The sequence below is a fragment of the Colossoma macropomum genome, unplaced genomic scaffold (genome assembly GCF_904425465.1).
Source record: "Colossoma macropomum unplaced genomic scaffold, Colossoma_macropomum, whole genome shotgun sequence".
Classification (NCBI taxonomy): domain Eukaryota; kingdom Metazoa; phylum Chordata; class Actinopteri; order Characiformes; family Serrasalmidae; genus Colossoma; species Colossoma macropomum.
Window position 1 is genome coordinate 28,910,463 of NW_023494803.1, and position 121,896 is coordinate 29,032,358.

The following is a 121,896-nucleotide window of genomic DNA, read 5'->3' on the forward strand; positions in this document are numbered from 1 at the left end:
CTCTCTCAACACACAGTATCAATGTAGGAGCAGAGGAACAGGTTTGGATAACCTGTGTGAAAGGTGTCAACCACTTCTATGGTCAAATTAAACAAAATACTGCCCTGGTTGCAAAACTGAACAAAGACATTCAGCAGTATTGTGCTGTGGCACAGCGAACCAGATATTCATTTTCCCCACAAATGATGTGTGTGGCAAGATATAATGATGGCCAGTGGTACAGAGGACAAATCAAAGCTGTAAAACCAAAAATCATGGTGCATTTTGTAGATTATGGTGATGTCGTAACTTTAGATGAATCTGATGTTTTACCTTTGCCTGCTCAGCACAGTGCAAACATGTCTATCCCCTTTCAGGCTGTCCAGTTCAGACTTTTCAATATAACATTACAAGAATCCTCAGAGCTCAACAAATGGTTTGAAACTCATGCCACTGACTGTACGTTTACTGCCACTGTAATGGGGAAAAGTCCTTCTGGAAAGTTATCAGTGGAACTACATGATGGCGAAACAAACATAAATTTAAAAGTGAAGGAGAAATGTAAAGAAATTCAAAAAAAGGAACATAACCCCAAAGGAGAGGCAAACATGATGTCACCTAAATTCACAGAACCTTTGTGGAGAGGAGACCAATCTAACTCCAGACTAAAAGCACCTAAGGATTGTAGAAATGCACCAAAATCAGCTGATCCAAGTAGTTTTACAGGCAAGAAAGTTGAAAAAGTGCAGTGTACTGATTTTGCAAGTGGGCCCTTCATATCTCGGAAAGGAGAGAAACAAACAGATCCTGACAAACATGTGGTTTCCCTTCGTTCAAAACTGGAAGACCTTCCTTCAAGAATTATTGAAGGAGATTTTGTCTCAGAAGTATATGTTTCCCACTGCAGTAGCCCATCGAGTTTTTTTATTCAGCTCGTAAGTGAAGAGAGTGAAATATGCTCTCTTGTGAATGAACTGAATTGCTCACAGTTTTGTGAATCACCGGTTGATTTTAACCAGTTGCTGCCAGGTCACTTGGTAAAGGCAGAGTTCCCTTGTAATGGCGCTTGGTACAGGGCAGTTGTCAAAAACAAACTTGATGATTGCACAATTCAAGTGGAATTCTTTGACTATGGAAATGAGACAAAGCTCTCAGTTTTGAAAGTGAGACAACTAGGCTTGCAATTTCTCAAATACCCCAGATTTAGTATTCACTGTTGTCTTACTGTAGGTGATGGTGAAGGAATAAGAGAATGGACAACAGAGCAGACAGAATTATTTAAAAAAGCCACCATTACAAATAGTGAGAAAAAACTGCTTTGCACCTTTATCAAAGAGAAAGCATCTGTTTGGCAGGTTAGCATCGAAGATCAAGGTGTGATGCTGGCTGAGTCATTATTAGACATGGAATGCGCTGTTAAATTAAGTTCTTGTGATACACCGCTGACTGTCAACTCTGGAGATGCCTGTCCAGGCGTTTACAATAAACCAGAGGTTTCTGTAGGCCAGAGAATAGAGGCGTATGCTTCATCCATTGCAGGACCAAATTACTTCTGGTGCCAGCATGCAGCGTCTGAAAAACTTGACCAAATATCTGTGATTGCTCAAGAAAGTGGAAATTCTGCACAAACACATCTTATTCAGTTACATCATTTGAGCCCAGGAAACTTATGCTTGGCTCTTTTCCCAGATGACAACATGTGGTACCGTGCACAAGTTATTAATAAATGTGAGAGCTCAGTCTCTGTGCTTTTCATAGATTATGGAAATGAGAGTGAAGTTTACCCAACATCAGTCAAAGCAGTACCTACCAGCCTACTGGAAGCCCCACCTCAAGCATTTCTTTGTCAGTTGGAAGGATTCAAACCCACAGATGGATTTTGGAATGATGCTGCTGCTAGTAGATTCAGTGCACTTGTGGTGGATAAGCTTCTGACCGTTAGTGTTCAAAATGTTGAGATGACCTCAGACGTCTCTAACTTTCCTCAGTATAATGTCCAAGTTGAGTGCAACATGGGCCTTATAAATGGCCTCATGAAAGATTACTGGATTGGCTGCACCACTGAAGTCTATGGACAAATCGCTGATGAGGTTTCTCTGAAACCTATGGCAGTGACTCTGAGTGGTTCTCGTCCATTAACACAGTGTTTTCCTAAAGTTACAGACCTCCCACCTACAGCCGTTGAACAAGATTTTGTTTCAGAAGTTTATGTTTCACACATTAATAGCACCTCCAGTTTCTTTGTACAGTTAGCAAAAGATGAAAAATGTCTAATTTCTCTCACAGGAGAGCTGAATTCTACCTTTTTGTCAGTCAGTGACCAAATTGAGATTAATTCTGTTTCACATGGCAGTTTAGTGAAAGCTGTTTTTCCTGATGATGACTCTTGGTATCGTGCGGTCATCAAAGATACTAATGGGAAGGACGTTCATGTAGAATTCATAGACTTTGGAAATGAGGCAGCTGTTCCTGCCATGAATGTGTGCAAGCTCGATGAGCAATTTTTGAAGTTTCCAAGGTTCAGCATCCATTGCTGTCTTGATGCAGAAGATTGTGTCAGTATACAGATGGGAACAGAGCAAGGAACATCTCCGCTGATTAATGTACTTGAGAAGGCTGGTGAAAAGAGGCTGTTTTGTAAGTTTATCAAGGAGTGCAGAACTGTTTGGGAAGTCAAAATTGCTGATGAGAAGAGTACATTAGATGGCTCATTTAAAGATCTTCCACTTGAACAATGGGATGATTTGGATATTAGTAGACTACAGAATGCCTCTCCAATGCAAGTGCTCTCTGAAGTAAAACAGATACAGACTACAGACACCTTCTCGTTGCCATTCAAGAGATCAGAGATTTCTGTAGGACAGACAGTAGAGGTATATGCTTCATCCATAGCTGGACCAGATTACTTCTGGTGCCAGCATTCAAATTCTGAGGAACTTGACAAAATTTCTGCGATTGCTCAAGAAACCGGAAACTCTGCACAGACGGATCTTATTGAGAGAGATCATTTGCGCCCAGGAGACACTTGCATAGCTCGCTTCACTGATGAGATGTGGTACCGTGCACAGGTTATTAAAAAATCTCCAAATACCATGTATGTGCTTTTTGTGGATTTTGGAAATGAGTTTGAAGTTGAAGCAGACTCTATCAAGCCATTGCCTCTCCGTCTGCGGGAAAGTCCTCTTCAAGCATTTCTGTGTCAACTGGAAGGATTCAGCCTCTCAGATGGGTCCTGGAATGATAACGCTACAGACAAATTCTGTGAGCTTATAGTGGATAAGCCCCTGAAAGTGACAGTTAAAAAGATTCAGAATGTTCTGGACAGTCCTTCTCTTTCACATCATGTCAGAGTCCACTCAAAGGAATGTATTGTAAATGAGCAGATGAAAGGTTTTTGGAGTGCTTCTGCATTTGCTTATGATAAGAGCCCTGGAAATCCTCTGTTGACTGCCAACTCTGTGCAATTACTTTCAAATGGCCAGCCTGCTCCCGAGAATATAGTTGATGTAATATCTGATAATTCTCTAGAAAACATCAGGACAAGTGACATGAAGCCTCAGTGTGATTCACCTTTTGGAAGTGAAGAAACCTTTAAACAAAATGAAGACTTGCATGAAGAGCCTGTTAAAAATGAGGTTGAGGTGAGGGAAAGACATGCCAGTGCTACAGATCTTGATGCTGTCAGTGGTGATGCATCATGCCTTACACTGAAAAATGTTTCAGAAAGCAAGGAAGAATTCAGTGGAACTGATGGCAAGTGTTGCCAAAACAGTCAACTGACGAACTATGGACCTGACCAAGAAGGGGTCACAGAGCTAAATTCAACTGTGCCAACTACACAGGCTGATTTAGGTGGGTATTTGCAATTTAATGCTTTGACTTTTTTTGTAAGTAGGGGTGGGCAATATGGCAAAAATATAATGTCACGATACATGAAGGCATTTTCACAGTACACGTTTTGTATCACAATATTATTTTTTTTTTCTTGAGTTTTCTAAGTTGGAACAGACAAAAAGGAACTAGTAATGCTGTATTAAAAATACTATAAAAACTATGAATTCAATGATTTTTTTACCCAACATTTTACACATTACGCCACACTAAATCCAATTAAACAGGACTAATTTTGCTCTTTTTGTAATGAAACATGCAGTTGGCTAGTGTTCTTTAAGTACCGACAATGTTCAGAAAAGCATATTGTGATGTGATTTATCACAATAACGTTAAAATATGGTCATATTGCCCACCTCTATTTGAAGGCATAGATCATGCGTTTTTCATTGCAATGTTTTTCTAGAAAACTAAATAGTAAATTAAAATGTCTTTAGACTAATTGTTTACTGTTTTGTTTTCTTAATCTAAAGTGGGTGTGTGTTTTGTAACAAATTTTTTTTCTACTTTTCTGGTAGTGGTTTATGTGGTGTAGAAAGCCAAGTGTTGACCACAGTTAGGGATGGTAGTAGGAAATTCCTTAGCATTTACTTAGTTTTGCTGTGAGAAATTAGTGGATGCCCTGCTTTTTATTAATTATTTCTTTTCATTAATTAGTAGGTTGCAAACCTGAACTGGATGAGTTTTTCCAGTGGAGGGACTGGTAACTCTTTGTTGTTAAAGATGCAGGTAAGATAAACAGGGTTTAAAAACAACCTGTGTGTTACATACAAAAGAAAGGCCACTTCTATTACAGTATGGCCTTAATTAAATAGCCTGTTTGACTAGAAGAAATCCTACAAGCACCCCTGCATTTTACAGCTTACCTGTTTTGAGGTATCTGCCCAAGTCCAAGGTCTTCAGATCCAGATCAGCTTAAGTCCTGGATTTTGTAATCACTACTAGGTATAATGCTAGGTGGCCAGTCAGTTAAATCTATGGTTCAGGTAACTAGCAGTGAATACAAAAATACAGAACTGGAAGCTGGATTCGAGAGCTAGATTACTGCCTAAAAACAACTTCATCTGTTTGACAGTCAGAAAAAAATGGACACTCACAGTACGCTAGTGCTTGTTTGCCTGCTGTGTGCATATAAAAAGCTCTTATGTGTTTCCTTTTGAATCAGAGTTGATTATTTAGCGTTTAACTGTTATTTATTTATTTTTATTTTTTTTACAGTAGATGTAGACTGACAATTCACTGTTTATACATTGTCAATAAAATGAAAGTGTGCAGTTTGGTCAAAAATCTGGTACCAGACAGCTTAACCTTGCAGTTATCCATGTATTCTTCTGTCTTTGCCATCTCATTCATTTCTCAAGTAGCGTATCATACACAAATAGGAAATTAAAAGTATGTTTAAAAGCTTAATATAGGCTTTTACTTCTTGTAGTTTTGCCCTTTGCTGTTGAAATGAATGAAATGGCCTCTTGGTGAAGTCAGTTCCTTGACTTTAAGTGTGAATTACTCGATGGAGGGACATTCAAATTAATTTTTTTCCCACTTGGAGATCAGCCCATGGCAAGGGACTTAATTGTGTTTTGCATGGCAGTTTAGTAAATAGCTGTATATGAGGTTAAAGTGGTTGAGTAATTTTTAATGAGAAGTATTTCAGATGGACAAATATAAGGTTTGTTATGCTTTGGATCGTGAGCTGTTCTGTTTTTTCTCTAATGCTTTCCTTTACCGTCATTTTGTTAGCTTTTCTGTTTTTGGAGCTTACAAGCAGTTTGCATCTTGTGATGAACCATCTAAACCATCTGTATTGATCTCTTTGTGGTTTTAAACATATGTGCCTACATTCTGGAGAGTTCATTTGTTCAGTAGTCAAAATGAAGATTCTTGATTGATATGTGTTTGGCAGTCTTCCGCTTTGTTTTCTGTGGCCTGTTTCCAAGCTCATCAGTGTTTTCTTGCTTCTTAAAAACATGCCAAGTAAGTTACTTTGACAGAACAAATGTCGTGGCTATGTCTGATTGATACTTGAATTCCAATTTCAACCTGATATCCTGCTTTACTGAAAGCCGCACTGCTGTAGTCCTCATGTTGAGAGGCAACAGCAACAGACTCTAGAAGCAAATGACATAGAATCAACTCTGAACTTAGAACACAAAAATACACAACCTTTTTAGAAATAGCCAAATTTTGCTCATGTAAAAAAAAAAAGGTTTATAAATGGTTATAATTCTAATGTGGTTGGAATGCCCGAGACAGGCATACCTTCAAATTCACACAAAACAAATCTAATGATCTGCATTTTATCACTGTCATTGTTTTGTTTTATATTCTTTGTACTGTAGTACAGAGCCACACCAACCGAAACTGCTTTTCTCAGGTTTAAATTAGCATTTAATGTTATTTTTCATGTTGTGTAATATTCTATATTATATTATATAGACACAATTCATGAGTTTGTATCTTTGCGTTTTCATCCCTTAATGTTCTCTCACTCTAGTAGCATGCTTTAGTAAATGCATCATAGCCAGCCAGACCCATCCACTTGTCTGTATGGAGAATTTTTATTATTGGCTATTTCTATGCAGAGATACTTCACCTGGACATTGGATGATGGGTGTCTATACAATCAGCATCGACAGCATCACCATGGAGCACTTATACGCACTGTATCAAATCTTGCAGTAGTTTATGCGCTGTGTTATGATCACTATTTTCATGTGAATTGTGATGTACCACTGTTCTCTTGCAGCACTGTACTGTTTGGATTGTTACTTTACTGGTCATTGCATCTGTTTTTATGTATTTAGTGTTGATACTAAATAAAAGACATCTGCAGCAGTATTAGTCATGATTGGCTTTTGTTGTAAAACATGAATACCACAGATGGTTTTTGTTTTTTTTTTTAATCATACTTTATTTCTTTGATGCACCATGTCCAGAATAGAAACAGTAAACAGCTAGCAAACTTGCCAATTACAAGTGGTTAAAATAGGTTGTGTATCTTAGGTTTGTCTTTAGAAGAAAGAAAAAAAAAACGTGAGGTTATGACTGAGTAGTAATTTTTTGTATTCTAGGTCAGGAGTGTCCAATGTTTTCTGCAAAGGGCTGATGTGTCTGCAGGTTTTCATTCCACACAAGCTACAGCACATCCTTTTCCACTTGTTTGATCAGCTGGTCTCCATCTTCGACAACTGTTCCAGTGAAAACATGCAGCCACGCAGGACTGGACACCCCTGTTCTTGTTTTTTATTGACAGTATTTTTCAAATTTACTGTGATTACCATTTCTTGACCAGTTGGGGGCGCTGTTGTGCTTTTGCTGTAAACCTGTTGCAAGAGGACTTTCAGTTGAACATGCAGCGTTGGTATTCAAGTTCAACCGCTAATCTGAAAGGTGTGACTATAACTGACACTCGACAGGACTTAGAATATTATATAGAATATTATTAGTTGTTTTGTCATTCATTATGTAATATTAGTTATTGTAAAATGACAGTAATAAATACGACACAGTTTGAATGATGGAAATTTAAATTAGCTAAGCGGAAAAGGTCGTTTAGACCCATTTTAAAAGTTTAAAATGTTCTAAAGCAGACCTGTTGTTATGGAATAGACCAGGGGTGCCAAACTCTAAACGGGCCATATTAAAAAAAAATTCAACAAATCCGTGGGCCATAGAACATCTATGTTTTATTTCATTTTTAATTAATATTTTGCTATAAACCGAACTGACCATTGTTTATTCAAAATATGCAAAAATCAGCTGCAAAATAAGCACTTATAGACCTTAAAAATGACATGAATGCTTGAAATATTCAAAATAGAAATGTTTTCAGGAAGAACGTCTTTTAAACCTACCTATTTGCTTGAACTAGACGCCTGGCATCCTTTCTTTGCTGCAAGTTAATTCTTGGGCTCAGTTTCTGAGCTGCTGAGCTAAAGTTGAGTGTTTGTATCGCCTGAACTTCATTTAGTTGTTTGGTGATACGACTGGTGTGGAACTGTGTAGAACTGAGGTGTAACCGCTGCCCCATGGAGTGTTGTTGGGGAAGGATTGTCGGAGCGCACATTACGTTGCAGTGCATGCTGGGGAATGTAGTGCAGCGTGTTGTGAACCGAGCTAACATTAATAGAAAATTAAAATACTTTTGCGGGCCGGATTAATATTTGATACATGGTGATTAGACGGACTGCTTGTGCGTATGAAAATAGCCAATCGTATAGCAGGAGGCGGGATTAGTCTGAATACGGGTGGGAAAAAATGCCCACCATGTGTTAAGTTACCGAGGACAGTTTCCATGGGACATCTTAGTGTTAATGACGCGTTGCCACAAACAGCGAAGACAAAAAAGACAGAAAGCGAGGAAGCGTTGGTTAAACTAAACCGGGTAGGTGCACATCTCGGTTAAAAATGCACTGGGGAACATGAATACAAATGTAATCCAAGCCTACTAGAGTATTTTCCTCCCCTTTGATTTTGAATGAGCTCTTTGTCGTTTTTTGTTGTGTTGAGGAAACACGGCCATGTTCCCTCCTGTGCGTTAGGCTAAAACTACAACTTCCTCGAAATGTTTCACTTAAACACAGCATTGCTGCATTTTCTGAACACGGTGTGATCAAACGGGTCGATTCGTATTTTTTTCATTTAAGTGCAGATGACCGAATTGCACCAGGCAGCAGCAGTGGGAGATTCTGATCTCGTGCAAGAAATTGTGAAAAGAAATAAGTGCAATCCCAACCAGAAGGACAGTGACTGGAACAATAAGACACCTCTGCACTGGGCAGCGGCTAAAGGTAGACTGGACTACTGACACTGTAAACAACAGTCAGCTATAATGCTTTTATGTCACCATAAAAGATCTCGTTTTCAGGTAATGAGAGGGTCAGTATCTCCGTGGAGTGCCTTTCAGTCCTCACTATATTCCAGTATTTTCTTAGTTCACATTTTATTTCGTGTATGCCAAGACAAACTGTTGAATAATTATGAATCAATATTTGGAGAATAAATCAGAAGATACCCACTCCCTCACACACATATATTAATGTTTTCACTGCAGTATTAAAATAAGGTACTTTTTAATATATGATGAACCTTTCCTTAACAGAATCGTGTCTGCTTTGAAATGACTTTTTTTTTTAACAAAATCTTTCAAACATGTTTTAAAACAACAAATGCACAAATTGATTTTTTGAAACCGGGTTAAATATTGTGATTTTAGATTTTGTATTTGCAAATTGTTGGCCCACACTTTACAGCAAACCTAAAATATTTGACAATATGACTGAATTATTATTTTTAAATATTTAAAAAATGACAGAGTGGACCAGCACATGACTTTATAAAAATAAATATGGCTTATAAGTTTAGCATGTTGATTCAGTGTGTGTGTGTGCATGAGTGTGCAAGGGCAACATTACTACAAAAAAACACACACAAAATCTGCCTACACCTTGTAAGTGAATGATACGTCTCTCAATCAATAAAACATTCACCTTTCTGCTAAACAGCTGGTAAATAATCTGTATGGTACCCATGGTGTTCACCTGTGCGTTCTATGGTACCTCTGTGTATGTACCTGTGCTCACCATTGCCCCACAGTGTCAGAATGAAATCACTGCATCACATAGTCAGGTGACACACCAATATAGCTGATGCTGCGCCAGCATAATGTTTGGTATTTCATGATACATATAATAGAATATTTTAAAATTGATTTCCAATATATTTATGCTGGCAGGGTGGACTATGGGTAGATCAAGCACGCAAATTTAAATACAGAAAATTTTGTAATCAGAAAACTTTATGATTCATTCACCTCAACACTTGATTTCTCACCTCTGAAGACTAGAGAAGACAGCCTTTTCTTATAGAGGCAGGTTTGATGTGATCAGGCACATGGAAATGTATCTAGTGATACTTGGAAATAATGTAGAAAATATTCTAGGCACCAAATTTTTATTTATTTACTTATTTTTTCAAATATAAACACTTATCATGATGTAAGAAACTAAGAAAGTTTGGGCCTCATTCACCAATATCTTCCCAAGTGTTTTTTAATTTGTTTTTTAAGAAATGTCCTTAAAAAATTCTGCATCAGCAGACCTGTTTGCACCTTTGTGCTCTTGAGTGTGTGTAGATTCTGTTCTTAAATAAAAACTAATCCCAAATAAGAAAACACTGGTGAATGTCAGAAGCATAAGTGGGCCATAAGAAGAAATTTCTTCTTGAGAATGATTGGTGAATGAGGCCCATTGCCATTATTATTTAAATGCAAACTTACTGTGCTGTTTTTTTACCTGTTACAAAACAATTACAAAACTGAAGCAGAGAAAGGATTTGCTTCTGATATGTTTAACCATGTCTTATTTTAGGCCAGACGGAGGTAGTTAGGATACTGATTGAAAATGGAGCAAGATCTTGTCTTAGAACTGATAATGGATGGACACCTGCCCACTTTGCTGCAGAGTCAGGAAAGCTTCCAGTGCTGCGATATTTGCATTCAGTTCGTGCCCCCATAGACATGGAGGACTGCTCTGGAGACAGACCTATCAGGATTGCTGAAATCTATGGGCATAGAGACTGTGTTCAATTTCTTGAAAAGTAAGCTGTCTTTCAAAATGATACACTAAACGTTTAGCTTATGCATATATTTAGTGAAAGTGGAATCACTTTATAAGTTAAGTTATAACATTAAGGTGCAGCTGTCAATGATTGTTACAGAGCAGAAACTGAGTGCAGGGACCACCGGCGTATGGCACTGCTGAAAGGTCTCCCCCTAGATGAGACTGATGATGACTGGGAGGAAGAAAGAAGAGAAGCGGACCAGCAGAAAAGGGCAAGGAGTCATAAAAATTGCTTTGTTTCTACGAAAAAGAAGGACAATTGCAAAAGTCCATAAATGCAAGTAAACTGACAGACTCTCTTGGCATTGCAAACAATATTTTAATCTTAAAATAAAAAGAAATTACAAATAAACTCACCACATTTTCCACACAATATCAATCACTTATAATGTAAAAAGGTAATTTCAGTACAGAATGCTGCATAGCACGCCCTTTGCCCATTAAAAGTACCTGTTTCACTGATTTTCCACATACCTTTCGATAATTAAGTCATTCGGGAGGTACTGCATACGTTAAGGCAAGTTATAAAATTCTAGGTGTTTAATAACAAGCTATGTTGTACATAAATCAATATTTAAAATAACATGCGTCTCACGGTTGAAATAAGTAAATGTATAGTTTTACATTACAAATGTGACATAATAAACATACAGAAGTCATACTGGTTCAGAGTCTATGTGCTTACAAAGATAAGCCAGTAAAGTCCTTCCATGTTCCTCGGTTATATGAAACAGATTGCAGTGTGGAGATATCTTGTCATTTGTCCTAAAAGACAAAACAGTTTATGATCCATTATTAGAGCCGAGATGATAAAAACTGTTCTTTTTAAATGAATTTTAAACTCCAAAGTGATGAGTAAGTTATCAGTGCTCTCAAATGGTCAGAAATACACAGTGTATTGTCAGAAGATAATAAATGTTACATACCTTTTCAAAGCTATCCAGTTATTTTGTTTTAGTTGCTGATGTAATCCTCGATGAGCTCTCACTTTTATAGTTCATTGAATGCTGAAATGATAATTATTTTGTCAGTTAAGCTAAGTATTTCTGATAGCTTATCTAACTGTATATAAAAAATGCTTCCACTCTGATTTACCTGTCGTCCAAAGCGCTTCTGCAGTGCATCCCGAACCTTCAGAGAAAATAGGATTCATTTCAACTTAAATTTTTAGCATAATGGACAGTCCACTTTGTTTAACATTTAAAAGCTGTAAATTTGCTACTACTGAGTACTAAACTAGAAAACAGGCCTTCTAACCAACAGCCTTCTAACCAAAGAATTATTACTAATTATTTTCATATTATTTTCACTACTATCTCAAAAGCCATAGTAGTAAACTACTTTAAAATGCTTAACATTTCAAAACCATAACATTCAGTTTACTGGGCTTTAAGTTGCCAATTACTGCTGAACTTCATCACTTTACTAGCTAACCAGTAATCATGCTAAAGGCCACATGGCTAACAAAAACAAAAGGAAAGACAATACACCATGCCTCTACAATGAGTTTTGCCAGACAAAACAATTATTCACAGATTGCGTGTACTAAGTCTAACTAAGACCTGCCAAAGGTGAGTGCACCCCATTTGAATAATCTGTTTCTCCCTCTCCTCGTCTGCCACAAATAGCTACTTGTGTAATATAGATGTGACGCATATTTGGGTGCTGAGTCGAAGTGGGTGAGTGCATGTTAAAAAAAACAAACACACACAGAAAAATGTGGCCCTAGCATCAGCACCACAACAACAAATCAGTTGGATGCCAGCAAATGCTGGACTACTAACGGGACCCCCATTAGTGTGCAGGGTATTTTGCACACTAATTATATTAGTAATTAAATCAGTAACTTACCTTTTTCTCTCCAAAACATCCCGTAAGGAGTATGAAGAAGCCCTGCATGAAAATTGAGTGAGAGATTCATTGTATTTACTTGTTTAAGCTAGAAATGCAAATGTAGTCTTATGATACATATAATGTATTGTTGGATTGATTCATACCTGAAATGAGTTGAAAAAAGTAAAAGCGTAATTCACAATTTGGGCATAAGGTGCTGTTGTGAGGTCAAGCATTAGCACAAACAGTCCCAAAATCCAGGTTATTCCAAGAGTAGGGGTTAGGAGGACAATTGTTTTAACAATGCTTCGTGCAACCTCCTTTTCATCATGACTGCTTCCTTCTGATAAAGTGGGTTTTAAGATCCTGCTGATAACCACAACCATAGTGAACATGTTCACAAACACAATTATAAAAACAGGAAAAAGAAAGGCAAGGATTGACCCCTTTAACGCAGCCTCATATATCAGCCAACAGGTTTCACCAGAATAGTATGTTCCTGTGCTGCCATTGTCATAAGTGATGAAAGTGACAACTACAATGACTAAAGGACAGACATAGCCAAGAAACACACATAATCCCAAATATACTTTTTTCCTCAAGTGAACAAAAACAAATATTACTTGGTGCAGGAGCCCCAAACTCAGGCACAGCATCCAGAAAAACGCAGCTAGGAAGCAAAAATGCTTCATAACCGTAAGAGCCAAACACCAGTTGGGAGGGCTTGCAGATGGAACAGGGGCTGCGAGAAAACTGCAGTGTGCTATTAACAAACAAACCGTAATATTGACTAAGACAGTGTGCCTGAAGTGTGCAATGTTTGTCTTTACCACTGCATTCCACACCAAAAACTCAATTACTAAACACAGAGTGAGTGAAACGATTGAGAAACCTAAACCTGCATAAGTCAGCTCCTCCATGTACTTTAAGTCGATCGGATGTTTGGCCATCAGAATTGTAAATGCAGACAAATGGTCGCATGTACAGACATTCTGTTTGAGCATGCCACCCCATTTACAGCCCTTTTCAGACCACTGAGAATTTACATCATCCCAGTACACACAGTACATTTCATGGTTTGGGAGTCTCTTTTGGTTATACTCCATTGAGATCTTCGTCTTGTTGTCACCAAAAACTGCTAATATAATTTCACTTGGAAAGGTTTCTTTACCATCCAGAGTATTCGGTAACTTGCTACCAAGATTCTTAAATGCAGTTTGCACAGACATGTTGGATGCGGTCTCAGTGATACTGACACTGACACCGAAATCACTACTGAATGTTTTTTGTGTCGAAGCGTCGGATTTGTTGTATATTTTTACTTGTATATTCTCTTGTCGGAACTGATTAGTTGCAGTAGTAAAATTTGTTTGATGTATAATTCCTTCTACAGCCCTCAAATATTTAAGAGGCAAAGTGTAATTCCTCTCATTTCCCACAGGCCTCCAGCTGTCATTTAGACTGCCATTCAAAAGATTGCTTAAGGATTTCACAACATCCTGAAAAAGACAAAATATAATAATGTTAATTTTATTGTGGTTTAATGTAATTTTTACAGTCTGTCATTAGCACACATTTTTAAACCTCATTAAATATGTCATTAAATACGCAAAAAAAAAAAACTGTCAGTACTTACAGGGAACACTGTATCATTCCATTTAGATTCCTGTATGTTAGACGCATCACGCATGCTTTCCAGAACTCCCACAGTTGCATTAACATTTGCAAACGTTTCAAAGCTTTTGTCATCAGTTGACTGCTTTAACTGAACAAATACACCTTTTGCCTGTTTTTTAACAATCCCAAGTCCTCTTTGAAGGTTCTGTTACATATTGTTGAAAAGCAGAAATGTGTATGATTAACATTCTGAACAACAGTAATCCTGGAACAAATTTAGATCATGTTACATCTGATGCATTCAAACTGGCATTCCACTATTTGTTTATATGGATGTAGCAGAAATTTTAGTGTCTTTTAATTTTTGGACCAAAAGTTTATGTAGATCATGTAGAATCACTGATTGATCTAAAAACAAAACTGGCCTGAGGAATGGATCCCAGTCAGGGTAATGCCAGTAATTAAGCTAGTTTGGGAAATTATTACACATAAGTAAAAGCACTGTAAAAAGACTGATACCATAGCAACATCTAAAAGTTTACTGATGACTCGGTTCACACAGAATGAGATGAGATCCCCCCAGGTGCCATTTGCCATGCAGTATCTCATTTGTAGACCAACAGCAGTAGTATCACATAACTTTGTGGCATTGAAATTAGCCTTTGCGTCTGGCCAGTCAGACTCTGATTTGCAAATTGTTGAGTTCTCTGGTTCAAAAGAAAATTGTGCAATGAGATTTTTCCACCATGGTATCTCCTGGCTAAAGAAACACTAAAAGTTATAGCAAAAATAAAACAACCTTTCATTTTTGGCTCTTAAAAAGATGCCATGTAGACCAAATTTAACTCTGTCAACACAACTGTAAGTATTTTTTGTATATTATTTATTGAAATAAAAACTACTTACTGTTAATGATAGGGACAAACAGAGAGAATGTTTTTGTCTGATTTAGTCTGTTTTGGAATTCACATGAAACATCATGCCCTTCCAATTGTTCATCACAAAAGATTCCTTCGTAGGCTTGGTAAGAGATTTGACCATTTCCTTGAGAGACTTTAAACATACAAGACATTAGTACAGTTATAATTATAAAGAATTGAAATAATGAAAAGTCCTAAAAATATTTCTGCAGCAAAGTATATGTGTGCATGTGCCCTGCATGGGTAGAGCGTGAAAGGATGTGATTCTTACCTGGATTATCTTTTGTAATCTTTCTTCCTGTCCATTTAACTGTATAGTTTTCTGTGGTGTTAGGAACTATACACTGAACTGTAATGTAAAACTGTTTGATTGGGCCTGTGCAGCTTGGAAATTGGGGAACACTAAGGATAAGGGCTTCCGGCAAAAGTGCTATGTCCAAATAAAGACTGCCTCTGTATATTATGGAGTTAGGCTGCTGAGACATGTAGTCACATGTAAATGTTCCTGTATTGGAAGGAATGGAGAATGTTGCATTAGCTATTCAAATGTAGTAAATTACAGTAAACAGATTAGTGAATTAATGAGAAAGTAAGAACTCTTAAAAGAACCCAGTGTCCCTTACATAAGCCCAATTTTCAGTAACATACCTTTCCAGACTTCTGTAGTTTTCTTAATGTTAACTGTGCTGTTTAGCAGGTCATAAGACACAATAGCTTCAGTCCCATTTGTAATGTCCTGTGACGGTTGTGCATCTTTTTGGAAGGACCACAAGGGTCGTCCCAGAACCTCTGGTGTACTGCATGTTATGCTGATATCACTATTATAAGGAATTGGGTCCTGGAATTGTGGAATCCTGGTGCTTTTTACAAGTCCTGTTGGAAGAATGGTATTATTACTGAGGGTGTGCTGGAAAAAATGTAATTGTGAAGGCCTCCTGTATATGCCTGCACATTGTAATAAATAGCTGGGAAATATTTCTTTAAATGTTTTTTTCACTTTTGTTTACAAATCAGTAACGTACAGCAACTTGTACAACTTCTTCAGGTGCAGCTCCATACTGTACCTGTCCACTTTAATAATCATGACCGGGTTTTTTTTATTTCACTGACAGTTAAAATAAGATTTATAAAGAAAAGTTTACAGGCTGTAATAGACCCAAAGTACACTTATCTTTCATTCATGAGCAAGGTCCAGGATTGCTGAGGGATCTGGAGATATTAATACAAATTAAATTCCGAAAAAGTTGGGACAGTATGTGAAATGCTAATAAAAGCAGAATGCAATGATTAGTAACTTCTGTTTGACCTGTATTTAAAGGAAAACGATACAAAAACACAATATTTGATCTTTTACCTTAGGAACTTAACTGTTTTTTGTAAATAATATGCTAATTCCAAATTCAGTGCCTGCAACATGTTCCAAAAAAGTTTGGAGAGGAACATGTTTACCACTGTGTTACATCATCTTTCATTTTAACAGCACTTAATAAACATTTGGGAATGGAAGACACAAATTGCTCCAGTTTTGAAAGTAATTTTTTGCCATTCTTCTGTTATACAAGTCTTTAGTGCGACTGTATGGGTCCTGTGTTCTCATTTTTTGAGCTTAATAAGACAAACTGTTTCAATGGGAGACAGTTCTAGACTGCAGACAGACCAGTCTAGCACCCGCACTCTCTAATTACGCAGCAATGTTGTTGTAACTCGTGCAGAATGTGACTCGATGTTGTCATGTTGAAATAAGCACGGGTGTCCCTGAAAAAGATGTCAAGAAGACGGCACATGTTGCTCCAAACTGCGTTCAGCATTAATGGTGATTTTACAGATATGCAGGCTACCCTGTTATATTCCCCCATACCATGACAGATGCTGGCATTTGAACTTTATGCTGGTAACGATCTGGATCATCCTTTACTTCGTCCATTATTTCCATCAACAATCTGAAAAGTTGACTGTTCAGACGACAATACCCGTTTCCACTGTGCATCACTGTGCATCAGTCCAGATGAACTTGAGCCCCGAGAAGCCGGCAGCGTTTCTGGATGTTGTTGATATATGACTTCAAGTGTGCATAGCGCAGTCTTAACTTGCATTTGTGGACGCAGTGTCAGGACGGTGTTTATTGACAGCATTTTTTCAATGTATTCTCAAGCCCATGCAGTGATATCCATCACAGAAGCATGCCGATTTTTAATGCAGTGCTATCTGAGGGGTCGAAGTTCATGGGCATTAATTTGTGGCTTTTGGATTCCCTGAATCTTTTGATGATATTATGCATGTAGAGGGTGAAATACCTAAAATCCTTGCAATCCCTGGCTGAGGAGTGTTATTTTTAAACAGTTGGATTTGTTCTGATGAACTTTTGTCCAATTGGAGAGCCTCAACCCATCCTCGTTTGTAAAGGACTAGGCCTTTCCTGGGTGCTCCTTTTTATATCCAAGCATGACCGCATCGCCTCTTCAGAGGGTTCTTTGAACATTTTACAATACTCTTCATCTTAAAATTGTCTGTGTCCCAACTTTTTTGGAATGTGTTGCAGGCATCAATTTCAGAATGGGAGTATATTGACAAAAAAAAAACAACGTAATTGAGAAGATAAAACATTTCATATCTTGTCTTTGTATTGCTTTCATTTATATACAGGTCAAAGTAGATTTATAAATCACTGATTTTATTATGTTATGTCATTAGCTGGCCCATCTTCTTAGAAATGTTAGATCCTGGCTTACATCTTAGCATAAAACGTGTGCATCGTCTTCAGGGGATAATAAATACATTTTTCATTTTGTTTACAATTACCATTTTTTTTACCATTTTTTTCTCACAGCCCAGAGAGGCAGGGGAATGAAGTTTCCGCCCTTTAAAGCTAGGTACGTTTTGGGGATTCAAGTCAGATTTGTCTGTGTGTGATGTTAAAACGTAAAGTATATGCCATGGTCCGAAAAACTCCTGCCAAATCTGACCTGACATGTCTCACTTTTAAATTATTATTTCAGGCATTACAGGGTGACAGTTTTTTTCCTCCTTTTTTCCTAATCTTACATAGTGCAGCTTTAATTACATAGGTGGCAGCAGAGCAGTAGTCAGTATTGGGGCACATATGCATGTGAGAGAGAATCTGAATGCACAGTTGCAGACAGGGGCAGTTTTTGCACTAGGCAAACGTAGGCAGCTGCTTAGGGCCCACGTGAGAATACAAATTAAATATATTGTACATGTTGATGTTAAATGACCTATTTCAAAGTACATACACATTTTGAAAACAGCTGCTACTTACAATTATTATTATTTATTTTTATTTTTTAAATATTTGTGGATATTGGCAGATAATTTGGCTTGTTTCAAGCATGTTTTTTAAAAAGCAAAATTATCTGCCAATGTAGTGAGATAATTTCACTCAATAAACTGACTTAACCCAAGTTAACAATGTCTAGAAATAAGTTAAAAGGTCTGTATCACAAAAGACCACATTTTCCTTGCTTTCTTAAAGTAAAACTGGTTAAAGTAGCATGTAAACATTGTTCAATTTCAAAACATAGATTTCACTCCATTCTGCCTACAGCAGTTTAGCCCCACCCATTCATGCTTAAATTATAAGGAGTGGCGTTTTATTAAAAAGCCTGGACTGCTTTTTGAATGAAATACAATACAAGGCAGCCAATCAGAGCAGAGCTAATTTACAAATCTAAGTCTTAAAGGTGCGGTCACAAAACAGCCTGTTTAATTTTAAGGGGTAAAGAGAGATTAGAAAATGATCATGTAAAATGAATTATGGCTGTGTTTGGTACATAAAAGCACACAAATGTCACAAGAAAAAAGTAGAATATAAGTCCTTTAAATAATCTTGTATCATTCTTACGACAATCTCAAAATGAGAAAGATTAGATATTTTGACTAGATTTAAACAACTAAATTGAACTAAAAACAACAATGAGTATTGAGATAAGGAGTGAGGAATCAAAACAATTGGATATGTGATGAACCAACACATTCAGCAAAGGTTCACAGCTGGACTCCAGCTGATAGCCTCTAAAAACTATTAGGTTGCACCTCCATACAAAAAATATGCTCTGAAAATTTGCAAGAAGATTATGTGAATGAATCAATATTAAAAATTACCTGTTACTATGAGGTTGAAAGAAGCATTGTTGTCCTTTTGCAATTGATTGGTCGTATTCTCAAGTTCAGCCGATGTAAATGGAGCAGTTAGTGTCATCACAAAGTCTGCAATGACGCTGCCCTGTCTTAAAAAACAGGCAAACATTTCTGACTTATAATGGCTATCTTTATATAATAATGGCTGTCTCTACATCTGGTTTAATATATGCACAAGCCATTGAAGTTTTACTTTTTGTCATGAGATATAACAGTATATAATAAATCAATATTGTGTACAGCAAAGTAGGCACTCAAGTTAGCACATTCAATAATACTTCTAATCTGAAAGATTTCTTGTACTGTTTATTATATTACCATTACCTGAGTCTTGTGATCGTCAATGAGTCAAACCAGCCTAAAGTACTGTAAACTTGTTGCAGCTAAAAGAGAATAGATTATTAAATAAATTTTGGTTCATATGAGATATGAATCAAGCATATAGTGTGTGTAGGTGTTACTTTATACTAGCTCATCATCATGGCAATTTTATAACAGTCCTAAAATTCACAAGCCTTCACTATATTTTCCTCTATAGTTTTAGTCTGACACGGCTGCCAAAGTGAACATTTTTCACATCTAATAGCTGGGCAGATGGACTATGGGGTGCTTCAGGTGATGACAACAGAATGCACAAATAAGGGACCATAAATCTGAGATTAGCAGTTTTCAAATTATTAACACTGTTTAATGCTGCAGCATATCCAACACAGATCAGTGTAAAGGTTGTAGATTCTGTCACTGCAATTATAGTATTTTAGGAACTATAGAGCTAAGCTATAAAAAAAAGCTGAAAGGCATAGCTGGATGGGCCCTTTTCACAAAGAGTCGCAATTACTTCTGGTTTAAGCATTAGCAGGGTAAAACTAACTTCCGCCCCATATAACTATCGCAGAAGCGATGACAAAATGTTATAAAGGTGTGCTATAATGCTCAAACACTGGGCAACACAAGACATATGTTAGTTTAGTGAGAATAAAAAGTAGATGGGAGCACTGATTTAACTTTAAACAGAGCTAAAATGCTGTATATGTGGTATAGCCCTGTTTACTGCTACTGCAGCTGCGTCACATCAAGCAGTCTCTGTGTCTTTGTACAACATGCCAGTGATTTCTCTAATATTTCTAATATTTTTCTAAAGAAAGAAGAACTTTTATATGTAGTGTGAATTTTGTAGACATTGCTTAGATGTAGCTAGCTACACTAGAAGCCATTGCTTATTGTAGCTGTATTCCCAAACAAGGAATTTTTAAGCTAGCTGGCTAGCTATGTTAACGATCTGCCAAACGGCATCATTCTTTTAGTTTAATGGCAATTTTTGAAGCAGTACTTTGGATAACATCCCCCCTCTAACTGCTCAGTCAAAAACGCGACTCCTAGCTAACTTGAATTTTAGCATGCTGTGACATTTTGGTTTCCATTTTCTGACATAGCTAGCTAGTTGTTTGTGATCTGGGAAGAGCCATGTAAGGTCTCTGACATAACCAGCTAACATTAGCTGTTTGTACCAAACTGATCATGTAAGAATTATTTTGTTGATGGTTTATTGCCTGCATTAGCTTTTTAAAGATGAGTACAAAATTCACTGGTGATGCAGAAAGCTGTTTTATGTTAGCCAGGTAATCCAGTTTAGGATAATCGCTACTGTTCAATGGCTTCTAGCCAGCGTAGCTAGTTTAATATAAACAAAGTCTATCAAATTCATACTACATATAAAAGTTCTTCGTTCTTTTTAAAACAGAAATATTACAGAAATCGCTGGCATGTTGTACAAAGACACAGATACTGCTTGATGTGAGGCAGCTGCAGCAGACTGCAGTAAAAACAAGGCTCTCCCACACATACAGCACCTCAGCTCTGTTTAAAGTTAAATCAGTGCTTCTGTCCACTTCTTATTCTCACTGTTTATCACAACAATGCAAGAAAACTAACAGCTGTTGTAGCTCAGTGTTTGAGCATTATGGTACACTACTATAACATATTGACATATTGAGTAGAACTTAAAAATGCTCGCCAATACATGACTAGCAAACACATGAAATCAGAATATTTTTCATTAAAACACAAAACCATTTACTAAATTGCAGAGTAACATTTACTTGATGTTACACACTGATTTTCAGACTTTGGGACACATTTATTTCAAAAGAACGGAATCTATATCATCTCCATGTGGCCATGAGGGACAGGGGCACAGTCTCCTTTCCTGCTCTACAATGCAGAGGCGAGGCTACAATAAGCCTCCGCCTACAGACTAAAACTCTTTGATCTGAAAACGTGGGGCAGCATTTTTTGAATAAAGTTTTTTAGCTTAAAAATTAAACTCGTGAAAATGTAAATCTTTAAACTTCACTTAAAAACAAAAAAATCTTTTAAAAATTAATTAATTAATTTGCAAGTGGAAATTTAGGGGTCAGAGTTTGGGACAGCCACCTCCCAATATAAAGTACTTTTTTGAAATTATGATTTTGTATATATTTAGCTTATTAATTTCTTAAATCCTTGTAAATATCTAAGGGGTGTATACTTCAAATAGTTTTTTTAATGTGGGATCGCACTTTGAACTAATTCGGCAGAATGGTCTGGCTGCTTTAAAAAAATACAAAAATAAGTATCTGCTTTGAACGGTTTTCCAAATACAGAAAGCATCTTTTGATGATCTTATTTATCCAATTACAGTAAATTATGCAATGCTCAGTATAAATACCTGTATGCACAAACAGACTGGATGGCAGCAGTATCAGACTGAAACCAAAGAGTAAAAAAAGTGATTTCTGTTTAATCTTCTGTTTGGTTTTGAAGAATTCATTTGTTTGCAGTGTCATACACACCTGCCTAGTGTATTTCTCGACAAATATTTTATAATCTTCACTTCCAGGATCAGTAAGGGAACTGGTAAACGGCACATCAGCAATAGTAAATGATCCATTGACAAGAACTGGAGAAAAAACAGATAAGGATTTTTGGGTTTTTTGGTTTTGAACCTCAGTGGATGCTCCTTATACACCTGCGCACAGATTTAGATCTTATAACAACATCATGCAGCCATACATATTTTTCCTTTTCCTTTTTCAGACCTAGCAGTAGCTACTGAGCCTTGCAGAACACCAGCTGATTTGCTAAAAAATCACACAAGCTCAGAAACTGACTGCTGGCTGTGCACCCTAGTAGTACATATAGCTATCAACACAGGTGTCTCTCATGCCATGTTTAATACAACCCACACTAATTGCACTCAATGCCATTAGAACCCCAGGAGAGCATGAGTTCTGCCCTTGTTGCCTCTGAGTGTGGAGTACAGAGGCATGGATGAGACCTTAGTGAAGACCTATGACATGGCATGCACTGGCTGAAGCTGGATGTGGATCAGCTGACTCTGTGCTTGTACTGGCTGATGATCCAGCATCAACTCCACTGACAAGCTTAAGCATAGCACCTGAGAAATTATAGATGTTACTTTATTAATTTTATCAGCTGCATCAGGTCCATTCAAACTGTCTCCCCCAGATTTCCTTTAATACATTTTCAAATATAAAATATTATTTATACAATGGCTTGGCTGAATATGACATGATCATTATCAATTGAGAGATGTAGATCCATATAGCCCAGGAAAACCCAGCTAAACATTTTAAATTCAATATTTAATCAGTGTCAATCTATTTGTAAACACTGTTGCTGTTCATCGAACGTAAAATATAGTTGTATTTCACCCTCACTTTTGTCAGGCACAAAGTCACAGAACACTGGAAGTAGCTAGCAAGCAAGCAAGATGCAGACAGACCCAGAGATGGTCTGTCCAGCTGAGATGACTGCCCAGCTAGGGTAGAGAGACAGACAAAGAGAGAAACAGTGCCCAGCTAGGTTAGACCAGCAGACAAACTAGAGAGAGATGCACTGCCCAGCTAGGGTAGAGAGACAGGTTAGAGAGAGAAGCACTGCCCAGCTAGGTTTGACAGAAAGACAAACTAGAGAGAGAAGCACTGCCCAGCTAGGTTACACAGACAGACTAGACAGAGAAGCACTGCCCAGCTAGGTTTGACAGAAAGACAGACTAGAGAGAGAAGCACTGCCCAGCTAGTTTACACAGACAGACTAGAGAGAGAAGCACTGCCCAGCTAGGTTACACAGACAGACAGACTGGAGAGAGAAGCACTGCCCAGCTAGGTTAGACAAAAAGACAAACTAGATAGAGATGCACCGCCCAACTAGGTTAGACAGAAGGACTAGAGAGAGAAGCACTGCCCAGCTAGGTAAGAGAGAAAGTCAGGCTAGGGAGAGATGCATTGCCCAGGTAGCACATCAACATTTATTTGTTAAATGTTAGTGTTATTTGCTGACATCAAACTTTGATAGGAGAGAACACAAGTTCACTTGATGGCTATTCCTGCAATTCACTTTCATGTTTTTTCAATACCAGATAGATGGTTCTGTTTCATCGTCTCATCGAAGATGTAAACAATGATTGCAGCTTTGGCATGAGGTGGAGATGGGGCTCTTGCAGGATTTGCTGGGCCCTATACAACGTGCATAGTGAGCGTATAGGGCCGACCGGCTCTGGTCATCAAGAAGTATGGCTGTCTAAGCTCTCCCTGCTCATTGAGGCCTGTAAGGACATTCTGAGATTTCCACTTCTGGTGCTTTTGATTGTACTTCTGTAGCTATTGCTTAATGCTACAAGGAATCCAAGTCCTACCATCGAAGTTTCACTGGCAACATGCTTACATACACACCCCATGATTCAGGGCCCTATTTAAGATATTTGCAAGATCAGTTCATTTTTAAAACATCTATGACAACATACAAATTGACCCTATCAAGAGGTGGTTTCTTTGCAATTCTGAAATTCGGCTCCCTAGGTTTGATGTCAGCCTGACGTTCTGCATTGCTTCACTGAGAGCAAAGCCAAGAAAGACCTCCCCTATTTAAACAGGCTCATATGTGCTCCCAAAGGTGTCAAATCACAACGGATACACTGGCTTTCTGAGCTTCTGTTACATTTAATGTCATGGGCTATTCACCCGGAAATTATACACTTTCTGCAAGTCAGTAAGAACAAAACAGAAAGCTAGTTATGAATATAACTGTGGTTCTCTGAGTTCCAGAAGAACACCAGAATTGCAATCAAAATTGAAATCTGTGGGAAGATTCTTAGAAGATGTCTTTTGTGTGAGCAGGCTATTTGTATTACGAGGCACCTGGCAATCATACTGAACCTATTACATTTAGATATATTGGAGGGCATATGCATATAAACAGAATTTGGGATACTTAAATAAAATATTTCTGTATTATAGAGTCCAGTAGCAAACAATGATTATTACTGCTAGGCCTTCAGTTCAAGATTAAAATTGTAAAACCCCCCCAAAAAAACAAAACGAAACAAAAAATGATATGATAATGATAATTTCTGCTAGCATCACTATGGTATTCTAGTAATATGTTAATGTTAAGCTAACAGTGATTCACATGAACATTTTTTAGCCAGATTAAATGCAGACATTTGAAGCTTGTACAACACATTCCAAACGTGACTGGCTGATTCCAGCATCAGATCCAAATTATGTTGGTGGTTAACCTGACATATTAGGGCTTCAGTTTAGCTTCTTACCTGAACTAGCTTACCTGAATCTACCTAGATACCACAGAGAAAAAAAAAAAACCTGATTGGACAATTTTCTGTTGGGCATTTCAAGAATTTAACACTTTTGCTTCCAAATGAAATTCTATTAAATAAAAAAATCTAAAAGATAAAGATATTTTTTTTCACAGAAATCTCATATTTTGCCATGGTGCACAAGCATGTATTACCTTTATTGTTGGAGAGACACATAGCCCTGGGGTTTGGATCATTAAACATGCAGTTATTTTGGTAGCAGCACTGGCTGTAGTTCTGACACACTTCCTCACTCCAACTGTAGCCTGAATTGCAGCCACAGTTCACCTTTCCTGTATTCAGCCTGTTGCATTCTACAGTCAGAAGAGAGAAAAAATACATAACTTTAAGCACTATTAACAAGTGAACAGCAAAGATCATAAATCATATACTATATAATTTATAATATAATTATATGCTAAAGTCATCTATTGGGAAAAAGTAAAATTTCTTTTAACAAAAATATGACATTGTTTTAGTTATTTACATGTATTTTGTGTGTTTGTCCTTTTTAACCTTTTTTTACTTTGATCTTTTGATCCTGGCCAAAATATAATCATCTATCATTTTCAGAAGTATTTTAATTACCTGTTGTAATGTTGAAGTTTTGTACTGTTGCTGAGCTATTCACATCCAGAATCAGGTTATCAATCAGGTCGGTGAAATGCTTGTATGCTCCAGCTTCTATGTGAACCTCAATGTAGTAAACCTGTGTTGAATTTTCTGGCACAAACATGTAAAAAAGTATATTACACAGTGATACACAGTTCCTTTGGTTCTGTGTGCTTAATGTAATGACAAGCAAAGAAAAAATATTTACCTCCTGAAGAAGCCTACAAATAAAAATATCAAATGATTAGCAACGTTAGGTGCAGTTTATGATGTAACTAAGTTAAATATGTCAAGATTAAAGATGCATGTTCTGTGATGCGGTATTTATTATCCCTGTAACGTGTTTATCTTCTATCACCTCATATAAACCTCATCCCAGCAGCTGTTAGAACTAACCAGACTCTCTTACAATAATTCTGGGAAAATAAACCAACCTTGAAAAACAGTCCCAGCAAGATGAGAATAAACTCTGTACAGGATTTCATTTTGAGGCAGGATTTTCTGAGACTGAGAAGAGCACAGTCATTCATGTGAGGAAACAAATGCAAATCAAAAACAGATCATGAAAATGATAGCAAAATGAACTTATAACACCCGTTATGACTGGCATCATTCCTAAATTACTCACCATTACACATTTTATACATATATAAATTACACAATGAATAAATATTTAATATAAATAGTCAATGTTATGTGCATATGTTAAGTGCAGGAGAATTCAATGTCTTTAAGGTCCAACTGTATACCTTAAGTAAGTTTTTCCTAGGGGGAGGTACATATTTGTTCCCTGACTAAAGATGCTGAAGACATACCCTTGAGAGTACTATTTTGCCTCACAACTCTCTGCATCATATACATACACAAAGCTAAATCCTCAACTCAAAACTATGTCTCAGACATCAGGCAGTGTATTCATAACCGTTTCATGTAATAACTCTGTGACAGAGCTTTTAGAGGCAGACGACTGGTTCCTGTCACCACCACTGTAAACAATTCTGACTGCGTAAGTTTCTTTAGAAACATGGAGCATTTCATATCAAACCACTCTGACTGACTTTATTAACATCTTAACTACTTAATTATGCTGCAGTTTTTTTTGTTTTTTTTTGTGTGTGTGTGTGGGGGGGGGGTTTAACCCAATTATCTCCCTAATTTAGTCGTCGCCAATTCCACCCGCTAGTTAGGACTCCCCCAATCACACGATACCATCAACGCTAGGAGGGTGAAGGCTAACACAGGCTTCCTCCGAGACCTGTGAAGCTTCTTTTCGAACTGCCACACGCAACGTCATTGGACAGCTGAACGCGCTCGGAGAAAAGCGCCATCCGCCAGATCTGTTACGTCAGCTAACAGACGCCTTCGCTGACTGGCATCGCGTTAAGTGATGGGGGGGAGAAGGAGGGGCCCTCTCTCGGACTCCCGGCTACAGATGGCTGTAGCATCACCAGGGATCGAACTCGCGATCTGCTGATGATAGGGCCAACACTTAGACAGTTGCGCCACTCGGGAGCCCTTGCAGTCCGTCTGTCTGTTTTTTTTTTTTTAAATTATTTTTTCAAAGTGGTGGAGTTCCCCTTTAAGTTTGACTCTTGTGCATTTTGTCCCCTGTAGTTTCCTAGTCTTATGACTTCCAGACAGACTTGTCAAATTAATTTGAATACATTTAAAGGTGTGTTCTTCACTTTTTATTCTATTTCAGTCAACACTGAAGCACCTGAAGACTATTTTGTGGAAGTCTCTGTTATCTATTCTAAGAATGCTGAATGGAATCAGTGTGTCATTTGGATGTCAAAGAGTAGAACACACATCTCAGAATAATTATATGAATATGAATTATATTACAAGACAAAAATATTATAACTGTGTTTTATTAGTAGCTACCAAGTACTTAGTTTTTCTTTTCTCTGTGATTTCTCATATCTCATATCTCATGTCTCCAAAATTATAAGTTTACAGGAGAAGAAAAAAACTTTCTTAACTTGTAATAGAAGTTAATGTAACAAGATTTTTTGACAAGTAATTCTGGCCATTTCTATTGCTCTGTTCATCATGAAATTTTGACATACAAAAGGTAACCTGAGTTTTCAAATCAAGTTAAAAAAAAAAAACAAGTGAAAAATGGCAAAAATGGCGATACGTTTTTGTGCAACAGTGACAATATACACTTGCAGTTCCTTTTACAGAGGGGCTTCAAGAACAGACAGCAAATTTATTGAACCATCAAGATCCAATATAAAATCACTCTTGATTTATTTTATGAACAATTAGAATTATTTTATTAACATTTTATAACAGCTTCAAAGCATTTAGAACTAGTTATCACAGACAGATGAATGCATGGGGACAGCATGTGTTCAACCCTTTGTCTAGTGCTGAGCCACACATTTCATTGTTTTAAAATCACAGAAGCACAAAATATTTTCTTACCTTTCTCAAAGTCTCTTTTTCTTGGTCAGGCTGTTTTCTGCTACAAAAATAACCTGAACCCCAAAAATATATCGATCAGTTTGCTGTTAAATCATAGCAAAGGAATGAAGCATGAAAATATCTGAAATATCTATAGAATTCTTCCACTTTGTTCAGAAGAGCTCTACACACAAACAAAAAGCGAACTGCACCTTTCTGAGCTGAGATGCTCCAGCGCCAGACACTGTATTAGAGGGATGAGGGTAGGACGTAAATACCCAACTGAGTCTTGCTGTCGGGATGCCAAACAGAACTATTTGCATGAAATACCACATAACAATCAGGTACATTCAGCTCGTCCCAACAGTAACCTAATGTTAACTTCATTTGACTTCCAAAAATTCCCTTCAAAGCCTCGACTAATTCACTCTGTAATTTGTTTGCATTGCAAATAATTTTGAGCCTTCCAGGAACTATGATTTCAACTGCTTTATTAAAGCTGCTTACTTACATTTAGGACTTTTAGAGATGCAAAATCGGCCTGACACATTGGGGAGACCAACATTTCAATTTTTGTGCAAAACTAGGCAAACAGCAAGTATGCTGGGTAACTATATTCTCATAATATCTAATGCTTTATATGTCAATATCAGAAAGGAAGACAAACAATATTAGTAATAGGAATAATAATGTTATGTATTCTGATATTCATTTAATCAGTATAGAGATTCAGTTGTATTGCCTGTTGTTGTGGCATCTTTTTTTCAGTTATCTGTTGCTAGAATTATTAGTCTGATCTGCATACTACTATAAATATTTTAACAAAATACTTGATATGTAAAATGATGATATTAAGAAAAAAAGAATATTTCTTACTTGTTATGGCATACACAATGGCAAATGTACAACATCTTACATGAAGTGGAAAAGTGGTGGAGTTGTGTGTTCAAAGTGCAGGTGTGTGTGTATGATTGTCCTTTCCTTGTTGTCTTAGTCAAATAGTATGTATATATATATATATATATATATATATATATATATATATATATATAGTATGTGTTTGTACCAGTAGCTGTTTGTCTAATAAAATCTCTATCCACAGTACAGATGCTCTAGCGTAATGTCTGTGTATGTGACCTGTCCACACATCATGAAATCAACAGGAATCAACAAAGCTGATTAGTTCAGAAACCTAAATGAACAGTGTCACTGGTGAGACTAGGTCAACAAAGATAGTGTCTCTTGTGCCCATCTTAATGACGTCAGCAGGAGTGGTTCTCAGCCAGGCCCAAGACCTTGAAGGTTCCCAAATGGTTACCTTTCACCCAGTTATACAACGAAGAAAAAACATAGTTCCAGCTTCTGTACCATCGGCCACCGCCATGGGTGATTAGAATACTAATAATCCCTACTTAAGTAAAAGTACTGCTTTTTTTCAATGTCTTTTTTAGCTTTTCAAAGATGATCATAGAGGTAATTAGTACAATGAAACAAACATGAAGAGGAGTGGTACTTTAAGAAAGAAAAAAAGGAGGGATGTTACAAGTGTACATAATGCTCACTATATCTGCTTCAGTTACACAGCAGTCAGATCCAGATTATTTATACTGTTCCTCTGTAGGCTTGTCAGCATAGCAGACTAGATATATTTACACAGTATCAAAATACGATTATTTAATAATCAGTCATTAAAGTCAGCAGTTTCCCTCTTATCAAAAAGATTCAGGAAAACCTCCCATACATCTCTGAATTCTTTCATTTTGGCCCTAAACAAAAAAGTTATGTTTTCTAATGCAGGCTTGAGGTCATTCATCTGAACCACTGTTATACACCAGGCATTTCTACCTTTTTGCAGGAACAAACTACTATACATTTGGCTTCAAGGAGACAAGCTAGATCAAGCAGGATTCTTCTTTATAAATTTTAAAGTCATCTGGGAATATGAAGAATACACAATTCAGGACTAAGAGGATAATCAATTGTTGCTAACCAATGAGACTATATACAGCATTCCTACATGCAGTGGAACAGTGTTCCTTTATTCTGTTTACACTTAATACAAGTATACGGAATGTTTGTGTTAAAGTGGTGTAGTCTGGATTAGGGGTGGGAGTAAAAATCGATTCTTAGATGCATCGCGACGCGGACATGGATGCTTCTGAATCAATTCACAAATGACAAAAAATCGATTTTCTAAATTTTAATTGATAACGTAATGTTGACGGAGCACAAAAGGCGGAACTTTGCAAAGTGCGGACAGTCTGTGGCGTGCACACTACATTAAAAGCTAGTGCAGGGGTCACAACCCAAATGTAGAGAGTAATTTTGTTCTTTCAACAAAAATTAAACCACCTTCGGAGTCATTTTGAGTCCATTTTACCAGCTTGGCTGTATATGTGTCTCAGTACATGTTAATGTCCTAGTGTAGGCAAAAATAAGCTTTAAGCTTTAGCTCAGCTGTAGCCGCTTTTCTTGCATCACCAACTGGAAACTTTTCCACAAAAGTAGAACAGTTTCTTGTAAAATGTCTCTCAATGTTCTACTTTTTACAAGGCTGAAGTCAGTTTTCCAGAATGTACTGCTGCACCATTCAAGGTGGAACGGGAAAATTGAAAAAAGGAGGACAAGAAGTCTTCAGCTTTACGTGTTTTTTAGTGTTTGACAGTTTCTTGTTGTAGATTAAATGTATCAGGAAACCAGCTGAGTGATTATAAATGCAAATAAGTCTATTTGTCTCCAAATTATGGATGTTTGTCTTAAATCTTTCTCTTTGCCTTTTCTTTAGCTACTAGCTTGGTGAACTAGCAGTTATAGGCTACATTAATTCCAGTGTTTAAGATCATTTATAGTTACAAATGTAGTTGAATGATCAACAGAGCTTTATTTTACTGCAAAGGAGGATTATTTTATTTTTACCTAGAAATCTAATACTGATGTGGAGCCGAATGCAGCCAGTAAAAGGGCCGCGGGTTGCCGAACCCCTGAGCTAGCGTATGGAAGCACTTAGGCTTCGATGGAGTTGAGGGGGACACCATATTACTTGTTTCCATCCATTTTCCGCCCAGTTCTAGTTTCTGCCAACCAAAGGACCATCGATCAAGCAATGTCAGAGCTTCCACCCAACTCGGAAAGGACTAAGCAAACTACAAACCCTATGGCAACTTTTATTGCCAAGGATTTGCATCCGTACTCAGTCTTTGAGAACCAGGGCTTTCGTGCTATGTTGCACACTCTGGAGCCGACATACAGCATCCCATCTCAAAGATATTGTACTGACACAGCAACCCCAACACAACGAAACCAAAACCGAAGTTATAGAATCACTGACGAAAACGGGTAGAATAGCTGTAATCTGCTGTGTGGACACCCACTGCCACAGAATCTTATTTCACTGTGACTGTGCATTTTATCACAGATGAGTGGCAGCCAGTGTCTCAAGTGCTCCAAACAAGAGCAGTGAAAGAGAGCCTTCCAGTTCACTTGGCACATCACTTCCATTTGATTTATTAATAAAAGATATTGGAGGTAAATCCATTATGGACTATTACAAATACTTTGCTTTAAAAGGTCTAAATCGTCACACAGTGAGAAAAAAGAAATCCTGTATAGAAAATTTGTTTATGGGATTTAATTGGGATTTCAGCAGTAAACTTTTGGAAAATATGAGGTTTTGACTAATGGAACAGTATTTCAGATAGGTACACCTCCAATAACCACATAAATGTACTTGTTTTAGGCATTTTCACAAATCAGCTAATGCAAATATCAAATTTGTTTTAAATTGTGAATAGAGCTCCTTAATTTAAGCAACCATACAGAACTCTGTTGGTGAAAGTTTTCACAAATTTGGTCATGCTTAAAACAGCTGAATTCATGTGTTTATTGGCAGCATATATCTGAAATACCATTCCAAGTTTAAAACCTGCTATTAGTCAAATTTATGTTGCAAAAGCTTATCAAAACAACAACACACAAATATAGTTGTGATAAATTTCACAGATCAGGTGAGTTAGAATTAATAAATGACTGACAGACAAAAACATTGCTGTTAAAGATTTCACAAATCAAGTGAAGTTAATTTGAGCCTCCTTCCATCTCTTTACTTGACTAGTTTTGAAAGTTATATGTATTGCATTTAGCCTTATAACTGAAATACTCTATTATTGCAAATGGAAATGTGAATAGAACTGTGTAAATCAATCACACTGAACTCTGTGTACATTTTTACAAATGAGGTAATGTCTAAAAAGTGAGTTTACATGGTTACTGGTGATGTATATATCTGAAATAGTGTTCCAGGTCAAAAACTCAATAGGGACTAACAGACACAATTATAGTTGTGAAATTTTTCACAGATCTGGTGACTTAATTAGAGTATGCTTTCATCTCTTTATTGCTGTGCCAGTGTTTGGTCAAGAAACTGAAACCTCCTTGTTTTACGCATGATAATGGAAATAGACCTGAAGAAAACAATCAGACAAACTGTTTTTGTAAAAGTTTTCACAAATCAGGTAATGCCTAAAACGAGTGAATTTGCAAGGTTTTTGATTGTGTTAGAGTCAGAGCCCTATTTCTCACTTTATAATTCCCAGATCTACTCATGACTGACAGACAAAAATAGGACTCTAGTTATCAGCTTGGCTGATTTGAGCCTCTGTGTCAGCGTTTTACGTTATTAAGTTTAATGCAGTGAAATGTCATGTTCCAGATGAATAGAGCAAGGCCGTAATCACAATATATTTAAATATGCTCAAAATGCCCCCCTCCTCAAAAAATAATACTGGTATAAAAATAGAAATAAAAATATTCCATTCAGTAGCTTTGCGTAATGTTACGGTATGTCAGACTGATGGTATACAGTCTTTGGTTGCCATTTCAGTTGTTGATGGGACACTTATTATGGTAACACCGTACCGCAGCACCAGTGCTTCACCTCGGCAAAGTTTTTATAATGTCTCTGACTGAAAGGTAACATTAATGTCAATACGTCATTTTGCCCTGAAACTGTAATTGTGGAAATAAATATTACTTTGCTAAAAAGTTTCAGTAGTTCATCTCATGTGTTAATGAATTTTTTAAATACGTTAGAATGGCAGGAAATATTTTTTTTATTTTTATTCTACCGAAGGAGGCAATATATCTATTAACTAAATAACGCTATGCGGTATGAGGTAACTAAATGGTCTGCTTCAGGGGCAGGCTTTTTTGGACAAACGATTGCTCCAAATGCAGGCACTTGGTAGTGCAGGTAGACAAAATTCTTGTAATGTTGATACAAATAAATGGTAGTGAGATTGTTAGGGCTGCTGCATACTGCCAGAGAGTTTTTCGGCTACAAATGTTATGAATGGATGCTTTTCATACATTTCTAAATGTTTTCTTATTAAAGTTTTAAATTGTCTTACAGCTATTTATCTGTTTAACAGGTTATGTGGTATTTGTATATTTCACCTAAATGGCTCATTCATATACATTGTAGAGCAATCTTGGGTACACTAACTTAATGTTATGCTTAGCTTATTCTTGCTGTTCCTGTTATGCTGGATGCCTCAAGAGCAGAGAGCAAATTTATTAAATGAAGATGTATAAAACAGTTATTTTGGAAACAACACTATGGCAGCTTCAGGATATTTGAACTGGTCCTCAAAGATGGATGAATTAGAGGGAGAGAGCATGCTTTCAGCTCCTTTCTTTAGCTTTGTAGCAAACTGAGTGGTGAGCATGATTGTTTTAAAACAAAATTTTAAAATTACAGAAACTTAAAATATTTTCTTACCTTTCTGAACAACTCTTTTTCTTCTGCTACAATAGCCTGGAAAAAAACTCTTGAGGAAAAAAGTATGCTGTGTCAAATCAATGCATAGCAGTAAAGTTTAAAAATATTTTAAAATACTTTTTTTATCCAGTTTCTCCAGATGTACTCTCCACAAGAAAAAAGGCAAACTACATCTTCCCGTGCTGAGATGTTCCAGCACCAGTTTATCCACAAGCCGGAAGTACATTACGTACAGCACGACAGGTAGAGAGAACCAGTTTGGTCCTCAAGATGCCCTACAGACCAATATTCATAAACTATTACAACAATCAGGTACATTGTGTTCATCCCAACAGTAATGTAGTGTTAACTTCATTTGACTTTCAAAAGTGCCCTCCAAAGCCTTCATCAATTCACTCTGCACCTTATTTAACTTGCAAATAAATTTCAGCCTTCCAGGAGCTATGATTTTAAGTGCACTATTACAAATGTTTGAATAGACATTGAGAACATTTATATATAATCTTGCATTGATGTCTGGCATCAAAACCTAGTGCTAAACTAAAAGAAACAGAAACTAAAATATAAAAGGTGCCATATTGCACAGAAATAAGATTACATTTGTTATCCTTACAGTATATTTATGGAGAATTGTAGATTGAGAAATGTAACTAGCTTTGATTAATCTAGGTTAATACTGTAGGTATCTGGTAAAAATGTCATGTTTTGCCAATCACTTTAAACGCCACGACTACTTCATGTAGCACTGGGTAAGTCTGTCAGATTATTTTTTTCTAACTAAAGTTTATAATGAGTTTCTGAGTCAGAGTTTCGTTCTTCTCTCCACTCATTGAGCTAAAAACCCATTGTCAGATGTTACATTCATGGTATAAAGTGCAGAAGGGATACGTTAGTTAGTTCTTGTATACTAAGACTACAGAAGGCTGGCTTAATGTTAATGTTCTGTTTTGCACTTGCTAATTAACTAGATAGCAGTCACTCCAGTTCTCAGCCAAGTAAAAGAGTCTTTGAGTGGCTCATGTATTTTAAAGAGACAAACCATGTGTATTCTTGTTTAAAACTATGTGTCCACTCGATAACTATTATAGTGCAGTGTCGGCATAGAAGAAAATGCTAGAAACTTTGAGCCTACAGGACAATGCTCCTTTATTGAGCAGGCAGCAAGTGAAAACTCCAGCCCAGCACTGCTAAGTAACTGCAGGATAGCAATCAGGTCACTTCTAGCCTTACATCACCTCTCCATGGTAGACACTAACACCCACTCTAACTATCCCACAGCCAAACACAATAAAGCACACATCTTAAAAACACACACGTTAAGCCCAACAACAACAACATTAACAGCAACAAATATCCTTTCTTAATGGAGAGGGGAGGCGCTTGAAGGCGCAGCTTTGCATGCCACTTCCTGAGCTCTACTTGACTGGTGTGTGGGGTCCCAGCCAGCACAAGTGCCATGGGGTGTCCACTCCTCAGCGGTGGGCACCCCCTGTCCTCTCCTGGGGCTGTGTCTTTGGCACAATGGCTCCTCGGTGTGCCCTGCTCTGGGTGTGCTGTCCTCTTCCTACCCTGGGGGGCAGTTGAACTGCAGCTCCATAGGTGTCCTCTCTGTTGGTGCGCATGAGCTCTGCATCCTCTTCCTGAGCATCAGAAGTCCTCTCAGCTCACCACATCAAGTCCAGCGCTACTGGGGACAATGACTGCAGCAATGGCATTCGTCTTTGCTGCCTTCCACTCTCTCTGCTGTCCTTGGCACCGTCAACACTGGTGAGGGTGCTGCTTGTTTGCGTTATCTTGCCACTTGCCCTCAGTTCCGCTGCCTGCCACTGCAACCAGCCTCACTTGTTCTGCATAGGCACCAGCCAGACTTGTGCACTCGACTCAGGCCCCCTTCCGCGGCCTTCTGGGAGCCACTTCCTCCCTCTCATGTTAACTCGGCCGCCAAGGATGGAGTTGAGTTGGGTGGTCATCACTTCCCACTTTTCAAGGGTGCCACCTGGGCAAAGCAGCAGCACTGACAAGACAGTATCAATGGTGCAGTCAACTGTTTTCCGTCCATGCTTCACTTGACCCCAGCTTAGTGCTACTTAATAGCAGTGGAATTGCAGGCAGGTCACTTCTAGCCATACATCTACTTTCCATGGTAGACACTAACACTCACTTTATCTATCCCACAGCTCAACACAATAAAGCACAAATAACTAATACACACATCTTAACCCCAGTAACAACAACGTTAACAAGAACAAATGTCCTTTCTTCATGGAGAGGGGAGACACATGCAGGCGCAGCTTTGCATGCCACGGCCCCTGAGTTGCACTTGAAAAGCAGAGCATGTGGCGGACCCTGCAATAGCAAGGTTGTCTCTGCCCAGGAGTTGAGTGGGAAGGTTACGGGTTTTGTGGGTCGTGTCACGGGGGAGGTCACTGTGGTTGTAGTAGGCTGGTCTAAGCAAAAGCAGCTACAAAGAACACTCAAGGTACAAAGCACTTTTAACTCTACAAGCACAAGAACATCTTACCATAAGTTTAAGTTTCCTCAATAGTATAGAAGAAGGGGAGCTTTTCCTTCTGTTTCTTTCCAGTATCTGTTTCTATACATTTTACATTTAACATATTTATGTAATTAATATACAAATTAGCATTAATATTGTTGAGCATTGTTGTTGTGATGTTGAACAGTCAATATTATTTGACTTGGAAAATATCTGGCAATATTTATGTAAACTCACTTTTCATTAACAACCTGCTTAAGAATTATTTCTAGTGCTAGTGAGAATTAATGAATACATGAATTAAGTGTATACTTTTAGAAGAATATTAAAACAAAAAAACAAATGGGGAAAAGGCAGGTAGATCTTGCATGCTAAAATATACACTACTGTGCAAAAGTTAAAGGCCACCCTTTGTATTTCTGATATTAATAAACTGTAAAGCTACAACAAACCTTCATGATGTAAATGATACCCACTAAAGCTTGAGTGCTGATAGCTCCCCCTGTGGAGAATTTTAGCATAAAGAGCTGGTGATTACTGGATAGATGTCCTCTTGACATGGATTGATATCGTAAGTCTAAATATCTTACATCATGGCAATATACACATCGATATATGTATAAGGAGCAAAAGGGGTTACACAGCAGTAAGTTCAATGCCTGAGCCGTTACGGTACCGTAAAACATTTGGGAAACCACTGCTCTAGAAGGACACAGCCTAACCAGTTGGTAAGGAGATGGCGCTGTAAACATGGGGGTATGGGTGTTTCTCCTGCTTCTTATAACGTTGCTATTGTTGCCTGTGTTACCAACATACACCACCCAGCCACTTCCTTGTTTCTACACTCTTTGTCCATTTTATCAGCTCCACTTACCATACAGGAGCACTTTGTCATTCTACAATTACAGACTGTAGTACATCTGTTTCTCTGCGTACTTTGTTAGCCCCTCTTTACTCTCTTCTTCAATGGTCAGGACCCCCACAAGACCACCACAGATGAAGTATTTGTATATTTATTTGGGTGGTGGATCATTCTCACACTACAGTGACACTGGTGTGGTGGTAGTTAAACACCTGTGTCACTGCAAAAAGTCCACCAACTAAAAATACCATCCTGTGACCAATAAAGGATTAGAGCATGACTACCGCAACCTGTGCTGCAACAGATGAGCTAATGTCTCTGACTTTACATCAACAAGGTAGGTGTGTCTAAAAGAGTGGACAGTGAGTTGAAATAATGTTTAAAACTCCAGCAACACTGCTCTGTCTGATCCACTCATACAAGCACAACACTTGCTAACATGCCATCGTCAGGTCAGTGTCACTGCATTGCTAGTAGAGAGAAAATTGTAGAATTTAAAATTTGGACCGCAGAAGTGCCCATCAAGTTGTGTGGTCTTTTCAGGGCCGAGTCTAAGCAAATTTTGATATGGTCAGAAATCATTCGTGCATTGCCACTTTGGAAGACACTCATTTGGTTCGTTGAGATGCACGAGTGATGATACCTAGGCCTGTCATTCTTAGACAATCTGCTTTGACATTGTTTTGTGATGTGACAACATACTGTTTTGGTGTCCACAACATTGTCTGCTTGGTGCTTTTCTACATTGTCACAACGCTGAAATGTAATTCCTCAGAAAGTTATGACAACGTTGTCACAACCTCCTAGAAAGTTGTCAGACAACGTTGTCATAACTTTCTGAGGAATTACATTTCAGCGTTGTGACAATGTAGAAAAGCACCAAGCAGACAATGTTGTGGACACCAAAACAGTACGTTGTCACATCACAAAACAATGACGAGACAGCAAAAATAATCGGTACTGCATTGACTTACGTTGTCACAACCTCCTAGAATCATTAATAAGTTCTGTTTTAATCAGTATTACAGTTTTTGATAACCAGTTCTAATCGTCTTCAGTATGGCTTTCATGGGTTTCAGCAGTAGCCTTTTTGTTTTTTTCTGCGAATAAACCCGTCATGGTAGGTTTTATTTTGAAAGTTTCCCTATTTAATTATCTTATTATCAGTATGACAACATTAATATATGTTCAGTGTAACTCTTGTTGCTCAAGAGTATGTGGTTCACTGTTTTCCCTCATAAAACCAACAAAAACACTGTTGTGGCAGAGCATGCACTGACGTCATCAGTAGGCTGGCAGTGCATGTCAGACGGAGAGTGCATGTCTGCAGCCAGACCCTTGTCTTTAGCTGTTGGCTACCTTCACAATTGCTACAGTTTCAAGTCAAAATTTTAGCTTATGACCTTCTTTGTGTTTTCACACTGATGCCTGACATACAGTATCAGCATTAGTGTGTCTTCTGTTGTGGTGTGAATTTTAGTATATGCAAATGTGTAAATCTGGCAGGTTGTTAGTCTTAGCTAAGGATAGTTTAGGATCACACAGCAGAATTTTCCTTAGTCATTGTTTGAGTCTAGTTTGAATAAGTTCTGCTTTTATACCACTGAAGTTGCAGCTTTTTGCTTTAATGTGTAGGTCACTGACCTAAGATTCAGTAGGCGCAGCTGGTCTCTGGAATCTTGTGTTGGATTTGTGTTGTTCCATCATGACATTCATTTGAGGAGTGTAGATTTCCCTGAAGTGCTGTAGACTTTAGGTAAGACTAGCCCAAGGTAAGATGTGGCCATTCTTGCCAGGCTCTTTTCACCCCCCTTTTGTTTTCTTGCAAATTTGGCCTAAGGACTCACTTCTGACACAAAGTAATGTGTAAAACTTGCAGGAAGGGCAAAGTATGGCTGAAACTAACCATTTGTTTGGTGAAAGAAGCATTCATTTACAGCAGCATGGCAAGCACATTTACCTGGTGAATTCAAACATTCAGTGGCTGCATCCAAAACCCCAAACTTCTGCTGATCCAGCTCTGTTCTTGATTTTGTCACACCATCTAGCCATCTGTCTTAATACTGGAATGAATTCAGAACCATTAGCCTACTGTGTTTGCACACAGAGGAATTAGACCTCCGCATTTAACCCATCCATGCAGTGAAACACCCACATACCCAGGGTGCAATTGGGGGTTAGGTGCCCTGCTGAAGGGTACTTCAGTCATGTACTGTCAGCTGAGGGGATCGAACCGGCGACCTTCCGGTCACAAGGCTGGTTCCCTAACCTCCAGCCCAATGAGACAAGAGAAACAGCTCCAACCGCCTGCCAATGCAGCATTGAGCTACGGGATACAGGAGTGTATGGTATCAAGAAAGTCTGTTACAGATTTTAGAGTGACCTTGCTAGCATGCACATCCAAAGGACAGACATACAATAAAATAAAAATATACAAAATGCAGGAGAAGACTACGCACAAATGTAAATAGACTGGCCCTGTGTAATTGGCTAGCCAGAGTGGTAAAGGTGAGCTTTGATTCATCATTCCTTCATGGAAAGTCATGTTAATGCAGTGTTCTCTGCTACTCAGCCCTTAAAGGAGCGCGCTCTGCAGCAGTTTGTCAGCACATGGTGTGTTTGTGTGGCATCATGAAAGCAGCCAAGAAACTTTACGTTCATAAAATTGCCTGTTCACTTTCTAATTTCCTTAAACCTCATGTCATTTAAATATCTGGTTTACTCTGTTTGTTTGCTTTATGGGATTCATACATTTACTGTTGAGAAAATAGTCAGTAAGCCTATTTTAAAATGCTGAATATAAAAAATAATGAATAAACACAAAGGAAAGTCTATAAAGAAAACGCCTAGACTGAGTCTATTTATTTATTGCATCTGTCTATTAAGAGTTGTTGGCAACAAGAAGTGCAGTGAGTGTTTTCAGCTTTAAGATTTTGAAAAAATAATAATATTTAAGAGAAAAAGTGTGAAGAAACTTCAGATTAGAAACTAAACAAGAAGTGTCATCAAGCCTGTCATTAATAAAATCGTGGGTAATTAGAAGATGTCATGGTATAAAAAGGTCAGATACCCCTGATGTAATTTAAAATTAAGCTTAGACAAAAGCAGGTTTCATTTTCACCACTATTCAGGATGCTAATCAGGACTGTTTAATATGGCCATAAAGACTGTCTTCAGTTTCTTAAAAAGTAGGCTGTCTTTCAAATATGTGTTTCTAGCATATCGCTGTTAACAGAAGAAAACCTTATATCTCCAAAATGATAACTTTACAGGAGAAGGAAAAAACCTACTCTACTTTTAATGTAAGTCAATGGAACCAGAATTTTTCCAGGTCATTTTGGGCCATTTCTTTTGGTCCATTCATCATGAAATGTACGTACAATGTAAAGGGCAACAGGCATTTTCAAATTATGTCAAAAACTGAAAAACGTCAAAAATGGAGATACAAGGTTTTCTTCTGACAGCAGCGATATATTCAGTGAGGAGTGCAGTTGAGTGCAGCTGTCAGTGATTGTCAGTGATTGCAATTATAAAAAAAAATCTGACAGACTTTGTTGGAATTGCAGTGTTTTAATCACAAAACGAAGACATCATTATTCAGCATATTTTCCACACTATCCAAAACATGATAAAAATTCAATCTTTTGTAATGTCAAAAATCATAATTTTAGCACAGTATATGTGCTGCACAGAAGGCACGTTTTGCAGATTGAGGAGATGTAGCGCGTAATTCTTAAAGACATAAAGCGTAATTCTCAAAGATGCTCTACACATTTCTTTAAATTCATAAAATGCATGTTCACTTACATTATTAGTTCACTTCTGAAAGAAAAAGTTATTTACAGATATATGGCAACGACCCTCTGAAGAATTTTAAATGTTGTGGAAAACAATAAAATACCAGGTTCACCAATAACAAGCCATGTTGTAGTACACAAATCAGTATTTTAAATATACGTGATAAACAACAAACAAACAGAAGGCCACACTCGTTCAGAGTTAATGTGCTCACACAGACAAGTAAATCTCTTGGGTATATGAAACAGCTCTCAGTATGGAGAGATCTTGTGATTTGTCCTAAGAAACAGAAGAGTTTATGAACCATTTAAAATGTTCAGTTTACAATTGATTTAAAAAAATAAAGTGGTAAGTGAACGATCAGTGCTCTCAAATGCTCAGGAATACACAGTATATTATCATAATAAAAACAAACATACCTTTTCAAAGCAATCCAGTTATTTCCTATTAGCTGGTGATGTAAGTCCTATTGTGCTCTCACTTTTATAGTTCATTGAATGCTGAAATGATAATTGTGTCAGTTAAGCTATTTCTGATAGCTTGTTTAACTGTATATAAAATGTTTCCACTTTGACGTACCTGTTGTCCAAAGCACTTGAGCAGTGCATCACGAACCTTTAGAGAAAATAGGATTCAGTCACTTTTTAAAATAGACTATATTTTATACTTATATACTAATTATATTTAAACAGTAACTTACCTTTTTCTCTCCAAAACATCCCGTAAGGAGTATGAAGAAGCCCTGCATGAGAATTGAGTGAGAGATTCATTGTATTTATTTGTTAAAGCTAGAAATGCAAATGTAGTCTTATGATACATATAATGTATTGTTGGATTAATTCATACCTGAAATGAGTTGAAAAAAGTAAAAGCGTAATTCACAATTTGGGCATAAGGTGCTGTTGTGAGGTCAAGCATTAGCACAAGCAGTCCCAAAATCCAGGTTATTCCAAGAGTAGGGGTTAGGAGGACAATTGTTTTAACAATGCTTTGTGCAACCTCCTTTGCATCATCATGGCTGCTTACTTCCAATAAAGTGGATTTTAAGATCCTGCTGATAACCACAACCATAGTGAACATGTTCACAAACACAATTATAAAAACAGGAAAAAGAAAGGCAAGGATTGACCCCTTCAACGCAGCCTCATATATCAGCCAACAGGTTTCACCAGAATAGTATGATTTTGTGCTGCCATTGTCATAAGTGATGAAAGTGACAACTACAATGACTAAAGGACAGATATAGCCAAGAGAAAAACATAATCCCAAATATACTTTTTTCCTCAAGTGAACAAAAACAAATATTACTTGGTGCAGGAGCCCCAAACTCAGGCACAGCGTCCAGAAAAACGCAGCTAGGAAGCAAAAATGCTTCATAACCGTAAGAGCCAAACACCAGTTGGGAGGGCTTGCAGATGGAACAGGGGCTGCGAGAAAACTGCAGTGTGCTATTAACAAACAAACCGTAATATTGACTAAGACAGTGTGCCTGAAGTGTGCAATGTTTGTCTTTACCACTGCATTCCACACCAAAAACTCAATTACTAAACACAGAGTGAGTGAAACGATTGAGAAACCTAAACCTGCGTAAGTCAGCTCCTCCATGTACTTTAAGTCGATCGGATGTTTGGCCATCAGAATTGTAAATGCAGACAAATGGTCGCATGTACAGACATTCTGTTTGAGCACGCCACCCCATTTACAGCCCTTTTCAGACCACTGAGAATTTACATCATCCCAGTACACACAGTACATTTCATGGTTTGGGAGTCTCTTTTGGTTATACTCCACTGAGATCTTTGCCTTTTTGTCACCAATAATTGATAATACAGTTTCACTTGGAACAGTTTCTTTATCGTTCAGAGTATTCGGTAACTTGCTACCAAGATTCTTAAATGCGGTTTGCACAGACAAAGTGGATGAGATCTCAGTGACACTGACACCGAAATCACTACTGAATCTTTGTGGGGTCGAAGTGTCGGATTTGCTATATATTATTATTTGTACATTGTCTTGTTGGAGCTGGGACATGTCAGTCGTAGGTGCGGTTATTAGATTGGTTTGGTGTATGATTCCTTCTACAGCCCTCAAATATTTAAGAGCCAAAGTGTAATTCCCATCATTTCCCACAGGCCTCCAGCTGCCATTTAGACTGCTATTCAAAAGATTGCTTGACGATGACAAGAAATCCTGAAACTGACAAAACATAATGATGTTAATTTTACTGGGATTTTAATGTAATTTTAACATAGTCTTTAGCTTATATTTTAAAATCACTATTTGAATAGGAAAAGAATTGTCAGTACTTACATGGAACTTTGTATAATTCCATTTACATTTCTGTATGTTAGATGCATCATGCATTCTTGCCAGAATGTCCACAGATGCATTAACATTTGGAAAAGTGTTAATTATTTTCTGTTCAGTTGACTGCTTTAAACGATTAAATATACTGTTTGCATTTTTTTCAACAATCCCAAGTCCTCTTTGAAGGTCCTGTTATTTGTTGTTGAGAAGCAGAGATGTACATGATTAAAGTTCTGAACAACAGGGGCAGACTGTTCTGTAGAAAAAAGCTAGCGAGTTAAATTAAATACTTCTTCATGTGATGATAAGTAAACTAAATAGGCTACATAAGCAATATTTTACACAAATTCATACTTAAAAACTTCTGCCCTTGTTGTGCTTCAGATATTCAGTCTGGCACTATTTGTGCATGTAGACACTGCAAAGCCAAAATTAATAATGTCTGTATTTTTTGGGTGATATATATGTTTTTTGTTCCTTGCTGATTTTTGTCCCAAAGGATTCTGTGTAAGTCAAGTACAAAAACTGGACTGAAAAGTGGGTCCCAGTGAGTGTAATGCCAGACTGAATTTGTGAAATTTGTTACACATAAGTAGAGGTATTGTGAAAAACTGATACCATAGCATCATTTAAAAGATCCCTGAGGTCTCGGTTCACACACTCAGAGATAACGTTCCCCCAGTTCCCACTGATGCCATATCCTGTGCAGCTTCTCTTTTGTAGACCAACAGCATTAGGGTCACAGAACTTGATAGCAGTGAAATTAGCCTTTGCCAGAGGCCATCCATTATGTGGTTTGCAAACAGTTGAGTTTTCTGGTCCAAAATAAAACATATAATGTATTTTATATAATATATAAGTGTATCTCCTGGCTAAAGAACTGCTATCAATACTTCAATAAATGAACTGTGCAAAGGACTAACAGTCTACGTTTCCAGCTCTACATATAAAAAAGATGAACCAAAGTTTACAGATGTTAACTGTGTTAACACCATTGTATTTGTTATTTTTAACAAAAACAACAACAAAAAACTTACCCTGAATGACAGGAATATGCAAAGTGGTGTTTGTTTTCTGATTTAGTCTGTTCACAAATTCACATGTAACATCAACCCGTTCCAAATATTTTTCACAGGAGGCGCTAATAAGGGCTTGATAAGAGATCAGTCCATTCTGTAGAGGTTCTGTAAACATAATAAGCAATGAGCAATAAATAAGTGCAATGAAAGGTGCTAAAAATATTAAACTTAAAATATTTTAGCAGCATTGATTGTATGCATCTGGTTGTGAGAGGAAATGATTCTTACCTGGTTTATTATTTCCTTGTTCATTTCCTGACCAGGTCACTGTATAGTTTTCTGTGGTGTTAGGAATTATACACTGAACTGTAATGTCAAGATTGGTTTGGCCTTTACAGCTTGGAAATTGGGGCTCACTGACGATAAAGATTTGGGGCAAAAGTGCTATGTCCAAATACAGACTGGCTCTGTACGTTATGGAGTCAGACTGGTCAGACTTGTAGTCACATGTAAATGTTCCTGTATTTAAATAGAGAACACTGTATCAACTAAATAAATGTAACAATAGTAAAACAGTGTTAAATGCAAAATATGATTACAAACACTGTAATTATCAGTAACATACCTTTCCAGACTTCTGTAGTTTTACTAATGTACACTGTGCTGTTTTGTGAATTAGAAATCACACTAGCCTCAGTTCCATTTGTAATGTCCTGTGATGGTTGTGCATCTTTTTGGAAGGACCACGTGGGTTTATTTAGTTTCTCTGGTTTACAACATGTGATACTGACATTATTATTATAGGGAATCGGTTGCTGGATTTGTGGTATACTGGTGATTCCTGTAAGCCCCAGAGAGAAAGATGCAATGATTGAGGGTGTGATTTAAACAAATTAATCAAGGAAACGCAATTTTCCAGTGAAATTGTGATTGGGAGAGCTTTATTTGACAGGAGTAAAGCATGATCATATTTTCCTCTGGCAGTTCACCAGTTTGTCTTGCTTATGAGTAAAGACTACAGTGCATTAACATCTGACTAAGGCCAATTTTCTTTTCTTTCACCTAGATTAACTGAATATCCATTTGTTAACTCTTACTGATACTTGAACACCAAAATTAGTCAGAATGCATATATAGTCTTGGCCAGACAGCTACCAAACTACCATTAGCTAGGAGCTACAAAACACATTTTAAACATGCACACCCCAATATATCAGATAATATTAAAATATTACCTGTTACTATGATGTTGAATCCAGCACTGTTGTTCTTTTCCAAATGAGTGGTTGTTCGCTCAAACTGAGCCACTTCAAATGGAGCAGTTAGTAGCATCACAAAGTCTCCAATTACACTACCCTTTCTTAAAAAAGACATTTTTAATTACTTTTTATGTGTTTTATATCCATGTGATGAGATACAATAGTATGTGTAGTCAATAACTAATGTTACTAATAACTAATTTTTTAAGCACTCTCATTCAATGACACCACTGTTCACTGTTTATTACCTGAGTCCTGTGATCTTCAGTGAGTCAAACCAGCCCAAAGTACTGTAAACAGATTCCAACTAAAAGAGATTAAATTATTAAATAAAGCTTGCCATATTATATTAAATATATTACATGATATTATGGTGTTTGCTCTTTGACATGATGACAATAATTTTAAACTTTTATAACAGTCCTGAATTCAGGCTTTACTACGTTTTGCTCTGCAGTTTCTAGTCTGACATGCCTGCCAAAGTAAGCCTTTTTCACAAGCTTCTGAACTTATAAACTTCAGTTAATGACACTAGAATGCACTGATTCAGAGCCAGAACACTGAGATTGTCTTCAATTTTGTTGTTAAAAAGTTAGAAGAAAACTTTGTTGCTGGCCTGAAAGTTAAAGCTGGCAGGACATTATGTAACAGCTATTTTACTGCTGAGAGGCTGTTACGCACAGGCCACTAACAAAGAATGTGTCATTTTAGTTGTAGCTTCTAGTATGGCAGTCTTAACACAATAGTACAACAGAGTTAGATCGTATAGTTAGTTTATAAATGATCTGTTTTGAAGAGTTTTAAAATTGAGAAAGCATTTTTGATGGTGATCTTCCTGTTTGAAGGCTAATCCAATAGCACAGAATAACTTGATGCTCATTAGAAAAAGTGAAAGATTGCAAGTTTAAGGATAATTACATAATAACAGTAACAGACTGAAGGCATATCGATTTCAATTTAGTTAACTTGAATATTATTTATTGAATTTCTTTTTTAAACTAGAGGAATTAGGCCTATATTGTTGAGGGCCTATTAAATACAGGCCAGTGTAAAAGTTGTAGATTGTGTCACTGCAATATTAGCATTTTAGGGACTACAGAGATAAGCCATGTATATATAGTTTAAAAAAAGCTGAAAGACAAAGCTTCTTCTGTATTGGTTTGATATCAAAAACACATTTCAGACTTTAAGTTGCCTTGAACCCTATACCTTAATTATGTTTATTTTATTAAAATATGTGATTGAACATTATATTTTGTCAGTAACAAAGTGGCAAAAACAGGGATGCAGTCTGACTTCCTGCTCTAAAATGCAGGGGTGTGGTTAAAATAAGGCTCCACCTACAGACTACTTACTTTGTATTCGATTACATTAAAATTTGCGATAGCATTTTTTGAATAATTAAAAAATGAAACCCAAGATAAATCTAAAATTAAGAACAATGAAAAATCATTCATTAAAAATTACATTTTAAGTGTTGTTTTCACAAGTTGAAATTTAGGGGTCAGAGTTTGGGACAGTCACCACCCAATATAAAGTATCTATAATGATTTTGTTTATATTTAGCTTATTACTTTACAGGCTGGATGGCAGCAGTATTAGACTAAAATCACAGAGTAAAAAAAGTGATTTCTGTTGAATTTTGTGTTTAATGTTAAATAATAATTTGTTTGCAGTGTAATACACACCCGACTAGTGTATGTCTGGACAAATTCTTTATATTGTTGACTTCCAGGATCAGCAAGGGAACTGGTGAATGGCTTGCCGAGAACAGTAAATGATCCATTGACAAAAACTGGAGAAAAACAGATAGAGATTTGTACCTCAGTGGACACTTCTTGTACACCTGTGCAGATTGAGATCTTATACCAACCTGCAATGACATGATGTGACAGCCAGACATCTTTTTCCTTTTCCCAGTCCAGCAGCATTTAGAGCCTCCCGGTAACACTGTCAAACTTTTACCGTCCTACCCTGTCCTTTATTAACTGTGAGATCATGACTCGCCTGATAGAGGTTCTGTGGCCAACAACATTAGCTCAGGTTGTTACCCAGTCATGAGCTGACTATGAGCTGCTACTGGTTCCTGGGAACCCTTGCTGATGTTAAGTGAGTATCAAATGAGAGGCTTGTACTAGATTATTACTGTTGGTCAAGAGACTGAGACAACTGGACAGTGCCATGTCAGCCCTTGGCACAGAGCTAATTAATTCCACAGACTTAGCAGTAGCTAATAAGTTTGCAGAACTGCAGCATCTCCTGAAGGTCCTTCACTCAAGCGAATAATCTGACTGCTAGCCATGAACCCTAGTAGTACATACAGCTATCAACAAGATGCCCCTCATGCCATGTTTAATATAACCCACACAAATGGCACTCAATGCAAATCTGAAATTTGTTTCCCTGCATTGATATATCAGCCTAAAGTTCTGCATCGCTACATTGTGCCCACGAGTACACTGTGCTGGTGGTCAATCTGACACGTTAGGCCTTCAGTTCAGAAGTCATAACCAATGGGAGACATAGCTTATCTGTATCTACCACAGATAAGATACCACAGAGAAAAAAAAAAATCCAGATTGAACAATTTTCGATTGGGCATTTTAAGAATTTAACACTTGTTTCCAACCAAACTTTAACTGTGAAATAAGAGTTTAACTACAATTCTTGCAGTTTAAATATAACATAAATAATGATTCTATCAAATGAAAACATCTGAAAGATACAAATTTGTTTTTTATTTCACAGAAATCTCATATTTTGCCATGGTGCACAAGCATGTATTACCTTTATTGTTGGAGAGACACATAGCCCTGGGGTTTGGGTCATTAAACATGCACTCGTTTTGGTTGCAGCACTGGCTGTAGTTCTGACACACTTCCTCACTCCAACTGTAGCCTGAATTGCAGCTACAGTTCACCGTTCCTGTATTCAGCCTGTTACATTCTACAGTCAGAAGAGAGAAAAAATACATAACTTTAAGCACTATTAACAAGTGAACAGCAAAGGCATAAATTATACGTTATATTTTTAAAGTCATCTAGTAAGAAAAAAGTAAACATTTCTATTAATAGAAATGTGAGGAATATATAAAAATGTATATATATGTGTTTTATGTCTGTGTTCAAGTCTTCTTTTTCTTTTTAAAATTTGGTCTTTTGATCTTGGTCAAAATATAATGATCTGTCTTTTCTAGAGGCATTTAATCACCTGTTGTAATGCTGATGTTTTGTACTGTTGCTGAGCTGTTTACTGACTCATTCACATCCAGAGTCAGGGTACTAATCAGGTCGGTGAAATGATTGTATGCTCCTGCTTCTATGTGAACCTCAATGTAGTAAACCTGTGTTGATTTTTCTGGCACAAACATACAAAACAAAAAAAGAGTGTTCATTTAAAGATAAACGGTTCCTTTGATGCTGTGTGTTTAATGCAGTGACAAGCAAAGAATATTTACCTCCTGAAGAAGCCTACAAATGAAAATATAAAGTAATTAGCAACGTTAAGTGCAGTTTATGGTGTAAGTTAACAAAAATGTATATGGACAGTATGTATAAAATGTTAACATTGGTTAAATATGTTAAGATTATAGATGCATGCTCTGTGATGTGGTATGTATTATCCCTGCTTTATCTGGAATGTATTTATTTTTAGTCATCTTGTATAAACCTCATCCCTGCAGCTGTTAAAACTACTTGATCATGCAGCACTGTTGAGTAGCTCAAACAACTCAAAGGGTCAAGTGCTCAGCTCTACTATTCAGAGATGCAAACGTCTAACTGCATAGTACAGATTACTATTAAAATAATGAAGACATTTCTGTAGTTGGGCAACAAAAAATGTGAAAGCTGGGGTTTAAAATTAGGTGTGATTCTTGAGTTGATACATGCTCTGGGTTTCCAAATCTTCCAACTGCATGAAGCTTTAATGTCTGAGATGGAAATGGCAAATGAAGTGCTATTATTTGGGCAGGTGTCTGTACGTTGCGGTGAGAAGCCATTCTTCCTTCCCAATAAGAACTCAACCACAATCTCTAGCATTGCTGTGCAGTTCCTCAAAGCATAACCAGACTATCTTACAGATAATTTTGGAAAAATAGACCAACCTTGAAAAACAATCCCAGCAAGATGAGAATAAACTCTGTACAGGATTTCATTTTGAGGCAGGATTTCCTGAGAAGAGCACAGTCATTCATGTGAGGAAACAAATGCAAATCAAAAACAGATCATGAAAATCACCATTCTGGTTTAGCTTTGTAAACTAGATTAAAAGTATTAAATTACAAGGTTAAAGATAGGTGAAAAAAAAATAACGTATGAGTTATATTACATGCAAGTTGATTGAGGGAATCTTCAGAGATTGATGCGTATCTGGATTATATTTGGATAAGGCCAAGCCACATAAAAATGGAGGTGTAAACACACCCAAGCCAAATTAAAAACAGATACAAATCTGATTGCTCACTCCACTTCAGGAGGTGGCCTGAGATGCATTTAAGCTGCATTATAGTAGTGTAAACAGTATAGCAGTACAACCGAAAGTCCTCCCCATGCAGTATATCACTGGGAACATGATCTGTTGTTGCGAGAAGGATAATCAGAGGATGCATGTTTGGGCATCAAATGAAACGAAATGCTTAATAGCATTGTGGACATTGCAAAACAAACTGTGTACGAAGAGGCCAAACAGATATACAAGTGATAACTGGTTACCACATAACGAGTGGATTTGCATATTCCATCTCATAGAGCAATTGGACTTCAGTCCCACTAACCCAGACATAATTGACTACCACGTGTAAATGCATGTGGCTAAAGTAGTCACATGAAGTGACCAGGTCTAAACCGAGTCTAAGTCATTCAGAGTGGTATAATGTGAAATGGTTCAATATAGAGAAACTTACTGTCTCAAATTTCTTTACAGTGGTGATAGGAACCAGGGGTCATAATGTCTACAGCACATATAGAACTATTTTATTTACTACAGAAAAAACTTACACGTGACTTTTGAGTTTTTATATGCACTGTTAGAAAAAAAGGAACTGTTGTTGTATATTCCTTGTTCATCAAGGTTATGCAAAATATTAAGCAATATTTGCTATATATATTTACATTGTGTACATGTACTTAAGTAAAATATTGGTGGATTTGTACTCCAAGTGTATTAGTGAGTAAAGGAATCTACTTTTTACTCATATACATTTTAGACATTCAAATTAGTTACTAATACTCTCTTTTTGTGTTTAATTTCATTATGTTTTGTTGGTGACAGCATCTGTCTTGCTTTGTGATTGGTCACACTTCTGACTTTGAAGCTTTAGGATTTTATTTTAGACCACAAGAAAAAAATACAAAGTTCAGTTCTTAAACTGATAAATGCTGGATTTACAAAGAAATTCCACTGACAGATGAATGCATGCGAGACAGCATGCATTCAGCCCTTTCCTTTAGTATTGCAGTAAATCTAGTGCTGAGCCACACATTTCATTGTTTTAAAATTCCAGAATCACAGTAGTGCAGAACAATGTCTTACCTTTCTCAAAGTCTCTTTTTCTTGGTCAGGCTGTTTTCTGCTACAAAAATAATCTGAACCCCAAAACATATCAATCAGTTTGCTGTTAAATCATAGCAAAGAAATATCTGTCCATATCTGAAATATGTATAGAATTCTTTCATTTTTTGCAGAAGATCTCTACACACAAACAAAAAGCTAACTGCACCTTTCAGAGCTGAGATGCTCCAATGCCAGACACTGTATTAGAGGGGTGGGGGTAGGATGTTAAATACTCAACTGAGTCTGGCTGTCGAGATCCCCCACAGAACTATTTGCATTAAATAACACATAACAATCAGGTACATTCGGCTTGGCTTCATTTGACTTCCAAAAATTCTCTTCAAAGCCTTGTCTAAGTCATTCTGTAATTTGCTTGCATTGCAAATAATTTTCAGCCTTCCATGGACTATAATTTCAACTGCATTGTTAAAGCTGCTTACTTACATTTAGGACTTTTAGGGGTGCAAATTTGGTCTAACAAGTTGTGGAGACCAACATGCTACAAATAGGAATTTATGTGCAAAACTAGATGAACAAAGTGCACTCCTGTCTCCAAAAAGTTGGGACGCTGTGCCAAATGTAAATAAAAACAGAATGCAATGATGTGCAAATCATTTAAACCTCATATTTAATTGTAAATAGTACAAAGACAACATATCAAATATTGAAACTGAGAAATTTTATTGTTTTTTGATGAACATATGCCCATTTGGTTTGCAGACTTGCAGAATGTAGTTTGGCAACTTCTTGTGAAATAAGCAAGGTCTTCCTGAAAAAGATGTTGTCTGGATAGCAGCATATGTTGCTCCAAAACCTGTATATATTGTTCAGCATTAATAATGCCTTCACAGATGTTTACTAATGCACTCCCATACCATCATGGATGCTAGCTTTTGAACCGTGCCCTGATAACAAGCCATGTGGTCCCTCTCCTCTTTAGCCACAGTCTCCATGATTTCTAAAAAGAATTCCAGATTTTAAGGACACTTTTCCACTTCACCTCAGTCCATCTTGATTGAGCTCATGCCCAGAGAAGGTGGCAGTGTTTCTGGATCTTGTTTATATATGGTTTCTTCTTTGCATTGTAGAGTTTTACTTGCATTTGTGGATGCAGCAACTGTGTTCACAGACAGTGGTTTTCAGAAGTGTTTCTGAGCTCATGCAGCGATTTCTGCTACAGAATCATGTCTGTTTTTAATGCAGTGCCTCTGAGGGCCCGAAGATCACGGCCAGCCAATATTGGTTTTTGGTCTTGTCTCTTGCATACAGAGGTTTTAAAGATGTTATGTATGGTAGATGATTAAATCCCTAAGTTTGTAGCTTTTTTATGTAGTGAAACATTATTCTTGAATTGTTGCGCTATTTGCCCATGCAGTCTTTCATAGAGTGTTGAACCCCTCATCATCTTTACTTCTAAAAGGCTCAACCTCTCTGGGATGCTTTTTAATAATCAGTCATGTTACTGACCTGTTGCCAATTCACCTAATTAGTCGAAATTTTTACCAGGTGTTTTTTTTAGTATTACACTTTCCCAGTAATTTGTTGCCCCGTCCCAATTTTTTTAAACAAAAAGGAAGACAAACAATATTCTTAATAGGAATAATGTGATGTATTCTGATAAAGATTCAGGTGTATTGCCTGTTACAATAGCATTTTCTTTCCACTATTTATTGCTGAAATTATTAGTTTGATCTGCAATACTATAAATAGTTTAGCAAAATACCTGATATGTGATGTGAACATAATTAAGAAGAATAAATTAAAAAACATTACTAGTTGTTGTGGCATACACAGTGGCAGATCTAAGAAGTTTTACATGTGGCGGAAAAGTGGTGGTGGAGTTCAGGTGTGTGTGTGTGTGTAAATTCTTGTTTTTTGATTGTTGTATTAGTCAAATAGTCATATTTATGCTGTTTGTTTTATAAAATCTCTATCCCCAGTACAGATGCTCTAATTTAATGTCTGTGTATGGGACCTGTCTATACATCCCTTTGAACACAGAACAAAATGAAAATCAACAGAAATCAACGTGGCTGAACAGTTCAGAAACCTAACTGACTGAAATGGTGATTGGTGAAATTCAGTCAACAAAGAAAGTGTCTCTCGTGCGCATCTTAATGACATTAGCAAGAATGATTCTCAATCAGGCCCAAGGCCTTGAAGGTTCTTTAAATGGTCACCTTTCATCAAATTATACATGGTGGTAATACCCAGTTCCAACTTCTGTAGCATCGGCCGCCACCATGGTAGGATAGATTGAACATGGGCATAAAGTCCTTATCTCATGTCACAGCATTCTTCTCAAGGACCATAGCACAAGCCTCATAGAGACACAGAGACAAAAGCCAAAGAACTAATATTCCTCGGAGTAAGAAATATATTCTTAATCAAAATATTCTGTATCACTGTTACGACCCCTGGTCGTAATATACCTTTTATGTGCCTTGTGCTGGCATTTTGTGTTTTCCCTGTTGTGTGTCCCCTTATGTTCAGGTACATGATTGGCCAGACAGGGGCACACAGAGGTATAAGAGGTCACCGAGCCACCATCTTGAGAGACGTTCAGGGCTCTTTCCCCTTTGACCCAACCTGGAAGAACACCTGTCCAGACCAGCCCGACACTCTGTCTGCTTTGCTTTGCTTTGTGACTGTTTGATTATGCTTTAAGAGCTTGGGGAAAGTAGGGGACGGGTGCCGTGTTGTTTTGGTTACCTTTTCTCCTGGTTAAGGTAGGGAGTTAGGGTAGCCTATATGTCTTTTGTTTCTTTTGATTTCAGTTCAGTTAAGAGTGAAATCATTAGTTGTTTTGTTTGTTATTTTGGCGAGCGCTCATCCCTGAAGCCATCACCTCAACTTGTCTGAGCTTTGAAGTAAATAAACCTGTCATTTTCTGGTTTAAATGGTGTCTGGTGTCTGGTCTGGCAGCAGGTCTGGGGAGAGAGCCCACTCTCACTCTCTGTTACGGCCTGACCCTAGACCGGGTCGTAACAATCACAAAGACTCAAATTTGTTTACGGGAGATAATCTACATGTAATGCACTACACATTAATGCTGTACAGTTTATTCTGTTCTGTTCTGTTCTGATCTGTTTGGTACAGTTGTCTGCAACAGCCCTGGTCAAATTACATGTTTTGTTGATTTTCTAAGTGAAAATAAGTGAACACATTCTCTGCAGAGAAAATATTTAAATATGGCATTTGTATGCAAATTTCATTGCACATTTTCTATTTATTTCTTAAAATTTCTTTCATTTCTGAACAACTGTTTTTCGTCTGCTAAAAAGTACCCTTAAAAACAACCCTGAGCAAAAACACTATGCTGTCAAATTGTAACATAGGAGTAAAGTTTAAATTAAAAAAAAATACATATATGATTTATCCAGTTTCTTCAGATGTACTCTCCACACAAAAAAACTACACCTTCCTGAGCTAAGATGCTCCAGCACCAGACATGATGTTAAAGGGTTCAGAGTCCATGACTGATATCTGACTCTCTATTGCACTTCTACTCTGTGTGCCATAACCACAATATTATCACAACAGCTGTGCTCGGCCTTCTACGGGAGGAGTTTATCCAGAAGCCATAAAGTATATTACGCACAATATGACCGGCAGAGAGAACCAGTTTGCCCCTTAAGATGCCCTACAGACCAGTTTTCCTAAAATATCACAATAATCAGGTACATTGTGCTCATCCCAGCAGTAACGTAGTGTTAACTTCACTTAACATCCAAAGTGTCCTCAAAGGCCTTCACCAATTCACTCTGTAACTCATTACAATTAGAAATAAATGTCAGCCTTCCAGGAGCTGATTTCAAGTGCACTATTACAAATGTTTGAATAGACTTTTAGAACATTTATGGATAATTTTGCATTGATGTCTGCCATCAAACTCTAGTGCTAAACTAAAATAGAAAGGAACTAAAGTCAAAGCAGTGCCATATTGTACAGAAATAATAACAAAAATAAAAAAAAATAAAATTGATGACATTGAAATTAATCAGCTGTCCCGTTTTGCCAGTTACTGCTCATTCACTCCATTTTACCAGCTCTTTGTTTCTAAAGTGTGTGCATTGAAAACAAGTATAATGTCATGTGTTAAACCAGGTTAAACACACCCCAAGTCCAGCCTACAGCCCATTCATGCGATTAAATGTCATGTAAACCCCTTAAAATTCCAGGCTTATTACACACTAAGACTTATTATTCAGTGACTACAGGGACTTCAGTGCTAACTGGTTGAGCTTAGGTTATAAAAAAGTATGCAATACAATGTTTGGCCTGTTGGCAGGCCCTGGCCATTTAAGGGGATAAAAGCACAGTATACGATTCTGGAAAAAAGACTGTTGATATTTGAATTCAACATCAAAACATATACATCCCTCCTTTCAGTGCTCCTTCAGAAGTTCTGCTGCCCAAACCCATTGATGCACCATTGATGAAATGGCAACATTTCAATATCTAGTCTACTCTGTTCATGTGCTTCATGGGATTTGTATGTTTACTGTTGAAAAAATTAGTCAGTAAGCTTATTTTAAAATGCAGAAAAAATGAATAAATACATAACGTTAAGGACTGAGGTGTGTAATGAAAATACATAGGCTGAACAGAGTCCTTTATTTTTAGCAAAAATCTATTAAAAGAGTTGATGGCAGCATGAAGATTTTGAGTGTTTTCAACTTTAACAAAGCTTTTACAATAAAAGTAAAGAGGTGTGGTGTGAGTAGAACAGGTAGAGAAGAGCAAGGGCCTAAGAACTTAAGAGTAAAAGGAAAAAAAATAATTTTAAGAGAATGAATAAGAAGAAACTTTAGAAACTCATGAAAAGTCTGTTATAATAAAATCAGGGAGAAATAATTAGTAGTTGTCATGGCATAAAAAAGGTCAGATACCCCTGATGTAATTTAAAGTCAAAATTAGACAAAAGCAGGTCATTTTCACCACCACTAATCTGAACTGCTTAATATGGCCATAAAGACTGTCTTCAGTTTCTTAAAAAAGTCTGCCTTTCAAATATACTGTGTTACTAGCTCTTGCATATATTCAGAGAGGAGTGCAGTTAAGTGCAGCTGTCAGTGATTGCAATTATTCAAAAAAATAAAAAATGGACAGACGTTGTTGGCATTGCAGTGTTTTAATCACTAAATTAAAAAAAACAAAACATTATTCAGCATATTCAACATATTTTCCACACCAGCAAAAACATGATAAAAATTAAATCATTTACAATGTGTAAAATCATTTCAGTACAGTGTATACACCGATCAGGCATAACATTATAACCACCTCCATTCTCAGCACTGAAGTAACACTGATGTGGTTACTGTGTGTTGCGCTGGTCTGAGTGGATCAGACACAGCAGTGTTGCTGGAGTTTTTAAACACCTCAGTGTCACTGCTGGACTGAGAATGGTCCACCAACAACAAATATCCAGCCAACAAGGTCCTGTGACCAATGATAAAGGACTAGAGGATGACCGACACAAACTATGCAGCAGCTGATCAGCTATCATCTTTGACTACAAGGTGGACTGACAAGGTAGCTGTGTCTAATAGAGTGGACAGTAAGTGGACACAGTGTTTAAAAACTCCAGCAGCACTGCTGTGTCTGATCCACTCGTACCAACACACCACCACCACATCAGTGTTACTGCAGTGCTGAGAATGATCCACCACCCAAATATTACCTGCTCTGTGAGGGCCCATGGGGGTCGTGACCACTGAAGAACAAGGTAAAAGAGAGCTAACAAAGTATGCAGAGAAACAGATGGACTACAGTCTGTAATTGTAGAACTATAAAGTGCATCTGTATAGTAAGTGGAGCTGATAAAAAAGGACAATGAGCGTAGAAACAAGGAGGTGGTCATAATGTTATGCCTGATCGGTGTATGCTGCATATAAGAGGCAAGTTTTGCAGATTGAAGAGCCATAACACCCTTTTCCCCATTACAAGTATCTGTTACACTGAGATTCCAAGTACATTTCAACAATTAAATAATTCTCAAAGATGCACTCCACATTTCATTAAATTCATAACATGCATGTTCACTTACATTATTAATTCACTTCTGAAAGAAAATTTGTTTACAATTACATATCAATGGCCCTCTAAAGATTGTTAAATGCTGTGGAAAACAATAAAACACCAGGTTCACCAATAACAAGCCATGTTGTAGAACAGAAAAATCAGTATCTTAAAAATGCATTTCTCAATATTGAAACAATTATGTTAATTGTTTTACAAGTGATAAACAACAAACAAACAGAAGGCCACGCTGGTTCAGAGTTAATGTGCTCACACAGGCAAGTAAATCTCTTGGATATATGAAACAGCTCTCAGTATGGAGAGATCTTGTAATTTGTCCTAAGAAACAAAAGAATTGAACCATTGAAGTGTTCTGTTTAAAACTGATTTAAAAAATAAAATGGTCAGTAAACTTTCAGTGTTCTCAAATGCTCAGGAATACACAGTATATTATCATAATAAAAACAAACATACCTTTTCAAAGCAATCCAGTTATTTCCTTTTAGTTGCTGATGTAATCCTTGATGAGCTCTCACTTTTATAGTTCACTGAATGCTGAAATGATAATTTTGTCAGTTAAGCTAAGTATTTCTGATAGCTTGTCTAACTGTATATAAAATGTTTCCACTTTGACATACCTGTTGTCCAAAGCGCTTGAGCAGTGCATCACGAACCTTTAGAGAAAATAGGATAAATTCAGTCAATTTTTACAATAGACCTCTCATCTAATTATATTTAAACAGTAACTTACCTTTTTCTCTCCGAAACATCCGGTAAGGAGTATGAAGAAGCCCTGCATGAAAATTGAGTGAGAGATTTATTTTATTTACTTGTTAAAGCTAGAAATGCAAATGTAGTCTTATGATACATATAATGTATTGTTGGATTGATTCATACCTGAAATGAGTTGAAAAAAGTAAAAGCGTAATTCACAATTTGGGCATAAGGTGCTGTTGTGAGGTCAAGCATTAGCACAAACAGTCCCAAAATCCAGGTTATTCCAAGAGTAGGGGTTAGGAGGACAATTGTTTTAACAATGCTTCGTACAACCTCCTTTGCATCATCATGACTGCTTCCTTCTGATAAAGTGGGTTTTAAGAACCTGCTGATAACCACAACCATGGTGAACATGTTCACAAACACAATTATAAAAACAGGAAAAAGAAAGGCATGCATTGACCCCTTCAATGCAGCCTCATATATCAGCCAACAGGTTTCACTAGAATAGTATGATCCTGTGCTGCCATTGTCATAAGTGATGAAAGTGACTATTACAATGACAAAAGGACAGACATAGCCAAGAAACACACATAATCCCAAATATACTTTTTTCCTCAAGTGAACAAAAACAAATATTACTTGGTGCAGGAGCCCCAAACTCAGGCACAGCATCCAGAAAAACGCAGCTAGGAAGCAAAAATGCTTCATAACAGTAAGAGGCAAACACCAATAGGGAGGGCTTGCAGATGGAACAGGGGCTGCGAGAAAACTGCAGTGTGCTATTAACAAACAAACCGTAATATTGACTAAGACAGTGTGCCTGAAGTGTGCAATGTTTGTCTTTACCACTGCATTCCACACCAAAAACTCAATTACTAAACACAGAGTGAGTGAAACGATTGAGAAACCTAAACCTGCGTAAGTCAGCTCCTCCATGTACTTTAAGTCGATCGGATCTTTGGCCATCAGAATTGTAAATGCAGACAAATGGTCGCATGTACAGAGCTCTGGTTTGGACACGCCACCCCATTTACAGCCCTTTTCAGACCACTGAGAGTTTATATCATCCCAATACACACAGTACATTTCATGGTTTGGGAGTCTCTTTTGGTTATACTCCACTGAGATCTTCGTCTTCTTGTCACCAATAACTGATAATATAATTCCACTTTGAACAGTTTCTTTATTGTTCAGAGTATTCGGTAACTTGCTACCAAGATTCTTAAATGCAGTTTGCACAGACACGTTGGACGAGATCCCAGTGACACTGACACCGAAATCACTACTGAATGTTTGTGGGGTCGAAGGGTCAGATTTGCTATATATTATTTGTACATTGTCTTGTTGGAGCTGGGACATGTCAGTCGTAGGTGCGGTTATTGGATTTGTTTGATTTATGATTCCTTCTACAGCCCTCAAATATTTAAGAGCCAAAGTGTAATTCCCATCATTTCCCACAGGCCTCCAGCTGTCATTTAGACTGCCATTCAAAAGATTGCTTGACGATGACAAGAAATCCTGAAACTGACAAAACATAACAATGTTAATTTTACTGGGAGTTTAATGTCATTTTTACAGTCTGTCATTAGCTTATACACTATATGGACAAAAGTATTGGGACACCTACACATTACACCTACAGGAGCTTTTATGACATCCCATACTAAGTCCATGGGCATTAATATGGAGTTGGTCCCCCCTTTGCAGCTACAACAGCTTCCACTCTTCTGGGAAGCTTACTACAAATGTGTCTTTGGAAATCTCTGCCTATTCATCCAGAAGAGCATTTGTGAGGTTAGACTGATGTTGGATGAAAGGGCCTGACTTGGAATCTCAATTCTAGTTCATCCCAAAAGTGTTTGATGGGATTGAGGTCAGGACTCTGTGCGGGCCAGTGATGTTCTTTCATACCAAATTTACCCAGCCATGCCTTTATGGACCTTGCTTTGTGCACTGGGACACAGTCATGCTGGAACAGAAAAAGGTCTTTCCCAAACTGTTCCCACACAGTTGGAAGCAATTATTCAAAATGTCTTATGCTGAAGCATTAAGTTTTCCCTTCGCTGGAACTAAGGGGTCTAGGCCAGCCCCTGAAAAACAACCCCATAGCATTATCACTCCTCCACCAAACTTAACAGTTGGCACAATGCAGTCAGGCAGGTAACGTTTTCCTGGCATTTGCCAAATCTAGACTCGTCCATCTGACTGCCAGACAGAGAAGCGTGATACGTCACAGAACACATTTCCACTGCTACAGAGTCCAGTGGTGGCATGCTTTACAACACCAAATTCACAAACTGACTTGTGGCAGAGGTGTCATCCTATGACACTAACATGTTTAAAGTCACTGAGCTCATCAGTACAACCCATTCTACTGCCAGTGTTTGTCTATCGAGATTGCAAGCTACATGCTTAACTTTGTCTGCCTGTTAGGCAATGGGTTTGGCTGAAACACCTGAACTCAAGAATTAGGAGGGGTGTCCCACTACTTTTGTTCATAGAGTGAATTTTAAAATCACTATTTGAATAGGAAAAGAATTGTCAGTACTTACAGGGAAAAATGTGCTGTTCCATTTAGATTTCTGTATGTTAGACGCATTGTGCATGATGTGTAGAACTTCCACAGATTCATTAACATTTGGAAAAGTGTTAATGCTTTTCTGTTCAGTTGACTGCTTTAATCGACTATATATATTGGCTGCATTGTTTTCAACAATCCCAAGTCCTCTTTGAAGGTCCTGTTATTTGTTGTTGAGAAGCAGAGATGTAGCTTTAACTTAAAAAGTTAACTTAAAAAATTCTTCATATGATGATAAATCAAATGAATTGGCTACATAAGCAACATTTTGCACAAATTCATACTTTAAAAACTCATAAAATAAACTTTTTCCCTTGTTGTGCTTCAGATATTCAGTCTGGCACTACGTGTGCATGTAGACACTGCAAAGCCAAAATTAATAATGTCTTTATTTTTTGGGTGATATATATGTTTTTTGTTCCTTGCTGATTTTTGTCCCAAAGGATTCTGTACAAGTCAGCAAGTCAAAGTAAAAAAATTAGCCTGAAAAGTGGGTCCCAGTGAGTGTAATACCAGACTGAATTTGTGAAATTTGTTACACATAAGTAGAGGTATTGTGAAAAAACTGATACCATAGCATCATTTAAAAGATCCCTGAGGTCTCGGTTCACACACTCAGAGATAACGTTCCCCCAGTTCCCACTGATGCCATATCCTGTGCAACTTCTCTTTTGTAGACCAACAGCATTAGGGTCACAGAACTTGATAGCAGTGAAATTAGCCTTTGCCTGAGGCCATCCATTATGTGGTTTGCAAACAGTTGAGTTTTCTGGTCCAAAATAAAACATATAATGTATTTTATATAATATATAAGTGTATCTCCTGGCTAAAGAACTGCTATCAATACTTCAATAAATGAACTGTGCAAAGGACTAACAGTCTATGTTTCCAGCTCTACATATAAAAAAGATGAACCAAAGTTTACAGATGTTAACTGTGTTAACACCATTGTATTTGTTATTTTAAACAAAAACAACAACAAAAAAAACTTACCCTGAATGACAGGAATATGCAGAGTGGTGTTTGTTGTCTGATTTAGTCTGTTCACAAATTTACATGTAACATCAAACCATTCCGAATCTTTTTTACAGGAGGTGCTAATAAGGGCTTGATAAGAGATCAGTCCATTCTGTAGAGGTTCTGTAAACATAATAAGCATAAGTGCAATAAAAGGTGCTAAAAATATTACACTCTAACTATTTTAGCAGCAATGTGTGTGTATGAATGTATGTGTGTGGTTCTGACAGGAAATGATTCTTACCTGGTTTATTATTTATAAAAGTACTTCCCATCCAGGTCACTGTATAGTTTTCTGTGGTGTTAGGAATTATACACTGAACTTTAATGTCAACACTGGTTTGGCCTTTACAGCTTGGGAATTGGGGCTCACTGATGATAAAGATTTGAGGCAAAAGTGCTATGTCCAAATACAGACTGGCTCTATATGTTATGGAGTCAGACTGGTCAGACTTGTACTCACATATAAATGTTCCTATATTTAAATAGAAAGCATTGTATTAACTAAATGAAAGTAACAATAGTGAAACTGTTAAATGCAAAATATGATTACAAACACTGTAATTATCAGTAACATACCTTTCCAGACTTCTGTAGTTTTACTAATGTACACTGTGGTGTTTTGTGAATTAGAAATCACACTAGCCTCAGTTCCATTTGTAATGTACTTTGATGGTTGTGCATCTTTTTGGAAGGACCATGTGGATTTACTTAGTTCCTCTGGTTTACAACATGTGATACTGACATTATTATTATAGGGAACCAGTTGCTGGATTTGTGGTATACTGGTGATTCCTGTAAGCCCCAGAGAAAGAAATATACAATGACTGAGGGTGTAATTTAAACAAATTAATTGAGGAAACACATTTTCCAGTGAAACTGTGATTGGGAGAGCTTTATTTACATACACCTATTGTTATAATAAAGAGTTGAAAATGTTTTTTTAAATGTTTATCCTCCTTTGTGTTCATCAGCAGCATTTTGCAGCTGGATAGGGTTAGCCAGGGTTTCATAGGAATCTGGAGATATATTCTTTGCTATTAGCTGGCTCATTTTTTTAGACAAGTTAAAAGTCTAGTAATTAAACAGAAAAAACAGTTTAATTGATATAAAAAACAAAAAAGTGATACTGACACATGTTTTTTTGCTTTACAGCCCCAGTTCAACAACTGAAACAGATACTTCAGAGCAAGCACAGTATTTTTAATTACTAAATCCACACACACACACAAAGTTCCAATAAATAAGTTTTTAAGCCTTATAGAACGTATTAAGTGTTTGCTTAGAGAAACATGTCTGTGGACATGTTCTAGTCTAAACAGACTTTTCTTTATGGTGAAGCCAGTGAATATGGTCATTCTTACATATTTATAAGAATTGCATTCTATATTAGCTGTAGTTTGTCTATACTCTTTTTGTGAGTAATGTACAGTGTAAAGTAAACAATACATTACAAAGTAAAAAGGACAAAACACTGCATCATGCAAAGAAGTTGACTTATGCTTTTGTTTTGTCCTTTTTTACTTTTTAATGTTTCTTCTCTTATGCTGGCCTTAATCTTGCCTCTCATTTTGCTTCTCATTGTAAATCACTTAACTTTTAATGTATGAAAGGTGCCATATGAATAAAGTGTTTTAGTATTATTATAAAGTTGGACAGTGCTTAAACTTCTAGAAAACTTGATTAATATTACCTGCTGAATGTACAGTAAAATCCTGTGTAGCGCAGCAAAACATTTAATCAAATTTGGCTGCATGAATAACTATCAGGAACTGAATGATTACTTAATATTTTTAAGGAGTTACAAGCACCTTTGAAGGATAGGCTTCTGCATGTTCCACATTCCTCCTTCACTCATACAGTCATGTGAAGAAGTAATTATACACCATGAAATGTGATCTAGGCAATGATGATACCATGCACTCCAATAACAAAGTGCAAACCAGATCAGATAGTTGAGGTTTAAATAACATTAAATAAGCATCTGATTTCAATTTGACATGTCTGAAGGAGTGATATGTGTAGGGCTTAACTTACTTTTCTGCATTAAAAAATTGCATGCATTTTCTAGGTTCTTAGAAATAATGGTGTGTATATATATATATATATATATATATATATATATATATATATATATAAACTGAAATGCCAAAAGTCATGGGACAGGAACTAGTATCGTGTAGGATCCTCTCTAGCCTGGCGAAGTGCAGCAACTCGACATGGCATTGATTTCATAAGTGGACACATGGATATCCCATCAGTGTAGGGAACATGAAGTCCATGAAGGGATGCAAATGGTCACCAAGCAGTGAAACGGTGAATGAAGTGTTCAGGCGGACCAGTGGACCCAATCCATGCCGTGAGAACACACCCCACAGCAGTATGGAACCACCACCAGACTGCATAGTTTCTTGTTGACAACTGGGGTCCATGGCTTCATGGGGTCTGTGCCACACACAAACCCTACCATCAGCCCGTAACAATTGGTAACGTGACTCATTGGATGACGCCACATGTTGCCAGTCCTTTAGGATCCAGTTAGCAACCTCACAAGCCCAGGTGAGGCGCTGTGTCTGGTGTTGTGGTGTTAACAGAGGTACTTTGGTGGGTCTTCTGCTCGCATTTTATCCCATTAAAGCTAAAGAATGCTGCGCTGACCTGCGAGATATGCGTGTGGGGCCTCCTGCATTGAATATAGATGTGATTTCTGCCAGAGTCGCTTGTCTGTTCGCACAGACAATTCCAGCCAGATGCCGCCAGTCACGATCATTAAGCACCCGTGGGCGGCCACTGCGCTGTCCACTGTGGGTGGTAGTGCCTTCTAGGATGTATTTCCAGTACACATGTGACACTGTGAACCGAGGAATGTTAATTGCCCACACAACTTTGGAAATGGAATGTCCCATCTGTCTGGCACCCACTACCATGCCTTGTTCGAACTCCAATAATTCACATCGCCTTGCCATGAGCACGCTGGCTAGTGCTCAGCCTCTCTCACAAGATAACACCTCACAACTTAAACAAGTATGAGCATTCCCAAGCCCACCCATCTTTAAAAAGGGACTAATCTGGCCACAATATCCATTGAAGTGCAACCATTAAATATTAAATATTACCTGTTACTGTGAGGTTGATTTTAAAAGTGTTGTTCTTTTCCAATTGAGTGGTTGTTTTCTCAAGCTGAGCCACTTCAAATGGAGCAGTTAGTAGCATCACAAAGCCTCCGATCACACTACCCTGTCTTAAAAAACATTTTCAATGATTTTTTTAAATCCATGTGATGAGATATGATAGTATGTACGTATAGTCAGCAAGTTATTTTTTATGCACTCACATTCAATACCACCACTGTTCACTGTTCATTACCTGAATCCTGTGATCATTAGTGAGTCAAACCATCCCAAAGTACTGTAAACAGGTTCCAGCTAAAAGAAATTAAATGATTAATAAAAGATTTGACATGATGATAAGAATTTTCAACTTTTACAGCAGTCCTGAATTTCACAAGCCTTTACTTTGTTTTGCTCTGCAATTCTAGTCTTACATGCCTGCCAAAGTGAGCCTTTTTCACGTTTCTGAACTTATGAACTTTAGTTAATGACATCAGAATACACTGATTCAGAGCCAGAACACTGAGATTGCCTTACATTTTGTTGTTAAGAAGTTAGAAGAAAACTTCTGACAGGTCATTATATAACAGCTATTTTACTGCTGAGAGGCTTGTAAGCACAGGCCACTAGCAAAAGAATGTGCCGTAATAGTTGTAGGTTCTATTGTGGCAGTCATAACATAATAGTACAACAGAGTTGAAACATATAGTTACTTTATAAATTATCTACTTTGAAGAGTTTTTAAAATAGAGAAAGCATTTAATCCAATTGCACAGAATAACTTGATGCTCATTGGAAAAAGTGAAAGATTGCAAGTTTAAGTACAATTCTGTAGATAGATAGATAGATGGATAGATAGATGGATAGATGGATAGATAGATAGACGGACGGATGGACGGACGGACTGACAGAACTTGACGGACAGACGGATGGACGGACCTTGATTGATCCTGAAGGGAAGTTGCAGCGTTTCAGTATCAAGACATATAATTGCACATAAACATAAACTATGCATGAAATAAAAAATAGAAATAAAAATAGACATAAGTTAAAGTATAAGAGAGTAGAAATAAAAGAGTATCTATTTGCATATTTACATAGCATATAAGACAGATTTGTTGTATTTACTGTAATTACAGCGATTGACTGACGGTATATTGACTTCGATTTAATTAACTTGAATATTATTCATTGAATTTCTTATTTAAACTAGAGAAATTATGCCTATATTGTTGAGGGCCTATTAAATACAGGCCAGTGTAAAAGTTGTAGATTCTATCACCACAATATTAGCATTTTAGGCCCTACAAAATACATGACTGAACATTCTAATTTGGCAGTAACAAAACAATCGCAACACTACTGAAACTTTACCAAATGTTTTTGCTTCCTGTTCTAAAATACAGGGGTGATGCTAAAATAAGTCTCTGCCCACAGACTAAAACTCTTTCTGTTTTCATTTACATAGGACAGTTTTTTTATTTAAAAGTTATGATGAAAGTATTTTTTCAATTGTAAAAGATATTAAAAAAAGAACTTTAAGAAAATTCAAATACATCAATTGATTACATGTTAAGTATTATTTTCACAGTTTGAAAGAGTTAGAGTTTGGGACAGTATAAGATACCCTATAAATGATGATTTTGAATATATTTAGCTTATTACTTTCTTACTAATGTGCTTGGGTTTATATAGAACGTAATAATCCTTGTTAATATGTAAGCTCTGAACATTCAATATGTTTTGAATAGTTTTTTTGACTGTGGGACTGCATTTTGAGCTAATTCAGTAGAATAGTCTAGCTGCTTAAAAAAATAAATAGATATAATAATAAATAAAATACAAAATAATAAAATAATAAATATTTGAAAAATCTGCTTTGAAGGGTTTTCTACATAGAGAAAGTCCTTGTTTTCTCTATGTAGAAATGCTTTTTTGATGATAATCTCATTAATCCAATTACATTAAATGATGCAATGCTCAGTATAAATACCTATATGAAAAAACGGATGGCAGCAGTATTAGACTGAAACCACAGAGTAAAAAAGTGATTTTTGTTGAAAAACATTTACTTTAGAATAATTCAGTTGTTCATAGTGCAATACACACCTGACTTGTGTATGTCTGGACAAATTCTTTATATTGTTGACTTCCAGGATCAGTAAGGTCACTGGTAAACAGCTTATCACGAACAATAAATGATCCATTGACAAGAACTGGAGAAAAAAAAGAGATAAAGATTTTTTTTTTTGTACCTCAGTGGATACCCCTTGTTACGGAGCCCTGGAGGGGAGAGGGGTAAAAATAAAAATGAATTTGAGGGAACATTTTGCAATTTTTCCACTCGTTTTCTTTTATTCATGGACATGATTTTTTAATACATTTACACATTTAACAATTCATTCTCTCATGAGCACTTTTTATTTGCAGGTAAGCAAAGTAATTGTAGTAGATACAGGCTGTTTTATTTGCCCTGTGCACAAGTAACCTGGATGTTGAAGTAAACAGGATGTTGAAATGTTGACGCTGAACATTTCTTCTTGTAATTGTGTGACAGCCCCCAACACTGCAGCTGGACGCACAAACAACAGTAATGGTAAGTGGCTGCATTGTGACTTCAACTCTGTTAAATATAATAATTAGAAAGTGCAGGTGAGTACAGGTTGTGGTTGTAGTTTATTGTCTACTTTTATTTTGCCATAAAACTGTAGCTGCACCAATAAATCTGCAGGCTGTTTGCTGATCCTTAGAAGCTACAGTGTCCTTATAGTTCACTCAAATCAAAATCACACAATCAACGCATCTCTGTCCACTATCACACAAAATCATACCTAATGAGCACATCTCTGTCCACTATCACATAAATCTAAGCTCATCAAAACCCAACAGACAGTTTCAGGGAACTGTTAGCCTACTTGTGCACAGGACAAATAAAACAGCCTGTATCATTTATTTTGTTTACCCACAAAAAAATTAAATTACAATTAAAAGAAAACGAGAGAACAAACGTTTAATTGTGGACACGGATTAAGAAAACGTACTCAAGATTTAAAGAAAACATGCGCATGATTAAACCAAAAAAAGGGGCAGAACAAATTGTGAATCGTGGTAATGAGTAAAGAAATCGTGTCTATGAATAAAAGAAAACATGAGTACAAATTGCAAAAATTAATTTTTATTTTTAGGCGCCCAGCAACACTGTCAAACCTTTAGCATCCTACCCTGAACTTTATTAGCTGTGAGACCGTGACTTGCCTGATTGGAGAACAGTGGCCAACAACAGTAGCTCAGGTTGTGACCCGGTCACGAGCAGACTACGAGCTGCTGTTGGTTCCTGGGAATATAGCTCTCTTGCTGTGGCTTGCTGATGTTAAGTGAGTATCAAATGAGAGGATTCTACTAGATTATAACTGTTGGTCGAGCGACTGAGTCAACTGGACAGTGCCATGTCAGCCCTTAGCACAGAGCTAATCAATTCCACAGACTTATCTAATGAGCTAATGAGTTTGCAGAACTGCAGCTCAAATTCAGAACCTAATTGTGAACCCTAGTAATACATACAGCTATCAACACAGATGCACCTCATGACATGTTTAATGCAACCCACACTAACTGCAGTTAATGCCATTAGAGCCCCAGGACAGAATGAGTTCTGCCCTTGTTGCCTCTGAGTGTGGAGTACAAATGCATGAATGAGACCTTAATGAAGACCTTTGATGTGGCATGCACTAGGGACTCCCTCTCATTGCTAATCACATTGGGGTCCTTGCTCTAATCAACAGACATGTAGTTGGCTACCAGAGAACTTCTTAATGCCTCCCTTCAGGCACTGAGCTAAACTGCCTGAGAGGGTAGCAGGTTTATAAGCTCTGTCTGTTGGCCATGAAGTACAAGGGTCTAAGCTCTCCCTTCTCGCTGAGGCCTGTGAGGGCATTCTGAGATTTCCATTTCTGGTGCATTTGTTCCTACTTCCATTGTTCAGTGTTACAGCTAAGCAGGCATCCAAGTTCCAATGCTATATATAAGGTGTCAAATCACAGTGGACAAACTGGCTTTCTGAGCTTCTGTTACATTTAATATCTTGGGCTATTCATCAATGATTTGCAAGTCAGTAAGAACAAAACAGAACACCAGTTATGAATCTAACTGTGGTTCTCTGAGTTCCAGACGAATACCAGAATTGTAATCATTCTGAATCTGTGGGAAAATTCCTAGAGGATGTCTTTTGTGTGAGCAGACTATTTGTATTACGAGGCTTGCCCTGCCCCGGTGATCATCCTGAACCTATTGCATTTACATACATACAAGCATGTTTGTGTTTAATCTGACACTTCAGGACTTCAATTCAGCTTCTGAAGTCCTAACAGATGGGAAACCTAGCTTATCTGTATCTACCAAGATACCTCCGAGAAAAAAATACTGACTGGACAATTTTCCGTTTGGCATTTCAAGAGTTGAACACTTGTGTTTCCAACCAAAACTCAATAATGAAATAAGATTTTTACTACAATACTTGCAATTTAAATACAACATAAATAATGATTCTACTAAATTAAAAAATCTAAAAGGTTTGTGTTTTTTATTGCACAGAAATCTCATATTTTGCCATGGTGCACAAGCATGTATTACCTTTATTGTTGGAGAGACACATAGCCCTGAGGTTTGGAATATAAAACATGCACTCATTTTGGTTGCAGCACTGGCTGTAGTTCCGACACACTTCCTCACTCCAACTGTAGCCTGAATTGCAGCTACAGTTCACCATTCCTGTGTTCAGCCTGTTACATTCTACAGTCAGAAGAGAGAAAAAATACATAACTTTAAGCACTATTAAAAAGTGAACAGCAAAGGCATAAATTATATGTTATATTTTTAAAGTCATCTAGTAAGAAAAAAGTAGACATTTCTATTAATAGAAATGTGAGGAATATATAAAAATGTATATATATGTGTTTTATGTCTGTGTTCAAGTCTTCTTTTTCTTTTTAAAATTTGGTCTTTTGATCTTGGTCAAAATATAATGATCTGTCTTTTCTAGAGGCATTTAATCACCTGTTGTAATGCTGATGTTTTGTACTGTTGCTGAGCTGTTTACTGACTCATTCACATCCAGAGTCAGGGTACTAATCAGGTCGGTGAAATGCTTGTATGCTCCTGCTTCTATGTGAACCTCAAAGTAGTAAACCTGTGTTGAATTTTCTGGCACAAACATACAAAACAATAAAAGAGTGTTCATTTAAAGATACACAGTTCCTTTGATGCTGTGTGCTTAATGCAGTGACAAGCAAAGAATATTTACCTCCTGAAGAAGCCTACAAATGAAAATATAAAGTAATTAGCAACGTTAGGTGCAGTTTATGGTGCAACTTAATAGAGTCAACAAAAATGTATATGGACAGTATGTGTAAAGTTTATAGATGCATGTTCTGTGATGTGGTATATATTAGCCTTGTTTCATCTGGAATGTATTTCATTTTCAGTCACCTCGTATAAACCTCGTCCCTGCAGCTGTTAGAACTACTTGATCATACAGCACTGTTGAGTAGCTCAAACAACTCAAAGAGTTGAGTGCTCAGCTCTACTATTCAGAGACGCAAATATCCAACATGTGCTTGTTATCATTGATATCTTGGTTTTTAAGTGCTTTTATTTGGGCAGTTTTCTGTACATTACAGAGAGAAGCCATTCCGGCCCAACGAGAGTTCAACCAGAATCCTCAGCAATGCTGTGCAATTCCCCAAAGTATAACCAGACTGATTACAGATGATTCTGAAAAATAGACCAACCTTGAAAAACAATCCCAGCAAGATGAGAATGAACTCTGTACAGGATTTCATTTTGAGGCAGGATTTCCTGAGAAGAGCACAGTCATTCATGTGAGGAAACAAATGCAAATCAAAAACAGATCATGAAAATGAAACCATTATTGATCAACAACTGCAATAAATAGCATGATTCACTATTGTATCACTATTTTGTTTTCACGGTGCATTGCATTTGAGATTTTTACAAAACAATCACAGTATTTTAAGAGGTGAATTATGATGGTCTTTCACCTTTATTAGTGAATTACCGTGTAAATTCAGCTACTGCTGGAATTTTGCCAAGCACTTTCCACTTTTAAGACTATATTGTATAGAAGCTTACTGATCACTTTTAGAGGATTTATTTTTTGGGAACACTACAAAAACCCAAAAATAATAAGTATGTAACATTGAAATAGTAAATGTTATGTGCCAGTGACTTTTACTTGAACATTCTGGTCACTGTAGATTCCAAGTTAAGAGTGTTTATCTCTTACTTATATAACAAGGTGTGGAAAGAGTCCTGAAAATCCCTACCTGAGTACTGTTACTATAGTGATTATTTACTTAAGCTTAGGAAACTACTCAGGTAAGAGTAAATAACTTGTTTATTGAAAGACTACATGAACTACTTTGAGTCGCTTTTTTGTATATCTGCAGTCACAACCTTAAAATATTTCTGAGTTGACTCGACTGCAACATTGGAAATAATCTGTAACAAACAAAACGAAAGCAAATATTACCTATTCATTACACATTATGTAACTTGCACATCTTCCTGTGTACTGTGTAAGGCACAATGTTTGCATTAAATTATAAGCATTTCATGTTTAGGTGATTATATTATAAGGTTTCCTGGTTTATCTGTTTCCAACAAAGTTTAGAATCCATGAAAGGCTCTGCATAGCTGTTACTGTTTAATTAAGTCGATTTTTTGGTTTAGCTGTTTAAAAAAAGCAGATAATTTTTTAAGAATCAAAATAATAGGCAGATTACTACAACCCCATTTCCAAAAAAGTTGGGATGCTGTGCAAAATGTAAGTAAAAACATTTAAAATCATTTAAACTCTATGTTTCATTGAAAATAGTACAAAGACAACATATCAAATGTTGAAACTAAGGAAGTTTTTTGAAAATTATATGCCCATTTTGAATTTTATGCGAATAACACATTCCAAAAAAGTTGGAACGGGGCAACAAAAGGCTGGTAAAGTTGTGTAATGCTAAAAAAATACCTGGTGGTTAATTGGCAACAGGTCAGCAATGTGATTGAGTACAAAAAGAGCATCCCAGAGAGCCTGAGCCTTTCAAAAGTTAAGATGGGGAGGGGTTCACCACTCTGTGAAAGACTGCACGATGAAATAGTGCAACAATTCAAGAATAACGTTCCTCAACGTAAAATAGCAAAGAATTTGGGGATTTCATCATCTATGGTACATAATGTTATTAAAAGATTCAGAGAATCTAGAGAAATCTCTGTAAGCAAGGGACAAGGCCAAAAACCAGTATTTGTTGGCCATGATCTTTGGGCCCTCAGACAGCACTGCATTAAAAGCAGACATGTTTCTGTAGTGGGAATCACTGCATGGGCTCAGGAACACTTCTGAAAAACACTGTCTGTGAAAATCCATCACTGCATCCACAAAGTTAAAACTCTAAAATGCAAAGAAGAAACCGTAAATAAACCAAGCTCATTTAAGACAGACTGACGGGAAGTGGAAAAGTGTCGTGTGGTCTGACATATCAACATTTGAAACTATTTTTGGAAATCATGGACACTGTGTCCTCCGGGCTAAAGACCACTCAGCTTGTTATCAGTGCACAGTTCAAAAGCCAGTATTCATGATGGTATGGGGGGGGCATTAGTGTTCATGGCACGGGTGATGTACACATCTATGAAGGCACCATTAATGCTGAACAACAGAATGTAAAACCACATTCTGGATGTATTAGCAGCATGGCTCCGTATTAAAAGAGTCTGGGCACTAAACTGGCCTGCCTGCAGTCCAGACCTGCCACCAGTGAGAACATTTTGTGCATTATGAAATGAAAAATACTGTGAATGAGACCCTGAACTGTTGAGCAGCTGAAATCCTGTATCAAACAAGAACAGGAAAACATTACACTTTCAAAACTACAGCAGTTGGTCTTCTCAGTTCCCAAACACTTACAGAGTGTTGTTAAAAAAAGAGGTGATGAAACACAGTGGTAAACATGCCCCCATCCCAACTTTTTTGGAACGTGTTATTGGCATCAAATTGAAAACGGGCATATATTTTTCAAAAAACAATAAAATTTCTCAGTTTCAACGTCTGATATGTTGTCTTTGTAGTATTTTACTTTAAAAATATGGTTTACTCGATTTGCACATCATTGCATTCTATTTTTATTTACATTCTGCACAGCGTCCCAACTTTTTTGGAAATGGGGTTGTAACTTAACAATATGTTTTTAAAGACAGCCCTACTGATCATTGCCTCATTGAACGTTGGCTTACATTAACTAAATTAGTTAACATTAGCAAACAGGCACTTACAATAAAACATCCACAACAGTCTCTAAGTTAAATAAACAGCTACCGTACTCGTAAGATAATAATTAAGAAAAAATAGTAAAAGAACACTGGCTTGCAAGCTTCCTCTGGGTGGAAGCAGAGATGTGAAGAGCAGGGATTTGGCAAATAATAATATGCTGCTTTCTTTTTGAATTTTTTTTCTCAATTGAAAATGAATGAAGATGGCAGTTGGGATAAAGTATTTTCCTTGTGTGCGCTGGTAACTTTATCCTCTTTTTTCTCCACTAAATTTTGTGTCTCTGAACCCATCAGGACTGACCCATAGAGTTTTCGGAGCTGCTTTGTTTTAATTGATTTTCAGAAGTAGAAGGCACATTTATTTTACTCTGTAAAGGTTATTAAAAATTAAAGTGGTAAACTAAAAGTTCATAGAATCTGATTGGCTAAATGATGTTTAAATCCACTGTAAAATACTGGACATATGCAATCCTATGACTACCTCACAATAATTGAATTGTGTATTACTGCACCAAGTCACAAAAAAATCCTTATGCTGTTAATGGAACAATATTAATGATAATTATTAATATTGTAACAGTGGTCAAAAGAAGATTCAAGTAAGGCCATGATTCTGCTCTGAGAACAGCCTATTTATTAAACCAAGCAGGCAAAAAGGCACACAACATACAGCCTACCCGTGAGGGAGGTCACCACCAACCACACACTTTATGCTACTGGTGATACCCCCAACACACAAAAACTCCCGACACAGAATAACACATTACACACCTTCTATCTAACAAACAACAACATAAACAGTACCTCCTTTAACTGGGGCACGTGCCTCCCATGAGCCTCTTCCCTGCGTGCCAGCTCCTGGTTGGCTGCGTGCCTTGTGGCTGTCACCACAATATTAATGGAATAAACAAATAAACTTGCTCGCATGGTCCACTCAGTTTATTGATGAAGTAACAACCCGATTTTCTGATTTTATTAAAACTGAGGGCTGACAACTTATTTTCTTTGCTAGAACTAGTTTTCTCTATAACATCACAGGCTTTGAATTACTGTAAAACTGCAAATAAAAAGACTAAAGACTGTCTTTTGAATGTCTTACATGCTTAAAATGTACTTTCATATGTAAAAAAGGTACTTTCATATGTAAGTCTGAATCGGCCCAGAACGGTCTGCTACCTGGGAAGATGTCATTTGGGGTTCAGCCACATTTGTACAATTTTCATGATAAACAGTTCCCTATATGGGTGTAGAAGCCAGGATTTCTTAATATCCACAGCACACTAAGTGCTATGTGTAAGTGTTGGGTGATTACTGGGCAGATGTTAGATATGTGGGCCAGAAGCCATACAGCTGCCTACAGTTTTGCCTTGTGTCTATACTTGTGGGCAAATTCTAGTGTGAATGTTGTGGGCCAACAATGTAGTTGAGCCATATTTGGCCCACATTCATTAGTTCTACTCAGTGTGTGGGCCAGATCTGGGCCAAGGAACCAGTCATATACTGGGCCAGAACAAACCCAAGAATGTAGCCCACATGTGGGTCAGACAAATTTTGCTAACTGGGTTGTTAGACATATTACACACTGTTTGGATGCAGGAGCCTGAATTGTAATTCCTATGTAGTGCACTATGTAGTGAGTAGGGAACTATTTGAGATGTAGCCTCAGTGTGGGAAAAAGGATATACAACACTGTTGGCTTAGTGATAAATAAGCCTGGAAATCATGTAGAGGCACGGATGGAAATTAGCATTGTCTTTGCAGCGGTAAGTTGGTGAGCAAAAATGACTTATAAGTGAAGATTTTTGCTTTGAACAGTGCTATTTATGACGTTCATTATTATATGGCAAATTTTTTTAATATTTTTTACATTTTTACCCCGATTTTCTCCCCAATTCCACCCCGCTAGTTAGGACTCCCCCACGCTAGGAGGGTGAAAGCTAACACAGGCTTCCTCCGAGACCTGTGAAGCCAGCCACCGCTTTCTTTTCGAGCTGCCGCTCACGCAACGTCAGGACAGCTGAAAGCGCTCGGAGGAAAGCGCAAACCGCCAGATCTGTTACGTCAGCTAACAGACGCCTGCGCTGACTAGCATCGCGCTGAGTGAGTGATGGGGGGAGAAGGGCAGCCATCCCCCCCACCCAGAGAGAGCGAGGCCAATTGTGTTCTCTCGGACTCCCGGCTACGGATGGTTGTAGCATCACCAGGGATCGAACTCGCGATCTCCTGATGATAGAGCCAACGCTTAGACGGTTGCGCCACTCGGGAGCTATATAGCAAATGTTAATAAAGTGACTGCAGTATGCAGTGATTGAGTACTGGCTGTTGCCCTCTTTCAGCAGTTAATGGTTGCTTGGCAACACACTGTAAAGGAATTACATTTCTTGGCAGAATAAGTGCCGACTATTATTGATAAATTATTATTGAAAAATGGGTGTATTTTATCACGTTATGTTTCGAGGGGGTTAATAATAAGGCCTCTAGTAGCTTATTGCTTTAATTACAAATGAATTCTGATATGAGTAAGAAGTACTATTATTTAATTCTATTTTAAAAAGTACCATTACAAGGGAAAAATTGTCATTTGTTACTTTCCACCTCTGCACATGACACTCAGACAGAACTGTCAAATTAATTTTAATGTTTTAAGGTAAGTTCATTACTTTCTATGTTACTTTAATTGAACATTGAAGTACTTGAAGTCCATTTTACTGTGCAAGTCTCCGTTATCTACTCTAACCTGCACATTAAGACCATGGAAGAATGCTAAATGGAATCACTGCTTCAGAATAATCATATAAAGTTATTAAAAAGTAAAAGAACTGCATTAAAATATTGGCTACCAAGTGTTTAGTTTTCTAGTTTTGTGATTTATTCTTTGTGAATCCTGTTAACTACCTCACATACCCACAGTGAGTGTATGACTCTCTCCTTAGAGCAGGGGTGTCCAATCTTATCTGCAAAGGGCTGTTGTGGCTGTGAAGCTTCATTCATACAAAGCAGGAGAACAAGATCAGTTGTTGATCAAGTGATTAAACAAGTGGAGTCAGGTGTGCCTCTGCTTGTTGGAATGAAAACCTGAAGCCATGACTGAACACCTGCCTTAGAGGTAGTGCAGCTTCAAATATTTTAAACATAGATGGATATATTTAAGGCGAACAGCTTGCATTCACACCTTTTTCGTTTAGTTTTGTATTAAATCAAGTGCTGAGCCACATTATTCTATAATCAGAGAATCATTAAAATAAACATTTTCTTACCTTTCTTGATAGCAGTATGTTTCTTCTCCCATAAAAATTACATATATATCAATCTCTATACTGTGTTAAGTCGTAGCAAACGGACTAAGATTAAAAATATAATCTAAACATATCTATAGAATTCTTCTGGTTTCTTCAGAAGTACTCTCCATACAAACAAAAGGCAAATTGCATCTTCCTGAACTGAGATTCTCCAGTGCCAGACATGATGTTAGAGGGTTCCAGGTCTGCCTGAGTCTCTGACTGATAACAGACTCTCCATTCTTCTTTTACTCTGTGCACAATATCCACAGCAGCTCTGCTCTCCTTTTTTTGGGAAGTATTGTTTTCCCAGCAGCTAGTTTGAAGCACAGGCAATATTGGAAGCAGTGAGTACCAGTTTTGCACCTATCTGCATACAATATTACATAACAATCAGGTACATTCAGCTTATCCCAATAGAAATGTATTGTAATCTTCATTTGACTTCCAAAAATGCTCCAAAGCCCTGACAGCATCAACTTTATTTGCCTTTCAAATAAATTCTTCAAAACCATAGTTCCTGGAAAGTATTCAAAATCATAGTTCCTGGGAAATGTAATTAGCCAGGCCTTTCTGAGTTAAATTCAAGAGTGTTAAAAGAGGGAATATGCGAATCCCTGCAGAACTTTGTCCCGAAGCTCATTTGACACCAGTGTGGAATTGGCATTTGGGTCCATTTAAAGTGACATTGTATAAACTAATCACATTTAAACAATAAAATTCAGTCCTTTGTGAGTGTGTTGTGTTTGAGGGTCACTCTCCATTTGGAGTGGGAAACCATGTCACAAAGGTTGCAGGGCTTAAAAAGATGCTTAAGATATTAGGCTCAATGCCAAGAGTCAGTATAAACATTTATATGCTTTCTTTGATTTTCTTTTTTTATTATGTTTTATAATCGCTGTACATATAAAACATGTTATTACATAACCAGTTTTCAAAATATGAGAAAACATTTTAAAAATATTGTATGATATTAAAAATGTTTAATGTAGGTAATTGTATAAAACAGATTCATGTTTATTATACACATCATTAACATAATACTACATTAAACAAACATGTAGCTTATTTAAAAAATCAGTCAGAGATTTTGGTCACTGGTGTTATCAAGACTCTCATATTATATTTTAACATAGTATTTTGAACTCTATTAAACTGCTTCCTTGGGTCAAGGCTCATTTGAGAGGAAGCATCTCAATGCTCTATATTTGCTCATTATATTTCATGAATTTATTAATAATTTTGTTTATCAGGCAGCAATTTCTATATAAGCGTTATGTGCTTTAATGACTGGGTAATTCAATTTTTGTCAAGCAGTTGTACAAGGTCACCTGACCACTGATAGGGCAGCCAATTTACAAAATCCTCAGTTTTAACCAGAATGTCTCTGGTGTCACAGTCACTAGTGTTACACCGTATTCATATAACACCAGTGACACCAGTGACTAATGTTACTGTCATGAATGATCAGAAAACTTGAAAAACTAGTAAATACAGAAATTTCATCTTTATCAACATTTCAGTCGGTGAGTTATTTTGTCATTTTGCTACCCTGGCTAGGTATGACCAAACAAAGTGCAGGAGAGAGGCAGAGGTTGTATAGACAGCATACAGATTCAGACAGGGCTGTTTACTTGACAAGAAACAAGAGATCTCAGACTGGACAGTTTAAAAACAAATAAGGTTTTGTAGTGAACTTTTTCTTTGTTTACTGTATGTACTGTTTGCATGAAGAGGTTTCTGAACTCTTGGACTCGAAAAACTTGGACTTCTGCATTAACATTATATCGTCACAAATTGTCACTGCTGTTACAGATTTGTTATGATAAGAAATATTGTCTGAAATGTTAGAATGTTGAAATTACTTACATTTCTGCACTTTTTTTATTTCAGTAGTTCAATTTCAGCATTTATTGTACAACAATTTATTCATTAAAAAACAGTATATGGAATCACAATAAAATATATAAAAGGCATCTGTGTTTCTGTATTTTAGTGCATGTGTATAAAAGAGCTTTGGTAACATGATTATTCAAATTGAATGTCAAATAAATTCAGTCACGTTAAATTTAAATGGAAAAATAAATTTATGACAAAAAGAATGCCTCATTAAGGTAAGACAAACTGATTAAAACATTGCATTTTACACTAAAATATAATAAAATGTTTGGAATTAGGCTCTCCATTTTACATATTTGATAATAGGAGATGTTAATGGACATTTTAAGGTTGTTTAGTTTTGGAATAAAAGGGTTTGTTTAAAAATGTATCAACCTGAATTCCCACTTTAAATGGAGAATGACCCTTGAAGAGCCACAGGTAAGCTGAGAAAATACATTTATTTTCTATATTGTTCAGGACTGAAGTAAGTTCTTGTTTTGAAGCTTTGACCACATGGCTAGCAGCAGGCCAGTAAGAACACTCTTGATTTATTTGATTTCTAGTCAAGGCCACTCTAAAAGTAAAAATTATTCTTTTTTCAATATCAGAAAAAAAAACATAAACAGTATTTATAGTATTTACGCTTTGCCTTTATTACAGCTTCCATTCTTTTAAAGAGACTTTCTATTCTGCAGGAATATTCCTCCACACCTCCAAAGTTCAGTCTTAGAAGCATTTTCTGCTTCTCAACATCTAAGAAATAGTTGACTTTGTCTTCTTAAAACGGAAGAATGGACAGAAACACCATGGATTTTACAGATCTGAAGGAAAAGTGGAGCTTGATTTTCTCCTATTTCTCAGAATGAAAGCTTCAAGTACTGTTTATGTGATGGTGACCATTTTGGTATTTACACAGTTAGTAGAAGTATCATTTTCTCTATATCTATTAATATTTTTTTAACTCCAGTTTTGTGAACTACTCATTTTCCTTTGACTTTCCCCTTCCTTATGCAAATGTATTATCTTATATCTAATCTCCTCTGAAAAAATGAATAATTTGTACTTAATGGCTGTTGACTGGAAAATCTTTGGACTTTTGTGCAGTACTGACTGCGGTGGTGAAGGCCTGAGGTGAAAACAGTTTACAAGCAGGAAAAGCCAAAGGTGAAGGTTTCCATGCTTAATGTGATGTTTACTTAGCTTAAACTAAATACTTTATTAAACTATTGAATTAGAATTTACCAATACTTTTTTTTCAACAGATTTTGATTGCTAATCATGTTTTCCAATGTTTCAGAGAAAAGGACTGACATTTAAAAGAAATCCATACTGAAATGTAAAGTAAACAGTGATGTGTAATAGTGAACCTGTTTCCTGTTCCATCACATTTCACCCAACTTCACCCAAGGAAGGATTTGTTTGTGTCACTGGGACACAAATACATGTATTATTTATATTATTATAGTGTATGCAAGGCTTAGTTGTTTGGGTGTATTTTTAGTTCTTGCTTACATGGAAACTGACTGCCTGAAAAATTTACACATGTAAATTAGTCTAGTTATACAGGTAAATGTTGCCCATGTTAAGATAGATAGGATCTCTGTTACGTACAACATGATGACTGTATTTGCATAGGAGTCATGACATTGTTCCCCCTTCCTTCAGTTTTATTGTCAGTACTGCACGATGTGTTGTCAGGCATACATCATAAAAGTGTCATAACTGTCAGGACATTAAGTCCAATAAAGTGTCACAGACTAAAAGCAACTACTCCAGTTGCTATTTTACCCAACACAGTCTCTTTTTGCTAATGTATTTAACATATAAAGAGGGTTAGTTGAGATGTGAGTACTTAGTAGAGATGGGTGGTAGTGAGGTGGTACATAACAAGCTATAGCGTTCCTATTTTTAAGTTTGTAAAACATTACTACTTATGTCATGACTGCAAAGATTTATGACAAACAGTAATGAATATCAAGTAGAACCACTATGTCTGGAAAAACTGCACCAGAAAAGTCATGATGAACTTTATTTTCTTATGATCTTTAGCATTAGACAGAATTCATATTTTGATAATACAGTACAAAATGTTTGCTTTGGCTTTGTAAGAAAAAATGTACAGTACATTCCAAAACTGAACATTTTAACCATATTTCTGTGCGTTACTTACTTCACTCAGTTCAACAAATATGAGGCAGAAGTACAAGTCACCTTCTATTTTTTTAAGTTCTGTGTGTTTTATTGTTTTGGAAGAGTATTTTTTTGTTTTCAATTCCGCATTTTAAGTGTATCATAAGTATTTGGACAAATTAAAATAGTTACAGTTAAGCTTTTGTTCAACATGCTTTGCCTTCAATCACTTTATTCTTGCAGTAATTAATTGACATCACCATCTTAACACAATCTTCCCTTGTGAAGCTTTGCTGTATTTCTGCCTCATTTACAGTCTCTTCAAGTGGAAGTGTCTTTTTTTTATAAATTAAGAGATTGAGCAGTCTAAACAATACTTTTTTCCTCTCATTTGTTCTTTACTTTCCTTATCTGTGTGTCTCAAATGTTTTTTCTGTATATTTATTTCTTTTTCAATAGATTATAGAATATTGTTTATTTAACCATATGGAAACTGTCATTTGTTTTGATTTTTGCACTTTTTCATATTTCTTTCTTTTCTTTCAACAGCAGTTATGTCTTCATGCTAGATCATGAACACTAACTCCAAAGATTGGGGTCAGTAGATTGCAACTTAAAGGGGGAATTCAACAGATTTTTAATTTCAGATATTTCTGCAAACAAAGTCATTAAGAGTGGGTTGTTGTGAAATAATTCACTGTAGAGAAACTTACTGACTCAGATTTTCTTTAAAGTGGTAGTGACAGGAACCAGGGGTTGCTATGTCTACAACGCAAATCGAGCCATTTTCCAAAACAACCAGTGAACCTCCATGTGTTTCTTAAAATTGTATACACAAATGTTAATAAGCGTAAAATAAAGGTAATTTTTTTTTCCTTTTGGTCCTAATTTGCCTTAAAATGACCTGCTTTTATCTCTGGATTTTAAAAAAATATGTGTAAAACTATTGCCAAACAATGTTTCAAGCATCAGGCAGTATATAGCAGTAAGTAGCTTTTAGTGGCATTAAGCTCTTCTGAGGTCTGGCCCCTATCACCACTGTTGAGAACAATACTAAGTAAGTGAGTTAAAGGAGGATTTCACATCAAACCACTCTAAATGGCTTTGTTTACATCTGAGTGATTTCATTAGTCAGAAATTAGTCAGGGATACGAAACCTAGTAACTGATATACTTATTGTTTAATAGTACTTTTAATGTACTTATGCTCACTTCACATTTTCCCTTTAAACATTGTCATTTTGCATTTACTAATTGCAAGCACTTCAATGAAGACCACAAATGGCAACTATGCCTTCACTGTCCCAGGATGGGACTGCAAGTTAGGCACATATTTCATGTCTCATCAATACAAGTGCAAACACTAAATTTACAGTGTCAAGTTTATAAACCAGCATTCAAGTAATTACAGTCACCATATCATGGATTCACATTCTCCCAATATTTGGTTCTTCATTTGTTCACAATTGATGTTCATAAGGTGCTTTGCTTTTCATACAAATTCTTCAACTCCTTTTTGATCTGAGAGTTCTTCTTATAACCTCAGATGAAAAGGAGAAAAAAGCACTTTTCTAAACAAAGCAAATTTAATACCATATCATAATACTGCAGAGCTGTTCTTACACCTGTACTTACAACTCATGGTTTTTCTCATGGTGAGTCACACTGCTGTTTCCTGCTCCAAACAGGATATTTGGGATACTGGGAGAAAAGTCCCTCTTTCTTCCTCCATTTCAGTGTTTTTCTCTGTGTTGGCAACACCATTCATTTGATCATGGCGTACAGGGATTTGCTAGAAACACAAAAACATTGTGCAGTCAGCACTCACAGTCCACAGCAATGCTGACTAATGTGTAAGACAGGTTATATACATTTGAAGACTGACTAGTTGAACATATTACCCTGTGTTCTGGAGAGGAGCCCAAGCAAGGTTTGGGCTTTGCTAGCATTTGCAGGAAAGAGTGTATCTTCTCCACTAGAGGATAAACTGTCCCTCTTGTCAAGTCTTGTTCTTTCATTGGCCCTAACAGAGTAAATACAATCCATTAAGAAGCTTTTTTATGCCACTTCAGGTATACACATTTTTCTCCTAAGGATAAATTCTATGCACTATTGTTCATTTTACAAGTGATTAAATCATACCTGTGAGGAAACTGACGATGAGTCCAACAAGAACAACAACGGAGGAGTTCAGCGCACTATACCACATGTATGAAAGTGAATAGAGACCATGCAGCCCAACAGGTTTACTAAAGGAAAAGAGAAAAACATAAATGACATTATGATAAGAAAAGCTTCAGGGGAACAACAAAAAAAAAGGCCCCTTTCTGCCTGCAAGGTCGAATGGAGGACACTATCACTACATAATGTAATGTATATATGTATATATTATGTTAAAAATGATGTGAAATATTATCACATTATTGTCCATCATAAATGCATATGCACAGGAGTATGTGACAATCCACGACAATTAGGACATATTAGGCCACGACAATTAGGACTAAGCAATATTACTTCTATTCCACTTCTTTATATCTTAAATCTAAGATATTTTTAGGGGCATACAATGTATAATTGATTTGCCTCTGTAAAATATGTTTTAACATCCCTTTGTGAAATCTTTACTACATATCCATACTGAATTTATGTAAATTCAAATAAGGCACAACTGTGGCACGAAAAAACAATTAGAAAATGTTATCTATGTTGTTTCTAGTAAAAAAAAATTATAGGCTTAAGTCCATTTTACTCACTATTCACACCAAATTGTTGAGCGGCATCTAGCTGTGTGCACTACTGCACACAATGCATCAGCAGGTTTCAGAATAAAAACGACAGCCATCTGAGGAATGTACAGGGACCCTCGGATAGGCAGTTAATACAATCAGCCATAATGACCAAAAAGCTTTTGAACAAAGTAAAGAAAAAAAGAAATAGAAAATAGAAATAGAAAAGCGCATAGAACAAGAGAATGGAGAACAAAACTACATATCAAAATAACATGCATATGCGTGCCTGCTCCAGAATAAAGAACTGGAACAAGCATCATGTAACCCAAACAAATTCTCCACACTGAGCTTCCAGGAAGAGGAAACAGGTAAGAGATACTATCACAAGATCAACAATGTCAACGGCTGAAATATGAGAAAATATGCCTCGGTTAACATTTCATTTTCCTCAACATTATGTCAACTCTCTATCAAAAAGTCTGTCTAGAGTTTCCAACAAAGAATCTGAATGATTCAGGAGAAAATATGACAATGTGCTGTAGTAGGATGAGGGAAAACAGAATATTTCGGTTTACATGGCAAGTGGTATCGTGCTATAGTGCAGAAAGCATCATGTTGTGGTGCAGCAGCAGGGATGGAAAGATGGCTAAGATCAAAAGAACAAACACACAGAGCAGAATATTACAAGCAAAATGTTAAGAAAGATGTAAAACTAGAAAGTCAATAATATTGAATGACTCCGGTAAATCCCTAATCCTTGGCAATATGTGACAACTGTATTAAAAACTGCTGTCATTCAAGAAACTTGGAGATTGAGTACATTAATTGAGACCAATGGATTAAAAAATGTAGTCAGTTAGTATGCAAAAGAGGTAGATATGAAACAAATGAAGCTGAAACTACTTTGTGGAAAAACTGAGTTAAGAATAAGTGAGAATAAAGTTTCCACACTTCTGTACATTTTAATATACAATTACAGTTTATTTGGTAAAAAGAAAAAGGCTGAATCCCAAACACCTTGTGTACTCAGTACTAGCTATGGAGTTTTCGCAATTCTAGCTTCTACAGCCAAATAGTGCATAATTTGTTGAGTATGGATGTGGCTGAATCCCAAATGTTTTTTAATGACTATTTTTAATAACTATTTTTTAGCAACATTATACCTGCTGGGGTGTATAAGCCAGTATTTAAAATCCTATATTATGCACTATGTAGGGAGCAGGGGACAATTCGAAATGCAGCCCCAGCATGAGAGAAGGGGTGCCGCTGGAACGGGGCTATGTAAGACTTGCGGGGAAAATTTAGTGACCAAAAAGTACTTATAAAGCGAATGTTTTTGCATTAAACAGTGCTGTATTATCATATGTTTATTGTTATATGACAAAAAGTAAAAAGTTCATGAAATGAGCACTGTACACTGTGATGGTCTATTTTTTTTTCCTTTTGAGTCTTGGAGACTCTTAGAGAGTTTTCTTTTCTGCTGCTATCAGGTGTCTACTTTAAAAAAAGAGTAAACAAATAAATTTGAACTGAATATTTCAAAATTTTCCTCAATTTTGCTAATTTCTCTATTTTTTCTATTTTTTGTGATGCTGAAAATTGAAAATGTTAATGTACCAAAATAAATTAGGTAAGTCAGAACTGTGGTCACATTCTGGTTCAATTTATTTAGCAAAATAAATGATCATTTTTAAAAATCAGATTAGTGTCCTCTAATGCCCCGATAGTACTGCAGCTACATTGTTTTCAAGTCTTTCATTCACCTCTGAGATCCACATAACTTCAACTCCATTTTTTTTACTAAGCTTTAGCAGCTGATATTGAATATTCATTTTGCTAGACAATTTTAAATCAGCCATATTGATAAAGATATTACAGTGCAGAATCAATGCAGAATCCACCTTGATAAAGAGGAATCATGTGACACTTTACTGCACTCAATTAAATCACACATTTCTCAGTCAGTGTCTCACTAGATCACAAACGTAAGTTGTGCCAGCATGTTACCTTGGTTTATCAGTGACTGGAGTCAAGATAGCAGTCACTGTAGCCATGGTTATGTTCTCTGTTGCTACTGTATCAGTGCAGTTCTGGGAATGCATGGTGACACTGATCGGCATCTGAGTCAAAAATCCACCAATGCCAACCCAAAAGGCCATGACTAGACCAGCAACCAGCCCCGTCACAGCACCCTGCAAGAAATACAACCAAAGATTTGAGATTAGTTCTGTTGCACTGCTCTCTGATTATTACAAGAATATTCATACACACACACACACACACACACACACACTAATTCTTTGTGATAAAGAGAGGTTGGAAAATGGTCATGTATAAATTAATTACGACCATTTTTGTTATATAAAACCACACAAATATCACAAGTGAACCTCAAGGGGAAAACACAAAAAAGTAGCATATGGTCCCTTTTTTATTGTGAAAAATGTTTTTCATAGTAGATTTAATGCCAGAGAACTGTTTCATGTCACATTTTGTATTTCATGCAAGAAAATATACTTTGTGAAAAACTCAGGGCCAACAGGGTTCTGCTATATAGAAGCCTTACTGAGAAATACAATTATTTTAGCTCTGATGTCAACTGAAGCTAAAAACAGGTTCTGTAGGATGGATCTTGTAAGAGACTAGGTGAAAGGACAAAGTTGTTATCTGACCCTCATGAGCCAAGTATAGTGAAGGCTTCAGTCAGTGGGCTTTAATGTCTTTCATGTGTACAGCAAAATATTAAATGCAGCACTGTATAGTTAATGAGAAGGGAATGCTACAGATGTTTCAATTTGAAATACATTTTGTCACACTAAGTTTCAGAATTAAATGAAATAGTGTTTAAACACACCAGGCTGATAAAGGCACTGAATAAACAAATGCTTGTGTGCTTTTTCTTGAGCAGTAACCCCTCTGGAGCTACCAGGACAGCGTCCAGATAGTGACATAGAACTTCATATATGCTTTCCTTAAACACACACACACACACACACACACACACACACACACACACACACACACACACATACACACATACACACTTACAGTGCTATTGGCCCACGGGAAAAATATCCCAAGACAAAAGAGACCCAGCAAGGGTCCTCCTATCATGCCAAAGATACTGAGTGCTGCCTGGAAATGAGTAATACAGGGGAACATTTTACTCAGAATACATTGTTGCATGGTGTATGTATCAATATATCTCAGAACATAATTTATGTGTTTTTGCCTTTTTCTTTGCTTTTGCCTTCAGATTGTTGTTTAAACACATGACAACTCCAAATATAACCACAGTCAAAATGTACTTACTTGCAAAACAGAACTGTTCATCAAATGGACAACATAGGCCATAGCAAGACATATAAGGCCATAAGAAAACGCTAGATTGGAAATACAACCAAAATTATTACATATAAGTAATCTATTATGCTAGTCGTTTGTTTAAACCCTCTGAACTTCTTGTCATTTTAAAATTAAAATAAAAAAGTGTTTTTTCCTGTATAAAATGAAATCTTCTATAAACCATGCATTAAACAATCAAAACAGGTGCTCATAATGACTCACCAAGTATCTTTGAGAGTAGAGTGGCTCTAGCCTCTGTCATTGAAGGACAATGTGGTTTGATCAGATCCTCCATTGTTACTGTGGCCAAGGAATTGAAAGCTGAGGATATTGTGCTTCGAAGAAAGGAACAGCAGTCACAAATTAATGCAAATATATCCCTTTACACACACACAGACACACACACAAAAGTAAATTTGGAGTAAATTAGATTACACACAATACACTTTTTTTTGGAAAAGAACAGAAAGTTCTATGTCTGAATAGTTAAATGCAACCTTTCCTAAATACTGTCCTTTATTTCCTTGAAAATCCCTGGTTTAAGTCGGATATAGCTAGTGTTTTACATGAGCGTGATGTGGGATAAAAGGATTAGCTCATTTTTTGACATTTAATTCTCAAATTTTGCTTTTGGTAAAGAAATTTAAGATGAAACTAGGGTTTTATTTTAGGGATAAGTCATGATTATCTATTGAAGCTAAAAAGAAACTTGCTTTTGCCACTTTTTAAAATTCTTTTTCATTGGTATATATGTAATTTTATATATTAAAATGGACCTGGGAGTTATGGTCTGTACATCTTATGATCCCCACTCTATATACTGAATTAGGAAAACAAGCTTTCAGTTATGCTGCACCATCTGCTTGGAATTTGTTACAGAAAGACTTAAAACATCAGGAACTTGTGTCACTGTTTGTTTTTAAAACAATTCATTCTTCAAACAGTGGAAGTGGGTTACTGCTCAAGAAACTGCAAATCAGAACAGAACAGTACCCAGCTTCCATGAAAAAGCACACATGAGCATTTGTTTATTCAGTGCCTTTATCAGCCTGGCCTGTTTAAACACTATTTCATTTAATTCTGAAACTTACTGTTGTGACATTTTGCTGTACACATGAAAGACATTAAAGCCCACTGACTGAAGTCTTTGTTGTGCTTATGTGGGTCAGATAACAACTTTGTCCTTTCACCTAGTCTCTTACAAGATCCATCCTACAGAACCTGTTTTTAGCTTCAGTTGACATCAGAACTGAAATAATTGTATTTCTCAGTAAGGCTTCTATATAGCAGAACCCTGTTGGCCCTGAGTTTCACAAAGTATACTTTCTTGCATGAAATACAAAATGTGACATGAAACACAGTTCAATCCTCATATGCTACTTTTTGTGTTTTCCCCCTTGAGGGTCACTTGTGATATTTGTGTGGTTTTATACAAAAAAAGGTCATAATTAATTTATACATTACCATTTTCCAACCTCTCTCTATCCCTAAGAATTAGATGGACTGTTTATGTTAGTGCGCTTTTAAGGCTGATACAGAACTTAACTGATCTCTGTTCTGACTGGCTGCCCTGTATTGTGCCTCATGCAAAAAGCACTCCTTAGAAACTCCTTGAAACACTCCTTAGAACTTCAATATGAGTGGGTGGGGCTAAACTGCTCTAGGCCAAATAGGTGGATATATGTAAATTTGCTGTTTTTTGTAACATCACAGAAACACTGAATTCAAAACAGACTGTTTTTAAGGACTATACAGACTGGGCAGTGAGTGGTACATTTTGAAACTTTAACAATGTTTACACATTACTTCAAACTCCTTTATTTCAATAAAGTGAAGGAAATTCAGGTTTCCATGAGATGGGCCCTTTCAATGCGTTTCATAATACACATTAAACAAAATGATCCATTACAGTCAGTGAGACACAAATCCCAAACAACACTAGTTTACTTGTTTTCAGCAGGCACAGTCCCACTAACAGCAGTTACATCAATCTTGAGAGCGTACCAGGGTTCCTGTGGCCCAGCATTTTTAGGCCTTTCTCCAGGTGCTTTTTAGAAAGTATTACACCCCAAAATGCTCCAAGAAATGAATCAAAAAGGTGAATAAATCTACAGAATGCTGTAATAGCTTACCCATACCTCAGAGATGCACTGAATAAGCATGCAACAAACAATCCTGGCAGTCCAGGGAAGTCCTGCAGCATGTCCATGACAAAGTACAGGACCATCTGTAGTGCAACATTAAATGTATGTATAAATGATATGGACAAGTTATTTCCGCAATAAAATTATTTTTGCGCATCTATAACAGCATTTATAGTAAATCCTGCATGCTGATATGGAAGTGATGCTGACCTGGTCTTTAGAAGTGAGGAACTGTTTGTTTAAAGAGCTGTTATCACCGTAACATGCAAACATAACAAGTCCCATTAGACAGCTTAGACCCAAAGCAATCTGAAGACATGGAAACACCATGTAGCATGACCTGCAAGACAGCGTAAGGGTCATTAATGAGAGCTATAGAAGAGAAGCACCTAATTTTAATGCCCCCTGAAGACACTTTCTTAAAACGGCCCATATTCAATATTTTTCTTGTCCACTTCTGAGGTCCACTTAGTGCATTTGTGTGGATTTATGTACCAAAATACAGTCATAACTAACAGCACATTTTACATGACCAATTTCCAACCTCTCCAAATCTTAGAATTAAACAGGTTATTTTTGTTATCATGCCATAAAGGGGAATTCCACTGATTTTTCACAAATTCTGCACAATTAAACTGTTACGATATAAACAAAAACAATGAGAGTGCTTTGAAGTAAATTGCCTCATTGCAGAGAGTCTTGAAAAAAAAACGATATTTCTTTACAGTGGTGGTGAAAGGAACCAGGGGTCGCAATACCTACAATACAAATATTACTATTTAATTTACTATCCAAAATCACCAGTGACTCTACATTTGTCTTCTGAGTTTTAAATAGTACAACAGTGGGACATTTTGGGGGTGGGTGAGAGTATCCTTTGGGATGCTATTTTGCCCTATAAAACTTTACATAGGAACCCAACACCTCTAAAAGTACATCACAGTAAGCTATTACATGAAATGGATGCGAATGTGCTGTCTGACGCTTGAGACTTTGTTTTATAATCATTCTAAGACAAGATTTTGGCCTAAAATTGTATTTTTTTTTTTTCATCTATTCATGGTGGTGTGATACATGTAAGGTGTTGTAAGGGAAAACAGTACCCAAACTTTTTTTTTTTTTTAGCACTATGTTACTGTAACAAACATTAAATATAAACACCTCTACATTCATGAAATTTTATACTGTACATACAGCTAATAACTATAAATAATCACATTACCAGAAAACTTGTTTAAGGAGTTAGAACACTCTGTATCCTTGCAAATGTCCAATGTGTTTCTATAGATATATATAGTTAACAGACAGTGCTTCATACTGAGCTCCCAGGTAGCAATAAGTGCAATAAAGTGTGTCTGAATAAAACTCATGTGCAGGAGGGTTGAGCTTCAAACCAGCTATGTCAGTTAGACCAGTCAGACTTCAGAGCCTGTAAAATATTTGCAACAGAACATTATTTGAACTATACAGATTTTTTAAATTGATGAACATAAAAATTTTGTATCAGTACACCGTATCAGCCAGTATCTTGAGTTCAGGTATCAGAATTGGCAATGCAATCTGTACTGGGGATGAAAATGTCAAATCGGTGCAACCCTAATGTTTACATGCTATATTAAACAAAAAATCCAAGGACAATTAGATAGTTCGTTATATAGGCCCTTTAATATAGCATAAAACAGAAGAGTCAAATTCAGGTCCTGGAGAACCACAGCTCTATAGAGATTAAGGTTTTTCTTCTTGTAACACACCAGATTCTACTCTTGAAGGTCTTGGTAATTGTTTCACTTAAAACTGGGAATTCAAATGAGGCAGAATGTTAAACTCTGCAGTGCTGTGGCTCTTCAATGCTGGAATCTGACACACTTGGTTCAAGAGACACTTACATTACTGCCTCTTTCTCTGTACGAGAACTGAGGTATCGCTGCACTTGCGCCTGGTTCACCCCATACAAAGAAAGCATCAGAAACACTCCACCAAGTGCTAATGTCCAGAAGGTGTGCCGCACAGTTGGGTCTGGATTTAAGCTTAAAAGAAACAATGTAAGTACCAGCCACTGATCTCATGTAAATACATTATAAATGTCTAACCAAACATACCTACTTGTAAAAGCTTTTGTTTGCATTCACCATCATTGAAAAATTTTCCTTACTCAATGCTGGAGATGCGGTCTCCCTCTCTGACTTTCCTCCAAAAATTAGAAAGCCCACCAACTTGCTGCACACCCACTATGACGACAGCCAGCTGACCTGCGAACATCACCAATGTCTGAAACACGTCAGTCCAGATCACTGCCTTCAGTCCGCCCTGCAAGGCAGCCGCAAACACCGACACAATGAACTACTTATCACGGTTTTCATAGAATAGGAGGGAAAAAAATAAATAAATAAATGCACTTACCAAAGTAGTGTACACTGTGCATACTAGTCCAGTTGCTAATACTGCTCCCCATAAGTGAAAACCAGTAACTAAAGGTACCACATAGCAAAACTGTCTTAGAAATAATACGTATATAAATATAGTAATAGTTGGAAATGAACAAAGTTTAGATATATAGTAGTACACAAAAGTTTGAACACCCCTGGACAAATTACACTTTGCTCCTTTTCTAAGTGACTATAAATTAACACATCCACTACAGGGAAGCAAGTAAATACAGTACTTTTTCTGTAGATTTTAGTACACTTGCTAAGTTTAACATGTTGAAAAAAAATAAAACAAAATCTATAGCCGTAACTTTTGCACAGGCCACAATTTTTTATGTTTTTTTCCCCAATGTGTTAAATTCAGCACATAAACAGTAATTGTGCATTACAACGTGCAAAAGTGTGTTCCCTTTAAAAGATATGTACCCATTTTCACAAAAATAAATAAAAAAAAAAAACATAATAATTTGACCAGGTACGCTGCAAACTTTTGCATATGTCTGTATCATGATGGCTATCAGACTATACTCAAAGAACCTCACCTGCATTTAGTGCAAGGGCAGGAGTATACACGCCAACACCCATGTAAATGACCTGCCACAGCCAAACAATTCATTCATTATGATGTACTATGATGAGACAATCCATGCATAAGTGTTGTGTTTAGGTGTCATGGGCTTCTTCTAATCTGCAACTTACCATCTGAAAAATAAAGGTAACTGTTCCACAGATCCGGACCGTTTTACAAAAACGGAGTTCCAGATACTTAGATACAGAAGCAACAAAAAGGGATTAAAAAGTGCTGGTACATCAATTACTTCAAATGTGCAACATGCTTATGTTATTCAGGGATACAGACTTCTCTCACTGTTTGCAGAAGCTCTTGCCATTAATCATGTGTTATAAAGATAACACATTTACTCACATCTCATCTACACATCACACAATCATTACTTTAAGAACAAACACTAGATGTCAAACAGACATGAGTTAACACGAGGGGGGGTGTGGGTCAAAAAGCAGTGGTATACCTGGTAAGCACTACTGAGATGCAGTCTGTAGAATACTGGAATGAAAACGTGGGCAGGAATAAGGAGTCCCAGAATGTAGGAGCAGCCTATGAACCAGTACTGTGTGCCATTGGTGTAGACTTCTGCTGGTGTGCCGACTATAGCAACAGCTGACTGGAAAGAGGCCATGAGTGACAGGGAAAGGGGTAGGCACTTCATGCTCCGGTCAGCCAACAGGAATTCTTGAGTGGTTCTCTGTCGTCCTCCAGAGAGGGCATAGTACAGCCCTATGACCATGGAGGCCACAAGAAGGAGGGCAAACAAAACAAAGTCAATTGTTGTGAAGTACTTCTGTCCAATGACATCCATACTGATCGTATCTGAGTGTTAGTTATGGGCTGGACCAACAGGTTCTCAGAGAACAGTGGATTTGTTTGCAGTCATCCATATGGACTGATGAGCACCTGCAACTGTAAAAAGTAGAGAGAAATAGTTCTCATTATATTTTGTGACTTGTCACCTATGATAAAAGATCTATAGCAATACTGTAGGAATTTATACGGGATTTCTATAATAATCTTATAGTACACTTGGGCAATTACTACAGAAAACTACAAATACAAATAAAATAGATTACTATAATAAAGTACTACAGGCATATTATAAGAGGCAAACATTTTATAGATTATCATAAAAGTATTATAGAACACTAAAAATGTTATAGCATTGAATTATGTAGACATTTTGGAAATTTGGTGTAATTCCACTTTAACTAGCATACATCAGAGATTCCACGTGTATAGCAAAGGTCCTGGACAATGAAACACACACTCAGCCGTCAGTTAATGTTTCAATGTCAAGTACTCACGTGTTAAAATAAACAGTCTGTAACACCCAGACTGACTTACCTCTACAACTACTTTACATACCGAGAGATCTACACTCAGCACTTCCTTGTTCACATTTTCCTATAACAACACTGCGCATTTCACAGCTCCGCATGTTCTACTCATCACTGTCCGACCCAACCAGAACAGATCATCCTGAGAAAAGGAGCGGCTCCTGAAGTTAGCTAGGTTAGCTGGCTCAGATTACCAACGCACCATTACACTTGCTATAGTCAGTGTCAGGCTTTCATTTGGCTCGTTTATTGTCTGATACCACCACACTGTTTTTGGCCGTCTTGCTGATTGGCCTCCCTCTTCAGATTTTTCACATTTTGCGTGTAAAACTGATCCGTAGCTATCGTATGTTTCTCAGAGCGCGGAAACGCACGGCCGTATTCTGTAACGAGTCACAAATCACCCGTCTGTGATGAATCGGGAAACATTCTTAAACAGAACTGAGAAATAAATCCGCTCTGCGCAAACGTTGCTGAGCACTGACGCCCTTGGAGGCGCTGTTTACATGTGACGTCGTCTTTCGCTGTGACCTCACGTCCGCATTAATGGCGGGTGGTGAGCGCTGAAAGCGCCAGATTTGAACGTGGAGCATCACAACAAACACGAAAATGGACATCGTGAGAAAACAAGGTGAATTTACGGGAGTTTATACTACACCGGTAGCTAATTTAGCACCGTCACAGGGAGGCTAGCAGTGAATCTAAGGTTTGCTAGGTGGATGGAAATTCAGTAACGTGACTTAAAGTAGGCCTTAAGACTGAACAATAATGGAGAGGAGGCTGAGCCTGTTAGAGCTTTTAGCCTTAGTTAGTTGTCAAGGAAGTAATTTGCCAGCCCCTCAGTTTAAAAAAAATAAATAAATAATCTGGGTTCTTACTTAATTTATCAGCGCACTCGGTGGTGCGAGCAGCGTATCTGTCCATTCATAGCACAGTAGTTTTTAGTGCTTTGGCGCCTTAATACTGACTCGTTGTGAAGCGGTCATAGTTGCGCGCACATCAAGTATATATATTGAACATTCAGCCAATCAGATTTGAGCGCAAGTGTTCTAACGTTTTGTCCCGTCCCGGTCCTACTGCGCATGTGCAGATAGTATACAGACTTATAAAATAGTGTGTTACGAGTGTCTGATGAAGTGATTTAGGCTGTCATAATATTCTGTCTGTAGTTTAAATGCTGGTAGCATTTTCTGATAAGTTGGTCCAGTTTTATGGAAGAAGATATAGCTATATGTCGTTAGGACATCTTGACAATGTAAGAAACTTTGTCAGAACAGTGGAACTATCCCTTTTATAATAATGTACTACAGTAAACACTAATATAAGGCATGTATTAGAGTACTATAGTACACTATAGTTTACTATGTAAACATTGTATTTACTATAAAGAGCACTGTAGTAATCCTAAGTGTGTGTGTGTGTGTTTTTTTTCCCCTCCATATGGCGTAACGTTTATTTTACATGCGTTACGGACGCTTTTTATATTTGTTTTGGCAGTGTTCTAAGATGTTGGTCACTGTAGCCACCAATTTAGGGTCTTTATTGTGTAGTGTTAGAAATTTGTCTGAAAGAGTCAGGAGACTGGATCTTCAGATTCTGAATTTTATTCACATGCATGCAGAGAATCATGCTTGGGCACAGCTTGGTCATTAGTTTTTCACCAGTCTAATAAACACGTAGTCTGACATGGCTTAAGAAGAGTTACTGGGGGTCGAGGAAGGAAAGCAGGTGAAGTGGGAAAGATCAAAAGTTTGGGGAAGAAGGTGAAGGGGGTCTGGGTCAAAGGTCCCCCAACTGTAAGACAGTACAGCTGGCTCAACAAAAAGACAACATATTTTGGAGCATAAAAGAAAGCATATGCAAAAGGACATTCTTTCTCTCAGTAGTAAAACCATTTAAGGCAGTAAGCATTTTCACACCCCAGTAGAAATATTTGTATTTCATTATGTCTTTTGAAAACAATTCTTTCTGAGTTCTTTAGTGAAAACCAGAAAACTTGGGGATCAGAAATTGTATCTGTTGCCTTCATATTAATATTAAATAAACTGTGAAATATGATCTGCCATTACACAGCATTCACTCTGTTGGGTGTGTCTGTGTGAGGAGGTGAAGGAGAGGGCAAAAGGAAAAGTAATTCATATCTTACACGTATATTTGCTACATTCATTTGTTTTTCACTTCTTTAGCATCAGATGTACTATTATTCATAGAGTGTCACTAATAGGTGTCATGCCATTAAGTAAGATTACCTTAATGTATGTATAACCTCTTGTCTCTCAGGTGTCTTTGATCACCTGTTGATGTTGGAGAAGGCTGGAACAACAGGCCAGGAAAAGCAAAAGCAAGATCATGTAAAGGAGCTTCATGCTGCAATATTAACACTCCGTGCTAAAAGAGAGAGACTTTGTGCTGAAACGGCAGCATTAAAGGTATAACCAAGAGAGGACATCACGTCTAGTCTTGCATGGGTCTTATCATATCTTATTATATCTTATCATACATAGTTTGATAAGGCCGGTAGTCTCAGACCGTGTCCCTATCACTGTGTCATTTCAGAATCTAAAAGATAAACTGGACCAAGGGCTGCCATTGGACGAAGAGGAAACTGATGACTTCATGCAACTTGAGCAATTTCTGCTGAAATCCAGGCTAATGCAGCTGAAGGACCTTCAAACAGCTTATCACCTCATAGGTAAAAATCAGTATCTGTTCTCTATCACTTGGAATACGGATAGCATACAGTCACATGCAAAAGTTCAAGTCAAGTTCTGTAGTATTATACGTGAAATTAAGTATGCATTGTCTCATTATCTGCAGAGAACACACTTCTGCACAATTTAATGCAGAGTTACTGTTCATTTGCTCAATTTAACATATGGGGAAAAAATCAAATATAAAATGTTATGTTTTTCCCAATATGTTTGGAAAAATATTGCCATATTTAAGTTTACTATAGAGAATTTGTTAGTTTATTTTTCAATTAGAAAATAAACAAAACATGTAATTTTACCAGGGGTGTTCAAACTTTTGCACATGATGTTTTGTTTGGTGTGAAAAGATTAGAACAACAGAAAACGTAAAACCATTAAAGCTTATAAATAGATAGATAAATAGAGCATAACATGAAAATGTCCATAAAGCAACCATGAAAAAGTGTTGAAGTGGACTGTACATTATAACTGAAACTACGTGTAATACTATTTTAATTTTTCTTAACGTAGTGTGCTCAGACATTATGTAGTCTGACTCAAATATTAATCTTGTCCCTTCTCTTTCTCAGGTGGATATAATCTGATAGAGAGTAAACAAGGCAAAAGTGTATGTGTGTCATTTCGCACTGCCTTTGAGGGCGTGTACTTGGAAACGTACAATGTGGAAATGGACTTAACACGCACTGTGCAGATCAGTCGTCATAACATCCCTCCATGTGTCCCGCTGGAGAGACTTGCCAAAGAGCATCTACAGACTGATTTTAAAGTTTTCCTTGAGATCCTAAGCTTGCACCTCAATGCTTTAGCTGGACGCAAGCAACAAATTTTGCTCATCAAGGTACGACACACACAGAGTTAATGGTCCTTCTCAATTCTTTGGGTGCCTTTGGCCAAATTATGTGTTTTATTGATTTTCTAAGGGAAAAATTAGTGCATCAATTTATTGCACAATTACTGTTTATTTACTGAATTTAACATATTGGGCAAAAATAAAATGTTGCATGTGTATGTGGCATAAAAGTTATATCACATTTTATATTTTACGTTTTATTCAGATATGTTAAAATCAGCAAATTGTGCACAGAATTTTACAGCAGAATGTCATATTGAGGTTTGTTCTTTAAAGGAGAATGTGTTAACTTGTTTTCACTTAGAAAATGAACAAAACATGTAATTTGACCGGGGGTGTTCAAATTTCTGCTCATGTTGGACTAATTCTTTTATCTGTCTGATTCCATTTTTTGGGCTACAGGAGCTCATTGGGACAGTAGAAGTGATTGAAAGAAATCAACTTTGCAACTTTCTCGTCTTCATGTGCAAAACACAAGAGGAGACTGAAGCAGCTGTTCTGTGCACACTGGAGTATGGTGACCTCACCCAGTGTCTGCCTACTCGTGTTACCATTGAGAGTGAAAGTAAGACTTATTTTTATTGCTTTGATGGCAAGATTCTTCAGTGCAAATCTAATCCTAATGTTTAATGACTGCAAACTTCAAATACATTACTTTATGTACATTATCTAATATAAATTAAATGGATAATAGGTATAGATACTTGGTCACCATCATTATTTCCTTTTTTAATAGATAAAACACTTGCAGAATCCCCACAGTGGAAGAAAAACCAGGTGTTACTGATGGAATCACCGGTTCACAGTGCTCTTTTGACCATGAGGAAAATGGGAAGCATTGTCTGAGTGAATGGAGCACATTTTTTAAGAAGTATTATTAATATGCTGAATTCATATAATCAGTACATATACTAATATACAGTGTGTGTGTGTGTGTGTGTGTGTATATATATATATATATATATATATATATATATATAATGTATATTCAAGCATTTTTTGAATAATACAAGCCTTCACATAACTGTCTCAGTCCAAAGTAAGCCTGAAATGGAAGGACGATAACATAAAGTGCTTGAATACTATATTAGAGCTCATACTACGGAGCCCTGCTGGTGATGTGTGGCAACGACTTAGTAAGGCGTGGGAACGAGATCGTACCTTACCAAGTTGTGGCCATGCATTATTTTTATTTATACAGGATGTCACCAGCAGGGCTCCGTACTCATACAGTGTATATACTCAGATTGTTTCTAGAGTCCTGAGGAAAATCTGCATTTTCTGTTGAATTTTTTCTCTCTGGATTTGTTTCAGTCTTTCCTTTCTTTGTCTCTCTTGTTCTTCTTGGCTTGCCAGCTCTTTTTGAGAAATGCTGTCAATTAACGCTATTTCCTTTAGTTGAACGATGGATAATGGACCTGTTTCTGAAGCCTTTCTTCTGAAGGCTGGTGTTAGAGAGAGAGCAGAACCCTGCTTCAGGGCAGATGGTGATGCTGACTTTGAGGACCTCATTCTTATGAGCTGATCTGTTTCATTTGAAAGAAATTTAGATGAAGGTGTCCCTCTTACAGCTGGAGCTGACCTTGAATGACGAATATGTTGCAGGTCGTTTTTTGTCTCTGATATGGCTCTCATTGTATTGTTAATAGTTGCGTAAGGTTCACAAATTCTCAAATGCAGCAACTTTTTGTGTTCCGTCAACAACAATTCTCGCTCCTGATAAAGCAGTTTGAGATTTAATCTGTATTTTCTGTGGATTTGTTCCAGTTTCCACTGAAGATGAGTGTCTTCTTTGTGATTCATTAGTCTCACATCCATAAACAGCAAAGGTCCTTTAAAGTTTGACTTTGTAGTCATGTTGATATGATGTCCTGAGGTACAGTACAGTAAAGCAGATGGGTTACAAGAGCTAGTTCAACAGAAACTTTCTCCAAATACTGTTAAAAATTAGTTTTTTTTGTAAATAAAAAAGCTTTGGAATATGTCAGTAATAACTACACACAATCTTGAATGTAAATAAATAAATGTAAATAACATACCTCGACTTTCAGGTTTTAAATCACTGTCGTCTCGTTTCATTGTGAAGATGATGCACACAAATACACACTGAAGGTGCTGCTATGATACTTGGGTTTGTAAACAGTAAGAATTGGTCAAACCAGTTTTTGGGAGAGGGTGGGGGGGGGGAGTATTTGACAAGGCAGAATTTTTCAGGGTAATTTAAGCCAAAAGCAAGCATGTTCATAGGAGTGTTGAAGAGTATGGCTGAGCAATACTCACTTTAGGTTTAAAGATCCTGTTTTATGAAAAACACTCAACAAAAATATTGAAGTAATAGTTCATCCACGCATGCTAACGCTGCTAAAAATGAATGGAAGCTGTTAGCTAACAGTTGACACAATATGATCTGTATAATGCTAACTGGTGACAATTTACTTTCATTCACTGTTGGCAACATTAGCATGATTTACTGTACCATTTCTTCAAAACTGAGCTCTCTAAGCATAAATTGGACTTAAACTATTGCATTCAGTGGCCCTGAAAAGTATTTGGACACTTTAACTATTGATAAAATGAAGTTCTTTAGGTTGCTTCATAAAATGTTAAAAAAAAAAAGAAGGATATTTGTTTCAGAGATAAACACTTTTAGCACAACATCAGCCTGATGGTAGACGGGAGAAGAATTCCAAGCAGACTGCACAATAAGTACTGTAAACCACAGAGGTAGAAGAGTCAAAGTCTGGGGCTGTTTTTTCTTATATTGGTGTCAATGAACAGGTATTCAATAATGGGATCATGAAGTATACAAAGGCCCTCTGAATGCAAACTAAATAAACTGCTCAAACGTTAATGATGTAATGTTAATAAAACACATCCTTTTGCCTTTCTAAAGAATGCTTTGACAAAAAGAGAATTACACTCTTAGAATGGTCTCTAAAATAAATGCCTTTGCTCTGACATTTTTACATCTATAACAGCTTGGAACATGTTTAACAGTGGCACAGATACTACTTTGTGGGCTTCTGTATGTATAATCCCTTGAATGTGGCAGTTTTCTTTTAAAATGTCAATATGTCAAACATAATGCGGCCGAAATAAAAATGTGTCATAGTTATTTTGTTCATTTTATGAATGAAGTTAAATCATACAGGTAGTTCTTTTAATGGTATAAGTCGGCTCGGCTCTGGCGACCTCTAGCGGTGATGTTTTATTTTTAACTGGCACGTTTAAAGACCAATACGAATCTGGCGACCTCTAGCGGAAACATTTATCCTACAGACTTCTGGTAAACCAATCAAACAAGAGCCTTGATTTAACTGGTAAGTGTAAAGACCAATATTAACTGTTAAGTCTTTCCTTTTAGGATGATCTCCTCTGTTCAGTATTATGAGTGAAAGTGTTTGTACGGAACGTTCCCTAAAGTGAACTAACGGCAGTTACAACAAGTAAGATAAATAATTAAAAACATTTACATTTCGTTCACGCTTAAAGTCTTCGGTTTAATCCATAGTCATAGGTTAAAATGTATCTAAAGTCAAGACAGAACTACTGTTAACTATGTTCGCCTTTATAAGTCCGTAATTTAGACTAAATTTAGGTTTTTCAGATACGTTTTTACCGGACTTTGAGCTACAGTGTTTAGAACCGAGAACATCAACTGTGCGCATAACTTGCGCAGTCCTCGTGTTTCAGTCAACCCCGACGTTGTGACTGAAATGTTTTGTATAGCGCCTTGTGTTCAGTCTGTAATATTGTCTTTTTGCAGCACTCTTTGTAAATATCTACCTGTATATCCATGAATCAACATCCAGATGAAGATACTGTAAGTCTAAGCTTGGACAAACTCTAAAATACTTATTTCACAAATGTAGTCTTGTGTAATTAAGCAGTTCTGTTTTCACCTTTTTAGTCGTCAATGCTTGCAGTATGTGTGAAAGAACCAGGCGGTCCAGAGAAGCTGTGTTTAGGACGAGTCCCGCGACCTGAACCTAAAGATGGAGAAGTCCTCATCAAAGTCCATGCAACAGCTTTAAACCGTGCAGACTTGTTACAGGTACACACATGTCCATGTACAGTACTTAATGCATTTTATGCAGTAATTACATTGAATGGTTTCCTGTGACAGAGAAGAGGTCTTTATCCAGCTCCTCCTGGAGAGAGTGAGATCCTTGGCCTGGAGGCTGCTGGGGTAATTGCTTGCATTGGTCCTTGGGTCAAGAGGAACTTTAAGCCAGGGGACAAAGTCATGGCTTTGCTTTCAGGAGGAGGTTATGCACAATATGTTGCTGTGCCTGAGGAACTTCTTATGCCAGTCCCTTCACATCTTACCCTTGATGAAGCTGCAGCAATCCCAGAGGCCTGGCTGACTGCTTACCAGCTCCTGCACTTAATAGGTGCTTACAGGCCAGTTGAAATCATCATTTCCAGTGTTCAACCTTTCAGTCAGGAGAGTGTTTAGGATGTGTTTTCTTTGTTTCACTGAAGTTTATCTTGGATTAATATATGCACAGCAATGAGTTTGAGCCAGAAATCTTTATTGTTTCTAGGACAGTCTAATTTGTAATAAATCTAAAATGTAATATGTAGCCATGCTTTGTTTTTGTCGTAGCTCGAGTTAAGGCAGGAGAGTCAGTGTTAATTCATGCCGGAGCAAGTGGAGTCGGCACTGCTGCCATTCAGCTGGCTCGTCTGAGTTGTGCTGTTCCAGTAGTGACTGCGGGAAGCCCTGAGAAAATAAATACTGCAGTGAAACTAGGTGCTGCTGCTGGGTTCAATTACAAAGAGGGTGATTTCTCTGATAAGATTCTGCAGTTCACAGAAGGTTAGTAATGGAAAGCATGCATTAAGGTATTTTAAAACACTTCACCAGTGTGCATTAGACTACAGGATTATGGAGATTGGTAATAAAATTAAATTCTTGATTCAAAATTACTAAGATACATTTCACGGTTAAAGTATTGTGTGGTCTTGTAGGCAGGGGAGTTGATGTCATCCTGGACTGCATAGGTGGATCCTGTTGGGAAAAGAACATACGCAGCCTGGCTATGGATGGAAGATGGGTGCTTTATGGTGCAATGGGAGGAAAGTCAGTGGAAGGGGACTTGCTTGGCAAGCTTTTGTTTAAGCGAGGCCACATTCTCAGTAGCCTCCTCAGGTCACGAAGTCTACAGGTAAGACTCAGCATAGAAACTGCAAAGCTTGTATGTACAGTTGAATGTTGAATTAAGTAGTTGTAAACAAAGTAATTCAGAGTGGTTTTATGTTTTACGTGGTTTTTTAGTACTCTGTTGTAGTGTAACTTACTAAGTCATAACCGTTCACATTTGTGGTGATGGGAACCAGACGTCTTAAGAGTTTGATGCCTCTAAAAAAGCTCCCTCAGAGAAGATGAATAGATGAAATGGTTATGAATACACTGCCTGATGCCTGAAACTTTGATTTACAATAGTTTTGAGATAAGGTTTTTGACCTAAAACATTTTTTTTCACTTCATGAATGCTATACAGGTACTTGCAGGGCATTATAAAGCGAAACAGTACCCAAAGAAAACTTTTTCCCCCCAGATTTATCACTATTTTACCATTATCAACATTACATATAAAACTCAAAAGACACATTTAAGTTCACTGGTGGTTTTGAATTGCAAATAAAATGGCTATATTTGAGTTATATACATTGCAACGCCTAGTTCTTATCACCACCACTGTAATGAAATCAGAATCAGCAGGTTTCTGTACAATAAACCATTTCACATTAAACCACTCTGAATGATTTGTTCACATCTCAACCACTGACATTATGCAGAACATTTGGAAAAATTTGTAACATCCCCCTTTAATATTTTGTGTGGTACTGTACTTGTAATGAAATCATCTGTTACTACATCAACCAACATCTTTCTTTATTTTATAGTATAAAGCTGAACTGATTAGGAGCTTCACTGAACAAGCATTGCCACACTTCCAGTCAGGAGACCAGCCTATGTCACTGAGGCCTGTTATCGACAGTGTGTTCAACTTGGATGACATTGCTGAGGCTCACAGACACATGGAGGCCAATAAAAATATTGGAAAAATCATAATAAAAATTTTTTGAAACTTGACCAGTGAAATCAACATAGACAAACCTGATTATCTCTAGACTCTCTTTCTTGTTTTAACATGCACACATTCACAAGCTTTTTATGAGAGAACACAATAAAAATCAAAGGTCAAATCTTTACTTTCAAGACTTCTCGCTTGTCAGTCAGCTGACACACATATTCTATGCCATAAATGTATTATATACATGTGCTGTGTAAGTGAGAATAGTTTCATGCCTTTTACCCTTATTTCATACAAACCCTCATAAAAAGTATAACTAAACAGACAAAATTCTGTGCAAATGTACTACAGTCTGTAATTGTGAAACTACAAAGTGCACCTGGTGGAGCTGGAGGCCTGGGGTTTATATAATTATAGATTTTTGTAAGAGAAGAGAAGGAAGAGATTAGAGCAGTTTAAAGACAACTCATCTGTGTAAAAAGGCTCATTTCATAATTAGTAATTGAAGAGTTTCATCCCAAAATACTGTGAATACATTTGTAGCAATTTTGGATATAAGGAGGTTTTAAAAACAGTAACGTATAGTGGAAAACATTATGTACCTTTCTAATATTATAACATTGATATTTCTTTCAACAGCGAAAGTGGTCTATAATGCTTCAGTTTGATTGTATCTTGCACACTTTTGGTCCCAGTGTAATTGTACGGGTTTCACTTTTCCTCTCTTTATCGCGCACATGCCAACTTATGAAGTAAACTCCGGAACGACGCACACACTTCCTGGTCCAACCCTCACAAAGTCGACTTCTCAGTTTCTTCTCGTTTGGGTTGATATTGTATCTCTTTAAAAACTTAAATTAAAAAAAAATTGTTAATAAAGTGAAATAGACAGTATAAAAGCTTGGCTGTTGCCGACCAACATGGTGAGACCGTGATCTTGCTGATCTGACGCTAACAGAGGTGAGCAGATGTAGAGATTTCGTCACGTTACATTCTTAAAGGTTTTATCTTCAACTTCTCAGCCTGTTTTACCGGTCACACCTAAAGCTTTTTAGAGTTTCTGAGGTTTCAGGAATCCCGTCAGTGTCTGGATTTATCCGATTGCCGAAGGTACAGTAATCTTACTTACGGACAGTCAGTGTTGATTTTTAGCGAAATTCTGTGTCAGTTTGGCAGTATTTGACAGTCTTAACTCACGAAGAAGTCAAATTCTATACGCCTTACATTCTGTTTGTACATCTGCTGAAGTTGTTTCAAGACCTGTTAAATGTTAAAGCAGCTGTCATATTTTACTGACTACCTTCTACTGGTCACCTGACATATCAGTGACCATTACCACTGGCTTTGTTCCTGCAGTGTAGACTGAAGTGAAAAGTTCTTCGAAAGTGTTTTCTCTTTCTTTCTTTCTTTTTCTTTCTTGCTTTCTTTCTTATTATAGACAGCATTAGGTATCCAGCGTGTTGACATAATCTAATTGTACCAACTGCCTCTCTGCAGATAAGAAAGGTGATTAGGCCTTATGAACACAGGTAAGCTTTTTTTTTATTCCTCCTCATAGATGTTCAGGCATGTGAGTGAGCCGGTTATGCAGTCTATGTATTTATGTCAGTGCCTTGTGTCTTGAGCAGAATTTCAAAATGACAGATTCAAACAAACCTCAACGCAAGCTGTCCAGAGCTGGGGACAGCTTATACCAGACATTAGGCTTGGAGAAGGGCGCATCATCTGAGGAGATTAAAAAAGCCTACAGGTAATGATAGAGGGAAATTCCATAGTATGACACTTTTTAAAGTTCAGCTTATTGTATGGATAGATGGATAGAAATGATAGCTTGGGAGTTTGGGATGCCAAGAACCCAATTAATTACACTATTGAAAAAGATGGTTGTTCAAGGATTCTTTAGTAAAGACAGTGGTTCTATGTAGAACCATGCACACTCAAAGAACCATTTGCATGCTTGAAGGGTTCTTTGCATGGTGTAATGGTTCTTCAGACTGATGGAGAATGTGTTACGTATGATTCTATATAGCACCAAAAAGGGCTCTTCTATGGTTGTGATGTCGAGCCTGTAACAATAGCAACTTAAAAGCTTGTTACATCAGTACCAGTACTGGTCAGTACTGGAAATCAGTATGAGTACTTTTAATAGACATATTGCTTGTGGTGAGGTTTTTATGTCTGTATCCCGCTTTATAGTTAACTACTTAAAGCAATAAGCATTTCTGCTGATCATGTTTCTAAACTAGATCCAAACAACAAACAGTAACTGAAATGTGTTACATCTACATATATATACACACACACTCAGGGCTGGCTATCGTCAAAACGTTTTGATGTTGCTATTTGTATCTTGACTTCAATACTGATTTCTGAGCAATAGTTTTTCATCATCTTACAAAAACTGTTGAATACAAAAACTGTTGAATTAAAAGTCATATTTCAGTGGATTATAGTGTAAGTAATTAAAGGAACTCCTCACAGAATTTAAAAAGCACTGACATTAACAAGCTTACCACGCTAATGTAATTGAGACTGTAATCTAGATTTTGGAATAAGTATGCTTATTGGCACCCTGATGCCATGACTTATTGAACTTAGGTATTGAAATTTGGTGTTGAATAAAATGTTTTTGATACTTGGTAGTATTGAAGTAATTCGTTTAGTACCATAAAAGTACTAAATTTAGATTGAAACCCAGCCCTATTTACTCATATGTATTTATGCTGGGGAAAACAAGGGGATTTTATGTCGTAGCATTGTGATATTAATACCACTCAGATGCATACCTAGTCAAATTGTTTATCATTGTATAGATGGACTTTTATTAAGACGTTGACTGTGTTAACATTTTACCTCTTTCCTCCAGGAAACTAGCACTGCGATATCACCCAGACAAAAACCCAGACAACCCAGAAGCTGCAGAAAAGTTCAAAGAGATCAACAATGCCAACTCCATTCTTAATGATGAGAACAAACGGCAGATCTATGATGAATATGGTTCCATGGGCCTTTACGCTGCAGACCAGTTTGGAAAAGACTCTGTTAAATACTACTTCCTCATGTCAAAGTGTTGGTTCAAGGTGTGTAGTGGATGTGGGTCTATATTAATTCATACTTTTCTTTTGATGTTCATATATGAAGATATAACAATAAATGGCACTGTTTTAAGTTGTATAGTCATATTATCAAACTCAATTTTTTGCCCCCTGCCTTTTTAGACACTTTTAGCCTGTGGATTGATCTTTACCTGCTGCTGCTGCTTCTGCTGTTGCTGTTGCTGCTGTGGAAAGTGTGCACTAAACGAGGATGAGGAAGAATGTTTCTATGTGGATCCAGAGCAGCTAGAAGCTCAAATGTTTGAGGAGCAAAATAGAGGTGAAGTAAAACAAAACTGAAAGTAACAGAACATTTCTCATTGATTATTGATTGATTTTGCATGAAATAATTGTAAATGGTCTGTGCTTGCACTTTACAGCACCTGAGAGCTCAGGTGAATCTTCCTTCAAAAGCATGTCTCATTATTATGTCCTCTAAAGATGATTTACTTTGCTTTGCAGCCAAAGAACCAGTTATTATAGCACAGCCTGTTCCCTCTCCAGTTCCTGGAGATTCAGGTGAACATTTGATCTGCTACACTGCTTTGCTTTTCAATGAGCACTTACTGGTGTTTAATGAATTACATTCACATACTGATGCAGACTGAAGACTTAAGTAAAAACACCTCTTTTTATATATAATTTACTTTTTTATATACAATTAGACATTCTGTACCTCATTGATTTTCTTTGGTTTTACAGCCCAGGGCACAGTGATCATAGGCATGCCAGTACCTAGTGCAGACACCACAAACTCAAGTGATGGTAAATTCTATATACATTTCACTGTATATACAATATAATGCAGCATTGCAGCTCAAGTTGCTCAAGAACATTTAGACTGAATTTTTTTTAGTTTATTTATTTCTCAGTGCCAGTTTAGAGTTTGCAAGACTGATTTGTCCGTTATTTAAAAGGCCCATGTCATACAACTTGATTATTTTATTTTTATTGTTTTACTGCGAAGGTCCACTTTTAATGTTTGTTTGGTCTTATGTACCAAAAATTCAAATTCAATTGTATGTGACCATTTTCCAACCTCTCTTTATCCTTCAAAATTATACAGGCTGTGTTTATCACTGTTCCTTTAAGACCGATATATGTAAATGAGCTCTGTTCTGATTTACGCTGCCCTGTGTTGTCCTTCACTTACAGAGCAGTCTGGGCTGAAACACTCCTTATAGCTTCAGTTTGAAAGACGGGGCTATACTGCTGTAGGCTGAATAGGTGTAAATGTGTTGTATTTTGTGATGTCACAAAAACAGTGAATTCAAAATGGGCTGTTTTTGCAGCTTAGTTTGCATATATATGGATTGGCTGGACTGGGAAGTGAATTGTTATTGTTAAAAGTTTCAAAACATACCATTCACTTGCCAGTCCATACAGTCCATATATGCAAACTAAAGTGCAAAAGAAACGGTTTTAAATTCACTGTTTTTGTGATGTCACAAAATGCAACACATATATCCACCTATTCAGCCTACAGCAGTTTAGCCCTGCCTGTTCACGCTTAAGTTATAAGGAGTGTTTTGACCCAGACTGCTTTTGAATGAGGCACAAGAGAGGGCAGCCAATCAAAACAGAGCTTATTTGCATATATCAGTCTTAAGGGCACAGTGACAAATAACAGTATTAGCCTGTTTAATGTTAATGGATCTAAAGAAATAAAAAAGCTTGGAAAATTATAATCTAAAAGTGAATCACGACGATTTTATACATAAAACCATACAAGGTTTATAAGTGGGCCTCGGGTGGAAAAAATTAATATAAGAATAATGTATGATATTGGTGAGTTGTCTTTTTTTTTTATTATCCATAACAACAAGCCTAATTAGCAATGTAGTGGAAATGGATGTAAAGTGGAGATGGATGTAAAGCACTTTACCATTGCTGCTCCTGAACTTTCAAGAGTTCTTTACATTCAGGGGGGCAAAAGGTTTAATCTACAATTCCACATCTCCAAGGATCTTGTTTTAAAGAATGTGTTTAACTCCCTTTATTTTTATGCTAAATAAATGACTGGTAAATTCATATAGGATGCAGCACCTTGACAAAGCAAGTAATACTTAATTTGATTAGATTGCCCTCATCACAACATTTCACTTCTTCCTCTAGGTGGAGACACAGCCATTAATGTACAGCCAGCTGCATTTACAGTGCATGACCAGTCTTTTGCCTTTGAAACACAGAATTCATGACCGAGAGAAGATGTAACATGTCCATATTTGTCCTTTCACTTTTTGTGAAAGTAAGCTCAGCTCTTGTGGAAATGATGACTGATTGATGGTTAGAAGTTCTGCATTGCAATCAAAAATTCAGAATGTTCAGAATGTATCAATTTTTGTTTACATGTATCTTGATTGCCTTTACTGTGGCAGGTTCTTTTTACAGAGATATATTTAGTTATATTATATGAGTTATTTAGTGAAAATTCCAATAACTGGGAATTGCCTACTAATAGGCATCTCCAGCCAAAGAGAAATTTTCTGGAGAAATGTTTTTTATGGACTCCAACCTAATGTATAAACATTTAAACTTAAAATATGATCGCACTTGTCTTAAATGACTAATTTAAATAAGAATGTAATCTAAGGTAACTTAAGTAATAATTTAAATAATCCTAAGCAACAACAGTGGCACTGACACTGATGTCTTATGTTTGAATTATTTTTTTATTTTTGTAATGACTTTACTATATAAATAGATTGTGTAAGCCCTCTATGCTACAGACTGTTAGAGGATGCAGCAAAAACACAGAATATGTTTGGAACTTTAGAGTTTTGTAATGCAGTTGGGTTGGTAAGTTGTAGAACTCTGCCTGAGAATGTACTGTGATAAAAATGTAAGTAAATATTAGTTTTTGATATCTGTATGTACATATGGGTCCATATTTTATCTGCCTTAGTAGAAAGATTTTTTATTCTTTAAAAACAAAAGTCTCAAAATGCAGGTCATTATGCTTCACTTTTTAAGCAAAACGATGTTTGTGCTAGTACTTTGAAAAACTTTAAAGCATGTTTTGTATGTATTGTAGTGTAAGATTAAGCCATTAATATATCATATTAATCAAACATCTGATACTTTGACATTCTAATGCCTCAGGGATCTCATTACATTTACACAGTACGTTTTCTATGACTCTTGTTGATAAATGTGATGAACAGCACCATTAACAACCTTCTTAAAGAATTTAGTCTGATCTAAATGGTGTGGTATAAAAATTTCCACCTGTACAAAATGGGCTGCTGCAATAATACTTCAGTTTAGTGATTACACTTTAAAAGTTGCGCATTTTAATATTTGTTGATCAAATGGGTTGAATTGATTATATATTTGATTCCAGGTGTTATATCTGTGGCAAGCAAGTACAGTGTATGAAAAATTATGAAGTTAAATAAAACTGATGTTTTGCTGTATCATTTTAATTTCTTCTGTGTGAATTAATCTTCTGGTATTGTCATGTGTAAAGCTGTACTTTGTTGTTTTTGGCTCTGTTAATCATCAAGTCTGAAGTGTAACCTTGGAAACATGCTTTTTTTGGTCTGTCTTATCTTTCAAAAATGGCATGCGCTGATAATTTTTACGTTGTGTAATGATGTAGAGACAGCATGTGAAGCAACATGTGGCCCTTGACTGCTTGATGTTTCTTACTGTTTACCGCTGTTTCAAAATTTGGGGAAGATTGAATGTTTGTGTGTTAAATGCTCATTGGAAACACTGTTCAGTCTACAGAGTTAAGGAGTCATTTATTGAGCATATTGGTATCGCTGATATTGTGTAGAATATACTCAGAAGATTCCATGGTGAATTTGGAAAAGGTTCGGCTCACCAGGCAGGAATATTCTCCTGTTCAGGGGTAAGTTGTTCAAGTACATACCATATTCAGATTGTTTATGTTTAATAAACTGTGAAAATCTATAGAAAAACTAAAAAAAAAATAAGGTTGCATATTTATTTTTTTGCATATTAACCGAGAGATTCAAGCAGCAACTAAAGTTACCTCATAGTATACATGCTATATATATACTCTGAAAAAGGCTGCTTTTTGAAAGGGTGCATTTTAGATTTATGCAGTTGTGCTCATTTAAATACCTTTCCAGCTGATGTTTTTTGGAAAAATCTGAATTTATGACTTTAACATTATATTTAATAGGTTTATTGAATCATCGCATTTTTTTCTTTCAACGCAACAAGATGCTCATCATGTCCTTGAATTACTTTTTTTTTTTTAACATTCACTGCATTCGAAGAATGTTATTCAATTGAAAATGTGGTGCATTATAAAATATACTGCTTTTATTTTTTGAGTAATATACTGTAGCACTAAAACTTTGTATGTTTTTCATAATCCTAAAGACATTCCATGCTTGAAATATGAATAGTGAAATGTGTGACTATGTACAGGTGTTTTTTTTTAACAGCCAGTAAAATGTTAGAAAAATAGTAAAAATAAAGAAAATGCCTTCATGAATAGGTGTAAATAGTACTGTATGATTCTTAAATGATCAGCTTTATCAAATAAACATATTGAAGTTTACCAAAAATCAGATTTTTGTCCTGACTTCTGTGCTTTTGCATTTATCAGCCTTTTGCCCACCTGCAGCTAAAGTTGTTAGGTATTCAATTCCAGTTTTCTTTAAAATGCACAAACATTTAGTGAAAATAAATGTTGAATCTGTTTATGCACTGACCTTTAGTTATTTAAACATGCATAGAACAGGTTTTAAATATTCTTGTCTCCAGTTCATCTGATGACTTGAAGGATGACTATCTGAGCACTGAGTTTGAGGAAGAACATGGGGCCAGAGGGGCAGCTTTTCACTGCCATACCAGTAGAACTGCAGTGGCCCAAAGCCATGAGAAACTACATGCTCGGAGAAAACTGCTAATCACATCTGTTGTCTGTTTGGTCTTCATGATTGGAGAAGTTATTGGTAGGAATATCCTGAGTGTTATTCATGAAAAGCAGCTTTTAAAGACTATCATAAATGACTATGTAGATGGATCTAGACCCTATACTACCTATAATACCTAACCTATGTATAAGAAGCATTTATAGACCACCATTCAATAGTTTGTCATCACTGTTTTTCAATATATTAAACCAATTTGTTCAGTCTTACCCAATGATTCTTACTGGTATAGCATGGTGTGCTTGCTCAAATAAGGATTCAAACCTCGGCCTGCCACATGAAAGTCAGCAATGTTACTCACCACGCTATACCAGGCTTCACTTTAGAGATGTTCTTAGTCTTCCTCTGTTTATATCTCTTTGATTGATCTCAGCTACTTTCAGTGTTCTTTGCTCTTATAGGTGGATATGCTGCTCACAGTCTTGCTGTAATGACTGATGCAGCTCATCTTCTGACTGACTTTGGCAGCATCCTGATCAGCCTCTTCTCTCTGTGGATCTCCTCAAAACCTGCCTCCAAAAGCCTGACATACGGGTGGCATCGGTCAGGTTGTTGCCACTTGTTACTCTTGTTTACAAACAAATTAGTTTTTGCGCATCACTTTGTTTTGTGCTTACATGCATGTTTCTGCCCATGAATCTACTGAATAACATTGTATGGCTAGTTGGAGCTGTTCGTCCAAAAGCAGAGCTGTAGTCTAATCAGCTCAGTGCTCCCTTTGTTGTCCTGAGCATCCAGTCTTCTGTACATTTTTGTGCAGAGGTTCTTGGTGGTCTTTTGTCAGTGCTGTCCATATGGGCTGTGACCACTGTGCTGGTATTCATGGCCATCCAGAGGATCATCCAAAATGACTACGAGATACACAGCGGTGTCATGCTCATCACCTCTGGCTGTGCTGTGGTAGTAAATATCTTGTAAGTTTTAAAGTGGCATTTTGATCCAATTACCAAGATGATTTTTGCTATGTTAGTACTCATTTTAGACTAAGAAGTATGATGCGTTAAACTACGACGCGTTCCTGACAAGTAGAGGAGAAAAAAAATGTTTTCTTTTTTCTTTCTGGCAGTTGTATGTCAAAACATTTACTAGGTATCTTAATAATGGGTTAATTACTTGAAATTTTGACATATCTCAAAAAATTATTGAAATTTAGTATGTAATTATTTCAACAGTTATTGTTTGGAGTTAGTGAGCCAAAGTCTTTAGTCATTAAATTAGTCATTATTTCACCAAAGTAATTCCTTATTTTGAAATATTAAGTCATTATTTTGAAATATTAAGTCATTATTTGGAGTTAAACATTTGAGAAAATGCATCATTATATCACCATAGAAAGTCATTATTTTCACAATTGTTCTCAGCTACTTGGCATTAATGGCCAATACCATTTTCTCTACAATTTAAACTGAGAATGTACTGTGATAAATGAATGTACTGTGTTTTTGGTATCTGTATTTTCATATGGGTTTTTACGTATGGCACATTTTATCTGCCGCAGTAGAACCTGCTTAAAATTTGTGATCATATCACACTCACTATGATAATTCCGATACACTGTGTTTCCTCTAGAATGGCTCTTATTCTCCATCAGTCTCCACTGTCTCACAGTCATTGCCATAACCATGGCAACACCAGCGTGAGGGCCGCTTTCATCCATGTGCTGGGAGATTTGCTACAGAGCCTGGGTGTTCTGCTAGCTGCCACAATCATATATTTTCAGGTTTGTGCCAGTTTTCGAAGATCTCTCCTTCAGACGTAATTGATCCACACCTTTTTCAATAATTACATGCCATTCAAATCAGGTCTACTTTAAATTTGTTATGAAAAGCAGGTAAATAACAATGTATTCTACTCTTCATACAGCCTGAATGGAAAATAGCAGATCCTGTTTGTACCTTTCTGTTTTCTATATGTGTTCTTGCAACAACATCTACAATTCTCAAAGACATATTCAAAGTACTTATGGAGGGTAAGCAGTTAATCAAAACATTGGACCTCATTCACCAACCATTCATTCTTCTTAAAACCTACTTACGCAGTTTTCACGAAGATTCTGACATTCACCAGTATTTTCTTAATTGAGATTTGTTCTCAGGTAAGAACAGAATCTACACACACTTAAGAGCACAAAGGTGCAAACAATACTGCGAATTAAGAATATGTCATGAATCTGACGTTGACTTTTTCTTAGAACCTCTCTCAAGAACAAACTTAAGAAAAAAACTTAAGATATTGGTGAATGAGGCCCATTAATTCCAGTGCATCCAAATATCTAATATTTTATTAAGTAACTATTCTGAAGCTTTTTCATTTTTGTCTTAAGGAACACCACATGGAGTAGACTATGATGCTGTGAAAGAAGCCCTGCTATCAGTTAGAGGAGTCAAAGCTACTCACAGTCTTCACATTTGGGCGCTGACCATGAGTCAGCCTCAGATAGCTGTCCACGCTGTCATAGGTAAGACGCCACAAAAATGTATTATTTTAGAAAAGTAATACTAATTTAGAGAGAAGTGATTTAACACTATCGGAAGAACACAGTAATGATTAGCAATCAAGATGATTACTTGCGTACATATTTTATTGTGCTTTCTTGCTCAAATTCTGTTTTATTCCAGATGAGCAGACCAATCCGCAGTTTGTTCTTATGGACATGACAAAGCTGCTCCAGTCAGAATTTGGCCTCCATAACGTCACTGTCCAAATAGAGACATATTCAGATGATGCTGCTTACTGTGACCAGTGCCAAGAACCAATGGACTGAGATACTGGAGCCTTGAAGAAGACATACTTCTACATTTTAATGAAGAATCTCAGACACTGTGGTTATGTGGACAGTTTTAAATTTAATGTTGGGTCTCATATGTTTGAAGCACAGGGTGAGTGTGTCCAGGGTGGAAGGTGACTGTCTGGCCCTTTACAGACCCTACTTTGATTGCAGCTGTTCCCTCTGCATTGCCTACTCCTGTCAGATCTGAAAAAGTATAAGCTCTCCCTTAAATCATCGTTGTCCCCCCACAACAGAGCAGCCAGCTGAGGTCAACCTGTCTTATTTACACCATTAGTCACTTTCTCCTCAGCGGTTAGTTTTAATTATAAATGCAAGATACTGCTTTTGTCCTAATGTATTTGTCAAATAAAAAAATGCTGTGCTGTCTAAATGCAAGACAGAAATGTCTTTCACTTCAGCTCTCACAACACTAAAGACTCACCCATAGCTTAACTGTAGAGGCCTTACATGAAATACAGAACAATGTGTTCAGACAGCATGCCAAAATACCAGCATTAAAAGGTATACATATTAAAGCTGCACTGTGTAAGATTTTCCAGTGGAAATGTGTAACTGCAAGCAACCTCAGGAAGAACATTTTGTAACGTCAGTTGTGCTTTGGCCTCCTCCACAAGCGGATGAGCCTAATGACTGCAAGCACATTCAGAGTATACAAAGAGAACTCAGTCAGATCCTGGTAAAGGACGTGTCTTTCGAGGATGCAAATGAATTATCTACTATTCTCATCTTTTCTATCTTTGCATGCGAGACCTAAACCAGATCTTCCTTTTGAGCCTGTGCATGTGATGTAGATATGTAAATACGTATAGCACGGTCCAAAAAACTCCCAACCCGATGCCTGTGACCTAAATTACTATGTCAAGCTTTACAAGGTAACTTGAAGCAAGGCATAGACTCCATATATTATCATTTTTTTCCCCCGATCATGATTCCTAATGCCACTTTCACTTTTAAGGAAAAAATTCTTACATAGTGCAGCTTTAAGATAGTAAATGGTAAAATAACGTACATGCCTTTAACAAATGGTGCTAACGTTAACAGTGACATGAGACACAGCATCAAAAGCAAAGTAGTAACAAATCGCTGCAAATGTATAATCTTTTACTTTAACCTATAAGATAGGTTATTACAGAATAGAATACAGTAACTGGCTCAAGATGCACATCACAATATTTTCATGTACGGTGTGATCCAGACTGTATAATCTGTAAAATTACATTACAGACCTACTCTATTCACAACACGTATACCTCTCTACCAGTTTGTGAGGCTATGACTGTTGTTAGAATAAAGTGCAATCTCAATGTTTACATTTATCCTTTTAAATTAATGCTCCCTCTTGTCATCTTGATTTGCACGCTCCTCACTCCCAAAACAACTCCACACACTGTTCTTCACTCTGGAGTTTTTCTGTGTCTATCTCTCCAGTATTTAGCATATGCATCTTGAAACATGTTCTTACAGTGCAGCTTGGCTTTGAGTCTGGAGCAGATAAGGAAGGAGCCTCCCATCTTGCGGTGCAGGCTGTAGGTCTCTTCTGGGGGAGGGGTGAGCCGCTGTTTTAGCATTACAGGAATGAGGCTGTGGATCCGCTCCGTCGTACTCTGAGAGCCAAAGTCAAAAGGTTCTTCTGAGGCAAAAGCCTCGCCAAGAATCATTATTGCATCCACATGGGCATTCACCATTGCCTGGACAAAATCATATAAACAGAATACGTTTCAATGAGTGAAAGCAGCAAAGAGGATGTAAAGTATAATCTCTTGTAATACTAATTCCTTGTATCCATGTTAATTGGGCCATGTCATGGGAAATCATGCATGCCATCACTGTTAAAGGGTTCTGTGTTCACATCCCAGCCTTTTACAGTCCTTTTATGGAAATTAAACTTCAAAAACAGTCTAGTTTCCATTTGAATTCACCATTTTTGTGATATCACAAACAGATCTGCCATTTCAGCCTAGAGTAGATTGGCTCCACCCATTAACGCTGTAAGTTACAAGTAGTGTTTTAGTTTGGACTACTTTTTAATGAGGCACAATACAGTGCAGCCAATAAGTACAAAGAATATATAAAGTAATAACACAGTCTGTTCAACTTTAAGGCATAAAAGAGAGGCTAGAAATGTTTAGAGGTTTGGTACATTTAGCCATAAAATGTTATCAGTGGTCCTCATGAAGAAAATAAATTACGAGAAACATGTAGGATATGGACCCTTTAACGTTAACATTTTAAAAGGATCCCAAACACCAAACATAATGGAAACAGACAAAATGAACCTTTGTTCACTAGTAATCCTTTAAAAGGAATGCTCTTTCTCAGTGCATTTCAAATGTTAAGAAGACATGCAGAATTAAAAAAGTTAGAGGCAAAATGGCCAGAAAAACTTAAACTAAGTCAAATATGAAAAACAGTGATGTTCCTGGTGACGCTTAGTACCTTTGACTCATAACCAGTCAGAAATTTCATCTCAATAGATCGTTGTAAAACCCCCTCTCTATTTCTGTCTGCTGCAGCCTTGATGATCTAATGAAGAAAAAATATCAAAACATATATTAACTAAAATGTCACTTCGACTGTAATAAATATAAAATCATATAAAATTATGTACATTCGCTGTACCTCAATGTACACATCTGTAAAGCTTGCATCAAAACCTCTTGTGGCTCCAAAATCCAACAGTGCAATCTAAAAAACCAAAGATAAGCATTAAAGGAAAATAAAACAGGAAAAACAGCCAATAAATAATGAAAGGATATACCTTGTGCGTTTGAGGGTCGTAAAAGAAATTGGACCAGTTCGGATCAGTCTGCATGTATCTAAACTCAAAGAGCTCTCTCAAGCAAAGAATCAAAATCTGCTCACAGATCTGAAGAGAAACAGACAACAAACCCACAAATAGTGATGAACAGAAATAAATAATGATTACTATGCAGAAGAAAATTGCCTCTCTTCCAAAAGGTTAACCTAGGTTCAAGTTTAGTTCAGTTAATACATTTCTATATTTATTAACATGCTAAATGAGAGATCCATTTAGAGAGTATAAACTTAGTCAAACTGGTGACCGTACGTCACTGACAATAGTGAACTAAATATAAATACACAGAGCACATCTAACTAAGAACAATCTGTGCAAAAAATGTGCACAGTATCAAATTCCTGAGGTATGTCTACAAAAAGAAAATCTGTTCTCGGTGGCACATATAATATCCATTAACACACACACACACACACACACACACACACACACACACACACACACACACACTAAACCGCTTATCCTTCTGGGTCACAGAGTATCCATGAATAACAGCTTTATATATAAGCAAAAGTATTATATATTTCACAATACTTTTGTATGAAAGAAAGCTTGAGAGAAATATGCGACTACATGAGCTTACAAAGATCAGAGGATGGGTGGTAATCATCCATGTCACCTGTATCACCACCATTATGGAGTGCAGTGACAAACAGATTAACTGACTCTGACTGGAGGGCTTACCTCATTCTTCAGGTTCTGTGGGAGGTCATCAGCTTTATCCAGAGGGAAACCAGACACCAGCTCTGTGGTGAGGACATGCTGGCTACTTAGTTCATCTACTACATCAGGCACATAGAAGTAGGGGTGATCCTTCATTAACTCTCTGTAAAACACAGTTTAAAATTGTTAATGTACACAATAGGCTGACTGTTTCAAAATTCTAAATGAATCACAAAAGATTCAGATCAGGAAAGCTGTTTATGACAGAATTTTAAAACACATAAAAAAGCAACAGTACTATTCCTAATTAGACTTGACATAAAATGTCCCAACACTTATACAAATTCCTGCCTACATCATGAACCATATTATCGCCTTTGTTTCTTCTTGCTATAGAAAGGTAAGCTTCCTGCATCTCATTATTGCTCTGAGAAAATGGCTGATCAGCGATATTAAATAGACAGTTTTGGAGCACTCTGTTAAAACTGGCGAGTGGTACACAAAAGGTTAGGTTAATATACTCACTGGAATTTTTTGGCACACTCAGCTTCCCTCACATAATCACATTCTAGAGCCAGTTCCCTGCTCATAACCTCAATCAGGTGCTCTGGAAACAGACCTGCACGACAACGTAACAAACACTTTGGTTGATCAAGGATGAATTTACACTAATGAGTAATTATTCTAATTCTTAATTTCCACAGAATTCATACCTTCAGGTAATGCATTGCTCATACTAAGGACAGTCATCAAGTTGTTGACATCACTGTTGATACTTTTGGCCACTCCAGGGTACTGAGAACACAGGAAATAAATGCAACAAAGGTTTAAAATGCATTCCAGTGATAATAGTACAGTGCAAATAAATAGAAACCAGCTGTGCTTTCAGGCTTGTAGCCTACCAAGCAGTATCATCCGGTAAAGACAAAGCTTCTGAATACTAGAGAAATAAATACCAACAAAACAAATAAAAGCTCAAGTTTTTAAATTATTCAGGTCTACCCAAACAATGCTTTTTCCTCATTTCTGATTGACAAATGTTTCTCTAACCTGGATCTTCATAGCCACCTCCCTGCCATCCTTCAACCTAGCGAGGTGCACCTGACCAATGGAGGCAGCAGCAAAAGGCTTCTCCTCAAAGAACTCCAGTCCATCTCGCCAGTTTGGGCCCAGGTCATTGCTGACCACTTTCTGTCATGTAAATAAAGTACAAAGGGATTACTGAAAAGGAAAACAATAAATTACTTTGTAGCATCTAATGTGCCGCCATCTCGTACTGTATGTTTAAGTAAGAGTGCTTATTTATCATATGTGGTATGTGAAACTATACTTGTTCTTCGACATGGAAAAACTCTCACATTTGAGACTATACCATCATTTGCTTGGTGGGCATGAAGTCAGCACTTTGTCGAACACGGTCAAAGATCTTTGCAAGCTGAGGATTGATGAAGGCGTCATCTAGGAAAATAAGCAGAAGCTCATGATGGTGGGTTTGTGTCTCATTATTAAGGTCTCGTGGTATAAACAATGTCCACTCAAGAATCTTGCAGACTGAATCAAGAAGCCACCTTGCACAAAAGATTTTTAGAAATGTCTCAAATGATTTTCGTGGTCTGTAGGCTGTGCTATTTTAGGGCTAGGCACATTCAAGCCAGCTGCTTTTGGGGTCAGCAGCGCTGTCCTGACACTCAACTCACACAGCATGGCGTAAAGCATATGATCATTCTTTTTAAAAGGTTACCTGTATTATTAAACAAGAACAAAGTAGTTCTTCTTCCAAGTCACTTACTAGAAAGATTTTGGACATCTGGAGCCAAAGCTTAAAACAAAAAACAAAGACTTTTTATAATTAACAAAAACAACAATTGGGGTGACTTTACTTATTTATTATAATACCAGTTTAACTGCTGGTATTATTTAAACTTAATAATCTGACTTGTGGCTTCACTGCACACAGACATAGCCAACTGGATGGTGAAGGAACTGTTCAATTAAAATTTTAATTTACACAATATTCCCCTTAGCCCAAGGGTAGTTGATTGGCCAAGGCAAGCTCGATGACACCTGCCAACCCAGACCTAGTACCCTACATAGCTGTCCTGATGCCTTCAGAAGGGAGTGTAATGATATTGCAGGATGACATTTGTGCCACGCACGCTGCCACATTCTTAACAGAAATAAACACAATCGTGTGCTGTGAATAGGGGCAGTCTACAGTATGAGTCGGAGTCAAGGGCAGGCCATGGAGGTGGTGAAGAAAAACAATCACAGTAAACACAGAGCACACAGCCCTGCCTGAGAACTGTTCTGAACACATACCGAACAACAACGCTAATCAAAACAAAATGTCAGCAGGATATGAAAAGTAAATACACATCATGTTCAATATCTCTCAATATCTATCAGGATCTCTTAACAAGGATCAGCAAAACTTATCAATTTCTCACCTTGGATGCTGAGCATTTGCCCAAGTTTAAGAGCAGCTCCTCTCACTTTGCAAAGAGTCCGAACGATTCTTTCAGCATTAGCCTCAGAAACAAAAGGATTGGAGTCAAGGATAGCTTTCTTATTACCTGAGGAAATACAGGCTGGTTAGGGATGTAATGATTCACATTCAACATTATAAGAGTACAATTTTTAAAACTAAAGCTGTATTTTGAAGTCTCCTGATCTAACTCCCTAGACATTGAGCTTATTTTACACATTGTTTATACATAGCAATGCACCTTTCTTATCTTCAGATCGAAGGCTCTTCTTTGCCACTTCAGCAATTGCTCCAAAGCCCAGTCCAACTGCCAAGCCTGAAGATAACAAAGTATTCCTTCAATTTTTATTTTTAATGTGAACACACCACTCAGTTTTGCACATTTATTTACAAGTACTAACTCCGATTGTAAATTAGAAAATGCTCAGATATTTTAAGAAGCAAATTAGAGAATGGCATTTGCATGCATGAACAACCTCCTACCTCCAAAATTAACTAAGCGTCCCAATCTCGTAACTGGTACTTTGCGCTCCCTGGCACTCTCACTGAGCTAAGACATAATAGGAGGGAGAAAATGTTATTCATGTGCAAGAAAAAAAAAATAACAAAAAAAACATAGCAAATCAGTCACACCAAGGGAAAAAACTGATGGTATACATAAAAATTTACCATTTTAGGGTATTACAAATCAACTTAACATACAACCCATCATACAAGACGTTATCATGTCAAATGAAAAGATGTCATTTTTCCTACTGTACCATTTGCTTGTGTTTCTTGGAGTCACTTTTTCTGTCATCTTTGGCTGGGTCATCTTTTTTCACATCGCTACAGTGCGAGTGATCTTGATGGAATAAACAGGTCTGTCCATAGACTGGCATTTGTGAGGGAGCACCCTTTCCAAATAGCTTGTATCTAGATTCCCACAAACCTTCACGGCTATAAATGTTGACCATGTCGCTGCCCTCTGCATTGTCCTTCAGGCCATTAAGAGCCCTGGCACATTCAGTATCACTCAATCCTTTGCCAATGTGAGAGTAATTATGGAGCGATTCCATAACAGCTCTGAACTTTGAATCATTTCGATCTTTACGGATATACTTCTGAAAATAAAACAGATGGAATATAAACCATACCTTCACAGTAATGCAAAAACATGGCATAAATTTGATTCATAAATCATTTTTATATTTGTTTCCACAAATTCTTGTGGGTTAAATAAAAACTGTTTATTTTACTCAACGCTGGTCACTCATTTATGTTAATATTCTGACACCTGAAGAGCAACTTTAGTACTCCGTGAACTAATATGAGAAACTTTAATTCAATAAATCTAAACCACATTACTGTTTCTTAAACACGAAAAGGTCTGGAATTTCTTGAAGGAAAGGTTAACAGAAAAATATAATTCATCCAATTTTTTTTCTTCAAAATTGTGCATTTTAATTGTTGTAATGTAAATAAAGTCATTCAGAGAGTTTTGATGTAAAATGGTACATTGTTGAAAAACGTACCTGGTCTGATTTCTTTACTGTGGTTGCGTAATGTCTACAACACCTATAAAGTCATTTTATTTACCATTCATTAGATCTACTACATTTAGCAGTAGGCTCACTAGTACATTTACTAGTGAGCGTAAACATCTCTTCAGAGTTTTGGTATGCAATGCTGATAATAGTTAAATTATGCTATTTGGAAAATAGTTTTTTAGTACGTTTTTTTGGGGGTAGTATTTTGCCATATGTTTATCTCAAAACTGTAGTAAAATAATTTCTCTGGCAGTTCAATTGTCACCATTTCATGTGAGAGCATTCTGGGAGGTAGCATTTAGAGGCATCAACGCTTTGGACGTCTGGTTCCTATCAACACCACTGTAAACAATTCTGACTTAAGTTTCTCTAGCATGGAGCATTTCACCGCACTCTGAATGACTTTGTTTACATCTTAACTATTCATTTATGCATAAATGAATGGGCAGGGTCACCACTAACGTATGTTCTTATAAAAAGGTAAAACACTAAAACCAAGTCCAGCAACTCTTACCTGATCTTTCGGGTTTTCTTTGAGACCCACGCTGGTCCTCGTCTGAACACTCAGCCGCAGAGAGCTGCTGTGACTTTGATATGGCACTTGTCTGAGACTGGTGAGTCGCCTCATTAGTAAGAGATCAGCTGCCATGACTTCCCCTTTAAACCTGCAGACTTTCTCGACTGCATATCATAAGACAATGTATAAGACAAACTAATTCACCTGTACGATTGTAAGACTGCGTGTCAAGAGTGAGAAACAAGTTATTAGCGACGGTTAGCATAACTTTCTAGCTTATTCCATTAACACTCTAGTTATATTACGACACTTCCTTACTTACCACAGGAGTCTGAAGACGTTTCTGATCCTAAAACCGATGTTCTCTGATAAAGTTCATTGGCTGGATATGATGGATTCACAGCTGCTCCGCTTTAGCCAACAGCACCCTCAGTGTCATAGCTGGGAAATCTGACTTGAGGAAGCCGAAGTGCAGCGAAAACAGGCCATTAAGACAAACCCATTCACGACATGGGTCCTCTGAAACACTGGGACGTGTCAACAACACAAGAGGCGTGGAAACGCTTTGCCCAGACAATGTAGTTCGACTTATATAGGTACCCGTGGAGTGTTTCTGCCACCTAGTGGTGGTCCTACTGTACGGACCCTCTTATTTTGAACTGCAGCCTTGCTGTTTGGCTCGATGGTAAACGGTGCACACGTGCGATTGACTTTAAAATAATAGCTCACCAAAAAAGACATAGCAATAAATATAATAATAAAATTAACTGTCACGCAGTCGATCAGCTAAAACGTGCAGTGTCTTGCTCCTTTAGCCTATAATATACTGCAGCTATAGAAAGAAGCAATGGAAGAATCTTTTTGGGCGGCAAAGACTTTTCTTATATTAATCATAATCATAATAATAATAATAATAATAATAATAATTTTATTTATATAGCACTTTTCATGCTGGTGGCAGCTCAAAGTGCTTTACAGACAGGTGATAAAACATAGTTGTAGAAAAGATCATTAGTACTTAATTAGAATCAGAAGAAAATGAAGAAGATTAAATTACAAGATAAACACCACGAGACATTCAGTTTTAGTTA

The 121,896-nt window shown here is 36.9% G+C and overlaps 11 protein-coding genes across 34 annotated transcripts in view; 6 read left to right on the top strand and 5 right to left on the bottom strand.

Moving 5' to 3' along the window:
* LOC118823201 (tudor domain-containing 6) overlaps positions 1-4,420 on the top strand; it is a 6,584-nt gene extending 2,164 nt beyond the window's left edge. The window contains exons 1-3 of the mRNA XM_036592636.1: positions 1-540; positions 1,738-3,620; positions 4,406-4,420. The exon at positions 1-540 is cut by the window's left edge and continues 2,164 nt beyond it. Of these exons, the coding sequence (XP_036448529.1) occupies positions 1-540; positions 1,738-3,620; positions 4,406-4,420 (2,438 nt within the window). The remainder of the gene's footprint in view (positions 541-1,737; positions 3,621-4,405) is intronic.
* A 3,540-nt stretch (positions 4,421-7,960) lies between these two features.
* Positions 7,961-11,149, top strand: LOC118823456 (ankyrin repeat domain-containing protein 66). 2 transcript variants are annotated; one of them, XM_036593095.1, is made up of 4 exons: positions 7,961-8,254; positions 8,517-8,660; positions 10,239-10,467; positions 10,588-11,149. In XM_036593095.1, the coding sequence occupies exons 2-4, from the start codon at positions 8,522-8,524 to the stop codon at positions 10,763-10,765; spliced, it is 546 nt and encodes a 181-aa protein (XP_036448988.1). In that variant the 5' UTR covers positions 7,961-8,254; positions 8,517-8,521; the 3' UTR covers positions 10,766-11,149. The 2 variants fall into 2 exon arrangements, with proteins under 2 accessions (XP_036448988.1, XP_036448987.1); XM_036593094.1 differs by having other exon boundaries at positions 8,522-8,660.
* LOC118823202 (adhesion G-protein coupled receptor F3-like) lies at positions 11,139-33,800 on the bottom strand. The gene is made up of 20 exons (XM_036592637.1): positions 33,469-33,800; positions 27,905-28,005; positions 27,714-27,766; positions 25,718-25,790; positions 25,492-25,504; positions 25,260-25,394; positions 24,827-24,985; positions 21,847-21,953; positions 19,340-19,398; positions 18,980-19,104; positions 15,509-15,733; positions 15,132-15,365; positions 14,847-14,993; positions 14,460-14,647; positions 13,960-14,145; positions 12,488-13,822; positions 12,342-12,383; positions 11,586-11,621; positions 11,417-11,497; positions 11,139-11,255 (listed from the first exon to the last, which is right to left on the bottom strand). The coding sequence occupies exons 4-19, from the start codon at positions 25,766-25,768 to the stop codon at positions 11,435-11,437; spliced, it is 3,105 nt and encodes a 1,034-aa protein (XP_036448530.1). The 5' UTR covers positions 25,769-25,790; positions 27,714-27,766; positions 27,905-28,005; positions 33,469-33,800; the 3' UTR covers positions 11,139-11,255; positions 11,417-11,434.
* Positions 33,801-40,392: 6,592 nt separating this feature from the next.
* On the bottom strand, positions 40,393-50,996 carry LOC118823455 (adhesion G-protein coupled receptor F3-like). Of its 4 annotated transcripts, XM_036593091.1 has the most exons (19): positions 50,927-50,996; positions 50,740-50,792; positions 49,313-49,379; positions 48,665-48,677; positions 48,418-48,564; positions 47,995-48,153; positions 46,896-47,002; positions 45,456-45,514; positions 45,184-45,308; positions 44,574-44,789; positions 44,237-44,467; positions 43,967-44,113; positions 43,548-43,744; positions 42,933-43,118; positions 41,469-42,818; positions 41,323-41,364; positions 41,202-41,237; positions 41,042-41,122; positions 40,393-40,901 (listed from the first exon to the last, which is right to left on the bottom strand). In XM_036593091.1, the coding sequence occupies exons 3-18, from the start codon at positions 49,361-49,363 to the stop codon at positions 41,060-41,062; spliced, it is 3,129 nt and encodes a 1,042-aa protein (XP_036448984.1). In that variant the 5' UTR covers positions 49,364-49,379; positions 50,740-50,792; positions 50,927-50,996; the 3' UTR covers positions 40,393-40,901; positions 41,042-41,059. The 4 variants fall into 4 exon arrangements, with proteins under 4 accessions (XP_036448984.1, XP_036448983.1, XP_036448985.1 ...); XM_036593090.1 differs by lacking the exon at positions 50,927-50,996 and having other exon boundaries at positions 50,740-50,920; XM_036593092.1 differs by lacking the exons at positions 48,418-48,564; positions 50,927-50,996 and having other exon boundaries at positions 50,740-50,920.
* Positions 50,997-56,569: 5,573 nt separating this feature from the next.
* On the bottom strand, positions 56,570-76,176 carry LOC118824019 (adhesion G protein-coupled receptor F5-like). Of its 5 annotated transcripts, XM_036593913.1 has the most exons (20): positions 75,804-76,176; positions 75,451-75,527; positions 73,351-73,427; positions 69,996-70,062; positions 69,509-69,521; positions 69,262-69,408; positions 68,839-68,997; positions 66,319-66,425; positions 64,466-64,524; positions 64,216-64,340; positions 61,679-61,894; positions 61,344-61,574; positions 61,076-61,222; positions 60,655-60,851; positions 60,057-60,242; positions 57,682-59,028; positions 57,536-57,577; positions 57,423-57,458; positions 57,259-57,339; positions 56,570-57,123 (listed from the first exon to the last, which is right to left on the bottom strand). In XM_036593913.1, the coding sequence occupies exons 4-19, from the start codon at positions 70,044-70,046 to the stop codon at positions 57,277-57,279; spliced, it is 3,126 nt and encodes a 1,041-aa protein (XP_036449806.1). In that variant the 5' UTR covers positions 70,047-70,062; positions 73,351-73,427; positions 75,451-75,527; positions 75,804-76,176; the 3' UTR covers positions 56,570-57,123; positions 57,259-57,276. The 5 variants fall into 5 exon arrangements, with proteins under 5 accessions (XP_036449806.1, XP_036449805.1, XP_036449804.1 ...); XM_036593912.1 differs by lacking the exon at positions 75,451-75,527; XM_036593911.1 differs by lacking the exons at positions 73,351-73,427; positions 75,451-75,527.
* A 3,521-nt stretch (positions 76,177-79,697) lies between these two features.
* On the bottom strand, positions 79,698-94,736 carry slc5a6b (solute carrier family 5 member 6). Of its 7 annotated transcripts, none has more exons than XM_036593487.1 (17): positions 94,642-94,736; positions 91,513-91,961; positions 91,181-91,246; positions 91,024-91,075; positions 90,456-90,523; positions 90,208-90,362; positions 89,942-90,082; positions 88,266-88,395; positions 88,050-88,138; positions 86,134-86,246; positions 85,879-85,949; positions 85,615-85,701; positions 84,574-84,758; positions 81,977-82,083; positions 81,736-81,857; positions 81,470-81,626; positions 79,698-81,375 (listed from the first exon to the last, which is right to left on the bottom strand). In XM_036593487.1, exons 2-16 carry the CDS (start codon positions 91,858-91,860, stop codon positions 81,495-81,497), a joined length of 1,866 nt encoding a protein of 621 aa, XP_036449380.1. In that variant the 5' UTR covers positions 91,861-91,961; positions 94,642-94,736; the 3' UTR covers positions 79,698-81,375; positions 81,470-81,494. The 7 variants fall into 7 exon arrangements, with proteins under 7 accessions (XP_036449380.1, XP_036449378.1, XP_036449376.1 ...); XM_036593485.1 differs by lacking the exon at positions 94,642-94,736 and adding an exon at positions 92,595-92,865; XM_036593483.1 differs by lacking the exon at positions 94,642-94,736 and adding an exon at positions 92,421-92,847.
* Positions 92,860-96,904, top strand: cenpo (centromere protein O). Its single transcript, XM_036593493.1, has 6 exons — positions 92,860-93,023; positions 94,673-94,821; positions 94,949-95,084; positions 95,673-95,941; positions 96,356-96,518; positions 96,690-96,904. The coding sequence occupies exons 1-6, from the start codon at positions 93,002-93,004 to the stop codon at positions 96,797-96,799; spliced, it is 849 nt and encodes a 282-aa protein (XP_036449386.1). The 5' UTR covers positions 92,860-93,001; the 3' UTR covers positions 96,800-96,904.
* Positions 96,905-99,194: 2,290 nt separating this feature from the next.
* tp53i3 (tumor protein p53 inducible protein 3) lies at positions 99,195-102,079 on the top strand. 2 transcript variants are annotated; one of them, XM_036593491.1, is made up of 7 exons: positions 99,195-99,273; positions 99,720-99,776; positions 99,864-100,007; positions 100,080-100,347; positions 100,563-100,775; positions 100,928-101,124; positions 101,867-102,079. In XM_036593491.1, exons 2-7 carry the CDS (start codon positions 99,750-99,752, stop codon positions 102,047-102,049), a joined length of 1,032 nt encoding a protein of 343 aa, XP_036449384.1. In that variant the 5' UTR covers positions 99,195-99,273; positions 99,720-99,749; the 3' UTR covers positions 102,050-102,079. The 2 variants fall into 2 exon arrangements, with proteins under 2 accessions (XP_036449384.1, XP_036449385.1); XM_036593492.1 differs by having other exon boundaries at positions 99,261-99,399.
* Positions 102,080-102,289: 210 nt separating this feature from the next.
* dnajc5gb (DnaJ (Hsp40) homolog, subfamily C, member 5 gamma b) lies at positions 102,290-108,511 on the top strand. Of its 9 annotated transcripts, none has more exons than XM_036593499.1 (8): positions 102,290-103,107; positions 103,436-103,526; positions 103,607-103,747; positions 104,864-105,077; positions 105,216-105,372; positions 105,555-105,611; positions 105,795-105,857; positions 107,208-108,511. In XM_036593499.1, exons 3-8 carry the CDS (start codon positions 103,635-103,637, stop codon positions 107,288-107,290), a joined length of 687 nt encoding a protein of 228 aa, XP_036449392.1. In that variant the 5' UTR covers positions 102,290-103,107; positions 103,436-103,526; positions 103,607-103,634; the 3' UTR covers positions 107,291-108,511. The 9 variants fall into 9 exon arrangements, with proteins under 9 accessions (XP_036449392.1, XP_036449390.1, XP_036449393.1 ...); XM_036593497.1 differs by having other exon boundaries at positions 103,626-103,747; XM_036593500.1 differs by having other exon boundaries at positions 103,495-103,526.
* A 160-nt stretch (positions 108,512-108,671) lies between these two features.
* Positions 108,672-113,082, top strand: LOC118823725 (zinc transporter 2-like). Its single transcript, XM_036593490.1, has 8 exons — positions 108,672-108,948; positions 109,836-110,026; positions 110,407-110,553; positions 110,766-110,919; positions 111,575-111,725; positions 111,869-111,974; positions 112,329-112,463; positions 112,624-113,082. Exons 1-8 carry the CDS (start codon positions 108,794-108,796, stop codon positions 112,767-112,769), a joined length of 1,185 nt encoding a protein of 394 aa, XP_036449383.1. The 5' UTR covers positions 108,672-108,793; the 3' UTR covers positions 112,770-113,082.
* A 1,033-nt stretch (positions 113,083-114,115) lies between these two features.
* On the bottom strand, positions 114,116-121,359 carry coq8ab (coenzyme Q8A, genome duplicate b). The gene is made up of 15 exons (XM_036593489.1): positions 121,128-121,359; positions 120,803-120,969; positions 119,521-119,862; positions 119,243-119,309; positions 119,001-119,075; positions 118,722-118,847; positions 117,647-117,732; positions 117,325-117,465; positions 116,988-117,069; positions 116,800-116,893; positions 116,296-116,437; positions 115,555-115,662; positions 115,416-115,481; positions 115,233-115,319; positions 114,116-114,484 (listed from the first exon to the last, which is right to left on the bottom strand). Exons 2-15 carry the CDS (start codon positions 120,935-120,937, stop codon positions 114,191-114,193), a joined length of 1,845 nt encoding a protein of 614 aa, XP_036449382.1. The 5' UTR covers positions 120,938-120,969; positions 121,128-121,359; the 3' UTR covers positions 114,116-114,190.
* Positions 121,360-121,896: the final 537 nt, after the last annotated feature.

Bases quoted from the DNA above. Each gene is read 5' to 3' on its own strand.
- coq8ab (XM_036593489.1), bottom strand. From the start codon at position 120,937: ATGGCAGCTGATCTCTTACTAATGAGGCGACTCACCAGTCTCAGACAA. The intron at 119,310-119,520 runs GTACAGTAGGAA...ATTATGTCTTAG, and splicing joins CCAAGAAACACAAGCAAATG to CTCAGTGAGAGTGCCAGGGA. The intron at 117,070-117,324 runs GTTAGAGAAACA...CTGTGTTCTCAG, and splicing joins AGGTGGCTATGAAGATCCAG to TACCCTGGAGTGGCCAAAAG.
- cenpo (XM_036593493.1), top strand. From the start codon at position 93,002: ATGGACATCGTGAGAAAACAAG. The intron at 95,085-95,672 runs GTAAAAATCAGT...TCTCTTTCTCAG, and splicing joins AACAGCTTATCACCTCATAG to GTGGATATAATCTGATAGAG. The intron at 96,519-96,689 runs GTAAGACTTATT...CTTTTTTAATAG, and splicing joins TGTTACCATTGAGAGTGAAA to ATAAAACACTTGCAGAATCC.
- LOC118823455 (XM_036593091.1), bottom strand. From the start codon at position 49,363: ATGAAATCCTGTACAGAGTTTATTCTCATCTTGCTGGGATTGTTTTTC. The intron at 44,468-44,573 runs GTATGTTACTGA...ATTTAAATACAG, and splicing joins AACTACAGAAGTCTGGAAAG to GAACATTTACATGTGACTAC. The intron at 43,745-43,966 runs GTAAGTTTTTTG...ATTTTGGACCAG, and splicing joins GCATATTCCTGTCATTCAGG to AAAACTCAACTGTTTGCAAA.
- LOC118823202 (XM_036592637.1), bottom strand. From the start codon at position 25,768: ATGAAATCCTGTACAGAGTTTATTCTCATCTTGCTGGGACTGTTTTTC. The intron at 21,954-24,826 runs GTAATACATGCT...TTTTTTCTCCAG, and splicing joins GTGTCTCTCCAACAATAAAG to TTCTTGTCAATGGATCATTT. The intron at 15,734-18,979 runs GTAATTTTTAAT...TTCTTCCAACAG, and splicing joins TTTCAACCTCATAGTAACAG to GACTTGTAAAAAGCACCAGG.
- slc5a6b (XM_036593487.1), bottom strand. From the start codon at position 91,860: ATGGATGTCATTGGACAGAAGTACTTCACAACAATTGACTTTGTTTTG. The intron at 90,363-90,455 runs GTAAGTGCATTT...GCTGCCTTGCAG, and splicing joins GCACAGTGTACACTACTTTG to GGCGGACTGAAGGCAGTGAT. The intron at 88,139-88,265 runs GTCAGCATCACT...GTTGCACTACAG, and splicing joins TCCTCACTTCTAAAGACCAG to ATGGTCCTGTACTTTGTCAT.
- dnajc5gb (XM_036593499.1), top strand. From the start codon at position 103,635: ATGACAGATTCAAACAAACCTCAACGCAAGCTGTCCAGAGCTGGGGAC. The intron at 103,748-104,863 runs GTAATGATAGAG...TCTTTCCTCCAG, and splicing joins GAGATTAAAAAAGCCTACAG to GAAACTAGCACTGCGATATC. The intron at 105,373-105,554 runs GTGAAGTAAAAC...TTTGCTTTGCAG, and splicing joins GTTTGAGGAGCAAAATAGAG to CCAAAGAACCAGTTATTATA.
- LOC118823456 (XM_036593094.1), top strand. From the start codon at position 8,069: ATGAAAATAGCCAATCGTATAGCAGGAGGCGGGATTAGTCTGAATACG. The intron at 8,255-8,521 runs GTAGGTGCACAT...ATTTAAGTGCAG, and splicing joins CGTTGGTTAAACTAAACCGG to ATGACCGAATTGCACCAGGC. The intron at 8,661-10,238 runs GTAGACTGGACT...GTCTTATTTTAG, and splicing joins GCACTGGGCAGCGGCTAAAG to GCCAGACGGAGGTAGTTAGG.
- LOC118823725 (XM_036593490.1), top strand. From the start codon at position 108,794: ATGCTCATTGGAAACACTGTTCAGTCTACAGAGTTAAGGAGTCATTTA. The intron at 110,554-110,765 runs GTTGTTGCCACT...ATTTTTGTGCAG, and splicing joins ATACGGGTGGCATCGGTCAG to AGGTTCTTGGTGGTCTTTTG. The intron at 111,726-111,868 runs GTTTGTGCCAGT...CTCTTCATACAG, and splicing joins CCACAATCATATATTTTCAG to CCTGAATGGAAAATAGCAGA.
- LOC118824019 (XM_036593911.1), bottom strand. From the start codon at position 75,835: ATGGGAGAAGAAACATACTGCTATCAAGAAAG. The intron at 57,578-57,681 runs GTATGAATCAAT...ATTTTCATGCAG, and splicing joins CTTTTTTCAACTCATTTCAG to GGCTTCTTCATACTCCTTAC. The intron at 57,340-57,422 runs GTATGTCAAAGT...TTATCATTTCAG, and splicing joins TCAAGCGCTTTGGACAACAG to CATTCAGTGAACTATAAAAG.
- tp53i3 (XM_036593491.1), top strand. From the start codon at position 99,750: ATGAATCAACATCCAGATGAAGATACT. The intron at 100,008-100,079 runs GTACACACATGT...TTCCTGTGACAG, and splicing joins ACCGTGCAGACTTGTTACAG to AGAAGAGGTCTTTATCCAGC. The intron at 101,125-101,866 runs GTAAGACTCAGC...TTTATTTTATAG, and splicing joins TCAGGTCACGAAGTCTACAG to TATAAAGCTGAACTGATTAG.